Source organism: Hydra viridissima, unplaced genomic scaffold, assembly GCF_058129835.1.
Source record: "Hydra viridissima isolate aposymbiotic clone 2 unplaced genomic scaffold, HvirCarnegie_v1 scaffold_1, whole genome shotgun sequence".
In the NCBI taxonomy this organism is placed as follows: domain Eukaryota; kingdom Metazoa; phylum Cnidaria; class Hydrozoa; order Anthoathecata; family Hydridae; genus Hydra; species Hydra viridissima.
The window spans coordinates 24,186,292-24,330,470 of record NW_028324300.1 but is presented as its reverse complement, the minus strand read 5'-3'; the positions used below and the strand labels follow the sequence as shown (position 1 = coordinate 24,330,470).

Here is a 144,179-nt window from a genome sequence, read left to right as displayed (position 1 = left end):
TTAAAACATTTTGGCAAATACTTGATTACATAAAAAATTGTGTGCTTTATTAAAACATAGTTTGGTAGTAATGCTCACAGGTAACATTATCAATAATGTACATTATTCGTTTTTCTTGTGAACCTTATTCTCAATAATGTCACAAGTGACATCACTTTTTCTAGCTTGGGCGAAAATATATAAATATGAAAATATATTGTTTAGAAACAATAGTTTTTAATACTATAATATATATTAAAACATTTTAGGAAAATCTTAGCATAAAGGTTGAATTAAGCGATTGCAAAATGAAGTTGTAGTCGTAAGTTTTATCTTTTACAACTTTTTTGCTAACAAATTTATAATAATTTGCTCCTTGAAATCAAAGTACACAGCTTTGCATAAACTAAAATTTTGAAGACCAGATACTTTTCCAGATTTTGCAAATTGCGATTGCTTAATTCAACCCTAGTAGCATACCTTTGCAAAATATTTTTAATGTTTACTTTTATAGACTTTCCAGCAATTTGTGATAGTTGTGTTTTCTAAAAAAACAAAACATAAGTTACACACTACGCTTAATGATGCTTAGTCTATGATGACTAATCCATGATTAATTCTACTAAAATCTTTTTGGATTTGTTGCGTTAAGTTGAATTTTTATTTCTATCATTTTGTTTATAGCATTTATGCAATAAACAGTGTCTCCTCATTTTGTGAAAATTTCACAAATGAGGAGATACCATTACATTGTAATCATTGTTATCAATAACTTTCAAAATAAATGGCTCAATTCTTATACACCAATTCTTATAATAATATAATATTACATTTGTAAACTTAAAAATCAATATTACTTTCAAAAGAACTAAAACTTGCATCATCATTTAAATCGCTATTTAACTTATGAAGTTCTTCTATAGAATTAATATGGCAAAATTTGAAGGTTTCATCATTTGATGGCATCTGCAATTAAGTTAAGCGGCTGCAACCACAAATTGTGACATCTTCAAGTTTGTTTGAAATTTGCATATTAAACAAAAAGAATGTAATAAAATATACAAAAAAACTAATCATTAGATGCAGAGAGTTTTATTATTGATTTATAAAAACAAACAATTTAAGAAGTATAAAAGATGATATTTATAACAAAGATGATAAATAAAGAACAAGAACACCAACAACAAAACTCAAAGAAATAACTGATATAATGGCATGTTGAGGATAATTATAATAGAGGTAGTTAAAATTAAATGTCATAAAAGAACAATCAGTCTTATAACTTACATGGTATTACAATCTTCCTCATGCTTTTTAAACTTGGTGATACACTTCTGTCACATTGAATTGATTTTTTCATTCCTAATATTTAATGCTACAGAATGTTTTTAATGTTGATAGTTGGGGTTTAGATTTTAGAGTTAATTGTGGAGACACAACACTTTGAAATTTGGGTACAACAACTAAAAAAATGTACCAAAACCAGTTGCAAAATTATTTGTGACAATTATTTTAAATATTTTAAAGCTACCCTTTATTATTGTAAATATAGCTTTTTAATAATTTAACATTTAATATATAATATAAATAATATATAATATAAATAATATTTTTAATAACAGTAAAACATTGAAAAGTTAAGTTTTCACATATTACTTTTAACATACTATTGTCTTCTTCATTAGAACTTTCTTGCAAAGATTCTTCGGAAGCACTTTTTTCCTCCTGTGTTTTTATGAACTCATAATCATGACATGTTTGTTTATCTAGAAGTTAATCAAAAAAAATAATTATAAAAACTCTGCAACTTTTAATTCAGAATTGACAAAGAAAAAAGTTGAAGGTTTTTTATTTTATTTGAAGGTTAATTATTTTAATTCTTATTAGTTAACTTAAAAATTATTTGTAGGTTTTTTGTTTATATAGAGATTATATTAAAAGTAATTTTCAAGAAAGTAATAAACTATTAACCTCCTACACACTTTGTTGACAAATATTTGTACTGTTTCCATTTTGTGATATCTAGCTTAATTAAAAGTTGGAAGTGTCTTATTACAGATACACCATTGGGCCAATACAATTTATTGTTAATTATTTAGTTACATGGAACACCACCTTCTGTTTCAATACCATCTTCCATCCAAACACCACGAGCATAAGACATTATTAGATAATAAGTTTTAACTGTTATTGCAAAAATTAAATTGGTTAATAAATTATAAAGTTATTTTTACATAAAAAAAAGACATAACTTGCCACTGCTGATTGTAAAAATGCTTTTCTTTGTCTATGCTTTATAACTCTTTCGTTGGAGTTCATGTTTTTATCTCGCGGCAAAAATATTTTTTTGCCACAACGATTTCTGGACTTTAAAAAACTTCAATTTGGTCTAAACTGAGTCGAAATCAAGTCGCACGACGTCGCGACTTAATATCGACCCAATATCGACGTCGATAATGCGTCGAGTGCCGGCTGGGATTAGATATACTTTTTACATGTTTACATTTGTATTTATTTTTTATTTAACATATTTAACATTTTTTCGTTTTTCTTACTTTCAACTCTTCGATGTTATCAAATGTTTTTCCACGGTACTTGATCTCCAACTCCTTGAAGTTCGAACCACGAAGCCATTCACAAATGTCGGCGATGAAGTTCGTGTCTTCGTGAAGATAAAGATTTAATAATTCAGCGAGTCGAATCCACGGGAAGAAACCATCGAACTCGTTCTTTGATACGAAAGTATCAATGATGCTTATCACCAACCGTTCAATCTTATGCTTCGGTGTCCATCCATCGATCTTCACTGGATGATTTAACCAGACACGACGAAGGTTGGTCGAACATAAAATGACAAGCTTTTTCTCATCTTCAGATAAAATCTTTTTCTCAACAAACAATTCATTCAACTTGCATCCTGCGTCAAAAAATTTCTCCATGAAATATTTCTCATGTGAAACTTCATGAGCAGTTTTTCCATCGCCAATATCAATCAACCACTCTCGTTCATCGATTGATCTTTTCGAGTCCTCGGTAATCGACGCCTGCGCTTCAAAGAAGCATTCCATGAACATCTTGCATTTTGTAAAATAATCTGAAGAATAATAATAACATATTAATATTAATATTTATTTATTTGCAACAACAATTATTCAAGAAAATCAATTTTCAAAAATTTGAAAACGATATCGTGTGTAATAAATATATTACGGATATTATTTTCTTTATAAAAAACATCAAAACAGTTCCAATTATTACAAAGCAGTTCAAAAAATATTTTTTATTTACTAAATATTTATAAAACAAATAAATAGTTTACGAAATACAAAAGTAAAATATTAATTGAAACTTGTCATACGCCGTTTTTAAACTTTGGTTGCGCTCCAACCAATAGAAATACGATAAACAATTCAGCCAATCAGAAGCTTGACCAAAAGCATTAAAAGAGCACTAAACTTTATTTAAAAGTCCTGTGAGATTTTTGATACAAAAATAATTTATTTTCAAACTGAAATAGAAATATTTTCGCTTTCTATTTCTTTGCTGAAGCAACAAAAAATATTTTAAAATATTATAAAAAAGTAAACTAAAAGTATGTCAATTTAAAGCGGTGACAGTGAAATAAAAGTCTCAAAATGGTTGGAAATTGTTTTTTAAAAGTTTCACACGAAAAGTACCGTATAAGGAGCCATTTCTTTTAGAGACATCTTTTTTTAAACTTTCAAACTTGTTTTGAAAAGAAAAAATGATTAAAAAACCATTTTAATGTCACCAATCCCAGCAGGCAAAAGACGTCTATAGATCATCTAAAACTACTCTAATTTGCATCTTTCGTAGATGCGTATATTTTAGACGTATATTATTCATCGAAAAAAGGTCTAATTTCAGTGATTCTATTTTTTTCCAAATGTAGGCGCATATTAGACGTATAAACGAGATCAAAACATAGATATCTCTTTTCGGCTAAATATAGATGCATTTAAAATGTCTTCTATAGATCAGTTGAAGAGAAAGAAGAAATTTTAACTAAAGACAGTCGATTTTACAGAACGATTATTATAAATGACCGCCATTAAAGAAACGTGCATGGCAGAAACTTGTTTCTAGAAAGGAATAAAAATTTATATGTAGCTAAGTTTATACTAACCTATGAAGAACATAAATCATAATGATAATAATTTTGAATGAGTTTTAAATAAATAAAATTACATGCTATTACAAATTACTTGCTAATATAACGACGAAATATTTTCATGGTTTCAGTGCATAACATTTTACTAAAATCACTTCATGATCTGAAAGATAAGAACGTTATTCTTAAGTTGATATTTTTATTTGTAGATTAAAATGTAATTTTAATATAAATGTGTGTTTTTATAAAAATATATGGTGTTTTTAATAACGCCAAAAACTGCTTTAGTGGTTGGCTGTGCACATAACGTTTCCATTGAGAAAAATAGTTTAAAAAAAAACAGTGAGAGGAAGGAGTTTTTAGAAGTTTGACTGGTGTGATTTATTTGCCTTTTTTTTTGTCTTGAAATAAAAACATTTTTATCTAGATACAATTATGCCCTTTACAAAAAGTTCATACCAACAGTGACGTCGCAGATTCAAAAGGAATACAAGAAATTACTAGAATCCTCATTTGTATCTTTAGACAGTATACTTAATGTTGGAATCTTAGGAGGAGATAGTATGAGAATGAAAGGACATTTGAGGAATATTCTAACTATGTTGAGTATTTGTTTTCTGACAATGAATACTCTGATAACCATGAGCTTAATGAGTACGAACATAGCTCAACTTTGAAGAAAAGTTTGTCTGGATGTTTTAGCATTTGACCAGGTTTAAGTATAGTAGAAATAGTTAAACAAATCTCTTTGATAGCCAAACTTTTTACAGGAGGAAAGATCAAGAATTGCTCTTAAGCCATACCCTAAGAAAAGTAAGAGGAAGTTATCAATAATTGTATGTAATAAAGCAGAGTAGTATGTGACTTTTTAGTTTTTTATCTGTCAAAGTAAGGTTCTCTTTTGCTCCTGAATTTTTATTTTCATTTTAGCCTTTTTAACTGATAATTTGCATGTATTAAGTTTTTTTGTAAATATAATATTGCAAAGTAGTTTATTTACAGTCCAGACTGTTTTTATTAGGATTCCAGTCTGCATCTTTTGCCGCTGTCTGATTCTATGCAAGAAGTTACCACTGATATAAAAAGTAAGTTTTTTAAAAATGTTATGCCAACTACTGGGAGTGAATAAAATAACAAATGATATTTTTTTTTGGGGTTTGATTTTATTCATTCCTTTCTTTTGCATTTGTCAGCGCACAGCTGTATGGATATTTGTAAAAAAAATCATTTTTTCAAAAAACAATATTTGCAGAAAAAAAAGGTCCTTGATTTCTGAATTTGAGAATCAGTGCCCAAATACTTTAAATGCTGTCAGAACAGTCTACATTACCCTCTAAATAGAACTTGTATATGAATTATATTTATTTTAAGTAATTTGATCTGAAGTTATGGCAGAATAGTTTGGGTACCCAAACCGGTTTACCAGTGTCAAAATCAGCCTGGATATGTCACTAGGGGGTATGTTCCCAAACATTGTTAGGATCAATTAATAAACAACTAATAGGATATTTTTGCTATCTGGTTTCATGAGCTAAATAATAACTTTGAGGTAACTACTGACCTTTATTCACAAATACACAATTATTTATAGAGGTGGAACATCTTATTCTCAAAGAGCTGGCTGAAATAAAACTTATTTTAACCGAGCTTGTTGAAGTAAAGTTTCATGCAACTGGGGTGAAGTTGCTAGAATCAGTTGACCAATTGGTTGCACCTAATAATAATCAAAAGGACAAATCAGAATATAATAACTTGGTATAATCTAATTATCTTGTTTTTGTCTGGGTTATTTGAAGGTTCAGGATTAACTCAATATATGTTGTATATTTTAGCTTGATAGTTTGAAAATAGTTGGTGGCAGAAAGCCAAGAGAGCATGTTTTCATGATCATGAAAAGGTAAATGACAATTTTAATCTAATTTCATTTAATCAGAAATTTAATTAAATAGCAGTAAAAAACAAATAATTTTGACCACTTGACTAACAATTACTTGTAACTTGAAAATAATAAAATTTTTGAGTAATTTACTGTAGGTATTTAAACTAATATCTACATGCAAAAGTAATTTTGTTCGGAGTTTAAATTTAATGATTACAAAATTTTACAATTTATAGTTCATTCAAATAGTTTATTTCATGTATTCAAATATGTCATTTCATTTACATATTCAAATATATATATATCAGTTTTTTGTAAAAATATCTATCAGGTCAATATCCAATCAGCTACAATCTAAATTAAATCAAAAAGGGGATGGGGAAAAAATTAGTCTTGAAAACCTTGTAAATATCTGGAGTGTTTTACGAGGTATAGTTTTAATGTGTATATAACTGCTCTTTGAATTAAAAATGTACTCTTTAGCTCATTTTTGTGCCATACTAGTATTTTTGTCTCCATCACTATTCTTTATCTATACCAAAGTAAATTATGTTGAATATTTTAAAATTTTTTCGTTTTGACAGATTCCTGTGAATACAATGTTGAATCAATAAAAGATCTAGAAAAATGTTTTTGCAAAATGCTCCTGCTTGCAATCAGAAAAAAAAAGACTTTACAGGTAAATTGGTGATACATAATTGTTAAAATCAATAAAATTATATTTTCAAATTAACTATTATTATTATCATTATTATTATATAATACATCTTCTTCAGATAATTGAAGATGAAGAGGTTAATAAATAAAAAAAAAACAGCTTAAAAAGGTTACTTTGTTCCAGAAAGATGTGTTGTATCTCATATCTTTGATGTTTTTATGAAATTTGGCAACAAGTCGAGTGAAAGTTTATATATGTTTCATGTAAACAGATTTTTTTAATCATTCTACATGTCTTTTAAAGCATTGGTGCATTTATTTACATGCTATTATATTATATTTTAGATACCGATGCCGAGGAACAGCGAGTTGGCGGGCTCAGTAAAGAATTAGTTTTCTTATTGTAAACATTTGTTTTATAATCTTGGTAAATAAATTTCAACAACTTGAACCTAATTGTTTCTTTACTTGTGTAATTTTTTAAAGACTTTTTAATCTTAACTCAGTCGGCAAAAGATATCTAAACTGCATCTAAGATACATCTGAAAACTAGTCTAAAAGATGTCTGAAATCACGTCGTAAATGAACGCTAAATAGATGTCTATCTTATAGATGTCTTTTAGATGCATTTTATTTGATAAAAGTGCATCTTTTAGATGCATAAAGATGTGCAATATACGTCTACTTGATTAATTTTTTTATCGAATAAAATGCATCTAAAAGATGTCTATAAGATAGACGTCTATTTAGCGTTCATTCACGACGTGATTTCAGACATCTTTTAGACCAGTTCTCAGATGCATATTAGATGCATTTTAGACATCTTTTTGCCTGCTGGGATAAAACTAAAACTTTTTAAATTTATAACTAAAATCGTTGTATTAATTGAACTTGTTATCGCTTTTTCCCTTAAAACCTAAGTAATAGAAATATATTCGCTCAAAACTAATTTTAACAACTACGTAACAACAAAATCTTAGACACTTACTTCTTTCACATCGTTCGTTCAGAAATTACTATAAACTAGAAAATGAACGAAGAAGTTTGCGATTTTCATCAATGATATAGCTCCACTCCTGCGGCGATGTTCTCACATAAAGAACGTCCGTTCGCTCTCTGAGTTGTTTGAAAACTCAACCAGAGTGAGGGTTTAGTTGTAATTGAGAACTCGAACGTCGAATGCGGAACAAAAGTTTGCAATTGTTCTCTTTGCTCCATTTGTCACGGTACGCTTTAAATATTCTCAGTTCTCCTGAGAATATTTAGAGCATCTCAAGACAATTCTTAAAAGTAAGAACGTGAATGAAGTTTTAATACTTTTTTTAACAGTGTAAATTCCAAGACAATGCGTAGAAATGAGGGATTAAAAATATTCTCTGAGACATAAAAAACAGGGATTTTCATGCTGCTGCTGCTACAAAAGATCAAGAACTATCAAAAGATACTTTTAGCTTTTTACAGCCACACCCCTAGTATTTCTACTGAAAGACCCAACATCGAGTAACAATCTGTTTAACAAAGCAATAACAAAATGTCGCCAAATATTCTTTTTGAAATTTCGAAAAAATGGAATTCAACTTTCCCTTACATCCCTCGTATAAATAATATAAAAAAAGATTTCTCAAAGTAACATTAAAACTTTTAATGTTACTTTGAGAATTTACCCATTTCTCTTTTCTTAGGATAAAAAAATACATTTTCGTCAGGTTTTGAAGGCCGAAAAGTTTTATGAAGGGGGTTGTGTTAACGATAGAGTAGAAACCAATTAAGTACATATAGAATTGAGTTTCTTGATATACAAATAAGTTATAATCGAACGAGTCATTTGTCGTAGGGTGCAAACTGTTTTAGTTCGATATATTTATTGCGCTGTTACCAGGTTGCTTCGTTACCTGATCTTTCATTTCCTTCTGACTTTTTATCAGTTTTGTTATAAACAACTCACAAAAATGTTGAAAACCATGCTGTCAATAATTCCAAAAAACAGCGCCTACAAATTGAGGTGCTGTTTTCTTTAAACGGTAAAGTTTTTTTTATAGAAAGAAATCGCTTACAAAAGAATAAACAACAAAAGATCACTCGGTAATATGAGCACTTAAACTTAGCTCAAAAAAAATAACATTAACTTAAAAAATATCAACCTGACATATAGCACTTATTTTTGGAATATAATGTATAATATAATAAATATAATAAAATATAATGTTTTCGTTATCAACAAAACTTATCGTTAAAAGATCAAATTTTAAGCCACTTTTTGTAAAAACAACACGACTATGTTTTACGCAAAAAAAAAAAAAAAAAATTGCTCGTTAATTTTTCAATTTTATCAACTCATACATTTGAACGAAAAAAATTCAAATTTTTTGAATTTAAATCACAGAAGAATATTTAGTATTGTGAAAATAATAAAATATTTTGCTAGGTTTTGTTTTTATTCAAATAGTAATTAAAACCACTGCTGTTTTAGGACTTTAAACTTGGTAAATTTAATGAAAAACATGGGGTAATTTCAGCATGCTCATATTACACAAAAATGGCATCTTTAAGTAAAGTCAAAACTAAATGTTTCTATGCATAGTTTTTCAAACAAAAACGGAACATGTTTTTGCTAATATATTTTTCTTTATAAAAATATCAATTTCATTAGTTTTGCACAAAAATTTCGCGCCACAGATATATTCATGCGTGACGATATTATTTTAAAAATGCAAAAAGTTTAACATTTTAATAAGATAATACCCGCTAATTACTGCTTAAAAATTTATGCTAATTGTACTGATTCCTGTTATCACCATATAAAGTCGATTCAAAAAATACAAAGCAACTTTAACTTCAATGCTTACACCTACGAAATCTTTAGGTATGCTCCTATTTCCAAGGTGCTCAAATTACCCTAATCTACCCTATATTTTTTTAAATGGTGGTTTCGGTTAGCAATGTTCAAAATCGAACATTTTTCGTAGCTAATACATTATGAATTAAAAGCCAAGGTGAATGCAGCGATTAAATGTCAACAATTGATGCTTAATTTAAAGTGTTGTTACGGGTTGTAATAGCGCTTAGTGCTTGTTTTTAGCTGCGATTTTACTAACACAATTTGTTTTCATAACTTTATAAAGTGAATGTCAGCAGGTCAACATCAGCCAAACATCTTCTTAGAGCAAAAACTCATACTTAGCATTTGTTTTCGTTCAACCAAGCAAGATGAACTCAAAAGTGCTGAGGATGATCAGAGTCTTGAAGTGCTGCAGTCATTTTAGTGATACTCATGAATAAGTTTGTAACTTCATATATTCGCTTTGTTCCAGTTTAAAAAATGCTTACAGAGTTGTTAGAAAACTCATCAAGAGTGAGGGTTTAGTTGTAATTGAAAACTCGAACGTGGATTGTGAAACGACAGTTTGCAATCTTTCTCTTTGCTCTGTTTGTCATGGTACGCTATATATATTCTCAGTTCTCCTGAGAATATTTAGAGCATCTCATGAAAATTTTTGAAAGCAAGAACGTGATTGAAGTATTTGTACTTTTTTTAATCGGAACTTTCAAATAAATAAAAAATACTTGTTTTCAATTTCGTTAAAACCGAGAAACATTTGCTTTATAATAAAAAAATTCAATTATTATCTCTATTTAAAGTTATAAGAGCGATCTTTTTGGTTAACAAGAGTTTGCTTCTGTTAACCAAAAACTCAAAATGTACAGAATGCAGATAAAACATTTTATTTTCAAGTGAAATTTTAAAGTGTGGATTTTCATTTTTAAATTTAGATCAATACATCAAATAGTAGTCAGTCTGACTAAAGGAGACCACATATTGAATAAGGAAATTAAAACTATAAACAAAAGTTCTGTAGCCACCATTTTTTTCAAGTGTCTTTTGTTCTCTATATCTCTTAACTAGTTCACTAATTGTTAACTTAGCCACATCGCCTAGTTCAGAAATTTGCTTGTAAGAATCTTCTTCTATACAGCGCGTATTGTTAAATTTTTTTTTTTCGTGACAATTCCTTAACCTTTTCCATTGTTTTTTTTAATTCAACTTAAGTTAGATATTATCTCCAGTGAATTAATTTTAATTTTTCTTAATGAAGCTTTGATTTTCTAAATGGGCATGGAACTGTTTATAAACTTTTACACGATAAAGTTTTCAATAAAATTTGAGTTTCTACCTTTAATTACAAGATATCATTCTTTTGAGTAAATTATACGATCATATGATTATAGGAACAATTGTTAAAGATTTCATTCATCTTCAGTGAAAAGTCAAAAAGTTATGACAAAAAAACTTGAAAAATTTAGCTAATTATAAACTTTTGCACTCTACTGTGAATCTTGATGGGTAGGAAATTGCTGGCCCACAGCTTCATGTCTTAAGGGAGGATAGAATGTTTCAGTTTAATCAAGAACAGGGTTAGGAGAATGCAACTTTGATTAAAAGGGGCTGCAATGTTTCTCTTGATTTTTAATTTTATGTGGGTTTTTAATTATACAAAAGTAAGTCCCTAAAGAAATGGAAGGAGTTGTTCTTAAAGAATAGATATTTCTAAGTTTATTATTTTATTTCATTTTTTTCCTCTTACAATATGCTAAAAATACACATCTCCGTAAAGCTTTAAAGGTGAGTAGGGGGTAGGTGGGGGAGGGCTGTTTTAGAGAGAGTGAGAATTGTTTAAACAAAGAGTTTACGTAAAGCTTAAATAAGAGGTTATTTGGGTGTATCACCCTCTAGAGCTGGTCTAATTATGTGGCCGAACGAAGTGGATTTTCGAAGGCTGGTAAAGTAAAACACAAGTGAAAATGATTCTGTTTTTGAAAACTCTGCTGATGGGCTTTTATCACATTAAAAACTGATTTTCACAAAGAATTTCAACGGATCATTAAAGGCATAAAATCAAATCATTTCAAGTCAAACCACACAAACAATACTACAATTAATGTTTACGGTTTCAAATTTACAAGGAAAATGAAAGTTTTTCAATTTAAACATTTACAATTGTCTTATACACATTGCTAACCTACCTAACAAATTGATAACTAATAACTACTAAAATTTAACGAAGTAATAAAACTGACACTGAAAACAAAAACTCACAAAATAGAAAATATGTTAAAGCTAAAGTTTATCATAAAAACAAAGCTAACAAATAAAACAGATAAAACAATCCATCTAACTAGGTAACAAACGCAACTGATAATAACATTATTTACACTACAATTACTAAAATACTGAATCCCTATAATATACTGAAAGTGATGAGAGTCATTTTCTTCATAAAACAGACCGAAAAAACTCATGTCATAAAAATCTTCACTATTTCCCTTCAGCTATTGAAACTTTCTTCAGAAGAAATTCTTCCCGTGTTTTTTTAGAAAAAAGAGCATTTTTAGCTAGAAAATGCTCAATGGTATTTTGTAAATGAAAGAAGAAAAATAGTCAAATTCATCAATTATTTTAAATTTGTGGCACGGGAACGAACCGATGAAATATTCTCCAATAGTAAAGCAATCGCATTTTCAAAGCATTGATCACGTAAAAGCTTCCCTAAACAAATTAAAATAATTCTTACCACTTGAATTAAACGGAACATAACGTTTTGGTACCAAATCTACAAACAAAAAAGCACGATGTATGAAAATTTATTTTAAAAAAAACTTATTTAATTAGAAATGAAAACAAAAAAAAGGAAGGGAAAATAAATTTAAATTGTTTATCCTGTGACTCAGCTAAAGTTCAAAAAGTGAAATTTCTAAAACGATATTTTTTGGCATAAGCAATCAATATTCCCTAGTGATAAAGAATCAACATTTTTTCCCCATGTTTTAATTATGTTATTGTCTTGTAACCATGTTGAAAAGTCAAAGTTCGTGTTTTTGTTATGGTCAAAAACAAAAAAAATTGCAAAAAAACTACAAAACTTTAAAACGCCTTCTGCCTCTGAAATGCTTATATAAGTCTTTTTCCAAATAAATATCAATAAGGAATAATACTATACATTATGCACATATCAATACTCATAATAAGGCGTCCACATTTTTTTTTTCCATCTTTTGTAATTTTTAGTCTTTTGACTTGTAATCTTGAAAAGTCGAAATTGGTGATTTTGTATGATAAAAAAAAAAAAATGTTCTCGTAGTGTAATAAAAGTCAAATATTTATGTTAAACTTTTTATGGTCAAAAACAATAAAACTACCCTTAAACTCTGCATACTGTTTAACGCTAACATTAATCTATTTTTAAAAATTTACTTTTTTTATTGTTTTACTTTTTTCGACATATATTTATTAATCTAGAAGTAAAAAACAGAAACCTTTCATTTTAAAAATGAAATGCATATAAATATAATTAACAGAATTATATGTTATTTTCATGTCTGAAAATTTTTTAAAGGAGCATTTGTTGCAAATGTTGGTCAATATATCTTCTTAAAAATGTCTTATTACCAAGTGATTTGATTTATCTTAAATATCTAGAGAATTGTTATTTTAAAGGAGGATAAACAACTTAAATTTTGTAAATTAACACTGAAAAATATTTCACTTAAGAGTAAAATAAACTTAAACTCCCATTTTATACAACTTTATGTAAGGAAATTTAAATTATTTGATACCTAAAATTGTCAAAACAGATCGGATTCTCTTCAAGAAATGCCTCTAAAGCAGCAGCAGGTTCAAACCAAAGCGTTAGCGTTGGTTCCCGATTTATGAGGTTAAGGCCATAGGCTCTAGTTGTAACACCATTGTCTGTGATCTCCGTTTTTGTGTCAAGAGGGACTCTCTGCTCGTAGAATACTATTTGAAGGCCGTGACTCTTTAAAACTACCTGTTTTTGCTCAAACTCTTTGCGCTCGAGAATCTGCTTGATTTATTAATGGCGCAAATTCTTTTTGACCTTTACGCGTTGAACACACTTGGCCTTGAGTTTGCAGGTACAACATGCCTCCTGAATCGAGTACATTTTTGGTCGAAAAGCAACAGACTTAGCAATGAGTTAGTTGTTACATTCGTTTTTGAATTTACCAACAATCTTGTTTTCTGTATTATAATATGGACTATCAGTGCGTCTGTATGTCTTTGTAGACATCTTCAGTCTCAACCTGGAACAACAAGCTGTCGGTATCGGTTGTATCAGAATCGATACCGATAGCTTGCCTTTTCACCATATTGAGCTTTAAAATTGCTATACCAGTAGTCATACATTAATTGTTTGAATATATTGAGAACACTCTGGCCAACATATATTGCCCTATTCAGTTCGACTTCGCCGCCTGGTTGCAGATCCGTGGTACACTGGACCAAAAGTCTAGCGTACCACGGATCTGCAACCAGGCGGCGCATCCTATCTATCTTATAGCTACAGGTTCAATCAACCCTAATGCGGATTCGAAAATTTCCCATGGTCTAGTCAAAGAGCTAGTTCTTTAATAATTTGAACCATTCCTTTTCAAACTTCGTGGTGACCCTCGTCCGAAGATCAGTATTCAGCTGAATAAATGGTGCCATCATGGCTTTTATGTTGATAAAAAAACTTTAACAAATAAGGAAAAAAATTAATTTGTTTTTAATAAAGAAAAGTTTCTTGACGAAAAGAAGAACAAAATTTATGCAGCTAATCGTCAGAAAAATTGAAACATCACAATCCAAAACTTTTATGTTTGAGAAAGAATTGCATCAATCTAAATCAATCAAGAATTTCCTCAGTCAGTTAATCAAGAATTGCCTCAAATTTGCCTCAAACTTTTGTTACACTCAAAATTGCGTCTAAAATTTAAACCTGCTTCGCGATGAATAGCTCCTTGAAAGTTTGTTGGAAATGTTATGTCGCTTCACATAAGGATTGCTGAGAAATGTTTAGAAAGTTAATTTTGATTCTATTTCAATTATATGTATTTGATTCAGTACAGTTTTTTTTTTTAATATATAAAAAATTGAGACTGATAATAGATCAATAATAAAAAGTTAATGTTTTAAACTCTACTCATTATTATAATAAAATATATATATATATATTTTTTGTTTATTATTAAATATTTACAAAATCCACAAAGAAATAGTTCATGTTAAAAAAACGAAATCCAGATATTATCATTATACCATGCTGAGCCCTTGTAAGTGATGCTCATCTTTTAAAAAACGGTTATTTTAATAGTCTCGACTGTTAAAAAACCTGCTTTAGCATCAGAATCCTACAATTGACAGGAATCGAACTCCTGGAATTTTTACTTTACTTTTGTTTATAATCAAAATACAAATATTTAAATTTTAAATTAAAAAAAGGAAATAACATAAGTAGCAGACCAAAAATGTCTTTAACCCCTCAAAAAGATAAACTTAAAAGATAAGTTTTTTCATTAAAATTATACAAATGTGAATACAAAATTAATATATAACAATAATAGCAATAATCATCAGCGGCATTTGAGATTATGTTTAAACAAGATTTTTATAACATTTTTGTTTGGTAAAATTTTAAACGTTTTATGATCAACTTTCATAATACAGATTCACCTCAAAAAGTTTTTGAACTTTTTAAAAACAAATTCCCACAGGATTTTGATATTGTCCGCTTCATTTTCGGATTTTTATGCTTAAAAGTCAGTTAAACAATATTCAAACGATAGGAATTTGCATAAAAATAAAAACCTTCATACAAAGTTAACAACTTACAAGATTTGTATTCATGGAGCTCTCTTTTTCATATCCAAATAATTTATCTAAAAATTTGATTTATCAAAAACGAAAGAAAATACTTATAAACTCCATAAAAAATGCGCTTAATTTAATAACTTTTATAAAAAAACACGTAATTCAGTAATTACCAAAAGACAAGATTTCAGTTAATAAACAACTGAAGCCATACTTTTTCCGTGCTACTATCATGTTCATTCAACCAACTTCTTTTGCCAGATGTAATAATGCACTTGCTAAAACGTCATCGCCTCGGAAACTCTGAACTCGAATTGCGTAAAGTTTTTTCCCAATCGAAACAGAAAATTTCTATTAAAAGCATCATCACGATGTTTCTTAAAAGTTTTATCGTAAGTTGTAAACTTTTTTCTTGATTCAAAAACAAAACAATCGAAGTTTTATTTTGCTTCATAAATTCAACCCTCGTGGTGAACAAATTAATACCCATCGTTTACCATCACCGTGCTTTAATTTGCACCGTGAATGGAATCATGTTTCCTTTGTGAGTATCCGGTCTACTCACATCTTTGCATTAAAGCTATGATGATTATGACCACTCTCTACGTTTTTCGGTTATTTATTTTGACCTGCACAAGTATCAACATTTATAATTTTTCAAAAAACATGAACTAAACGCAAAGAAAAAGCAAAAATTGAAATCCTCAAAGAAAACCTCCAAGCTGACAATATTATGTGTTAAACGCTACAAAAAAACATTTTTTTCGTTCCCCTTAAAAATGATCTTCCCGATGTTTTGCTTATGAAACTAAGAGCCTTCATTATGAAACAATATTAAATACAGAGTTTTTGAAGATTAAATGCACAATAAAAATGATGCAAATTAGAACATCATGGTTCACATTTTAAATACAGACAATCCTGGAATGTTTTTGGCAAAGATGGCTCACTTCGAGAAGTTTCCTTATCGTAGTTGCATATCTAGAGATAAAACGACCAACAATTAAAATATTTGTAAGAGTTCTAAGACTGAAAGTCACAACTCCTTAAAAAGTATTTGTGTAAATGAAATATACGTTTCCTTTGTACATGCATCCATAAAATGGAAGGTGCCGTGTTGTATCATTTACATAAAGCATTTTATTTGAACTTCTCAGCTTCGTGCATCAGCAAAATTTTTTGACGCATTAAAAAAAAAATTATTTCTCGCCTTGTTTAAAAAAGATGAAGCAGTTAATTGAACGAAAGACAAAGGTGGATGACGTAATTTAACACGAAGTCGTCTAGACAGAAGTTGCTGACTAAATAAACCATTACTAGAAAACACGGGTTCTGGCTCATTTTGATTTTCGATGTCCGTTCTGATTTTTTTTGATAATTGAGGTATGATAAAAAATTCCGAGGGGTAGGAGGAAAAAACATTTAATTTTTCATGACGATGACGTAATGAAAAAAAAAAAAGGTTTAATTTTTGCAAAGATGTTTAAATGTTGCGCGAAAAATTTCTTTTCTTATTTGTTCTTGTTTTTGTTCTTGTTTTTGTTCGAGAATTGATTTGTAAATTTCAATTTCTTTCCATCCATATCCTTTGCTCCTCAAATATTCAATGGGGTCAAGTGTTTTGATGCTTTTAATTGTTCCGTTTTCATGTCGCAAGATTCTCGTTTTTCCGTTCATTTTATTAAGCCAAGAAAAAAAATTTTTGAGAATGGGTCTGAGATCAAGGAAGGAAGGGGACATATTTTCCGTTTTTCTTGAGGTATAATCCATCTTTGAGTGAGCTTCCAGTGACCCAAGGAGTCAAAAAGAGTCCATCACCTTTGTATGTGGCAATTTTCATTCCTTTTCCGTTGCTTTTGAGGTAAGCAATTCCATTTCCAACAATTTTTTCGATCAAAGTGGGTGCAAGGGCTCCCAATAAAGGAAGAAGAAAAGGAAGAAACCCTCCTTCTGATTTTATTCCATTTCCTAAAATCTTGTCGATGATATTTGATCCGAGAGAAGAGGCGACACCGCCCAAAGCAGCCTTTCCAAAAACTGGAACGGCTTTGGCTGCAACCCTTCCCAATAAAGGCAAAAGAGCACCAAGAAATCCTCCTTCAATTTTTGCGTTGTGTTCCAATTGAGTTTTGCTCATTTTAATGGTGACTCCAACTCCTCGATTGAGCGCGTCCACAATTTTTCGATGTTGTGATTCTGTTAAAAGCAAAATGTCGTTTCCGTGAAGATTTTCTTTTGAAAGTCGGAGGCTTGCAGGTTTTCCTTCCATGATTGATTTTTTCATTTTGTCGATCTGTCCCTGAGAGACATTTAATGTGACACGAATGTAATTGCTCATTTTTTAAAATGCCGGAAAAAATTTATTTCACTTCTCGAATGTGATATCGGATCGTGATGTCCTCTCCGCGAAAGTCGATTAAATTTCCGTTTTGATCGACAACTCGTGTGACCATAGTTGAAATTTCAGGGACCTTGACAGGGAGGTAAACCAAATGGGTGGGTCTTTCGATGATTTTAAAACCAGGACCGACCGATGGATAAAAGGAGTAAATGCAATTGAGTTGCGAGCCATTGATGTATGCTGATCCGATGACGTTGTTGACGATTCTGATCGTGTTGACGTTCGTGATTCTGACAATATCGTCGGACTCGTATTCGGAATTGGAGTCCAATTGTCTTTTTGTGAATCCTAAAAGCGAGGCGATGCTGTTTTCTACGTTCAGGTCCATCAAATAATTTAGTCCGAGTTTGACGGTTGATTTTAAAGTGTTTGAATTGGATCCGATTTTGATGTTTTCAGGGGAGTAACTGATCTTATTCGCAGCGACGTAACTTGCGCTTTGAGACGCATAATTTTTGATTGTGTTTGAGACGGTTTTTTGCAAATAATTGTTGATGTCGATGATGTCGTAGCTTCCGTCTGGGATGACAACGTTTTCCCAGTTGGCACCGTTGTTCATGCTGTACCGGAAAGAGTTGTTTTTGCTGGTGATGTTTGGAAAGCTGTTGTACGTCTCAAGACCGAGAAAAGCCATCTCATATTTTTTTTCTTTTTCAAGAACGATTTTGTCCAAAAATTCTGTTATTATTATGTTGGATGTTCCATCCACATCGATGATTATTCCTGACATTTTTTAATAAGTGAAAAAAATTTTTTAAATGATTTCTTTTGGAAAATAAAAATTGTTGAATCCGCTTCGATATTTTCCATTGTATTTTTTTGACGACAAATCAATAACAGCAAATCCGTGAGGTTCAGATCAGCATTGTCTGCAAAACTTTTTAAATTCTTCTTTTTTCATGTCGCTCGAAACGTGGTCTCGATAAATGTGATCCATATTTTTTGAGTCTTGAGGAAACAAGCAAATAAAATTGGTGTTTTCTCTGATGGTTTGTCGGGGTAGCATAAAATAATTTTGAGCGAGGTAAAAGCAGTCGACGTTGGAGTGCCTTCCTCGGATGTAATATTTTTCGCACTTGTTTTGTTTGGTCAATTGTAAATCGTCAAAGATCATCAAATTGTTTTTGGTTGAATCGAGATCTTCAGGTTCAGGCACATCGTCAGCCGTTTCAAAAAATTGGCAATCCATGTCCTCGGTTTCGGAAAAATTTTTTGAAAGGTCGTTGATGACGCATTCGGGGTTTAAATTTAATTTTTCCATTTCGTTTTGTACCTTGAACAAATCGAAAATGATCTTTTTTGGCAAATTTTTTTCGAACGAGCTTTTCAATATTTTGTACTCTGGTTGAAAAAGTGATTTTCCAAAGACTTGCAAATGGTTATAATCCAACCATCCAGGTTTGAGCAGTAAATTGAGAAGCAAGGTTGTTTTTCCGCAACCGGACTTTCCGACGATGATTCCTCGAATGCTTCTTGGTAAAAGCTCGTTGTTGTTCCTTTTGTTTTTTCCAATATTCCATGACAAATCGGTCACTTCCATTTTTTTGTTTAAAAAAAATATTTTAAATAAAAAAATGTATTGTGTCAAATGCAAAAGAGAAACCGAAACCATTCACATGAGAAACGAGAGGACAAAAAACAACAGATCAATTTTGAAAGGGACTTGTGACTCTTGTGGAAAGACCAAATGCCAGTTTGTTTCTTCGCATGGATCATCTTCGCATGGATCATCTTCGCATGGATCATCTTCGCATGCAACAAAAGGGGGTGACTTGGTCGAATCGATCAACAATTTTTCAAAAAAAATAAAGCTTCCGTGGGCAAAATTTCCTGGAGAAATGCACATTCCAGGAATGAATTTTGCAGGGCCTGGAACAAACCTGGACAAAAGGCTCACATCCACCGACATGTATCAGGAGTGGAGCAAACCGGTGGATCGAGTGGACAATGCGGCATATCACCACGATTTAGCCTATAAATATTTGACCGACGTTCAAAGCAGAAATTTGGCAGATCAAATGATGCTTGAAGAAATGAACTCCATTCCAAACCCAACTCAAAAAGAAATAAACGAAAGAAAACTTATCACGCCAATCATCAAAGCCAAAGCCAAATTCGGATTGGGTGTCAATAAAAATTCGAAGAATTTCAACGGATCTGAAGGATCTGCAAAAAAAAAAAAAAAATTCCACTGAAATGGACGGATCAGCTTGCAGAGGAGCTTCACAAACCGGTCATTCACCATTTTAAAAAAGAAAAGTGTTTGTGAACGACATCGATGAAATATGGGCTGTCGATTTGGTTGACATGCAATCGTTTTCAAAATTAAACAATGGAATAAAATATTTGCTCATGGTGATCGATGTGTTTTCAAAGTATGGATGGATCGTTCCGTTGAAAAGCAAAACAGGACTTGAAGTGGCTGAAGCGATGAAAAAAATTTTTGAAGAAAGAAAATGTGTCAAAATGTGGGTGGACAAAGGAAAAGAGTTTTACAACAAGCACGTGAAAGCGTTGGGTGTTCAATTGTACTCCACTGAAAACGAGGAAAAAAGTTGCGTCGTTGAGAGATGGAACAGAACGATGAAAGAGAGAATGTTCAAATATTTTTCAGCCAACAGCACCAACCGATACATTGACGTTTTGGACGAAATGGTTAAAAATTACAACAGCACAAAGCACTCGTCCATCAAAATGACACCAATTGAAGCCAGCGATGAAAAGAATAAAAATATGGTCTGGATGAATCTGAATGGAAAGATGTTGAAAGAAAGACCAGAGCCGAAATTTTTAATGGGAGACAAAGTGAGGATCACAAAAAAAAAGCCCCATTTTGAAAAAGGGTACACGCCGAGATGGACCGAGGAGGTTTTCACAGTGTCAAAAATTCAAAGAACGGATCCACCCACGTACAAAATCACTGACGCCAACGGTGAAGACATTCAAGGAACTTTTTATGAGCAGGAGATGCAAAAGACGCATCAAGAAATATTCAGGATTGAAAAAATAGTTCGCAGAACAAAAAGCAAATCACTGGTCAAATGGAAAGGATATCCAGACTCGTTCAACTCATGGGTGGACAATAATGAATTGATCCGTTTGAAAAAAAAATGAGTTAAAAAAATTTTCTTTTCATATAAAAAAGATGAATTTCGTGACGATTGAGAATTTTGATGAGAGCAAGTTATCGGTTGGAGAGATTTATTCCACAACCAAACCCATTCAGTTCCAAAAGATCCCTCTCTTTTATGAGTACACCTCTGGAAAAGGTCCTTTTGTTTTGAGAACCCCAGTTTTGTTTTCTCTGGGTGTGTTTGAGAACTGCAATTTTGGAACAAAAGAGCTGGAGGGATATTCGATGTCATTTCTCGGTTTCAACGAAAAAAACGGAATGAGCGAAAAAGAAAAAAAGTTCATCGAGGTGACTGAAAAAATATCAGAATTTCTTCGCGAAAAAGTCAAGGAAATGATTCCAGCTTTGAAAAAAGGAGGAAGAACGAAAAAAATCATGACAGAGGATCTGTCCATTTTCAAAAACAAATCAGATGATTCAAACACAGCACCCATTTTTTTCGGAAAATTGTTCACAAAGAAAAGAGAAAAAAACATTGAGGTTTCTTCTTTGTTTTTCAAAAAGGAGAACAAAAAGCTGGTGAAAGTGAATCCTTTGGAATATGTTCGTCAAAAGTGTTTTGCTGTCGCCTCTTTGAGAATCGAAGGTGTTTTTGTTGGAGCGCAGATCGAGTCCATTCATGTTAGGATTCCCGAAGTGGTCATTGCAAAAAATGAGACTTCAGTCCAAAGAATCATGGGTGACGATTTGGATTTGGGGGAAATGGAATCTGAAGATGACGAAGAAATGTGAAAAAATAAAGAAAAAAACACGAAGAAAAAAACACGAAGAAAAAAAAATGAGTTAAAAAAAATTTTCTTTTCATATAAAAAAGATGTCAACGATTGAAAACGGAGTCAACGAGCAAAACGGAGTCAACGAGCAAAACGGAGTCAACGAGCAAAACGGAGTCAACGTCAGAGCGAAAACAAGGCTGCACATCGCATCTGAAGAAGGTAAAGACAGACTTGTTGGTCTCTTATTGTTTAATCACAAGGATGGGGATTTCGAATATGATGCCAACGCGCGAGATGAAAAAAATCGAACACCTCTGCACTTAGCATCGAAAAAAGGTCATCATTTAGTCGTGGAAAAATTATTGAAATATACAAAAAATAGAAATATCGATGTCAACGCGCGAGATGAGAAAAATCAAACACCTCTGCACTTAGCATCGAAAAAAGGTCATAATTCCGTCGTGGAAAAATTATTGAGAAAAGGTGTCGATGTCAACGCGCGAGATGAGAAAAATCAAACACCTCTGCACTTAGCATCGAAAAACGATTATTTTTCCGTCGTGAGTGAACTATTGAGAAAAGGTGCCGATGTTAACGCGCGAGATGAGAAAAATCAAGCACCTATGCACTTGGCATCGAAAAACAATTATATTTCCGTCGTGAGTGAACTATTGAGAAAAGGTGCCGATGTCAACGCGCGAGATGAGAAAAATGAAACACCTATGCACTTGGCATCGATAAACTGTCATGTTGCCGTGAAAAAATTATTGAGAAAAGGTGCCGATGTCAACACGCTAGATGAAGTCGATAGGTTATATTAACGCGAGATGAAAGCGAGATGAATGAGAGATGAATTCGAAAAAAAATGAAAATAAAATGAGTTAAAACATTTTCTTTTCATATTAAAAATGCATGCCCCTCACAAGATGTACAAGAATGTTGCCTCAGCAGAAAAACACGTCGATTCGAGTTTGGAGATTTCGAAAATGTATTTGGGACACATGGATGACAGGATCAAAGAGTTGGAAAAATTCAAAGAGTCGGACAAGACAAAAAATTTGGAAAATTTGGTTGAACGGATAAAAGAGCTGGAAAATTTGGTGGAGACAATCAAAAACATGCAAAAAAAGACATCGCAAAATATTGTTGTGGCAAAAAAAGATTTAGATCATCCAAATTGTTATGACATCAAAGGCCACCATGAGATTTTTGCTCAGAAAGACATTAAATTTGCCGCTCTTTCTCTAACGACAATATCGTTGTCTGTTGGATTGAATTTTGAAAGAGGAATCGCAGTCGTCACTTTGATGAACAAAATAAGTGACAAATTAAACTTTTTCAAAAACGATGTGATTTTTTCAGAGTCTGTGGATGACGTCATTTTGGATGTGAGCAACAACAGCACCAATGACGTCATTGTCAAAAAAGGAGAAAAGCTTTGCAAAATAAATCACGTCGATTCGAATTAAAAAAATCTGTCTTTGTTAAAAAGATGGAGATAATCAAAAACACTGAAAAAATATATCCGACTCTTCCAACAGCACCATCCGATGACGCTTGTCGTCTTCAAAAGATCAGTGAGATCCAAAAAGAAATGGAGGATGAAAAAGTGAAAAGAAAGGCTTTGAGCAAAAAGTACCATCGAGTGGCCAAAATTATTCGTTTCGCAGACGACGGGTTGCAAACGTTGTGCATTGGTTTGGGGATTACAGGAATTGCGCTTTTGTCAACCGTTGTTGCCACTCCAGTTTCGATTGCGTGCGAGGGGGTTGCAATTGGATTGGGGGCTTTGTCCATTTTTGGAAATCATTAAAACAAAAAAATGTTGTTGAAGGCCGAAAAGCACGAAAAAATAAAGGTTCTTTCCGAGTCAAAATTGAACACGATTAGCGATCACACTTCAAAATCGCTCATGGACGGGTTTGTGAGCGATTCCGAATACGAATTAGTTCTCGGAGAGCTTCAAAAATTTAAAACCATGACCGAAGAAATCCGGACAAAAACAAAAAGCAGCATTGACGAATTGACAAAACAGTTGTTGATCCATAAAAAAAAAAAAAGAAGCCATTCAAGCATTTAACAACCTTTACAAAAAATGAACGCAAACGTGAACGCAAACTCGTTTGTCTTTAAGTTTTTTTTCTGCGTATTTTAAAAAATGGAATTCTTTAAAATACATGACCCGAAAAAGAGAGATGAGATTGTGAAAAATTACATGGCCAACAGGGAGAAGCTTTACAATGAGAGCATCAACCAGAACGTTTCAGATGCGAATTATCAGACTGATCTGTCCAAGTTTTTTAAACCGTTGATCGAGAGCAACGAAAAAGTGAAAAACGAGCTGAAAAGCATCGCATACAGAGATGTTGACATCAGTCCACTGCCTTTGACTTATCCAGAAAGCGAGTCGTCTTTTGAAAGTTCAAAAAGTGCTGAAAAAACGTTTGGAAAAATGAATGTTGGAAATATTGCTTTGGATTATTTGTCAAAATACGCAACCAAAGCAGCTGTTGCAGACAGAGTTTTTGGAATTCACGCAAAAGAACGCGGAAAAATGTTTATTGGGAACAAAGAAATCACCATCGATGAAAACGACGTCATTATTGATGGAGAAAAGTTCGAGGGGACTTTGGGTTTTTGGGAGTTGATCACAAGATCAAAACCTGATATGACAAAGGTGACAAACGAGGACATGAATAATTATGAAAAAATATTGGTTGAAACGCATGCAATGGAGAGAGAAGGGAGACCAACCGTGCCAAAAGCTTCGAGAAGCGAAAAGTGGGAAACGATTATTTCAAAAATTTGGGACAGAAATTACACAAAAACGAGGGGAAAAAAAGGTCACGGAGTGATCATTCTTCCGAGCGACCCAAATGCTCTTGTGCAACGACTCAGTTTGAGCATCGCCGCTGGTCATGCTGGAAATATCGCATCGAGAAACGAAGCTGTGGCCATTTGTGACGAGCTTTTGAGGCAGGGAGAAATCAACAAAGAGGAATATCGATCGATTCAAAAATACATCGAGTCGTGAATTTAAAAAAATTTTTTCATTTTTTAAAATGCTCATTGTGAACAACAGAAGATATATGAAAAAGAACGTCGTCGGAGGAGGAGGGATCGTTGACACGTTTAAAAATTTTTTGAGGAGAATGATCGCTTCAAACGCATCAAAGTCATCTCTTCATTTATTGAGGAAAGCAGCAGCAAGCGAAATTGGAAGAGAAGCGATCACCGCCGCCAGATCTGCCGGAAAAGAATTGGCCTCTTCAGCCATATCCACCGCCAGAGACGTTGCCATCGACAAAGGAAAAAAAGCGATTGAAAAAGTTTACGCCAAGACAGGAACGCCAAATCCCATCGCGATTTTTAACGAGGCGTCAAAGCAATATGAGTCTGTTAATCCGATGGAAGAGCTGCACAAAAAAATGTTTGGTTCGTCCATTCAAGTTAAAAAGAAAATGACAAAAAAGAACGCAGCAAGAATCCAAGATCTGGTCAAAATGGGGAGCGGGATTTTGATTGCGTGATTTTTTTTTTTTGGTGCAGGATTCACAAAAGCGAATTAAATTTTTTTTTCTCATTTTAAAAAAATGATAAACACCGACAGATTAATAATTGACGAAAAGCCTCTCTCCGACACCGGAATTGAAAAAGTTGATTTTTTCGAGTACCTTCCAACAAACCTCGATTTGAATTCTTCAGGATCGATCGTTTTTGAGATTGATTGTCAGTCTGTGCTGACACTTCCGTCTGAGGCTTACATCCTCGTCGAAGGGGTTCTGAAAAAAGCTGATGGAACCGCTTACACAGCAGTAGACAACATTGCTCTGGTGAACAACGCCATCATGTATATGTTCAGTGACATCACTTATGACTTATCAGGACAGCAAGTGGAAAGAGTCATGTATCCAGGTCAGGGAACAACAATGCTTGGATTGTTGAAATATCCTTTCGGTTTTCAGCTTGCCGATGGTTTGAAGCAAATGTGGTATAAAGACACATCAAACGCGACTGGAAGCGCTGGGTTCAACGTCAGGCGAGACCACTTGTTTGCAGACACCACATCCATTGGCGCATTTTCTTTTAGGATCCCTTTGAAACACATTTTTGGTTTTTGCGAAACTTACGACAAAGTCGTTTACGGATTCAGACACACGATCACCTTTACAAAAAAAGAATACGATGACGCCATTTACAGAGCCGGAGCTGTTACTGCAGGAATGATTGACATCAAAAAATTCCGACTTTTCATGCCAAGGATTGAGCTGGATGTTTTGAAAAAATCCGAATTTGTGAACATGATGGCAAAGAAAATCTCAGTTCCAGTAGCTTACAAAGCAAACAAAGTCGAAAGGCAAGTCATTCCAGCGGGTCTCACAGAATTCACTTGGACCCTTGGAAGGATCACTGACAAAAGCGTTCCGAGATATATCGTGTTTGGTCTTCAGACAAACAAAGGTTCCAGTCAAACCGCAAATCCAGCCGTCTTCGATCATTGTGACGTCAGCAATTTTTTCGTGACCGTCAATGGGATCAAATATCCTAATTACAATTACGACCTGAATTTCGGAGAAAAGAAAATAACCATGGCCCATTCCGATGCGTTCACTTTTGACGAAAAATATTATGGCACAAACGAGCTTGTTTGTCAATCAGGTTTGTCTCTGCTCGAATACAAAAATTTGTTTCCGTTGTTTTTTGTCGACATCAGCAAGCAAAAGGAAAGAGTTGTTTCCGAAACGGCTGAATTGGTTGTCAACTTAAAGTTTCGAACGGCCGTTCCAGACAGCACCATTATTTTCGCAGTGATCATTTCCGACAAATTGATCCAATTTTCTTCAGACGGAAACAACATGAACGCTGTTTATTAAGGATTCTTGACAAAAAAAATTGATTTAAAAAAGTTTTTTCTTTTCAAAAATAAAACATGAGACTGACAAAAAATTATCTGAAAAATTTGCTGAGAGAAAATGGTGTCACAATAACCTCAAACAATTTGTTGTCTTTGCTGATGATTGCTGTTGAGAACAATCTCGTAAGCAAAGATTCTCTATTGGAAGGTGTGAAAGAATGCAGACATGTGGGTCGACCAAAAAAAGAAAATGTGAAAACGGAAAATGTGAAAAAACCGATCGATCCAAAATACGAGAGGCTTGGGTCGATTCGAAAAAAACCTGTGTCTGTGAAAACGACCAACATCGAAACAGGGGATGTGGTTGAATACGGATCCCTTTACGAAGCGATGAAAAAGACGGGTCATGGCTGGAGATATTTGGAGCGTCGTGATGGAAAAGTGGATAATGGAATCAAGATTGAGATCTTCAATTCTGAAAAACTCGAAAACAAAAAAAAAACTCTAAGTCAGAAAAAATGAAAAAAAAAATCTTTCAATTCTCTGAAAAAAAGAATTGAAAAAACCGGCACCGAAAAAACATGCAAGTCTGAAAAAACCGGCACCGAAAACAAAAAAAAAATTTTCTTGGCGTAACAAAATGGAAAACGAAATGCGAAAAATCGGAAAAACCAAAAAAATTGAATCTGAGTTAAATAATTTCTTGGCAAAGAAAAGATGGAAAACAAAACTGTCAAAGAAAAAAAAGGTTCAATGGCAACATTGAAAAATCAAGCCCGAGACAGGGCGATAAAAGGTTTTTCAAAAATGACGAGGGAACAACTCGTTGAAGCCATAAAAACAAAAAGACCTGTCATTGGAAGTGTTTCCAGAAGACGCACGACTGAGGCACGACCTCTTTCGACGAGATCTGTTCCAGAGTCATCACATTACCTCATTGACGATCCTGTTCCAGATTCGACTCCTGTGTTGACTCCTGGAGTTTGTTCAAGTTTTTCGACAGCTGTGAAAAATGCGGTTGTCAACAGTTTCAACAGCTTGCTTGGATTTGTTGATCCTTTTGTTCCAGAGGCGGTGAAGAAAACAATGAGAAATGTGGGGAGCGAAGTGAAGAGAAAAATCGAATCTCTCAAAATAAGAGCCCTCAAATCAATTGTTCAAGGAACAGTTTACAAACCACTCAAGCCACTCATCGATTTTCATTTGACCAATCACGCGCTGAGACATGTTGCCAAACAATTCTCTCATCAAGTCAAAGGAAACCAAAAGGATGCTTCTGCCTTTTTGGATTTGGCAAAAGACGGCGTGATGAAAATTCTTCAAGAGAATAAAAACAAAAAAGCGAGCCTTGTTTTGACAATCGATATGGAGAGCGTCAGCCTTACTACCGGAGAGGAGGTCCATCAAATTGTGCCTTTTGTGTCGAAATCGGGAATCATTTTGGAGTCGACGGACTTGAGCGGTTTTTATGAAAAAGCAAAAGATGAGATCCTGGAAAACATGGAAAAATACAACAAAATGGGATCGAATTGCACAGTGTCCGCCATCTTGAAAATGGACATCAACTTGATTGAGTACAGACCCATCGGTGGTCGGTCGTATATCCCTCTCGACGATTTTCTGTCAAGCAAAAAAGCAATCATCAACATGCAGAACGAAGACGATGAATGCTTCAAGTGGAGCGTCACCAGGGCGTTGAACATGAAAGAAAAAAATGGAGAAAGGATTGACAAAGACTTGATTGAACAATCAAAAAAAATAAATTGGGAAGGGATTGATTTTCCTGTCAAACTTGATCAAATCAAAAAATTTGAAAAAAATAATCAAGACATCAGCGTCAATGTTTTCGGGTATGAAAAAAAAATTAATTCACCCTTTGCGAATATCGAAATGCTTGAACAGAAAGCATGAAATTGATTTGCTGTTCATTTCAGACGGAGAAACAAATCATTATTGCCTGATAAAAAATCTGAGCCGACTCATTTCTTCCCAAGCATCAAAAGAAAAAGTAAAAAAATATTTTTGCAGAAATTGCTTGCAGGGGATGAACAGTGAGGAGGACCTTTCAAAGCATTCGTCTTATTGCGGAGAGTACAGCTCGGCACGGATGGATCTTCCTCCAAAAGATTCGTTCATGAAATTTGGGCACATGGAAAGGTCGATGAGGGTTCCATTCATCGTTTACGCGGATTTTGAAAGCTTTGTCAAACCGATGGACTCGTGCGAACAAAACCCAGACCAATCTTACACCAAACAGTTTCAAAAACACGTTCCGAGCTCCTTTGCATTTCACATCAAATGTTTTGACGAAACCGTTTACAGCAGTAGTCCAACAATATCCGTGTCGGAAAGCGAGGATGAGGACATTGGTGAATATTTTGTCTGCGAGTTGGAAAAAGAAATAAAAGAAGTCTTTGAAAAAATTGATAAAAAAAATATGGTCCTCACAAAGGACGACAAAAATAATTTCAAAGCCGCAACCGTTTGCCACATTTGCGAAGAAAAAATCCTCGATTCAGAAAAAGTGCGAGACCACTGTCATTTCACTGGAAAATATCGAGGAGCAGCACACAACGAATGCAACCTGAAATACAAAGTCCCAAAATTCATTCCGGTCGTTTTTCACAATCTGTCGGGTTATGACTGCCATTTGTTTATCAAAAAATTGGGAGGAGAAATAACCTGCGTCCCATGCAACGAGGAAAAATACATCAGCTTCTCGAAAAAAATCAAAGTGGGAGAGTACATTGGGAAAGACGGAAAAACCAAAGAAAAAAAAATTGAATTGAGGTTCATCGACAGCTTTAAATTCCTTTCCAACAGTTTGGACACTTTGGCGAAAAATTTGAAGCCTGAAGAGTTCAAAAACCTATCAAAATATTTTAAAGAAAAAGAAGAATTCGATTTGCTTCGAAAAAAAGGCGTTTACCCTTACGGTTGGGTGGATGGATTCGATAAATTTCATGAAACGCAATTGCCTCCAAAAGAAGCGTTTTTCTCAGAACTCAGCCACAATGGAATAAGTGATGAAGATTACGCGCATGCTCAGGAGGTTTGGAAAGTGTTTAAATGCAAAACGTTCAGAGATTACCACGATTTGTACAACGTGTCGGACGTTTTGATTCTGACCGGCGTCTTTGAAAATTTCAGAGACGTTTGCATGAAACATTACAAGCTCGACCCAGCCTGGTATTACACGTCTCCCGGATTGGCTTGGGACGCTTGTTTGAAACTGACAAAAATAAAACTGGAATTGTTGAGCGACCCAGACATACTTCGAATGATCCAAAAAGGAGCTCGTGGAGGGATCAGCATGATCACCAACCGGTATGCAAAATCGAACAACAAATACATGGGCGACTCGTACAATCCAAACCAACCATCAAAATTCATTCAATACTTGGACGCCAACAACCTGTATGGATGGGCCATGTGCAAGCCTCTTCCCTTTGGAGGATTCGAATGGATGACAGAAGACGAACTGTCAGATTGGAAGTCGATTCCATGCATTTTGGAGGTTGATTTGGATTATCCGGAAAGCCTTCACGATGAACACAACGATTATCCGTTGGCCCCCGAGAGAATGAAAATCGGAAAAGTGGATAAGCTGGTCCCCAATTTAAACGACAAAAAAAATTATGTCCTTCACCTGTGAAAATCTGAAGCTGTATGAGCGATTGGGGATGAAAATATCAAAGGTGCACAAAGGAATAAAATTTGAGCAACGGGATTGGTTGAAACCATACATTGACCTCAACACCGAAGCGAGAACAAAAGCAACCAGCGAATCTGAGAAAGAATTTTTCAAACTGATGAACAATTCGGTGTTTGGAAAAACCATGGAGAACATTGAAAAAAGAGTGGACGTGAGACTGGTGACAGAAAAGGAAAAGGCAATAAAATTGGCATCCAAACCAAATTACGACCGGCACACGATTTTCGACGAAAACTTGATTGCCGTCCACATGAAAAGGACATCAATTTTTTACAACAAACCAATTTATTCGGGCATGTCCATTTTGGATTTGAGCAAAACCTTAATGTTTGAGTTCCATTATGATTTCATCAAAAAAAAATATCCTGGTGACGCAAAGCTGCTGATGACGGACACGGACTCACTGGTTTATGAAATAAAAACAGACGATTTTTACAAGGACATTGCCGACGATGTGGAAAAAAAATTCGACACGTGCGAATTCCCAAAAGATCATCCAGCCATTCAAAGCGTCGGGTTCAAAGTGGGTTTAAACAAAAAAGTTGTTGGGATGTTCAAAGACGAAACCGGAGGAAAACAGATTGAAGAGTTTGTCGGTCTCAGGTCGAAATTGTACTCTTACAAAATACATCAAGAAAGACAAGAAAAAAAATGCAAAAAATGCAAAGGGGTGAAATCATATGTCGTCGACAAATACATCACACATGACGATTACAAAAAATGCCTCGAAACCAAAAAAGAAAAGGTGAACAAAATGAATGTCATCCGATCCCATTTGCATGACGTTTATACGGAGGAAATCAACAAAACCTCTCTCAGCTCTGACGACGACAAAAGAATCATTTTGGATGATGGGATCCACACGTTGGCTTATGGTCATTACAAATTAAAAAAAATTGCAGAAGCAGATCCAGAGGAAGAGACCGAGGAAGAGACCAAGGAAGATGGAATTCACACGTTGTATGACGTTTACATGGAGATGGAGGAAATCAACAAAACCTCTCTCAGCTCCGATGATGACAAAAGAATCATTTTGGATGATGGAATTCACACGTTGGCTTATGAGCATCACAAAAAAATACCTTGTTTCAACTTGGCCGATTATGAAAACTTTTTCGGTCCAGGGACAGAACCAAAGGTATATCCAGAACGCGAGGAAGAGACCGAGGAAAAACACGAGGCAGAGACAGAAATAGAAAGGTTGATCGCAGAATGCCGAAAGATAATCGCAGAGAACAAAGAAATCTCAAATAGGTCAAAAATGTTGATCGCAGAGTTCAGAGGGGAGACAAAAAGGTAAGTGACAAAAATGAGGAAGCAAATTAAAAAAAGAAAAAAAATGAACAAAATAAAAAAATGAACAAAATGATCAATGTGGAAGGAATTATTTTGCCGAACGAGGCTTTGACCAATTTTCAATTGATGGAAGCAGCAAAAAAACTAAAAATAAAAAACTTTCGAGGGGTTTTTGTCAGAGACATATTGCCAAAAAAAACGAGAAAAAAAGAATGCGGGATTATCAACACGGGGGATTCGAGCACTGGAGGATTTCATTGGGTGTGCTGGTACAAAGATGGAGACGAAAAGTTCAGCTTTGACTCTTACGCTCAACCCCCTCTCGTCGAACTAGTCAATTATTTAAAAAAGTCCGGTCTTTTACAACAGCGAAAGGGTTCAATTTGGAAACACGTCTTATTGCGGTCACTTGTGCCTTTACGTCTTGAAAAAATGTGAAGAGGGGAACAGCTTTCAAGACGTTTTCAACACCCTTTGGTGATCGCGAATTAAAAAAATTTTTCACCCTTTTAAAAAATGATTGACAAATTCAACAGAAACGAGTTCAGCGTTTATCTCGACAATCTTGCAACAGACTCAGCAAGCAACGTTTATGTCAAAACGGATGGATCCAGCACCATCACTGCAGACATGGATTTCAATTCAAACAAAATCATCAACCTGGCAGAACCAACCAACTCGCACGACGCCGCCACAAAAAATTATGTGGACACGCATTCAACAGGCGGAGGATCCTCAGTTGGCACAACAGACTTGGATTTGAATTTTCACAAAGCGATTAACTTGAACGAGCCAACCAATCTTCACGACGCCGCCACAAAAAATTACGTCGACGTCAGCTCCAGCATGCTCATCAAAACGGATGGATCCAGCACCATCACTGGAAGCTTGGACTTGAACTCTCACAAAATCATTAATCTGACTGATCCAACGGCTTTAAAGGACGCAGCGACAAAAGGGTACGTCGACACCAAAGTGACATACAACAACATTTCATACGCCGACATCAACATGACATCACACAAACTGACCAATTTGGCAGAGCCCACTTCATCCTCAGATTCAGCCACCAAAAATTACGTCGACACGCATGCCGGTGGAGTTGGCACTGCGGACTTGGATTTGAATTCGCACAAGTTGATCAACGTGACTGATCCTTCAAATGCACAAGATGGAGCGACAAAAAATTACGCAGACGCCTTGTCTCAAAAATCAAGCTTTTTAGGCTTTGTTCCTGGATCAGGATTCACCAGTTTGGGACTGAAATCTCAAACTGTCGCCGGATCAACCACCGCACCTGTCTTCAGCTACGTCAGCGGTTCTGGCGTTCTGAGAAGATTATGGCTGGCTCTTTACGGAACCGGAACAGGAGTTCCCGGGCTGGTTTTTCTTCAAATATTGGCTGACGGACAGCTTGTTGTCGGAAACAGTTCAACAACCCAGGAAGGAATTGGATTAAACACCACTGCCCTTGCCACCGATTTGCTTTTTTCCCCTCTCGGCGGTCCTTTTTACGCCAACTCTTTGCAAGGATGCAACGTGTACAGCACAACCTCACTGGGAGGATATTTCACACTCGACTTGCCATTCACATCAAACCTCACCATCAAATTGGTTAATAACAACACTGCAGCCATCACGTACTGGATTCAACCCTTCATTTCCACATTCACCACAATCCCTCCTCTCCTTTCCACCGTTAAACTGCGCTCAACGACGTTCAGATATCTCAACACCACTTATGGAAACGAATATGTTCTTCTGAACACCAACGGAAATGGAAATGGCGTTTTTCTCAAATACATCCGGATGCACATCATCGGTGCTTCTGGAAACTGGTGGGAATCCAGAGTCAGAATGTACGACGGATATGCATCTCCTGCAAACGTCATCAGTCCTTGGACACCTTACAGCGCAAACAATTACAACACTTTCCCTGGTTATGACGGAAACAGCACATGCTTCTTCTCCTCCTCTGGACTGGAAGACTTTTATTTGTCCTCATGGAACGGATCAAACGTGTCTTCCTTCAACAACAAATCGACGGGGCTATTGTATCAATCAAACGCTTCCATCGCATCCACCACCACCATTTCCTTTTACAGAAAATTTGCAGAGTCTGATTCCATGCCAGGAGTCTCTGCTGGAAGAAGACTCGTCGTCACTCTCAACTCCGGCGACGCACAAGTCGGTCAAACCGGAAGCTTTTACCTTCTCCTCGGACAAGCTTATTTAACCCGTGCTTTCTAGTAGTGCAAAATTTCTGTAAAAGGAAATGGTGGTGGTGGATGCGATGGAAGCGTTTGATTGATACAATAGCCCCGTCGATTTGTTGTTGAAGGAAGACACGTTTGATCCGTTCCATGAGGACAAATAAAAGTCTTCCAGTCCAGAGGAGGAGAAGAAGCATGTGCTGTTTCCGTCATAACCAGGGAAAGTGTTGTAATTGTTTGCGCTGTAAGGTGTCCAAGGACTGATGACGTTTGCAGGAGATGCATATCCGTCGTACATTCTGACTCTGGATTCCCACCAGTTTCCAGAAGCACCGATGATGTGCATCCGGATGTATTTGAGAAAAACGCCATTTCCATTTCCGTTGGTGTTCAGAAGAACATATTCGTTTCCATAAGTGGTGTTGAGATATCTGAACGTCGTTGAGCGCAGTTTAACGGTGGAAAGGAGAGGAGGGATTGTGGTGAATGTGGAAATGAAGGGTTGAATCCAGTACGTGATGGCTGCAGTGTTGTTATTAACCAATTTGATGGTGAGGTTTGATGTGAATGGCAAGTCGAGTGTGAAATATCCTCCCAGTGAGGTTGTGCTGTACACGTTGCATCCTTGCAAAGAGTTGGCGTAAAAAGGACCGCCGAGAGGGGAAAAAAGCAAATCGGTGGCAAGGGCAGTGGTGTTTAATCCAATTCCTTCCTGGGTTGTTGAACTGTTTCCGACAACAAGCTGTCCGTCAGCCAATATTTGAAGAAAAACCAGCCCGGGAACTCCTGTTCCGGTTCCGTAAAGAGCCAGCCATAATCTTCTCAGAACGCCAGAACCGCTGACGTAGCTGAAGACAGGTGCGGTGGTTGATCCGGCGACAGTTTGAGATTTCAGTCCCAAACTGGTGAATCCTGATCCAGGAACAAAGCCTAAAAAGCTTGATTTTTGAGACAAGGCGTCTGCGTAATTTTTTGTCGCTCCATCTTGTGCATTTGAAGGATCAGTCACGTTGATCAACTTGTGCGAATTCAAATCCAAGTCCGCAGTGCCAACTCCACCGGCATGCGTGTCGACGTAATTTTTGGTGGCTGAATCTGAGGATGAAGTGGGCTCTGCCAAATTGGTCAGTTTGTGTGATGTCATGTTGATGTCGGCGTATGAAATGTTGTTGTATGTCACTTTGGTGTCGACGTACCCTTTTGTCGCTGCGTCCTTTAAAGCCGTTGGATCAGTCAGATTAATGATTTTGTGAGAGTTCAAGTCCAAGCTTCCAGTGATGGTGCTGGATCCATCCGTTTTGATGAGCATGCTGGAGCTGACGTCGACGTAATTTTTTGTGGCGGCGTCGTGAAGATTGGTTGGCTCGTTCAAGTTAATCGCTTTGTGAAAATTCAAATCCAAGTCTGTTGTGCCAACTGAGGATCCTCCGCCTGTTGAATGCGTGTCCACATAATTTTTTGTGGCGGCGTCGTGCGAGTTGGTTGGTTCTGCCAGGTTGATGATTTTGTTTGAATTGAAATCCATGTCTGCAGTGATGGTGCTGGATCCATCCGTTTTGACATAAACGTTGCTTGCTGAGTCTGTTGCAAGATTGTCGAGATAAACGCTGAACTCGTTTCTGTTGAATTTGTCAATCATTTTTTAAAAGGGTGAAAAATTTTTTTAATTCGCGATCACCAAAGGGTGTTGAAAACGTCTTGAAAGCTGTTCCCCTCTTCACATTTTTTCAAGACGTAAAGGCACAAGTGACCGCAATAAGACGTGTTTCCAAATTGAACCCTTTCGCTGTTGTAAAAGACCGGACTTTTTTAAATAATTGACTAGTTCGACGAGAGGGGGTTGAGCGTAAGAGTCAAAGCTGAACTTTTCGTCTCCATCTTTGTACCAGCACACCCAATGAAATCCTCCAGTGCTCGAATCCCCCGTGTTGATAATCCCGCATTCTTTTTTTCTCGTTTTTTTTGGCAATATGTCTCTGACAAAAACCCCTCGAAAGTTTTTTATTTTTAGTTTTTTTGCTGCTTCCATCAATTGAAAATTGGTCAAAGCCTCGTTCGGCAAAATAATTCCTTCCACATTGATCATTTTGTTCATTTTTTTATTTTGTTCATTTTTTTTCTTTTTTTAATTTGCTTCCTCATTTTTGTCACTTACCTTTTTGTCTCCCCTCTGAACTCTGCGATCAACATTTTTGACCTATTTGAGATTTCTTTGTTCTCTGCGATTATCTTTCGGCATTCTGCGATCAACCTTTCTATTTCTGTCTCTGCCTCGTGTTTTTCCTCGGTCTCTTCCTCGCGTTCTGGATATACCTTTGGTTCTGTCCCTGGACCGAAAAAGTTTTCATAATCGGCCAAGTTGAAACAAGGTATTTTTTTGTGATGCTCATAAGCCAACGTGTGAATTCCATCATCCAAAATGATTCTTTTGTCATCATCGGAGCTGAGAGAGGTTTTGTTGATTTCCTCCATCTCCATGTAAACGTCATACAACGTGTGAATTCCATCTTCCTTGGTCTCTTCCTCGGTCTCTTCCTCTGGATCTGCTTCTGCAATTTTTTTTAATTTGTAATGACCATAAGCCAACGTGTGGATCCCATCATCCAAAATGATTCTTTTGTCGTCGTCAGAGCTGAGAGAGGTTTTGTTGATTTCCTCCGTATAAACGTCATGCAAATGGGATCGGATGACATTCATTTTGTTCACCTTTTCTTTTTTGGTTTCGAGGCATTTTTTGTAATCGTCATGTGTGATGTATTTGTCGACGACATATGATTTCACCCCTTTGCATTTTTTGCATTTTTTTTCTTGTCTTTCTTGATGTATTTTGTAAGAGTACAATTTCGACCTGAGACCGACAAACTCTTCAATCTGTTTTCCTCCGGTTTCGTCTTTGAACATCCCAACAACTTTTTTGTTTAAACCCACTTTGAACCCGACGCTTTGAATGGCTGGATGATCTTTTGGGAATTCGCACGTGTCGAATTTTTTTTCCACATCGTCGGCAATGTCCTTGTAAAAATCGTCTGTTTTTATTTCATAAACCAGTGAGTCCGTGTCCGTCATCAGCAGCTTTGCGTCACCAGGATATTTTTTTTTGATGAAATCATAATGGAACTCAAACATTAAGGTTTTGCTCAAATCCAAAATGGACATGCCCGAATAAATTGGTTTGTTGTAAAAAATTGATGTCCTTTTCATGTGGACGGCAATCAAGTTTTCGTCGAAAATCGTGTGCCGGTCGTAATTTGGTTTGGATGCCAATTTTATTGCCTTTTCCTTTTCTGTCACCAGTCTCACGTCCACTCTTTTTTCAATGTTCTCCATGGTTTTTCCAAACACCGAATTGTTCATCAGTTTGAAAAATTCTTTCTCAGATTCGCTGGTTGCTTTTGTTCTCGCTTCGGTGTTGAGGTCAATGTATGGTTTCAACCAATCCCGTTGCTCAAATTTTATTCCTTTGTGCACCTTTGATATTTTCATCCCCAATCGCTCATACAGCTTCAGATTTTCACAGGTGAAGGACATAATTTTTTTTGTCGTTTAAATTGGGGACCAGCTTATCCACTTTTCCGATTTTCATTCTCTCGGGGGCCAACGGATAATCGTTGTGTTCATCGTGAAGGCTTTCCGGATAATCCAAATCAACCTCCAAAATGCATGGAATCGACTTCCAATCTGACAGTTCGTCTTCTGTCATCCATTCGAATCCTCCAAAGGGAAGAGGCTTGCACATGGCCCATCCATACAGGTTGTTGGCGTCCAAGTATTGAATGAATTTTGATGGTTGGTTTGGATTGTACGAGTCGCCCATGTATTTGTTGTTCGATTTTGCATACCGGTTGGTGATCATGCTGATCCCTCCACGAGCTCCTTTTTGGATCATTCGAAGTATGTCTGGGTCGCTCAACAATTCCAGTTTTATTTTTGTCAGTTTCAAACAAGCGTCCCAAGCCAATCCGGGAGACGTGTAATACCAGGCTGGGTCGAGCTTGTAATGTTTCATGCAAACGTCTCTGAAATTTTCAAAGACGCCGGTCAGAATCAAAACGTCCGACACGTTGTACAAATCGTGGTAATCTCTGAACGTTTTGCATTTAAACACTTTCCAAACCTCCTGAGCATGCGCGTAATCTTCATCACTTATTCCATTGTGGCTGAGTTCTGAGAAAAACGCTTCTTTTGGAGGCAATTGCGTTTCATGAAATTTATCGAATCCATCCACCCAACCGTAAGGGTAAACGCCTTTTTTTCGAAGCAAATCGAATTCTTCTTTTTCTTTAAAATATTTTGATAGGTTTTTGAACTCTTCAGGCTTCAAATTTTTCGCCAAAGTGTCCAAACTGTTGGAAAGGAATTTAAAGCTGTCGATGAACCTCAATTCAATTTTTTTTTCTTTGGTTTTTCCGTCTTTCCCAATGTACTCTCCCACTTTGATTTTTTTCGAGAAGCTGATGTATTTTTCCTCGTTGCATGGGACGCAGGTTATTTCTCCTCCCAATTTTTTGATAAACAAATGGCAGTCATAACCCGACAGATTGTGAAAAACGACCGGAATGAATTTTGGGACTTTGTATTTCAGGTTGCATTCGTTGTGTGCTGCTCCTCGATATTTTCCAGTGAAATGACAGTGGTCTCGCACTTTTTCTGAATCGAGGATTTTTTCTTCGCAAATGTGGCAAACGGTTGCGGCTTTGAAATTATTTTTGTCGTCCTTTGTGAGGACCATATTTTTTTTATCAATTTTTTCAAAGACTTCTTTTATTTCTTTTTCCAACTCGCAGACAAAATATTCACCAATGTCCTCATCCTCGCTTTCCGACACGGATATTGTTGGACTACTGCTGTAAACGGTTTCGTCAAAACATTTGATGTGAAATGCAAAGGAGCTCGGAACGTGTTTTTGAAACTGTTTGGTGTAAGATTGGTCTGGGTTTTGTTCGCACGAGTCCATCGGTTTGACAAAGCTTTCAAAATCCGCGTAAACGATGAATGGAACCCTCATCGACCTTTCCATGTGCCCAAATTTCATGAACGAATCTTTTGGAGGAAGATCCATCCGTGCCGAGCTGTACTCTCCGCAATAAGACGAATGCTTTGAAAGGTCCTCCTCACTGTTCATCCCCTGCAAGCAATTTCTGCAAAAATATTTTTTTACTTTTTCTTTTGATGCTTGGGAAGAAATGAGTCGGCTCAGATTTTTTATCAGGCAATAATGATTTGTTTCTCCGTCTGAAATGAACAGCAAATCAATTTCATGCTTTCTGTTCAAGCATTTCGATATTCGCAAAGGGTGAATTAATTTTTTTTTCATACCCGAAAACATTGACGCTGATGTCTTGATTATTTTTTTCAAATTTTTTGATTTGATCAAGTTTGACAGGAAAATCAATCCCTTCCCAATTTATTTTTTTTGATTGTTCAATCAAGTCTTTGTCAATCCTTTCTCCATTTTTTTCTTTCATGTTCAACGCCCTGGTGACGCTCCACTTGAAGCATTCATCGTCTTCGTTCTGCATGTTGATGATTGCTTTTTTGCTTGACAGAAAATCGTCGAGAGGGATATACGACCGACCACCGATGGGTCTGTACTCAATCAAGTTGATGTCCATTTTCAAGATGGCGGACACTGTGCAATTCGATCCCATTTTGTTGTATTTTTCCATGTTTTCCAGGATCTCATCTTTTGCTTTTTCATAAAAACCGCTCAAGTCCGTCGACTCCAAAATGATTCCCGATTTCGACACAAAAGGCACAATTTGATGGACCTCCTCTCCGGTAGTAAGGCTGACGCTCTCCATATCGATTGTCAAAACAAGGCTCGCTTTTTTGTTTTTATTCTCTTGAAGAATTTTCATCACGCCGTCTTTTGCCAAATCCAAAAAGGCAGAAGCATCCTTTTGGTTTCCTTTGACTTGATGAGAGAATTGTTTGGCAACATGTCTCAGCGCGTGATTGGTCAAATGAAAATCGATGAGTGGCTTGAGTGGTTTGTAAACTGTTCCTTGAACAATTGATTTGAGGGCTCTTATTTTGAGAGATTCGATTTTTCTCTTCACTTCGCTCCCCACATTTCTCATTGTTTTCTTCACCGCCTCTGGAACAAAAGGATCAACAAATCCAAGCAAGCTGTTGAAACTGTTGACAACCGCATTTTTCACAGCTGTCGAAAAACTTGAACAAACTCCAGGAGTCAACACAGGAGTCGAATCTGGAACAGGATCGTCAATGAGGTAATGTGATGACTCTGGAACAGATCTCGTCGAAAGAGGTCGTGCCTCAGTCGTGCGTCTTCTGGAAACACTTCCAATGACAGGTCTTTTTGTTTTTATGGCTTCAACGAGTTGTTCCCTCGTCATTTTTGAAAAACCTTTTATCGCCCTGTCTCGGGCTTGATTTTTCAATGTTGCCATTGAACCTTTTTTTTCTTTGACAGTTTTGTTTTCCATCTTTTCTTTGCCAAGAAATTATTTAACTCAGATTCAATTTTTTTGGTTTTTCCGATTTTTCGCATTTCGTTTTCCATTTTGTTACGCCAAGAAAATTTTTTTTTTGTTTTCGGTGCCGGTTTTTTCAGACTTGCATGTTTTTTCGGTGCCGGTTTTTTCAATTCTTTTTTTCAGAGAATTGAAAGATTTTTTTTTTCATTTTTTCTGACTTAGAGTTTTTTTTTTGTTTTCGAGTTTTTCAGAATTGAAGATCTCAATCTTGATTCCATTATCCACTTTTCCATCACGACGCTCCAAATATCTCCAGCCATGACCCGTCTTTTTCATCGCTTCGTAAAGGGATCCGTATTCAACCACATCCCCTGTTTCGATGTTGGTCGTTTTCACAGACACAGGTTTTTTTCGAATCGACCCAAGCCTCTCGTATTTTGGATCGATCGGTTTTTTCACATTTTCCGTTTTCACATTTTCTTTTTTTGGTCGACCCACATGTCTGCATTCTTTCACACCTTCCAATAGAGAATCTTTGCTTACGAGATTGTTCTCAACAGCAATCATCAGCAAAGACAACAAATTGTTTGAGGTTATTGTGACACCATTTTCTCTCAGCAAATTTTTCAGATAATTTTTTGTCAGTCTCATGTTTTATTTTTGAAAAGAAAAAACTTTTTTAAATCAATTTTTTTTGTCAAGAATCCTTAATAAACAGCGTTCATGTTGTTTCCGTCTGAAGAAAATTGGATCAATTTGTCGGAAATGATCACTGCGAAAATAATGGTGCTGTCTGGAACGGCCGTTCGAAACTTTAAGTTGACAACCAATTCAGCCGTTTCGGAAACAACTCTTTCCTTTTGCTTGCTGATGTCGACAAAAAACAACGGAAACAAATTTTTGTATTCGAGCAGAGACAAACCTGATTGACAAACAAGCTCGTTTGTGCCATAATATTTTTCGTCAAAAGTGAACGCATCGGAATGGGCCATGGTTATTTTCTTTTCTCCGAAATTCAGGTCGTAATTGTAATTAGGATATTTGATCCCATTGACGGTCACGAAAAAATTGCTGACGTCACAATGATCGAAGACGGCTGGATTTGCGGTTTGACTGGAACCTTTGTTTGTCTGAAGACCAAACACGATATATCTCGGAACGCTTTTGTCAGTGATCCTTCCAAGGGTCCAAGTGAATTCTGTGAGACCCGCTGGAATGACTTGCCTTTCGACTTTGTTTGCTTTGTAAGCTACTGGAACTGAGATTTTCTTTGCCATCATGTTCACAAATTCGGATTTTTTCAAAACATCCAGCTCAATCCTTGGCATGAAAAGTCGGAATTTTTTGATGTCAATCATTCCTGCAGTAACAGCTCCGGCTCTGTAAATGGCGTCATCGTATTCTTTTTTTGTAAAGGTGATCGTGTGTCTGAATCCGTAAACGACTTTGTCGTAAGTTTCGCAAAAACCAAAAATGTGTTTCAAAGGGATCCTAAAAGAAAATGCGCCAATGGATGTGGTGTCTGCAAACAAGTGGTCTCGCCTGACGTTGAACCCAGCGCTTCCAGTCGCGTTTGATGTGTCTTTATACCACATTTGCTTCAAACCATCGGCAAGCTGAAAACCGAAAGGATATTTCAACAATCCAAGCATTGTTGTTCCCTGACCTGGATACATGACTCTTTCCACTTGCTGTCCTGATAAGTCATAAGTGATGTCACTGAACATATACATGATGGCGTTGTTCACCAGAGCAATGTTGTCTACTGCTGTGTAAGCGGTTCCATCAGCTTTTTTCAGAACCCCTTCGACGAGGATGTAAGCCTCAGACGGAAGTGTCAGCACAGACTGACAATCAATCTCAAAAACGATCGATCCTGAAGAATTCAAATCGAGGTTTGTTGGAAGGTACTCGAAAAAATCAACTTTTTCAATTCCGGTGTCGGAGAGAGGCTTTTCGTCAATTATTAATCTGTCGGTGTTTATCATTTTTTTAAAATGAGAAAAAAAAATTTAATTCGCTTTTGTGAATCCTGCACCAAAAAAAAAAAATCACGCAATCAAAATCCCGCTCCCCATTTTGACCAGATCTTGGATTCTTGCTGCGTTCTTTTTTGTCATTTTCTTTTTAACTTGAATGGACGAACCAAACATTTTTTTGTGCAGCTCTTCCATCGGATTAACAGACTCATATTGCTTTGACGCCTCGTTAAAAATCGCGATGGGATTTGGCGTTCCTGTCTTGGCGTAAACTTTTTCAATCGCTTTTTTTCCTTTGTCGATGGCAACGTCTCTGGCGGTGGATATGGCTGAAGAGGCCAATTCTTTTCCGGCAGATCTGGCGGCGGTGATCGCTTCTCTTCCAATTTCGCTTGCTGCTGCTTTCCTCAATAAATGAAGAGATGACTTTGATGCGTTTGAAGCGATCATTCTCCTCAAAAAATTTTTAAACGTGTCAACGATCCCTCCTCCTCCGACGACGTTCTTTTTCATATATCTTCTGTTGTTCACAATGAGCATTTTAAAAAATGAAAAAATTTTTTTAAATTCACGACTCGATGTATTTTTGAATCGATCGATATTCCTCTTTGTTGATTTCTCCCTGCCTCAAAAGCTCGTCACAAATGGCCACAGCTTCGTTTCTCGATGCGATATTTCCAGCATGACCAGCGGCGATGCTCAAACTGAGTCGTTGCACAAGAGCATTTGGGTCGCTCGGAAGAATGATCACTCCGTGACCTTTTTTTCCCCTCGTTTTTGTGTAATTTCTGTCCCAAATTTTTGAAATAATCGTTTCCCACTTTTCGCTTCTCGAAGCTTTTGGCACGGTTGGTCTCCCTTCTCTCTCCATTGCATGCGTTTCAACCAATATTTTTTCATAATTATTCATGTCCTCGTTTGTCACCTTTGTCATATCAGGTTTTGATCTTGTGATCAACTCCCAAAAACCCAAAGTCCCCTCGAACTTTTCTCCATCAATAATGACGTCGTTTTCATCGATGGTGATTTCTTTGTTCCCAATAAACATTTTTCCGCGTTCTTTTGCGTGAATTCCAAAAACTCTGTCTGCAACAGCTGCTTTGGTTGCGTATTTTGACAAATAATCCAAAGCAATATTTCCAACATTCATTTTTCCAAACGTTTTTTCAGCACTTTTTGAACTTTCAAAAGACGACTCGCTTTCTGGATAAGTCAAAGGCAGTGGACTGATGTCAACATCTCTGTATGCGATGCTTTTCAGCTCGTTTTTCACTTTTTCGTTGCTCTCGATCAACGGTTTAAAAAACTTGGACAGATCAGTCTGATAATTCGCATCTGAAACGTTCTGGTTGATGCTCTCATTGTAAAGCTTCTCCCTGTTGGCCATGTAATTTTTCACAATCTCATCTCTCTTTTTCGGGTCATGTATTTTAAAGAATTCCATTTTTTAAAATACGCAGAAAAAAAACTTAAAGACAAACGAGTTTGCGTTCACGTTTGCGTTCATTTTTTGTAAAGGTTGTTAAATGCTTGAATGGCTTCTTTTTTTTTTTTTATGGATCAACAACTGTTTTGTCAATTCGTCAATGCTGCTTTTTGTTTTTGTCCGGATTTCTTCGGTCATGGTTTTAAATTTTTGAAGCTCTCCGAGAACTAATTCGTATTCGGAATCGCTCACAAACCCGTCCATGAGCGATTTTGAAGTGTGATCGCTAATCGTGTTCAATTTTGACTCGGAAAGAACCTTTATTTTTTCGTGCTTTTCGGCCTTCAACAACATTTTTTTGTTTTAATGATTTCCAAAAATGGACAAAGCCCCCAATCCAATTGCAACCCCCTCGCACGCAATCGAAACTGGAGTGGCAACAACGGTTGACAAAAGCGCAATTCCTGTAATCCCCAAACCAATGCACAACGTTTGCAACCCGTCGTCTGCGAAACGAATAATTTTGGCCACTCGATGGTACTTTTTGCTCAAAGCCTTTCTTTTCACTTTTTCATCCTCCATTTCTTTTTGGATCTCACTGATCTTTTGAAGACGACAAGCGTCATCGGATGGTGCTGTTGGAAGAGTCGGATATATTTTTTCAGTGTTTTTGATTATCTCCATCTTTTTAACAAAGACAGATTTTTTTAATTCGAATCGACGTGATTTATTTTGCAAAGCTTTTCTCCTTTTTTGACAATGACGTCATTGGTGCTGTTGTTGCTCACATCCAAAATGACGTCATCCACAGACTCTGAAAAAATCACATCGTTTTTGAAAAAGTTTAATTTGTCACTTATTTTGTTCATCAAAGTGACGACTGCGATTCCTCTTTCAAAATTCAATCCAACAGACAACGATATTGTCGTTAGAGAAAGAGCGGCAAATTTAATGTCTTTCTGAGCAAAAATCTCATGGTGGCCTTTGATGTCATAACAATTTGGATGATCTAAATCTTTTTTTGCCACAACAATATTTTGCGATGTCTTTTTTTGCATGTTTTTGATTGTCTCCACCAAATTTTCCAGCTCTTTTATCCGTTCAACCAAATTTTCCAAATTTTTTGTCTTGTCCGACTCTTTGAATTTTTCCAACTCTTTGATCCTGTCATCCATGTGTCCCAAATACATTTTCGAAATCTCCAAACTCGAATCGACGTGTTTTTCTGCTGAGGCAACATTCTTGTACATCTTGTGAGGGGCATGCATTTTTAATATGAAAAGAAAATGTTTTAACTCATTTTATTTTCATTTTTTTTCGAATTCATCTCTCATTCATCTCGCTTTCATCTCGCGTTAATATAACCTATCGACTTCATCTAGCGTGTTGACATCGGCACCTTTTCTCAATAATTTTTTCACGGCAACATGACAGTTTATCGATGCCAAGTGCATAGGTGTTTCATTTTTCTCATCTCGCGCGTTGACATCGGCACCTTTTCTCAATAGTTCACTCACGACGGAAATATAATTGTTTTTCGATGCCAAGTGCATAGGTGCTTGATTTTTCTCATCTCGCGCGTTAACATCGGCACCTTTTCTCAATAGTTCACTCACGACGGAAAAATAATCGTTTTTCGATGCTAAGTGCAGAGGTGTTTGATTTTTCTCATCTCGCGCGTTGACATCGACACCTTTTCTCAATAATTTTTCCACGACGGAATTATGACCTTTTTTCGATGCTAAGTGCAGAGGTGTTTGATTTTTCTCATCTCGCGCGTTGACATCGATATTTCTATTTTTTGTATATTTCAATAATTTTTCCACGACTAAATGATGACCTTTTTTCGATGCTAAGTGCAGAGGTGTTCGATTTTTTTCATCTCGCGCGTTGGCATCATATTCGAAATCCCCATCCTTGTGATTAAACAATAAGAGACCAACAAGTCTGTCTTTACCTTCTTCAGATGCGATGTGCAGCCTTGTTTTCGCTCTGACGTTGACTCCGTTTTGCTCGTTGACTCCGTTTTGCTCGTTGACTCCGTTTTGCTCGTTGACTCCGTTTTCAATCGTTGACATCTTTTTTATATGAAAAGAAAATTTTTTTTAACTCATTTTTTTTTCTTCGTGTTTTTTTCTTCGTGTTTTTTTCTTTATTTTTTCACATTTCTTCGTCATCTTCAGATTCCATTTCCCCCAAATCCAAATCGTCACCCATGATTCTTTGGACTGAAGTCTCATTTTTTGCAATGACCACTTCGGGAATCCTAACATGAATGGACTCGATCTGCGCTCCAACAAAAACACCTTCGATTCTCAAAGAGGCGACAGCAAAACACTTTTGACGAACATATTCCAAAGGATTCACTTTCACCAGCTTTTTGTTCTCCTTTTTGAAAAACAAAGAAGAAACCTCAATGTTTTTTTCTCTTTTCTTTGTGAACAATTTTCCGAAAAAAATGGGTGCTGTGTTTGAATCATCTGATTTGTTTTTGAAAATGGACAGATCCTCTGTCATGATTTTTTTCGTTCTTCCTCCTTTTTTCAAAGCTGGAATCATTTCCTTGACTTTTTCGCGAAGAAATTCTGATATTTTTTCAGTCACCTCGATGAACTTTTTTTCTTTTTCGCTCATTCCGTTTTTTTCGTTGAAACCGAGAAATGACATCGAATATCCCTCCAGCTCTTTTGTTCCAAAATTGCAGTTCTCAAACACACCCAGAGAAAACAAAACTGGGGTTCTCAAAACAAAAGGACCTTTTCCAGAGGTGTACTCATAAAAGAGAGGGATCTTTTGGAACTGAATGGGTTTGGTTGTGGAATAAATCTCTCCAACCGATAACTTGCTCTCATCAAAATTCTCAATCGTCACGAAATTCATCTTTTTTATATGAAAAGAAAATTTTTTTAACTCATTTTTTTTTCAAACGGATCAATTCATTATTGTCCACCCATGAGTTGAACGAGTCTGGATATCCTTTCCATTTGACCAGTGATTTGCTTTTTGTTCTGCGAACTATTTTTTCAATCCTGAATATTTCTTGATGCGTCTTTTGCATCTCCTGCTCATAAAAAGTTCCTTGAATGTCTTCACCGTTGGCGTCAGTGATTTTGTACGTGGGTGGATCCGTTCTTTGAATTTTTGACACTGTGAAAACCTCCTCGGTCCATCTCGGCGTGTACCCTTTTTCAAAATGGGGCTTTTTTTTTGTGATCCTCACTTTGTCTCCCATTAAAAATTTCGGCTCTGGTCTTTCTTTCAACATCTTTCCATTCAGATTCATCCAGACCATATTTTTATTCTTTTCATCGCTGGCTTCAATTGGTGTCATTTTGATGGACGAGTGCTTTGTGCTGTTGTAATTTTTAACCATTTCGTCCAAAACGTCAATGTATCGGTTGGTGCTGTTGGCTGAAAAATATTTGAACATTCTCTCTTTCATCGTTCTGTTCCATCTCTCAACGACGCAACTTTTTTCCTCGTTTTCAGTGGAGTACAATTGAACACCCAACGCTTTCACGTGCTTGTTGTAAAACTCTTTTCCTTTGTCCACCCACATTTTGACACATTTTCTTTCTTCAAAAATTTTTTTCATCGCTTCAGCCACTTCAAGTCCTGTTTTGCTTTTCAACGGAACGATCCATCCATACTTTGAAAACACATCGATCACCATGAGCAAATATTTTATTCCATTGTTTAATTTTGAAAACGATTGCATGTCAACCAAATCGACAGCCCATATTTCATCGATGTCGTTCACAAACACTTTTCTTTTTTAAAATGGTGAATGACCGGTTTGTGAAGCTCCTCTGCAAGCTGATCCGTCCATTTCAGTGGAATTTTTTTTTTTTTTTTGCAGATCCTTCAGATCCGTTGAAATTCTTCGAATTTTTATTGACACCCAATCCGAATTTGGCTTTGGCTTTGATGATTGGCGTGATAAGTTTTCTTTCGTTTATTTCTTTTTGAGTTGGGTTTGGAATGGAGTTCATTTCTTCAAGCATCATTTGATCTGCCAAATTTCTGCTTTGAACGTCGGTCAAATATTTATAGGCTAAATCGTGGTGATATGCCGCATTGTCCACTCGATCCACCGGTTTGCTCCACTCCTGATACATGTCGGTGGATGTGAGCCTTTTGTCCAGGTTTGTTCCAGGCCCTGCAAAATTCATTCCTGGAATGTGCATTTCTCCAGGAAATTTTGCCCACGGAAGCTTTATTTTTTTTGAAAAATTGTTGATCGATTCGACCAAGTCACCCCCTTTTGTTGCATGCGAAGATGATCCATGCGAAGATGATCCATGCGAAGATGATCCATGCGAAGAAACAAACTGGCATTTGGTCTTTCCACAAGAGTCACAAGTCCCTTTCAAAATTGATCTGTTGTTTTTTGTCCTCTCGTTTCTCATGTGAATGGTTTCGGTTTCTCTTTTGCATTTGACACAATACATTTTTTTATTTAAAATATTTTTTTTAAACAAAAAAATGGAAGTGACCGATTTGTCATGGAATATTGGAAAAAACAAAAGGAACAACAACGAGCTTTTACCAAGAAGCATTCGAGGAATCATCGTCGGAAAGTCCGGTTGCGGAAAAACAACCTTGCTTCTCAATTTACTGCTCAAACCTGGATGGTTGGATTATAACCATTTGCAAGTCTTTGGAAAATCACTTTTTCAACCAGAGTACAAAATATTGAAAAGCTCGTTCGAAAAAAATTTGCCAAAAAAGATCATTTTCGATTTGTTCAAGGTACAAAACGAAATGGAAAAATTAAATTTAAACCCCGAATGCGTCATCAACGACCTTTCAAAAAATTTTTCCGAAACCGAGGACATGGATTGCCAATTTTTTGAAACGGCTGACGATGTGCCTGAACCTGAAGATCTCGATTCAACCAAAAACAATTTGATGATCTTTGACGATTTACAATTGACCAAACAAAACAAGTGCGAAAAATATTACATCCGAGGAAGGCACTCCAACGTCGACTGCTTTTACCTCGCTCAAAATTATTTTATGCTACCCCGACAAACCATCAGAGAAAACACCAATTTTATTTGCTTGTTTCCTCAAGACTCAAAAAATATGGATCACATTTATCGAGACCACGTTTCGAGCGACATGAAAAAAGAAGAATTTAAAAAGTTTTGCAGACAATGCTGATCTGAACCTCACGGATTTGCTGTTATTGATTTGTCGTCAAAAAAATACAATGGAAAATATCGAAGCGGATTCAACAATTTTTATTTTCCAAAAGAAATCATTTAAAAAATTTTTTTCACTTATTAAAAAATGTCAGGAATAATCATCGATGTGGATGGAACATCCAACATAATAATAACAGAATTTTTGGACAAAATCGTTCTTGAAAAAGAAAAAAAATATGAGATGGCTTTTCTCGGTCTTGAGACGTACAACAGCTTTCCAAACATCACCAGCAAAAACAACTCTTTCCGGTACAGCATGAACAACGGTGCCAACTGGGAAAACGTTGTCATCCCAGACGGAAGCTACGACATCATCGACATCAACAATTATTTGCAAAAAACCGTCTCAAACACAATCAAAAATTATGCGTCTCAAAGCGCAAGTTACGTCGCTGCGAATAAGATCAGTTACTCCCCTGAAAACATCAAAATCGGATCCAATTCAAACACTTTAAAATCAACCGTCAAACTCGGACTAAATTATTTGATGGACCTGAACGTAGAAAACAGCATCGCCTCGCTTTTAGGATTCACAAAAAGACAATTGGACTCCAATTCCGAATACGAGTCCGACGATATTGTCAGAATCACGAACGTCAACACGATCAGAATCGTCAACAACGTCATCGGATCAGCATACATCAATGGCTCGCAACTCAATTGCATTTACTCCTTTTATCCATCGGTCGGTCCTGGTTTTAAAATCATCGAAAGACCCACCCATTTGGTTTACCTCCCTGTCAAGGTCCCTGAAATTTCAACTATGGTCACACGAGTTGTCGATCAAAACGGAAATTTAATCGACTTTCGCGGAGAGGACATCACGATCCGATATCACATTCGAGAAGTGAAATAAATTTTTTCCGGCATTTTAAAAAATGAGCAATTACATTCGTGTCACATTAAATGTCTCTCAGGGACAGATCGACAAAATGAAAAAATCAATCATGGAAGGAAAACCTGCAAGCCTCCGACTTTCAAAAGAAAATCTTCACGGAAACGACATTTTGCTTTTAACAGAATCACAACATCGAAAAATTGTGGACGCGCTCAATCGAGGAGTTGGAGTCACCATTAAAATGAGCAAAACTCAATTGGAACACAACGCAAAAATTGAAGGAGGATTTCTTGGTGCTCTTTTGCCTTTATTGGGAAGGGTTGCAGCCAAAGCCGTTCCAGTTTTTGGAAAGGCTGCTTTGGGCGGTGTCGCCTCTTCTCTCGGATCAAATATCATCGACAAGATTTTAGGAAATGGAATAAAATCAGAAGGAGGGTTTCTTCCTTTTCTTCTTCCTTTATTGGGAGCCCTTGCACCCACTTTGATCGAAAAAATTGTTGGAAATGGAATTGCTTACCTCAAAAGCAACGGAAAAGGAATGAAAATTGCCACATACAAAGGTGATGGACTCTTTTTGACTCCTTGGGTCACTGGAAGCTCACTCAAAGATGGATTATACCTCAAGAAAAACGGAAAATATGTCCCCTTCCTTCCTTGATCTCAGACCCATTCTCAAAAATTTTTTTTCTTGGCTTAATAAAATGAACGGAAAAACGAGAATCTTGCGACATGAAAACGGAACAATTAAAAGCATCAAAACACTTGACCCCATTGAATATTTGAGGAGCAAAGGATATGGATGGAAAGAAATTGAAATTTACAAATCAATTCTCGAACAAAAACAAGAACAAAAACAAGAACAAATAAGAAAAGAAATTTTTCGCGCAACATTTAAACATCTTTGCAAAAATTAAACCTTTTTTTTTTTTCATTACGTCATCGTCATGAAAAATTAAATGTTTTTTCCTCCTACCCCTCGGAATTTTTTATCATACCTCAATTATCAAAAAAAATCAGAACGGACATCGAAAATCAAAATGAGCCAGAACCCGTGTTTTCTAGTAGTTAAACTTTAGGTCAAGATTTTGTTGCGAAACATCCAATAAAGTCCTTTCTAAAAGAAACAAGAAGCTGAATATAGCTTTAGTTTTAATTTTGGAAAAAACTCCCGATCTGCTAAAGCTTTGTCACAATATATGTTTATTGATATAAAATCAAAAAGAACGTTCTCCTATTACAAATCGCTCTAAATTCTTTCGCTTCCAAATTAAGCTGTTCGAGATGACGACAGGTGAAAGTCAAAACAAAAAATAAAAAATGTCACTGCGGAGAGGACACTCACTTACACAACTCGTCAACTAATGACAATTTATTGAAAGAAGCTTCTTTTTATGTAAAACCCAGAAATTGATTTAGTTTCCTTCAAGTTATGAGAAAAAGAAAATTTGAATAAGATTATTGATCAACCAAGGGAGAGAAGAGGACTCCTTGGTTGATCAGTGACTCCTTAGTCACTGATCAACCAAGGGAGAGAAGAGGCTATCCTCCACCTTCTTGAAATGCGCTGTCAACTGATGAGATAATTCTTACTTTTTCCTCAGCATCAGCCTCTTCTCCTTTTCATTCTCTATCTCTTTCTGTATCTCGCTTATTTTTTGAAGCCTATAACAATGCCCATCTTCCATCAGTGCGTTCGGAAGAACTGGATACTGTTTATTACAATTGAAATTGCAATTATACTCCAAATTATAAAGTAAAGAATAAAAATTTATTTTATAAAGTTAACGAAGCATAAACTCTCTCCTTTTTGGGACGATCACGTCTAATTTACTGTTGTTGTGAATTTCTATGATAATATTATCAGTTGACTCTGGTAATATAATATCATGTTTGAAATAATCTAGTTTGGATTTTATCCCCTCCCTCAACGTCACTAAAGCTACACCGCTTGTTACTTGAAGATCAATCATTAAAGATATTTTCTGATGGGCTAGACAATTGAGTTTAATGTCGTTTTGTGCAAGTATCTCATACCTCCCATTAGCAAACACTGGAGGATGCTCTAAAGCTTCGTGTTTTAAAACAATAGACTTTAATTTGTTGTCTAAATAAGATACTTTTTTTAATAAATTATAATGCGAAATACTAGATCCGTTATGTCTAAACAACTTGTGAGGAGCGCTTAACATTTTATAATGTAAAGAAATTTTTTAAAAAGAAAATATTTTTTAAAAAAATTAAAATATTTTCGTAAATTTAGAAAGTTTACACTCATAAAAAATCAAATTCAAAAACGGAATGCTTGAAAATGCTGAGTTTGGACCTAGCAATAAACCTGCTCCAGCTGATTCGTATCCATTTTCTCTGCGTAAGTAAAGACCTTCTCCTAAAGACCCTCCTTTAGTCCATGCCTTTAAAAACAATCCAGATACTGAAACTGAAACTTTTGTTCCTTGTCCTTTCTTTTTAAGATACACGACTCCTTTTCCTGCAATTTTATCAACCATGGCTGATCCGGCAGATAATCCTACACCTGGTAGCAATCCTGTTGCCAACGTTGGAATAGCACTCGATACAAGAGTTTTTCCAATTGCACCTAGAAAAGGAAGAAGTGCTCCGATAAACCCACCTTCTAACTTTAAGTTGTGTATTAGCTGTGATTTGCTTAAGTTAAGTACAACCCCTGTTCCATTCTCTTTACGCTTTTATAATTTTATTCTATTGAAACCTTGTCACTGCTAGCACGTGCTCACCGTTTAGATCTTGATGAGACAGTTCTATATTAACTGCGCTTCCGTCTTGATTCGCTTTTTTGATTTTATCAATCTGACCCTGTGAAATATTAATTTTGACATTTTCGTATCTGCTAAATTTGTTTTTTATACGATAGAAAAAAAATTTACATAAATTATCTTGACAGCGCTTCATTTGGAAATAATTTATTCAGAATAGACGTCGCTGTTTCTCTTATATGATATCTAATAGTTATGTCCTCCCCTAGAAAATCAATCAGCTTTCGGTTTTGATCTACTAATTTTTTTTCCATGCTAGAAATATTGTTCACTACTATCGAAAGATAAATCAAATGAAGTGGTTTCTCGATAATTTTATATTCAGGACCTACACTTGGGAAAAATGAATATATATCATTCGTTTTATCTCCGTCAAGATATGATGCACCTATTGTATCGCTGCGAGTAACATCGTATATTGCTTATATCTTGTATCATAACAAGATTCTCCGACTCATAGTTCCCTTCCGAATACTCATGATTGGTAAATCCAAGAAGCGGTCCGATAGAGTTTGTATAGTCAAATCTATCCATATATCCTTCAGCAATACTCATAGTTGCTCTTAGTGTGCTTAGATCTGCACTAATTTTAATTCCATTTGGAGAGTATCCTTTTTCTTTAGACATTTCATTTTGAATATAATCATTAATCTCCTTGATGTCGCAGCTCCCTTCAAGGACTTATTGTTTTTAGCATTAACGTTAGAAAAACTGTGCTGTCTCAAGTCCAACTAGCGCCATCTCATACTCTATTCCTTTACTAAACTCGATATTGTCTTGGAAGTAAGTCTTTATTCTACTTTCATTTTTAATAACTGTTGCAAAAAAACCTGACATTTTTTTAAAGCAATATTTTTTTAAAAATCCGTTTGGTATATAAAATTCATCAAACCCTCTCCTATATCTTCCATATTCTTTTTTAGATGTTAAATCTACAACAGCATACCCATAATCATCATCTTAATAAGTATTACAAAACTCTTTAAACTCTTTTAATGTCATATCACGTGAAGCATGATCTCTATAAATATGATCCACATTTTAGTCATCCTGATGAAACAAAATAAAAAAGTTTGTATTTTCTCTTATTGTTCTCCTAGGTACACTCTAAATTAAAAAGTGTAAAATTACACCGTTTTGGTGTTAATACAGCCTCAAACGATGTTTATTGAAAATAATTTAAGCTAAAGTTGTAAATTTACACCGTTTTGGTGTAATTATACACTCTAAAAGTGTATTTTTATTAAAACGGTGTAAATTAACACCTTCTTTATTAACTACACCGTTTCAAGAAGGTGTAAAATTTAAATAATGTAACATTTTTCTATTTTTACACCGTTTTATTAGAACGGTGTAAAACGGTGTAAAGCTGTTTTACACCGTTTTTCAAAATAATATTCTCAGTTTTACACCGTTTTATTAAAAGGTGTAAAACGGTGTTAAAGTAGAAAAACTTTATAAAGTTTAATTAAAAGGTGTAAAACTACACCGTTTTGGTGTTAATATAACATCAAACGGTGTTTATTGAAAATGATTTAAGTAAAAGGTGTAATTTTACAACGTTTTAGTGTAATTATACACTAAAACGTTGTAAAACACTTTTTGAAGCTTTTATACCTGACTATTACTTGAGAAAGGGAGCGTCGCAACTAAGTTTGCCCCAGTCGCCGCCGACCCTTAAGGCGCCCCTGAAAATAGGAGGCTGTAAGCAAGGAGAATTTTTAATTTACAATAAAATATCGTTTCTACTGTATTTATGACGCTGCCCCTCGCCTTTTATGCATTTTAGTGGTAGTTTTATTTTGTTTGATACTTTGATTGAAAAAAGATTTAATAAAAAATAATAAATTATATAAGAAAAACTTAAACTTTACTTTTTAATAGTATATAATAGTAATAGTTGATAATAAGCAGAAAACACAAATAATTGAAATTTAAAAACATAAATTTTAGTTATTAAAAAATGCATCTCTCACTGACTCAGCGTCGCCGAACGATTGTGATAAGAGAGGGGGGGGGGAGGAGGGGAGAATAGGCAAAATTAGGGTTAGGACTATTGTAATTGTAATGAAAACAATAACAGTAACAATAATTATTGTTATTGTATTAACTTAATTTAGAAACAATAACAATACTTGTGATTTACAACTATTGTAATTCTGTAATACAATAACAATAAATATTGTATTGCAATTAATCTTTATAAAACAATAACAATATTTGAAAAAAAAGTGTATTGTAATGACCCACTACAATAACAATAAATATTGTATTGTAGTTCGTCTTTGTAATACAATAACAATATATTGTTATAAAAAAAATTATTTTATTGTCAAAATTTAATAAATGTTTTAATAGTCCAGTTACCGACTATATACCCTTGTACCCTTGAAATAGGGTACATCTAATATTTAATGATTGATTCTATTTTACTGAAACATTATGGGAGGGGGAAGGGGTGTCAGAATGGTAAATTGGGCAACTTTAAATAGTAAGGCTATCATCAGTCAGGCAATATTTTGCGGCCATTTAGAACTTAGAAATACATAACAAGTTAGGTGATGCGAAATCTAAATATGATCTGAAGGTGATCAAGATTAATACCGATTGTGTATTATATTATATTTTGAAGATCAACACCGCATTTGCTACTTTTTAATCAACAATATGTAAAATAATGTTTTTACCCTATTTATACAATTTTAATCGGTTAAAAATAGATAACTTGATTTTTTAATGATCATCATAAATGTGCTATATATGGCACACTCATGGTAATTTGTCAGCACAACCACGCATAATGATAGGATCGGCATGTCCAAGTTACAAAAATAATTTTAACGTAAATTTCTTCTAAACAAAATATGTAAAAAATAAAATTTGCAATATATTTCAAATCCGTAAATAAAAAATAGCAAAGATAATAGCAAGTTCGTCAGAGATGAATATAAATACGTTAAAATACGTTAGTTTTTCTACTTTAATGTAAAGTAATACACTACAATAGTTATTGTAGTTGTTTTCATCAAAATAATACAATAGCTATTGTAATTTTATTCCATTAAAACAATACAATACAATAGTTCTCGAATTTAATTGTATTTTTAGAAAAAAAACAATACAATACTTATTGTAATTGTTTTTCATCACAGCAATACAATACCAAAATAAATTTTTTTTATTGTTTTTGTAATATTACAATACAATATTATTGTATTGTAATGTGTAATTGTATTTAATTTTTACAATTACAATTACAATAGTCCTAACCCTATTTTTGCCAATTTTTGCCATCAGTGTTTTTGCCAATTTTTGACATCAGCGGTATTTTTGCCAATTTTTGTCATCAGCGGCTGATGTAAAAAACAATTGAGTCGGTGGTCTCCTGTTGAATGGAAGTAATTGAAGGGACATTTAGGAAATCCAAAAAATTATTATTATTATTATTATTATTATTATTATTATTATTATTATTATTATTATTATTATTATTATTATTATTATTATTATTATCATTATTATTATTACTATTATATATATATATATATATATATATATATATATATATATATATATATATATATATATATATATATATATTTATTTATTGATATACATATTTATGTGTGTAGGAGTAAAATAAATTCTTCTGTTACAACTGTCATACAGAATGCTCATAATGATGGAGAAGATGATTTTAGCTATCAATTTCATGAGCTAGCCATGCAAGCTGAAATGAGGAAATGCGAGCAAGATGTTGATTTTCTTAAAAAGCGTATGCAATATACCTTTCGTCAACGCAAAGAATGGATTTCTATTAGCTACCCTAAAGTTGCTGATATTATAAAACGTTTTCCAGCAATCATTCATAGTGAGGAACTCTGGCATCAAGAGGCTGAACTGGATGTTGGTCTTGAAGTTCCTACTTGCAAAGCTTTTTTAGCTTCAAACGGACATCTTCTGAGAAAGGCTCTAAAGACACCACAAGTATGTCATAATATTGTTTAAAATTTTTTTTTTGCTGCTTCGATAAAAGTTTAGCTTGTTTCTATGGTGTTTCTATAACAGTAAATATTAATTTAATTAAAAATTATGAAATTTTTTATTCATTTATTAAAAAAAGGTGTTTATAAATTTTTTTTAACGATATTTTAGGATTATGATGACGACGACCTTTTGATGGCTATTGATCATTATTTAAATCCTCGCTCAGCTATTGTTAAGCAAAAACCTGAATTGGCCGGCATGCAGCCTACAGTCTATCTTAAAGGAGAAGAATATATTCTATGCATTGAAGGTGTTGTGGTTGCCCAAAAAAATTATCTTGTTGATATTATACACGCGAAATTATGTTTTTTTTATGCGTTCAACCTGGAATATCTTTCAGGATCAAAATCATTTTGGGAAATGTTGGCAGTTGCGATTTTAAAAAAAAGTCTTCCTTTATCAAGAAAGGCAAATCAACTATTAAAATCTTTATTGTAATTGTACGATAAAAACATTTTTATAAACACAGCTTTTTTTTATGAGTAGAACGTAAACATGAATATAGTTTTATGTATTTTATAACAATTTGTGTATGTATGTTGTTATCAACACCAAAAATGAACACTAAAACGGTGTAAATTAACCCTTAAAATGTGTGCAGCATGAAATACCAAAACGGTGTAAATTACACTCAAACGGTGTGCATTATGAAATATACTTAAATGGTGTAAATTGACACCAAAACGGTGTAAATTAACACTAAAACGGTGTGCAGCATGAAATACACCAAAACGGTGTAAATTAACACTAAAACGGTGTGCAGCATGAAATACACCAAAATGGTGTAAACATACACCAAAACGGTGTAAATTAACACTAAAACGGTGTGAAGCATGAAATATACCAAAACGGTGTAAATTAACACTAAAACGGTGTGCAGCATGAAATACACCAAAACGGTGCAAGTTAACACCGTTTTGGTGTATTTCATGCTGCACACCGTTTTAGTGTAATTTAACACTTTTAAATTTAGAGTGTAGCGAAAAATAGTTTTGCGATAAATAGAAACAGTCTACATTATTGTGCCTTCCTCTAGTATAATACTTTTCACAGTTGTTTTGGTTTGAGTATAGAATATCGTCAAATATCATCAAATTAATTTTTTTAGGATCAAGTTCTGCAGGATCTGGTACATCATCATCAGACTCAAAAAACTCACACACTATATCCGATTTTACACTTATATTTTTTAAAATATCATCCACTACTAAATCACTGTCTGCATTTAGTTTCTGTATTTTATCTTGCAAGCTAAACAGATTAAAAATGACATCTTTTTCTAATTTTTTATCAAATGACTTTTTCAATATTTTATACTCTGGCTGATGACTGAATTTTGTAAAAAATTTTAAAACATTATAATCCAACCAACCTTCTCTCAACAACTAATTCAAAAGCAAATTTGTTTTACCGCAACCCGACTTTCCAGCCATCAAAGATCGTATGCTTCTTTGATGGCTGGAAAGAAAACTTGTTATTGCTTCTTTTATTCTTATTTAATTTCCATGATAAATCCACTGGCTCCATTTTTTATAATGCAAAGAAATTTTTTATTTCTAAAATAAAACATGTACTGCATCAAATGTAGAAGAAAAACAGATACACTAAACTTAAGAAATTCTATAATCAAAAACAATAGTAATATGCTTAAAGGAACTTGCGTTGTTTGCGGAACAACAAAAAACAAATTTGTGACTGCAAAAAAAGGAGAAGACTTGGTCAACTCAATCAACTCGTTCACAAATAAAATAAAGCTACTATGGGCAAAGTTCCCTGGAGAAATACACCTTGCTGGTATGAACTTTGCCGGTCCGGGTACCAACTTGGATGAAAGGCTAACTTCCACCGATTCATATAAAGATTGGAGTAAGCCTGTTGACAGGGTGAATAACGCAGCCTATTATCACGATCTCGCTTACAAGTATTTTACAAATAAAAAAATGAGAAATGAAGCCGACAAAATCATGATTGAAGAGATAGATTCAATAAAAAATCCAACACAGCGTGAAAAAATGAACGAGGTAAAATCAAACCCATCATATCAACTAAAACAAAGTTTGGATTAGGTTCTTTGAACCCATATAAAGTAGGTGCTTCAGCACACCCAAATGAAGTCGGTGTAAAAAAAAACTACCAACGATCAGTGAAAAAGAAAAGAATGAAGAATTAAAATGGACTGACGAGCTTGTAAACGAACTTTATAAACCAGTTATACATCATTTTAGAAGAAGAAAAGTTATTTTAAATGATATAGATGAAATATGGGCTGTTGATTTAGTTGACATGCAATCTTTTTCAAAATTCAATAATGGTATAAAATACTTACTCACTGCTATAGATGTATTTTCAAAGTACGGATGGATTGTACCATTAAAAAGTAAAACTGATCTTGATGTAGCTAATGCTTTCAATAAAATTCTTAAAGAAAGAAGGTGCATTAAAATGTGGGTTGATAAAGGAAAAGAATTTTATAATAAGCATGTTAAATCGTTAGGCGTGCAGTTATATTCAACTGAAAATCAAGAAAAAAGTTGTTTAGTTTAACGATGGAAGAAAAAATTTTTAAGTACTTTTCTGCTAATAATGCTAAAAAATATATTGACATTTTAGATGAAATAGTAAATAACTACAACAACACAATACACTCTTCAATTAAAATAACTCCAACTGAAGCTAGCAATAAAAAGAATAAGAATATTGTTTTGTTAAATCTAAATGGAAATGTACGATTATATGGGTCTAAAGGACCTAATCCAAAGTTTTCAATTGGTGATAAAGTTAGGATAACTAAAAAGAAGTCAAATTTTGAAAAAGGATGCACACCAAGATGAACTGAGGAGGTTTTTACTGTGTCACATATTCAGTACATAGACCCACCAACTTATAAAATAACTGATAATAATGGTGAAGAAATACAAGGTACTTTTTATGAACAGGAGATGCAGAAGCTAATCAAGAAATATCTAGAATTGAAAAAGTTATTCGTAAAGAAAAAAACAAATCATTAGTAAAGTGGTATGGATATCCTGAGTCATTCAACTCATGGGTTGATAATAAAGTTTATAGAAATTTTGGAGATGCGCAAGTTGGTCAATCTGGAAGGTTTTATTTATTGTTAGGTCAGGTGTACTTTTGCGCATAAAAGTACGCACAGATTGAAAAAATTTAATCCAACTGAAAAAAAATTCAAATAGTTTTAATGGCATTCCAATAACCTCATTTTTTTGATTTTTTATGGTTATGGATACCCTACACATCAACGTTAACTCGTATAGAAGCATGATTTAACGGCAACTTTTTATATGGAATGATGACATCATAAATATTTTTATTTTTATGGTTAAATATATGCTCAATTTGTCGTGTCATAACGCGTGTGGAAAAAGTGACACTTAAAATTGATATGGTTGAACTTTGGCTGAAATATGCAAATGTGCCAGAACCGGCACTCTCTAGTAGTTATTATGAAAAATGTCTTTTAAAAATGCCAATATGGGGTTCGGCGATTTGATAAACCAAAAAAATTGTGTGATTACTTTAACACAATACAACGTTTGTTTTAACTATTAGTTGTTTGTTTTTTTTTATTATTGTTTATGTATTTCCTAAACATTTTAGCATTTGCAAACAGGACCGTGGTTAGGCTCCCTCACACCGCAGCGATTTATGGGGCTGTTTTTTATATATACGGAGCTTTTTTTTTAAGTTGTAACTAATAAGGGATATTTTTTGAAGATTTAATTGGTCATAATATTACGGTGTTATAAAATACGTTTCAAATGGGACTCAGTGATATGGTTAATTGATGGCTTTTTCTTGTTCCAGCGATTGATTTTTTGTACATAATTGTACATTGTTTATACTCTTAAACAAAAGCAATCAAATCTTATTTGGCTTTTAATTTGCTTTAAAAATGTCAAAATTTCAGTTGTAATTTGTTTAAAAACACTGACTAGTTCTTTGTTTTTGCTTCAGAGTTTTCATACAGTTAGAATAAAATGGTCTGTATTTTACAATCATTTTCTAAATTTCGAATTAATATTCAACGTGGTTCTTGTTAATAGCGTTAAAGTGGTTGTTGTTATTCAGCGTGGTTGTTAACAACTATTACGATGACCAAAATGAAAATTATTTGGGTGTATAAACCTTTACTAGAAAGTCTATCGGACTCCCATGACCCGGGTCAGAAATCGATTTTTAATTAAATAATTTATACTTACTTGATTTATAATTTTTGCAAAACTTTTTGAAAAGTCCATGTCCCAGCTTAAACATATTTGATTACGCGTTAAACGAATTGTGAAATATGTTAAGGGGGTTTAGAGTTGATTAACGGCTTTAATTGAATTTTTTCCAATAATTAAAGCTTTCACAAAAACGGAATATTTTTTTCCTAAATATAAGTTTTTGCGATAGAATTGCTTTACCGTCATTATGAGATTTTCACTCTCCGCATAAAAATATATAGTAAAACAGGGTAGAATGAAATAGAGGGTAGAATGAAATAGTTATGACTAAGCTTATTCTTTTGCTCTTAATTAATTATTGAATAAACTTTTTGCAAATATTTTTTGATTTTGTTGTAGAGAGTTTTTTTCTGAACAAGATGATATTAAACTTTAATTTTTAAAGAAAAGTTTTTTTTATAATTTGTTAAGTCTTCGAAAGCGATATGATACTTTTTTTCTTTTTTTGAAAAATGGACATAAAACTCTCGGAAACTAAATTTGATATCATCGAACTTAATAAGTATTCTGGTAAAACTTTTTACGCTGGTCAAGAATCTTTTTTCAAAATTATATTTGGTATTCAGGGAAAAAAGTTATGAGATAAAAACGAAAACGGAGACATGTGGGGTTGAATGAAATACGCGAATTGCTCACTTGTTAAATGCGGCTTTTATTAATTAAATCTCAAGTGACCAATCAATCTCTGTAAACTTTGTGGATACATTTTAAATCGATTATTATTAAATCTATTCTAATATAAAATATGCCTCAAAACAAGTTGCTCTCAAAGAAAAAAGAAAAACCATACACCGAAGAGCAAGTTATGGTTGCTCTGGCTAAAGTACAAAGCAGTGAATTTTCATTTAAAAAAACTGCTCAATCATTCAACATACCAGTAGCAACTCTTCACAGGCGTGTCTACGGCAAAGGTGAAACAATTGAGAGTGGTTCAAACACGAGATTGTCGCATCAACTTGAATCAATTTGGTAGATACGCTCATCAAATTATCCAATTGGGCTTTGGAAGAACTTATAATGACATCATCACACTAGTTACCGACTATTTGCAACACCAAGGTCAATCTCATTTGTTTTCTAACGGTACACCAGGGAAAGATTGGTATAAGTTTTTTATAAACTGGTGGAGTCATAAGTTCAGCATTAGAGCCATAAGCAATAGTTCAGTACTCAGAGTCGCTCGAAAAAAATCCACTATACAGTTGGAAATTTCATTGATGATGCTGGTAATCGTCCTGCTCCAAAAAATCTAAAAAATGTCTGTACAAAGATTAGTGCTTAAGTGGCCCAGACAAAAGTTTCGCATTCAACTCGTTGACACAAAAAAACGAAAAAATCTAGACGCACCAAGGTTCGAAGGGGAGTGTCTCAATAAACCTGAAATACTCGAGAGATTGAAAGATGCTGAGAGCAAAAAAGTAGCAAAGCAAGCTAAAAAACAACGCAAGCTTAGCTTTAATGACGAGCCGCAAATAAACCAAGCAACAACAGCGACTCCAACAGCATTAATAGCAACAAACCAAGTCAAGTGTAAAAAGTGCCGTAAAGTTTTAGGCGAAGCTTCAACAAGTCAAAATATAGAATGGTACCAGTGTGAAAATTCTAAATGCAAGGTTTGGCTTTGTCAAAAATGCATACTGAGTTTTATTGCACCAAAAAGTGCCGCAAAAGTGACAACTCAGCTCAGCCTCTAGTACCTCTCTACGACTCAACATCATTACAACAATAAAGTTTATTTTATCAGGTTGTTTTTTTAATTGTTAATATGGGTTATTTTTTTAATTTTTATTATTGGTTGCTTTTTGTTTTTTTTAATTAAGTGTTGTTTTAATTACATATAGATTTGCGTATTTCATTCTCCCCGAATGTGGGGTAGAATGAAATAAATTTTTTTTTCAATTAAATAAAGTTTCTTAAAAAACTAAAAACTTTTTTTACTTGATTTGTATATATTTAAATACAGCTCAAGTTCCTCTACAACTTTAAAAAAAAAATTTAAAAACTTTTTTCTCTTAAAAAAAAAATTCATTAAAATTCTTAACTATTTCATTTGACCCCATTTTACTCTACTTTTTTTGGAAAAATTTATTTTGCACTAATTAATATTTAAATTGCTTAGTTATGTAAAAACAAGCTCTAAATTTTCTTCCATTTTTTCAGGCGACAGGAAGCGAAGATTTGCTCCCACGGTGAACTCATTCTGTCACCAGAGACACCACATGTCACTTGTGTTCAGTATTTTGTCAGATAACGTTTGATGGGGAAAAACAAGTTGAGAAAAACCATATTAGTTTGATAAATCAGGGTCGTTAAAACCTGGAGATAAATGGTAATGTGTCACAACAAATAATTAAACAGTGCTTCGCTGACATTTGAAGTTACTTTGCGGAGAAAGACTATCTAGATATCTTATATGAACCCAAGCGTATTTTTAACTTCGATGAGTCCGTGTTTCAGTTTTTAACCAAAACTGGAAAAGTCTTGGCTGAAAGAGGATCAAAAATTGTTTCTTATGTCACGGCAGCTAAAAACAAAGAAAGAATTACAGTTTTAGATATGTAAGTTTATATCAAGTTTATCGCTAATCTTTCTGTTTTTTTTTAATGCTTTTATTATGTATAATACAGATATATAAATTGCTCTTAATTTTACATATCTTAGAGCATGATAGCTTAGTGCGAGAGCTTAGCATGAAAGCATGATAGCTTAGCCTACTAGTTTTTCTTTATAACTTTCTTTGAACTTTTACAACAGCAAATGTGGTACTGACGGATCTCTTCCTCCCCCTCTACATAACCAGAGAATCCCAATGACTGTTTACCAGTAATTGACTCCAATTTTTATAGCTGTTGATAAATCTGCTAAGGGTTATATAGATCATGAAGTTCTCTATAATTATTTATGCAGCGATTTCGACTAGTGGTTTACAGATAATAGTGTTCAAAGATCAGTTATTGTTTGGACCAAATTACATGAAATTCAGATACAATTTCATTTAGTGAAGAAGCTACCAGATTAACAAATAATTTTAATCCTCGTTACACCAAATAGCACTTATTTTATGCAGCAACTCGGCGTGAGACTATTTGGCCCTATGAAGTATGACTGGATGAAGGTTGCGGACGCTTTCCGCCTCATCAATCCTAATAAATATGTTTTAAAGAAAATTTTGTAGGCCAACCAGTAGTGGCAAAAAGGAAGCTAATGTCATCAGCTAAACCTAAGAATAAGTCTAAAAAAAACCAGTTGTACAATACACTTCTGATTCTGGTAAGAACATCTTAAAACTAGCTAAAGTCTAACTATGTATCTGTTCTTTTATAACGTAACATAAAAATATCAAGAACTTTAGGCTGGCCCAAGCCTATCACTTTATTCCATTGATACAAAATGAGTTAATTAAGTTTATCTTTATTTTTCAGGTGATACGACATCAATAGCAGGTGCAACGAAGTTTGAGCTGGTTAAGCTACATGAGTAAGGATCAAAACCAAATTTTTAGTTGTAAAGAATACAAACGTATACTTTTTTTTTGTGATATCATTCTTTTGTTTGTTTTTATAAATTTTAAATACACTAAAATCAAAACAACGACTAAAAGAATATATTTAAAAAAATATATATATAGACGAAAACTGTCGGAAGTTTAAAAACGTGAGATACTAACATGGGAAACACGCCAGTGGCCGCGGTTTTTTAGTTTTTGGGGGACTATAGCTCCCTTATTTATAATTGAAGGTCATTCGTTCTAAGGGCATCTTAAAGAGCAATCTTTTCTCTGTACGATCAAACTTCGAGACCCATAATTTATAAAAAGCGAGTGAGAAAAAAAAGTTTATATGGGACTTGCTCGAAAAGATCGGCGAATACTTGGTATTTTACCCTATCAGTCAATGATAAAACAAAGTTCTTGCGAATTTTTTAAAAGTTTGAACAGTGAACATTTTCTTTTCTCGAAAGAAGAAAGCAGTCAAAAAAAAATTTTTTGTAAAAAAATAAATTTAATTTTATGAAAGACAATAATCAGTTTGTGTTTTGTATTGAAAAACTTTTGGTTCTTTTCAAATCAAGTGTTTATCAAGCCCAATCATTTATGTTGACTGATTTCATTTTTTATGTAACTTGGACCAATTTATACTTGCAGTTTCCATAGCAATTAAATTGACTTTGTTAAGATAATTCTCAGAGGCGTGGGTATAATATAATTTTTAGAATGTTGAGAATGATATTGAATGAGGATGATTTGTGGAAAATTACTGTTGTCAGAGCTAACCTAATCCCGCCTTGACCTCTTCCTTGAACTATATCTTCTATAATCATATCTTTTTTTTTTTTTCTGGTTTTTTCATAAATTAGATCAATATTCATTAAATGATTAAAGTTTTTAAACTCTGAAAATCGTCTAGTGAAGAAACTCAGAATCAAGTTTCACTGCCCTGTGTGTCATTAATATGGCGCATTTGAAACTGGCCTCCTTTTTTTTCTACATTTTGTAGGTTTACTATTTGTTTTTACTGTCTATCACTATCTTTTTTTAATTTTTCAATTTTTCAAGTTTTAATTTTTTTTAATCAACATCAAAAAAAAAAATTTTCATTCTAAAAAAATTATTGAATCTCATCTTAAAAACACGAATATTTTTTTCATATCTGATACCATTGACAACAACAAAAAAGCCAACATAATCTTTTTGTATTTCCGTTATTATTATATTATTAACTCAAATTATTATAATTTTATTATATTTCTGTGTTTTTTTGCATAATTTAAAAAATTGCCCTAAGTTTTAATAAGCAACAAATATTCGCAACAAAAACTCCGAATAAAAATGAAAATCTTTCCATTTTTTTCCACGTTTCATGTTTTAAAAGAAAATTGTTTTTTTCTTTTTAAAATTACTTAAATATTAAAAATAACATAAGATTGTTCATTTCATAAATAATCTTCTCTACCCAATAGTCAACACTTCGGTACCCTACCCAATAGTAAACACTTCGGTACCCGATCGTCAACCGTTTGAAGTTCGAACCAAGAAGCCATTCACAAATGGCGTCGATACTTCATCGTGCCGTCGTGAAGGTTAATTCTTCAGCGTTAAGCGTTAAGAGTTAATTCTTCAGCGATTCAAATCCACGGGAGGACGAAATTCTCGAACTCGTTCCTTGATACTAAAGTACGACTAATGTCCAACCATTTAGTTTTATGGCTCGATGTTCATTCATCAATATTCACTGGATAATTTTACCTGACGATTTTATGACGAACGTTAGTCGAACATAATATGACAAGTTTTTTCTCATCCTCAGATAAGAACTTTTTCTTAACAACATAATCATTCAAAGTGCATCCTGCGTCAACAAACTTCTCCATGAAATATTTCTCATGTGAAACTTCACGAACAGTTTTTCCATGGCGTATCCAAATCAACCAGTTTCGTTTATCGATTGATCTTTTTAAGTCCTCTTTTATCGACGTCTGCGCTTCAAAGAAGCATTCCATGAACATCTTGTATTCATCTGAAGAATCTGAAGAATAGTAATAGCATATACATAAATTTATTATTAATATTTATTTGCAACAACAATTATTCAAGAAAATCAACTTAAAAGTAAATTACAATGTATCAAAAAATTGAAAACATAATATCGTGTTTAATAAATATAAAACGGATATTATTTTCTTTATAAAAGAGATCAAAACAGTTCAGATAAAAAAAAAGCCTTGCTAAAAGCAATAAAAGAGCGCGCAACTTTATTTAAAGTCGCGTGAGATTTTTGATACAAAATAATTTACTTTTAAACTGAAATAAAACATTTTCCCCTTCTATTTTTTTGCTGAAGCAACAAAAAATTATAAAAAGTAAACGAAAATATGTCAATTTAAAACGGTAACTGGAATAAAATTGTCAAAAATTGAAATTGAAAACTCGAACGTGAAATGTGGAACTTGAATTTGCAATCGATCGCTTCTCTCTATTTGTCATGATACGCTTTAAATATTCTCAGTTCTCCTGAATATTTGGAGCATCTCATGACAATTCTTGAAAGCAAGAACGTAATTGAAGTTTTTATACTTTTTTTCAACTGAACTTTCAAACAAACCAAAAAAAACTTGTTTTCAATTTTGTTAAAATTGAGAAACATTTGCTTTATGATAAAAATTTAAATTTAATTCTTATCTCTCTATCTAAACTTATCAGAGCAACCTTTTGGTTAACAGACGAGTTTGCTTCTGTTAACCAAAAAGTCTAAATGTACAGAATGCAGGTAAATTTTTTTATTTACAAGTGAAATTTCAACGCGAGGCTTTTCATTTTTAAATTTAGATTAATAGCATAAGAAAAGTAGTAAATCTGACTAAAGGAGACCACATATTGAATAAGTAAAGTAACTAAAACCAGAAACAAAAAAAAAAAAAAAAAAAAAATGTGAATCTCATTTGTTCAACGCTCAACGATTTCTTTCATTTAATCATTAAAAAATCCTAAGAGAACCATAAAATCTCTTAAAACTATATTTTTCTACCTTATTACAAAAATAGATTTCTCTTTTATTTTAAGGGTAATATAATAAATATTACTATCGAACTTCAATTTTCGTAGATTTTTAAATATTGCTGTCCGCGTATGGTACACACTAGATACAAGCTTATGTATTAACTGCGAAGTGTAAAATCCAAAACCATGCGTAGATGAGTGATTAAAAATATTCTCTGAGACATAAAAAACAGGGATTGTCACGCTGCTGCTACAAAAGATCAAGAAATATCAAAAGATCCTTTTAACTCTTTAAAGCCACACCCCAAACATTTTTATTTCTGAAAAACCCAACATCGAGTAACAATCTGTTTAACAAAAGAATTACAAAAAGTCGCCAAATATTCTTTTTGAAATTTCTAAAAAATGACATTCTATTTTCCCTTACACCCCTCATATATTAAATATAAAGAAAGATTTCTTAAAGTAACTTTTAAAGAAAACTGAACATTAAAACTGTTATATTAAAAAGCCATCTTTTTGAACTCTTGTTACATTTTCAGGGGTGGAAACTGAATGATAAATATAGTCAAGTTTAAGTTCAGATTCGAAGCGTCGTTTTTTAAGGGAACAATTGAGTTCAACAAGTCGATAAAAATACAGAATAGAACTAATAGAGTCGAAACAAAACTCCATATGAAATGAAAATTAAGCTGAAACACAGATTTGATTGAGTTTTTTGTAAGCAAAAGTTGGAAATACGTGACCTCAAAAAACTAACCAATAGTTAGTAAAATGACGAGTAAACCATGTAAGTCAGTATCTACTTAACTACTTAGATCTACTGGGTGTGCTTTACCTAAATAGCATTAACATAAAATATAGTATTAAAGTCTGTTTTGCATTAATTATAAATGGTTTCCTCACTTTCTTTTTTCTTACTACAAAAAAATACTTTTCTGGTTTTGAAGGTCTTAATATTTGTGTATGTTTTGGGAGGGGGATTAAGGTGACGACGAGTACACACCAAGGGAATTTCATATAGAATGGAGTTTCTTGATATACAAATTAGATGTAACCTAACAGGTCATTTTTCGAAGGGTGCATGTTGTTTTATTCTATTTTAAACTAATATCCTTTTTTTCAAGTGGTGCTTTCTGTTAGTAAGGTTCGAAATCGAACATTTTTCGTAACTAATATTTTATGAACTTAAAGCCGAGGTGAAAGAGCAATTAAATATCAACAACTGATGTTTAATTTAAAGCGTTACTATGGTTGTAATAGTTCCATAAGTTCTGAGTGTTTATTTTCAGTTGCAATTTCACTAAGAAAATTAGTTTTTTTTTGTAACTTTATGAAGTCAATTTCAGCAGGTCAACATGAGCTAACCATCTTCTCAGAGCAATAATTTATACTTAGCATTTGCTTTGTTTCTATTTCCGTTCAACAAAGCAAGATAAACTTAAAAGTGCTGAGGATGATCAGAGTCTTACTGCTCCAGTCATTTCAGTGATACTCATGAACAAGTTAGTAACTTCATATATTCGCTTTTTTCCAGTTTAAAAGTTCCTGAAGGTTTTTTAATGTTTGTTTTTGTTCTTTACATTATTTAGTTTAGGTTTTACTGATTTCAAGTTATTGATAAGTATTACGTAGTGTTTTGAATAATAGTCTAAAAGTAAAATCTTAAAGTAAAATCTTAAAGTAAAACCTACTTATTTTCAGAGCTGAGTTTATGTTTTGATTTGCCATTTATTGGTTAGTTCTCAAATTATTAAATCTTACTTTTCAATTCAGTAGGAGGTAAATATAGATTCTTAAGATTTTTTATGCACATACACAGCGTCCTCTCTTTTCTTAAATATTGATGGGTAGGAAAATGCTGGCTCACAGCTATATGTCTTAGGTGAGGACGAAATATTTCAGTTCAATGAAGCACAGAGTTAGGAGGGTGCAATATTTGATTAAAAAGAGCAGTAGTGTTTTCCTCGTTTTTTAATTTTTTGTGAGTTTTCAATCATCAAAAAGTTCTTAAATAAATGAAAAGATTTATTTGTAAAGAAATAGATATTTCTAAGTTGATTTTCTTTTTTTTTTTTCTGCCTCTTCTAATATGCTAAAGGGAGACAAGCTTTAAAAGAGAGGAGGGGGTGAATGGGGGAGGGGTGTTTTATAGAGAAGTAGTTTAGACAAAAAAGTTTACATAAAACTTGAATAAGTGGTTATTTGGGTATTTCACTCTCTAGAGTTGACCTACTGATAAGGTCGAAAGAAGTCGATTTTCGAAGGTCGATAAATTAAAGTTAAGTGTAAATGATTCTAGTACTCAAAAATCTGCTAACGGGCTTTTGTCACATTGAAAACTAATTTTCACAAAGAATTTCAACGGATCAATGAAAGTATAAAATCAACTCTTTTTAAGTCAAACTAGACGAACAATACTACAATTAATGTTCACGGTTTCAAATTTAGAAGTAAAATGAATGTTTATCAATATAAAACTTTACAATTGTCTTATACACAAACTAACCTATTGATCCCTAATAAATTGATAACTAATAACTATTTTCTGGAAATTTAAAAAACTAATAAAACTGATACTGAAAAAAAACAAATAAAAAAATAGAAAATATGTTAAAACTAATACCCAGCCGGCACAAGACGTATCCAATACGTATTCTATTCGTCTTATATTCGTATTATAAAGATAATACAAATTGTATACGTTTTAAATACGTATACCTGTATACTACACATGAGCTAAATAAATTGTTTGAGCTGTACTTTCAATACGAGGTACTTTTAATAAGAGGTTTTCAGTTTCCGCGTCGTAAAGCCAAATCGAGCACGTTTTATGTTGGTTAACATTTAAAGAAATGGCGTATTATCGTAAATACAGAAGATTAAATGCTGAACTTAAGAAAATCGTTAAAGAGGAGGATAGTTTTAGTTCTATTGAAGATAACTCTTTGGTTGCTGATACTTTATGTGTTAAAAATGTAGTTTCAGTTTGCACTAACGAGACGATAAATGAAAATATCGATTTTGGTGTGCTCTCTGAATCAGACAGCACACCAAAATCCTTATCGTTAGAGTCTGACCGAAGTTATGATGAATGTGATCTTGATACTGTTCCAGCAATGCATTCTACATTAGACGATGATAGTGGTCACAGTGATGATGGAGATAAAGATATTACTTATGGTCTAGTTAGTTTATCATGTAAATACAATCTGTCAAGATCTTGCATGGACGATTTACTTAAACTTTTAAGGGAAAGTGGACATTGCTACTTGCCAAAAGATTCACGTACATTGCTAAAAACTCCTAGAGAGATTGATTATAAACAAAAATGTAGCGGAGAATATATTTATTTTGGTATAAAATGTGCAGTATTAAAGCAGTTAGTTTTTCTTCCAAGTTTTCATTTAAACCATGATTCTATCAACCTATATATCAACGTTGATGGGCTTCCTTTATTCAAATCATCAAAAGTTCAGCTTTGGCCTATTTTGGGTAAATTTGATGGCTCAAATGTTTCTACTATTGCTTTATATTCTGGAACAAGCAAACCTAATTGTGTTACAGATTATCTTGATGATTTTATAAATGAAATAAATATTTTGAGAATTGATGGTATTCACTTTAATGATAAGATGTATGATGTAAAACTTAAAGCTTTTATATGTGATGCACCTGCACGAACCTTTCTTAAGTGTATATTTGGTCATACAGGTTATAATGCATGTGAGCGATGTCAAGTAAAAGGTTCTCGTGATAGTAATAGAACTGTATATAATGATGATATCAGTTATCCGCTTCGTAAAAAGGAAGATTTTAATCAATTTCTGTATATAAATAGCCATCAGGTGCAGCTATCGCCATCAGTTAAAATAGATGATTTTGACTGCATTAAAGGTTTCATTTTAGATTACATGCACTTAGTGTGCCTTGGAATTACAAAAAGAATATTAATCTTTCTAAAATCTGGTCCTAGGATATGCAAATTATCAAATTCACAGATATTAGAAATATCTGCTAAACTTATTTCTTTTAACGGTAAACTCCCTTCAGATTTTGCAAGGCAACCACGATCTTTAGAAGATTTATTATTTTGGAAGGCAACAGAGTTTAGGGAATTTTTACTTTATTTAGGTGTTATTGTTTTAAAGGGCATTGTTTCAGATGCAATATATGAACATTTTTTGACATTTAGCATTGCAATGCGTATTTTATTGTCTGAAAATGATGAATTTCGTAGTTACTATCTTGATAATGCTAACAATTTATTGGTATATTTTTGCAAGAAAGCCAAGTTTTTATATGGAAATATGTTTTGTGTATACAATGTCCATTGTATTACACATGTTCATGATAATGTAAAAAATTTTGGGTGTTCTTTAAATAAGTTATCTTCATTTCCTTTTGAAAAATATATGCAAACATTAAAGAAGTATATAAAAAACTCCAAAAGTCCTATATTGCAAGTAGCAAAACATCTTTCTGAGTTGGAGAATTTACATTTTATGAAAAACACAAAAACCCTGGTCAATAAAGTAAGTACTCGTTTTCGTGACTCGTTGTTTTTATTAGAGGACAGCACTTTCTGTTTTATTAAAGAGATAGATGGAGAAAATTGTATATGTGATACTTTTAAGAATGACCAGCTTGTATCTTTGTATAAAAGTCCAATTGATTCTAAGGAGTTAAATGTTGGTATAATAGATATGAAAAAGATTCGTTTTTGCCAAAAAATGTTATGCAAGTCAAAACTTATCCGAAAAGCTGTTGTGTTACCTTATAAAAATGGTTTTATTTGTATGTCATTAGTTCATGAATTTATTTGATTTTATTTACAAGTGATCTTTGTATAAAATAAAACTAATGTTTATAAATACAATAATTTTTTTTAATTTAATTGCAGATTTTTTAAAATATATAACATTTAACATAAAAATTGATTATATTAAATACTCCTTAAATTTTCTCAATTTTAATTTTTGTATAAATAAATCATTTTGGTATAAAAAAGATTAAGGTGGTATTAATTAAAATAGATTTAACCAACCATACTGCAATGGGGCATGATAGAAAACTGGCTTAAATAACTTTCTCTAATTCAATGATCTACTAATTAGTCAAACATAAAAACAAAATCTTTGATAATTATTTTTATATTAGCCTTGGTTTAGTTAAATATGGCAAGCAAAACTATTAAAAATAAGTTACTTTGGACAAGAGTTGTGTGGGAAGAAAAAGCTGGTTCTCAATTTGAAGATGTAATTCCAGCACATTGGGTAAATGAAAATAAGTGTGTGGTATTTTGGCCATCAACTATGTCAGTCCAAAGAGCCATTTTGGAACAAATTGGCATTGACAAAACATGGAGGAAGTTTAAATGGATTAAAACTAAAATTGTGGATGGTAAGTGGTTTGATTGTATTAATTTAATCTATATTTGTAATATATCCAGTTATAGTATATTGGTAATGATTTTTTTAGAAGATAAACAGCTCTGTCTTGATTATAATTTTACTTCTGGAGCAGAGCAATTTAGCACAGAGGAGGAGATTGATTTGGAAAATGCTGCAGGTTATAAATTTTTATATTAATAGCTCAATGCTATTAAACTGTTTTTAAATTATATGTTTATAACTATAAAATATTTTTATAACTATTTATTAGGAGTCAATACTTGTGTGGAACCTGAACTTCCTAAACCGCCAATGATCACTTTCAAGGAAAATAAAAGTATTTTTTTTTAATTATATATTTAATCATATCTTTATTATTAATGCAAGTTTTCATTCTACATATAAAAGAAGAAGTTTTTTCAACAAATGCTGTAAGTTTGTTTATAAAAAGCTTAATTCAAGATTTACCAATAGTTGACAAAAGTAAGATTATGAAATATTTGTATATATTTATTTTATTATTTATGCTTTCATTAGAATCTCACACTGTAGATTTTCATACCAATCATACAGAGTCTAGAGGATCAGTAAAAACAAAACGTCATACAAGTTCCTTTGAGTTTACGAGAGGAACGACATCAATTAAAAAATCTAGTATGGATGTTTGATAATATATAATAATTAATGTAAAGATAGTTGTTGGATGTGCTAAGATTTCAAATTGCTTGATATTTTTACTTCAAAAGGCTATTTATAATTTAAATTAAATGTATTTTTAAATAAGTTCAAAATTGCAATCCATCTAAATTACTATTTCTTTAGAATATGAAGCAAAAGATTTGCCAATTGCTAAGGAAGGTGATTTTAGTTTCCTCTTTTACAAAATATATTAAAGAGTTATGTTTGTTTTTATTTAATTTTTTCTGGCATTCTTAAATTCATCACAAGTGTTGTGTCTACATTAAAGGTAAATTTAAAATGAAAATTTTTTTACATCATGCATTTGATTTTTATACAATGAAATAAACATTGGTGAAGCTACACCATCTGGATTGGGCTTGCAGTAAAAATTGTCATGCTGTAATGGAATTTTAATAAATCACTTTACTGACGACTTAATCAAGATACCCAACAGTACTATTATTAAATATGATATTCAATAATAGTTGCAATACTCATTAATATCTTGATTAAAGTTGTCAGTAAAGTGATTTATTAAGATCCCAACACAGCATGACAAATTTTATTTGTGGCCCAATCCAGATGGTATTTCTAATTATCTTTATGAAAATATTATATCTATTAAATTTTGTTTGTTAAAGCATAGTTATACATTTTTATAGCTTATATTGGAAACCGCCACTAAATAAAATTTGAACAATACTTTAAAACGTTATAAATTATTTATAGAAATTATTAACATTGTGGCTTCAAAAGACAACAACAAAGATGAATTTTCTATGTCTGAAGAAAGTGAGTTAAATGTTTTTATTAGTTATTGTGCCATTCTAGTTGTGATTTTAATCTATATTCAAAAGAATAATCAGCTATATATAGCTGATTATTCTTTTGAATATAGCTGAATATTCTCGCATATCATTTAGAATATCGAAAGCAATCCCTAAAACTGTTAATAGAAATTAGAGATGGGATTAACCGTTTATTAAACACACCGAGTGTCAATGGAGCTATCAATATAGTTAAAGTTAATGACATTTCAGACCTACATGCTGCAAATGATGAATTGAAAGATGCAGCAATAAGGAGTAATGCTGTAAGTTAATATATTTGTTTGAAACCTAGGCATGGAGTGCAAAAAGCAAATTTGATTAAAGTTAAGTAATCTAGTTAATATCTAGTTAGGTTTATTCTACTTGTTATTTAGTAATCTAGCTGTGTTAAAACAGGAGCATTCAAGTTATATGTGACACTTTATTTTTTAGGTCCTCAACACATTATGTTGAAGTTTTTAGTGATACTAGTTTTTGGTTAGTTCTCTCTAACTTTATATACATTTTATATTGTAACATTTGTTATATCTGTTTATAGATAAAAATGTTAAAATGTGTAGGAGGAAATGATTGTGGCGAAATGGTACGCAATATTTTAGACAGGTATGTTATAATTTTGTGTTAAAAATAAATAACCCAATGTATATATTTTAAAATTTCTGTTTCATAAATCTATATGAAAAGAAATTTAAAAAAATCTATTTAAGGTTATTTAGCATTTCCGTTATGTCGAAAATGAACATGAAAGGGTCATCTAGACATGGGGAAGCAAAGATAGCATTTAAGAATTTGGAATTCTTCAGTTTGATTCAAGGTAAGAAAGTTAATTTATTTTATTGCACAACGGATATTAATATTTAATTTAATATGGTATACTTTTTTTCTTTCCATATTAATAGTTCAAAATCAAATTATTTATGTTTTAGAGGTAGTCACCAGGCAATTCAGTAACGTTACAATAAAAGCACTTACAGCAGCTATAGGAAATAAGCTAAAGAATGCCCCTGGACAACTAAAACGCGATCAAGCATCAAATTGATAATGTTGTATTGTGAAATATAATAAATTAAATATTGATATGATATATTAAGTTGTTTTTAATAAATCAAAACTTCTGTGCTGTAAAAATAGCATATATAATTTAGTTTACAAAAATATCGCATTAAAAACTGTTAATTTGAATTTGAAATTATAATTTTAAACTCACAGATATTAATGTTTTAGATAAATAATTATTTATCTAGTTTTACTTTTTAGAAAGAATATAATCTTAAAAGATTATATTCTTTCTAAAAAGTAAAATAATTTAAAAAAACCGACGCGAAAAAATATTTTTTGAGTTATCTTGCAAACATATTATTCACGTCTTGTTCGCAAATCTTAAATTCGTGATTTTATATACAAGTTTAAAACATGTTAAAAAAACGCGTCCTACGCGTATTTAAAATACGTCTTAAATTCGTATTTAATAATACGTATTAAAAGTTTGCGTTTAAGACCAATACAAGACAGTTTAAATACGTATTATTGTATTTTTAAATACGTATATAATACGTATTATATACGTCTTTTTGCCGGCTGGGTAGTTTATCATAAAACGAGGCAAACAAATAAAACTGACAAAACAGTCCAACAAGTTAACAAACGCAACTGATAAAAACAACATTTACTCTACTTTTAGTAAAATACTGAATCTTTACAATATACTGAAAGAAATGAGAGTCATTTTATTCGTAAAACAAACTGAAAAAACTCATTTCATAAAAATCTTCACTACTTCCTTTCAGCTATTAAAACTTTTTTCAAAAGAATTTCTTCGCGTGTTTTTATAAAAAAAAAAAGAGATATATTCAGCTAAAAATGCTCAATGGTATTTTGCAGGTGAGAGAAGAAAAGTAGTCAAATTCATCAATTATTTTAAATTTTTGGCGCGGGAACGAACCGATGAAATGTTCTCGAAATTAAAGCAATCACATTTTCAAAGAATTGATCATGTAAAATCTTCCCTAAATAAATTAAAATAATAAATGATGCTTACCAAAAAACAAATAATCTTTTTTTGGTACCAAATCTAAAAACAAAAAAGCACGATGTATGAAATCTTGTTTGAGAAAAAACTTATTTAAATAGAAATGAAAACAAAAAAATAAAGATGAAACAAATAAAAATCATTTATCCTGTAGTTCAGCAAAAATTCAAAAAGTGATATTTAAAAATTAATATTTTTTTGGCAAAAGCAATCAATACTTTAATCTCTCTGCAGCTCAATATTTTTGTAAGAACCTCCCAAACATTTTTTATGTGGCTTTTAAAAGCACAAAGTAGCTTTAGAACACTGACCTCATAGTATGCAGATTTGATTGAACAAATGAAATTAACTTATTGCAACTTTTAGTTAAAAATTATTAGGCTTTTAATAAACATTTTAAATGTTTAATGAAATATTTTAAATGGCTATCGAAAATTCTATTTCAAAAAATTTTTTTATACAACTTTGCTATTTAATTGTCCGACTAATCTTTCTTCAAAAGAATTAACAGCTTTTTTAACTTAAAGATTACAGCGTTTTTAAAATAGCACATATTTTTTATTTCAAAGTTCATTTAGTCAAAACAATCGAACAAAGTTGGAAAAAAGTTGAACAAGAAAACAAAAACAAAAAGAGACATATTATATGAAAATTTTAGATAATGGCATAATACCTTTTTTCTTCTCTCTTCTACTTGTATTTTGTAAATAAAGAAATGTAATATCTGTAACTAGATTTATGTTACAGATATTGCACAATTATTACACACCAAACTAATTATGTTTATGTTTTTCCCTTCAATTTAAGTTATTGTTTTTGAAAAAAAAAATTACGTGTTTTGAATTTCATTGAATCATCATCATCGTCATCGTCATCGTCATCATCATCATCATCATCATCATCATCATCATCATCATCATCATCATCATCATCATCATCATCATCATCATCATCATCATCATCATCATCATCATCATCATCATCATCATCATCATCATCATCATCATCATCATCATCATCATCATCATCATCATCATCATCATCATCATCATCATCATCATCATCATCATCATCATCATCATCATCATCATCATCATCATCATCATCATCATCATCATCATCATCATCATCATCATCATCATCATCATCATCATCATCATCATCATCATCATCATCATCATCATCATCATCATCATCATCATCATCATCATCATCATCATCATCATCATCATCATCATCATCATCATCATCATCATCATCATCATCATCATCATCATCATCATCATCATCATCATCATCATCATCATCATCATCATCATCATCATCATCATCATCATCATCATCATCATCATCATCATCATCATCATCATCATCATCATCATCATCATCATCATCATCATCATCATCATCATCATCATCATCATCATCATCATCATCATCATCATCATCATCATCATCATCATCATCATCATCATCATCATCATCATCATCATCATCATCATCATCATCATCATCATCATCATCATCATCATCATCATCATCATCATCATCATCATCATCATCATCATCATCATCATCATCATCATCATCATCATCATCATCATCATCATCATCATCATCATCATCATCATCATCATCATCATCATCATCATCATCATCATCATCATCATCATCATCATCATCATCATCATCATCATCATCATCATCATCATCATCATCATCATCATCATCATCATCATCATCATCATCATCATCATCATCATCATCATCATCATCATCATCATCATCATCATCATCATCATCATCATCATCATCATCATCATCATCATCATCATCATCATCATCATCATCATCATCATCATCATCATCATCATCATCATCATCATCATCATCATCATCATCATCATCATCATCATCATCATCATCATCATCATCATCATCATCATCATCATCATCATCATCATCATCATCATCATCATCATCATCATCATCATCATCATCATCATCATCATCATCATCATCATCATCATCATCATCATCATCATCATCATCATCATCATCATCATCATCATCATCATCATCATCATCATCATCATCATCATCATCATCATCATCATCATCATCATCATCATCATCATCATCATCATCATCATCATCATCATCATCATCATCATCATCATCATCATCATCATCATCATCATCATCATCATCATCATCATCATCATCATCATCATCATCATCATCATCATCATCATCATCATCATCATCATCATCATCATCATCATCATCATCATCATCATCATCATCATCATCATCATCATCATCATCATCATCATCATCATCATCATCATCATCATCATCATCATCATCATCATCATCATCATCATCATCATCATCATCATCATCATCATCATCATCATCATCATCATCATCATCATCATCATCATCATCATCATCATCATCATCATCATCATCATCATCATCATCATCATCATCATCATCATCATCATCATCATCATCATCATCATCATCATCATCATCATCATCATTGAATGATTGAATGATTGAATGATTGATTGATTGAATCATCAATCATTAGCTTTAACATGGAAGAAACTAGTTAAACCAGTAAAAAGAATTTTATAGAATATTAAAATTGAAAAATACTGTCTATAACTAAATACTTGAAGTTAAAAACCTTGTCAATTATTTTGCAAATGTTAACACATTGAAAAAAAAAATTGTGTTTTGAGCAGGAAGAGATATCAAAACATCTTTTACAGTTCAAAACTGTAATAATGGTGTATAATATCTGTAACATAAATCTAGTTACAGATATTGCATTTCTTTATTTACAAAATACAAGTAGAAGAGAGAAGAAAAAAGGTATTATGCCATTATCTAAAATTTTCATATAATATGTCTCTTTTTGTTTTTGTTTTCTTGTTCAACTTTTTTCCAACTTTGTTCGATTGTTTTGACTAAATGAACTTTGAAATAAAAAATATGTGCTATTTTAAAAACGCTGTAATCTTTAAGTTAAAAAAGCTGTTAATTCTTTTGAAGAAAGATTAGTCGGACAATTAAATAGCAAAGTTGTATGAAAAATTTTTTGAAATAGAATTTTCGATAGCCATTTAAAATATTTCATTTAACATTTAAAATGTTTATTAAAAGCTTAATAATTTTTAACTAAAAGTTAAATTCATTAGTTCAATCAAATCTGCAAACTATGAGGTCAGTCTTCTAGAGCTACTTTATGCTTTTAAAAGCCACATAAAAAATGTTTGGGAGGTTCTTACAAAAATATTGAGCTGCAGAGAGATAAAAGTATTTGAAAGTTTTACATTAAATGTAAATTATAGAACAAAATTTTAAGATACTTAAATCAAGCATTTGTAGTACGAAACTCAATTTATATGAATCTTAAACTGTTGATTATATTAAGATCCTGTTTACATGAAAACAAAATATACCAATAAAAAACATAAAGCTTCAAGTTTTTAAATACATTTTTGTAATAATAGCGTTACTTGGGAATAATTTTGTGCCTAAAAGGATGCCATTATAGCGTTACTTGTGAATAATTGTGTGTGTAAAAGATATCATTATAGCGTTAATTGTAAATAATTGTATGTGTAAAAAGATATGTGTCAATGCCAAGGGAATAAAGTTGTATATAAATTGTGTTAAATTTTACAAAGATACATTGGCGTTTATGCATAACTATAAACAATGTCTTTCATGCGAAACTACAAGCTATTTTAGCGAAATGTCAACTAAACTTAATTTAAAGTTAATTCCGGAGTTTAGTGGGAACGATAAACAGTCAGTTGCAGAGTGGCTGGAAAAGGTTGAATTGGTATGTAAATTAATTGGTGTGACCGATCTGGCAGAGGTGCATTCGTGGTATATCAACAGTTAGCAGAGACTGATAAAGAAAATTTTGAGAGAATAAAGAGTATTTGCTTAAAGCTTTTGCCGTTGATGCACTTACAGCCTACGATCAGTTTGTCACGAGAAAGCTGAAACATGGAGAGGCAGTTAATGTCTACTTGGCGGAACTGCGAAGACTATCTACCCTAATTGGTGGGCTACCAGACAAAGCGATCGCGTGTGCCTTTTTTGCTGGGCTCCCCGAGGAAGTTTGGCGGATGCTGAGATCGAGTTCTCGTATGCACGATCTTACAACTATAAAAATACTTGCGCGAGCAAGGGCTCTAATGATTGAGGAACGAAACAATGGGATGGTGGAAAAATTTGCTGTAGCTGCATTGAAAAGTAGTGATCCAAGATTGCTAGAAGATAAAACACAATCAGTGTGCTAAGAGTGCAAACTTCCCAATCACTTTGCGAGAGTTGTCATCTAAGAAGGAATAATAATCGAAACAAGTTCAGTAGAAGACCGGAGTCAAGCGTTGTGCAGTGTTACTTGTGTCAAGAGTATGGACACATTGAGAATGTGTCCAAAAAACGGAGTGAGGGAGAAGGCGTCTGCGCCATTACTCTCCCTAAACAATCAGTAATGGCGTTACCTACCATACTCTTGGATATTAACGGTGTATTTCAAGATGTGTCAATTGACTCAGGATGTACCTGCTACATCATTTATAAAAAATGTGCAACAAAAATAACGAAGGAAGAAGTTAGCATGGTAACCGTAAATGGACAACAACAGAAGTGCGAAGGTGTTAGCCAAACTCGAATCACCGCGCCAAATGGAAATACAGTGTGTTTACTCGAGTGCCTGGAAGTTGGTTGAAAATGATCGATAAGCCCACTGAGCTTGTTGCAGGTGGACGATTAGTGCATCTCTATCTCCCAAAGAAAAAACCATGTTCATAAGTCCACAGGACATTTTGGTGTGAAGAGAACATTGTATTTTGTTCGTGGAATTGACCCATCGGTAAGCAGGGAAGAAGTCAGACAAGTGGTTGAAAAATATGTAGCCTGCCAATCAATTGATTCAAGTCCGATAAAGTGGCCGAGAGGGAAGATCGAAGTAAAAGGGACTTGGCAACGGCTTGGAATGGATATAACTCATTATGAGGGGCAACACTTTCTTACCCTGATTGACTGTGGGCCTTCACGATATGCAATAAGGCGCCATCTTAAAGACCAAACTAGTGCATGTGTCATTGAGGAATTAAACGGAATCTTCCTTGAACGAGGCGGCCCAAACGAAATTCAGACGGATAATGACACAGCATTTCGAAGCACATTGTTTTCACAGTTTATGAACAAATGGAACGTTAAACTTCGCTTCAGGTGCGCTTACATTCCTTCAGGGAATGGAATTGCAGAACGATGCCATCGAGCAGTAAAAAGAACGGCGAAGAGAGTTCCGTGCAGCATACCCGAGGCAGTAATCTTTTAGACTGACGTTATTGGTATAACGTCAGTCTAAAAGGATATTGTAATTCTTCTACCGCACCCTCAAATAAATTATACCAATACGAAATTAGAGTTAGAGGAATTGACGACGATAAAAACGCACATGATTCTCATAAGAAGATCTATCACCAACAAGTTTAAACTTGGCGATGAAGTATGGGTAAAGCCCCCAGATAACCAATGCGATTCTCAATACAAGATTGGAAGAGTTACAGGAATCATTTCGGAGCAAACGGTAGAAGTGAACAAAGTGTGCCGACACATACGTGACCTTAGACACGTAAGAGTTAATAACAAATCGAATGAGGATCTAGAAGATGATGAAGACCTGTGCGTTGTGTTGACTGAAGACGAGAAAAACCAGACGCTAATGTTGCGAAGAAGCACCCGAAAAAGGATGGCACCTGAGCGATATAGCCCATGAGGTGAAGTGGTCGTTATGACCAAGGGGGAGTGTAATTACAGCGTTACTTGGGAATAATTGCGTGCATAAAAGATGTCTTTATAGCGTTACTTTTTAATAATTGTATGTGCAAAAAGATATGTGAATGCCAAGGGAATAAAGTTGTATATAAATTGTGTTAAATTTTACAAAGATATAATGGCGTTTACGCATAACTATAAACGATTTCTTTCATGCGAAACTACAATTTTCTTCTAAACTTATTTTATATTTTATGAAAAACATCTTTTAGATATTGAACTTTATCCTCCATTAAAACGTTGTTTGGCCTAATTTTAATCTACTGTATTTGTTAAAGATTACAAGTTTTTGGTAGTTGTCATTCCTTTGTTGTTGTTTTTTTTCAGTTGATTAATATTTTTAACTTAACAAAGTCTGTCAACATATTTAAAAGTGATATGAAAGAATTCATTTACTCAAGTAACGATTTTTTGAGAAAAAAAAATTATGGCTGTTTAACATCCTACTGTAGGTGCTTTTTAATGGAAACTGACTATTTAATCATTCTACTACTTACTCAAAAAAATAGTTAAAAAATGCAATTAGATTATAATAAAATCTATATAAAAAATTCTATGTAAATAAAGAACATATAAGGGAAACAAATATAGAACTCATTATAACCATAATAAACTAACGATGAAAGCTCAAACAAAGTGTTATGTTTTTTTAACATTTTAATTGAACTTACCAAGTACAGCATTAAGCAATGAATTCCTTTCTTCATTTGAATTCTTCAAGTCAGCAAGAAATCTCACAAAACTTCTTCTGTTTTCATTTGCTAGTCCACAGATCATAGGCAAACAACTACGCAACTTTACGTTATGCATAATCTCTTCAGTACTCAAATAAACATTTGCATGAACCGAAGCACAAAACTCCAGTAAAGTGAGGTGAGCAAACTGATATTGATAACCCAGTTGTGATTCAACTCTTTCAATGAAACCCAAAAGTTCATTTTCAACTTCATTAAAGTCATTCACAATACCTTTCATTTCATCTTGGGAGAAAAGAATTTTACCTTGATTGAACAACTCCCATGCAACTTTACAAATTCTTAACACATGTTGCTTGTTACTCTCACTTTGCATCATTTTATGAACTGCTTCATCGGATTTACAAATGTGTCTTTGAAAAAAATATAAAAAAATAGAGCAATACAACTCAGTCATAGTGTTGAAAGAATAGAAATCACTTGCAGCAATTGTTGCACACATTGCTGATAAATAAAATGGAACAGATGCCATCGCTTTAGCATTGTAAGACTCTTTAAGAACATTTTTAATGCACTCTTTTTTTTCACCAATGTTTTCAACATACTCGTTAATTCCATTTTCATTAAAACCCATTATTTGAATGGTTAACTTGTCTGCACATTCTGTTACTTTATCTTTGTATTGTGATATAGCTCCAACTCTACCAGCAACAACACATTTGTATTTTTGAATATTCAATACTTCTGCAAGTGCATTAATGATGGATTTTTTACTTGGATTGAGTAGATTATGCTTTATTAATTTATCTAAGTGAGCAAACTCATCCAAACCATCTATCACAAACAGAATAGAAAAATGCCCACAAACATTGCACTCTTGAAAAAAATCTTTGTAGAAAACTTTTAACAGTTCATTCATGCTACCAATGTTTTGAAGCTGATTTAACTTTCTACATTCAAGATAAAAAACAAGATCCACATTTTTCCATAAGATTCCATTAGCCCAGTCCAGTAAGCACTTTCTGAGCAAACACGTTTTTCCAATTCCAGCAATACCAGATATCAAGAGTAAAGGGAGTTCCTTTGAAAATACTTCATCAAACTTGATTGGCTTATAGTTCATTTGTCTCTGAAGAAATAACTCTCGCTCAGCAATACTTACGATGTCTTTTTCCACTTCATCTGCATCAACTACAGTCAGTCCAATGAACTTATCTAAGAGTTGAACTTTAGCTGGAGTTTTTACAAAGTGCACGATTTGATCCATTTTTCCATAAGTTTTAAGGTAATATTTTTTCAGCGCTTCACGCATTTCTGAAAGAACAAAAAAGAATTTTACACTAAAAAACATTTTCATTTTGTTTTTAATGCAGAACTTATTTTCAACTTAAATATAAAATCATACGTATATATATATTTGTTTTCAGAATTTAAAAGTTTCTAAAAAAAAAAAATTAATTTATGATTTTATGTTGAAAATCCATAGACAGTTAGAAATAGATTCCTAATACACATTTATTTAAATAAATGACTGAAAATATTTACCTGAGGTGAATTTTATATTAAAAACTATTATTTCATACTTTGAATCTAGCTTAGACCATATTTTCATTTAATTATTATTCTTTTATTTATAACTTAATCTTACACCATCTTTATTCTTTTAAGTAAAAGGTATACAAGAAAAGTTATAACAATCAATGAGTGATTTAAATTTTACAACAACCAGTTCAAATATAAACACTTTTTTTTAATATAAAACTTTTGTTAAATGCTTGGCTTTTGCACTGTTATTATTATTTGATAAAATCAATTACTTTTTAAGTGCTGGATTTTTCTTGTATTGTACATTTGTTTATTGTTTATTACATATAAACTGTTTATTATTAAACTATTTTTAAATTATTATTATTAAATATTTTTTTAAATTACATGATAAAATGTGTAACAGTAATAATAACAATAATAATAAAAAAATAAATACTAATAAAAATAATAACAATAATAATAACAATAATAATAATAACAATAATAATAATAACAATAATAATATTAGCAATAATAATAATAGCAATAATAATAATAACAATAATAATAATAACAATAATAATAATAACAATAATAATAATAACAATTATAATAATGACAATAATAATAATAACAATAATAATAATAACAATAATAATAATAACAATAATAACAATAACAATAATAATAATAACAATAATAATAATAACAATAATAATAATAACAATAATAATAATAACAATAATAATAATAACAATAATAATAATAACAATAATAATAATAACAATAATAATAATAACAATAATAATAATAACAATAATAGTTATAACAATAATAATAATAACAATAATAATAATAACAATAATAATAATAACAATAATAATAATAACAATAATAGTTATAACAATAATAATAATAACAATAATAATAATAACAATAATAATAATAACAATAATAATAATAACAATTATAATAATAACAATAATAATAATAACAATAATAATAATAACAATAATAGTTATAACAATAATAAAAATAGCAATAATAATAATAACAATAATAATAATAACAATAATAATAATAACAATTATAATAATAACAATAATAATAATAACAATAATAATAAGAACAATAATAATAAGAACAATAATAATAATAACAATTATAATAAGAACAATAATAGTAATAACAACTTTTCTAAAAATTAAAAGCCAAATACAAATCAAATAATCTGAATAAAAACTTGCGTATAATTTTTTATCATGTTGAAAATTCATTAGAAAAATTAAATGAGGTTCCCAAAATAAAATGATTTTAAAAAATAACTTTTGTTTGTCTGAAGTTGTAACTTTTATTTCTTATTTTTAAGCTCCTATTAAACAATGTTGTATTTAATTTGTAAATAACATTTTAAAACATGCTACTGAATAAAAAAACTACATTAAGATACTTTGATTTGGTTAAAGAAATAACTTTTATTGATCTGATTAAGGATATTTCAAAAATATTTCGTAGTTTCTTTACAATTTTATTTGCAAGTTTCTTTGCAGTAAAGAGCAATGCACAAGTAATCTATTTATAATAGATTACTTGTGTAGTGCTCTTCACTTACATGATCTCATCGTAATGTCTGTTTTTATCATAAATTTCTATTAAGCAAATTACCTATCTTTGATTTTTTTTTGTTTTTGAAGTATTATTGCCAATTTTTCTCTTCTACTTTACATAAAAATATTTGTTGTTTAATAAAAATAATAATAATAATAATAATAATAATAATAATAATAATAATAATAATAAAAATAATAGCATTAACAGTAAAAGAACACTACTATTAATGAACTAAAAAATAAAATTAACAATAACATTAACAGTAATAATAACATAAGTATTAAAAGTAGTAGCAACAATAAGAATTAAATAATGATAATAATAAATAAACAATAATAATAACAACAATAATAATAACAGCAATAATAAGCACTAGTAATAATAATGTGAACAATAATGAAAGTTATAATATTTTAACAGTAACTGTAATAATAAGTTAAAAACAACAATAATAAAAGTAACAGCAATAGTAATGATACTATTAATAGCAATGTTTAAAAATATTATTATATGATCTATTAAAACTAAAAAGTTTATATTATAAATAATGTTATAATATAATAATGATGATAACAATGATCTTATATTTAAAGATATTCAAAAAACATTCAAACAATATGTTGCATATTGCCAAGTAACATATACACAGCTAATAACAAGTTACTTTCTTTTTCTTCAATGGATGGCTTCAGGGGGTTTTTTGTCTCAAATGATTTATCTAATAATTATATTATCGAAATTGAGCAAATTATCCAAAAATTTTGTTTATGTAAAAAATATCTTTAACTTCTATTGTAAAAAGTAAAATACAAAAGAACAACAATTAAAGAACCTTTTTTACTTTATAAGCTTTAGAGAACTTTCAGATTTAAAAAAAAAAGTAAAAGAAAAAAAAAATTGAAAATAAAAATCAGATAAATACAAGAGAACAATATTTTACGAATATTTTTACTATGTTTATAACCTTAAGAGAATTTTCAGAAAAAGAAAAAGAAAAGAAAAAGCATCACTACAAATTATTTTACTTCAAATGTATTAAAAAAATAAGTTTGTACTTGTATTTATAGTAAAAGTGTATTTTCCTAGTTGGTTTGATATTAAGATTAATAAATATTTAACTGAAGGTCCCAAAAAACTATTTGAAAAGCCTCATAAAAGACTTTCAAGGTGAAGAAGACGATTTTGTATGGGGAAGGGTTGAGAGAGATAGTGACAATGAACCCAATTTTAGTGAAAGTGATTATCCCTCAATGAATAAAGGTGTAAGAGTGTTTCTAAAGCCTAAAATTAATTTCAAAGCTGTGTGTTAAAAAATGACCACAATTTCCCATTGGTACACAGCTCCACCAGTTTTGAGACTGATTGATTCTCTACATTAAGTAAATAAGTTAAATTTGCCATTTTAGAGTTCCAAGTGCAGCAGTTTAGAAATTATAGCCTTATAAACACTCTTGGTTAGCCCCTCTCGGTTTCTTGAATGGTAAAAGTAGGCAACTTTAAAGTCTTATAAATTTTTTCTAAGTTTCAACAAGTGACTCAATTTTTGTAGAGCTATTTTCTAGATATTTCTGTCTTAAATGTAGTAACTTTTATTAAGTTTTATCATATAAGAAAAAAAACTATAACATCACCAACTTTAGAAAAATTCTGAAAAATGCTAAAAAAAGACAAAATGAAGTTAATCATATTCTATTCATCAACAAGTTCTTACATGTTACTTTTCTGATTAGCTACTACTTTAACTTTTGAATTAAACTATGATGAGAACAAGAAAGAGTAGGCTATGAAGATTGAAAATTCACCATATATAATAAAAAATAGAAAAATGATTTACAAGAAGTATTTCCAAATGAGGCCAATTAGTGCATGAAACTATAAATTCTATGGAATAAAACTTCAGGCTAAATGAATAAGATAAAAGATCTCATTAAAAGTAAGTAAACAGTAAAAATATTCAATATATAATCAAAAAATTTAATTGTAGAGGATTAAAGAAAATCAGCAACAGCATTTAATGTTAGATATAAGATTCTAAGTGATCAAAAATGGACTGGGGATTAAGTGAAAAAAAAAGTTTTTACATTATTGCAAAATTAAACAAAAATGAACACAAAATTAATGTTTATTTTAACAATGAGTTACAACTCAATTTGATACAATCAGATTATTCTTAGTACTGGTAAATTTAAAGCATTACCATTTCCAATAGCATACAATCACCTTTATTTAAATCAATTTTAGGAACCATGTTAAGATCAAGTTCAATACTAGAAAAAAATCTGGTATTGAACTCACAAATATTCAATAAAATCAATATCACTGATGTCTGATTACAGTTAATTAAAGCTCTATATTTTCATCTATTGAATACAGTCAAAAAAGAGAAAACTATTAAAATTATAATACCAGCATTAATCAAAACAGTACTTCCAAAAATTGATTTAAAGAATGTGTAAGATTTAAAAGGTTAAACAGAAAATATGTTTGAAAAGTTTTGTACATACTGATTTTTTATTTATTTATTTTTCACCTCAATAAATGGACATTTAGAGGTCTCCAAATGTTCATGAATATCTTGCAAAATAACAAAAACTGCATTAAATGTGTGACAGATTTTTGAAGCTCTCTTCAAATCAGTCATAAAAACACAAAATTTCAATAGGATAATATGCTATATGAGTATTCAGTGCTATGACACAAATACAAAAACAAAAGTACAAAATTACAAATGGATAATACTTTTGATAAAACTTTGTTAAGTATTACAAAATAGAACATTAATGTCTTGATAATAACATATCATTACATCAGATTTTTTGTTTAAAACTGCAAAACAGTTCATTTCTAAATGAGTAGAGATTGGTGTGATTTAACTTTGCAAATTCACTCCAGTGTTTTTCCAGAGCGTGAAAAAAGTACTCTTTTTGTTCTTCATCCTTTGTTATTGTGGGATTGAAATTCTCTATAAGAGCAACAAAACATTTGACACAACCATTAACACAGGCCAAATTACTAAATGACTCAGATGCAATCTTGTAAGATTGGTTTTCAGCTCACTATGTAACTGGAATTTCTAAAAAACTGTTACCAATGGTGGTGGTGTTGAAAAAAACTTCTAGAGATAGATAATTCCTGCACTGCATGGAGCAAAGTCTTAAGTAGATGCATTTCTCAATCATCTCTAAATCCTGATGCAAAATGTGCTTTTTCCTGACAAAAGAGATACAATACAAAACAAAGAGAGGGTCACCTGTTCAGAGCTCAAGACCATGAGTGACACAATAACATCTTCAAACCGATAGTCTACAAGCCAATAATATTGTAGGTATTGAGACTTTGGATGAGTTAGATGTCATTATATGGTGCATCAACAATTACTCCAGATGAGAACCATGCTGAAGGTAGATACTAACCAAAAACTTTATGAATCGGTGGATTCTCTGTAGTCATAGCAGATTCGTTGTCATCAAAAAGCAATTCCCATTTAATTGAGTAGATGGCCTAGGCCATCCAACATGCTCTGTAGAAAGCACCAGGATTTTGAAGCATTATCAACATGCCCAATTCAACCAGTCCTACAGCTATTTGGAGAAATTCTCTATAAACATCTGTTAAGAGATCAAGGTGAAGTTGGTCAGTAACTCATAAACTTGTATAATAAAATGTTTGATCAGTTTACCATAAGGAAGAGAAAGCATTAACAAAATTGAGAAAGAAAGATTGTGTGTTTGCCACAAACAATTAATACTTTGTATATTTAACTACTTATACATTTTCACTTCAGTGAAAACTACAACTTTGCTAATCACAAAAAGTTCAAAATACAGTAGAACTACTGTCGTAATTAGTGCCAGCGATTCTACAACTAAATTTACTATCATGATAAAAGGGACCTAAGCAAACTGGCATCAGTATTTTTCCTGCAAAAACATTTAATGTTTTTGTTAAGACATTTCAACATATATCCATGACTTTTGATTATGCTGCATGTTATACTTAAATTAATTAATTAATAAACAAATGTCTTTAATGAACATTTTGTAGTCCAGCTTGCCATGAGAAAAAATTTGCTTTGGAGCAGAACATTATCTTAATTAAAAAATTATTGTATGGTGAAAATCCAAAGGCATCTGATACAAGAAGAAAAAGATCTGGCTGATGAGGAATGAAAGAACTGTTTCAGTCAGCTTTGTGATATGCTGGCATGGTCAGAGTGTTAAAAATGCATTTCTTGATTAAATGCAGCTAATTAACTATATCAAATTACAATAATCTTTTCTATCTCTGTTTTGGTCAGTTTAATTAATAATTTAATTTAAATGTATCTTCTACATGACTTTGAAACTTTTTGTCTTTTTTAAGACCTACACCAAGAAAACCTTTTTAGAAATATTTAAAAGATTCTAAAAAACCTGCTCCTCAAAATTTGCAATTACATAGCATATTACTAAAAATCTAACTCAATAAGAAAAAATTTGTAATATTTGTTGTTGGCTCAAAATTCTGTCACAAATGTAGCATTAAACTAACATCCCTTTAAAGTACAAAATGCAATATGTTTTACAAAATTACACGAATACTTAACATTAAATATTTTTAGACTTTTCTAAAAAGAATGGTTTATATAAAGTACTGAAAATTTGCAATAACATAAATATCACTTAAGAAAATCCATCTTGACCTTGTCTTTCTTTTTCTTAGTATGAAAAAACATTGAATTTTGGGCACTGAAACTTAAAAATAAGAAAATGCAATCCTTTTGAAATCTTCAGATTGTTTCAGTTGCTAGACATATTGCATTATTCATGGTTTATTTTATTATTGTAAGTATTTTTTTAAAATGTTACAAGAATACTTTAAGCTATGACTCATAAGTATAAGAAATAAAAGGGAGGTTATAAAATAAAAAAAATGAAATTTAAGTGTTAAAATCAAATTGATTAAGTAATAAGGGAGATAAAGTAACTTAGTGAACACAAAACAATTACTGTATTTACTCTTACCCTATCTCTAACTTATCCTTGGATTGGATATTCACCAACTCACTTAATGTACTGTTTCTCATTAAAGTTTAAAAGGATTCAACTAACTATGTCCATATCTAATAATCCATTTATACTAAAACACTTAAACTACTAAGGATCTTATTTTACCACAATAATCAAGAACAGAGTAATGGAGTTACATTTCAAATAGGCTATGTATGGCTTCATTACAATCAAAATAAGAAAAAAAAAAAATCATTTATGCAAAAGAAAAATACCTTGTAGGGAATCTGGAGCCATATCTTTGTTCTGGAACACAGCTGGTGACATAGCAGAAGGGTTGTTCAAACCTTAGAGAATAATAAACTAAAACGATGATACATACACATAAATGCATACATACATGCTAGCATGCATGCATGCATACATACATACATACATACATACATACATACATGCATAAATACATGCATACATACATACATACATACATACATACATACATACATACATACATACATACATACATACATACATACATACATACATACATACATACATACATACATACATACATACATACATACATACATACATACATACATACATACATACATACATACATACATACATACATACATACATACATACATACATACATACATACATACATACATACGTATATACATACATATATACATACATATATACATACATACATTCATACATACATTGCATACATTACATGCATTACATAGATTATATAGATTACATACACAAAGAAGAATGATCCAGTTCGATTTCCAGAATTATATCTTTACGCTCCAATTTTTCTAGGACAGGTTTTAACTGTTTCCATGTTGCATATCCTTTTTTTTGCTTCCATTTATTTAGAACTTGTGCCGCTTTCTCATGAGTATTTGGTTTATCATTATCAATGTGGGCTAGTACATTTTCATCCAAACCAAGATATCTTCCAAGTCTTTGCCAACCTGTTGTGATTTTATGACTTATTTTATCACATATTATTGGTGTCAATTCATCACTTTGTTTTATTCCTGAAATATTAAAAAGATTTAAAAAAAACAACATAAAATATGACAAAAAAATTACAAATGAGAAATGTTTTGTTTTTAAAAAATTTAAACCTTTCGAAGATACATATAACTAAAACAGCTTAATGTAAAATTATAATACAATACTTGAAAGTTAAAGTCCAAATGAACTTTCAAGAGACAACATTAAAAAAAACCTAAGGTATATTAATAGCTCAGCTGATTTCAGATACTTTATAGCTATCAATTTACTTCAAGCTTGAAAATTTGTTCAGCAAAATATAAAAGTGTTTCCTAATTGCTAAAAACTCTGAAGTACTAAATGTAATAAAATGCTTATACAAGGTATTATGATGATTTTCAAATTCAGCACTTCTAAATTGTTTTGACAATTTGCATATGTGAGATTGTGCAGGTTTTTTGTTTATTTTCAGAAAAAGAGGAATTAAACTAATCAATAAAAAACAACATGATTTGTTATTTCAGCCTCAAATCTTCAAATGAGATAAATAGATCATTTTAAGCAATTAGTTACAACAGGTCAAAGTAACCTGATAAATATCAATCCTTTTCAACAGTTCATTTTAATGATATGTGAAAACCTCAATGACTTAGCTGTATATTTTCATGAAGTACATGATGATATTTGAAGCCAACTGTTCTGCCTGTAAAGCATCAAAACCGAAGGCTAAAGCACTAAGGTTTACGACTGATTAACAACTTTACAACTTACTTTTAATTGTAATTTTATTAAATTGGTTTTGATGTGATGTTTTTTATTTAAAGAATATTTGTTGTTCGAACACAATACCATTTGTAACATATTTTTGAACAACCTTAAAATATAAGGGCTTAAAATAAATAAATTTTATAACTATTTTGATAAAATTTTATAAATACTTTTGAATACCAAGAACTTCTTGCGGTACTTTTGCCTGAGTCAATAAGGTAAAGGTTTCTTTGACAAGTAGAGCAAATCATTGCAGAATATACTTCTAAGTTAGGATCATATTTGTAATTAACAAAAGCATTTATTTTCTGAATGATAGGTTCAGAAACTGTAATTAACTTCTTTGATCTTGCACTTTTATATTCCAGACAGACGCAGCAAACACTTTTTCAGCGCATTTTGCAAACTTTCAACAAATAAGAAAAAGGTGAAATGTAACATTTATTTTTTGAAAACACACTAACATAGCACGCGATTTTGATTTCAAACTCAATTGTTTCCCAGTATTACAAGTTAGCAAAGACTGTATTAATCAGAATTTTTTTATTGACACAAACTTCAACCTTGCAGTCAAATTTCTTAAAAGCGGAATTTAAATTACATAAAGTTTTTTCTCAATCGAAACAGAAAACCTCTGTTAAAAGCATAATCATAACAACATTTCTTATAGATTTCATCGTAAGTTGTAAAAGTCTTCTTGATTCAAAGACAAAACAATCGAAGTTTTATTTTGCTTCACAGATTCGATGCTCGCGGTGACTAAGGGCCAGTCCAATAAATCTGAAAAATGCATTACGTAAAAACAGGATTTTTCTTACGCAAAAAAAAAACCCCGTTAATTGCAATCTTTATAAACAAAAAATAACGAAGAAATTTTGAGTAAATTACGCAAAAAAATCTGCTACAAATTCTAAGTTTTGGGTAGTTAAGCAAAATTTTAACCAAAGAATGTGTAAAGGTTAGTGATTTTTTTTTTCAAACCACAGACATCGATTTTTGCAAACAAAAAGATTTGTCCTTGAAAAACGTTGAGTTACATAATTTTTAAAGATTTCAGTGAATATTTAAGTGTTTGAATAACATTTTTGATATTTTTCTAAAAATAAGAATTGGTTGAGAAGCATTGTTTAACTTTAGTTAAAATATTCAAAAATCCATCAACTTGCATTTAAAACCTTAATCAAAGTTGTAAGTTTATACTAGAACAAACTCACGATTGATTTAAATATAAGACGTGAAAGATATAGCAATAAGCGATTATGACTCTACAAAACAAGAGGCTGAAAGCTGTAGTATTTATCATTCATTAAAAAAGTTAATGAGCAAATTAGTCATAGAAAAAAATTTTTTTGTCATCTTCATAAATGAAATTGATCAAAACTGAACATTATATAGGGGAGAGTATGCACTCACGATCCTAAAATCTATCCAGCAAATTAGCTGAGTTTATGTTTTCACTTCAAACTCTAAAGTAGCATGATAGCAAACTTTATACTTTATTATAATTTAATGATCATTTACTGGCCAAAATATTTAAAGTAAGTTATAAATTATAAAAATTAACAATACTAAATTGGGATAAAAGATGCATACCAGTATGCTTCCTTGATTATATTATTGAGTATGCTTCCTACATATATGCACCCTTGACCCTATTTTTGTATACTTGATCTGAATCCAAATTTATACCATGAAGGTGTAAAAATTGTTTTTAGTCATTCAAACAATGTCTGTATTAAAAAACAGTTACTTTTTTATAAATTTTACTACAAATTTATTTCTCTTATTAGCAGAAAAAAAAAAGCAAAATCAATGAAAGAAAAAAGTTACTCCAAAAAAAAAAAAAAAAATCAATGAGACAAAAATTTTATTTGTCAACTGAGACTCAACGTTTCCTCAGTTGTTAAAGTACAAAATTACTTCTTTACAACATCTTTGAGTAGATGTAACATCCTTTAAGTAAATGTAACATCCTTTGAGTAGATGTAAAACCTTTGAGTAGATCTACAAAACAATTCGTTTAAATGTTGTGATTCTAATGAATCACTGTCAATGTTATTACTGTTAAAAATTTTTGTTTTTTTGTTTTATCACTAGTGACTTTAATGTGGTGGAAAGGACACCATTGTTATGCCATTTTTTCTTGCTAAATCTAAACATGGTCAACAAGTAAAAGCACTGAAATAGCTGGTGAACATTTCACATCTTGAATAAAATGTTTCATCCATTCTAAAAATGTTGCAACATTCATCAAACCGGAAGAACTTACAACCCCAACACATCAAGGTGGACCACCATTTATCATGCTTCCTTTGAAATGAACTCATAGAAAAATAAAAAATGGAGGGGGTTGAGTTAGTGAGGAAAAATAAAAAATGAGTGATTGAGAGATTGCAACAAAGTTTGATTTTCAGACTATATTTGTGTTTGATTGATATTTCCTTACATATATTTTCAGTGTTATTAAATTTATTCCCTTTCCCTTAGATACAACAAGAATAAACTGTTTAGCTATCAAGAATTGCAGCAACAGGTGCTCGCATTTCATTTTCATTAACATTACCCCCTGTAATGTCCTTCAGTATTTCTTTTTTTATGATACATCATGTTAAACGGTAAAAAAATAGAAAAACTTTGTGTAATTTTATACTATTCATAAACTGTTTAATAAACTTATGTGTTTGTAAAGAAGATTTTTATTATATTTATTATCATATTGCAGTTCCCTTTAACTAATACTTTGAACTGTGATCTGAACCTAAAATTTTATGAAAAATATGACATTTAATGAATTTTGGTCAAAATTAGGTAACTGAAATAGATGTAGAACGTGTTCTGTCAAGTATTTCATAAAAGTGTAGGCTCAAATCACAGAAGGTATAAAATAGGACAATTACTGAAAATTTCATCATTAAACACCAAGCGATTCCAAAGTTATCACAGCCAGGGCATTTAAAAATCTTGTTTTGAGAAAAATCCAAAAACAGAAAAAAAAAATTTTTAGTTTCACAAAAAATATAAAAAATATAACTAAATTATGTTTAAAATAAAGTTTCAGAATGACCCAGGAGCATACTGACTTCACTCAAAGTTTTCATATTTGTCCTTCGATGTTTTTGACAACCCTCGTAGAATCTTTCGCCACTTCTTGGATGAATCTAGATTTTTATATCCTGCTAAAAAAATACGTTTTCGATTTTGATTATTGCACAAACTTGATGTATATTTCCCAGGTGTCATGTTTAACTCTTCTGGCTCAACATCTAACACTTTTCTATTATCCATTGACAATGTTGTCACAACTCTGTTCAGTGAACTGTATCCTCTACGTTGCCAAGTTCCATCAGTTGAAACTCCAGTATCAACAATGTTGTTGCTATTACCTTTTATTTCTTTTGCAGCCTCAAGCATTGTTTCTTTAGCAACTGTAGTAACAGCATCAGTAATGAGCTTTATAGAACTATTGTAATTTTTTTTACTCATCGGACTTGGTTTGTTTATTAATGCAGAAAACTTTTCAAGTCCTGAATACCCTTACCCAATTGATCTTATGCTATATACAATACGAAGATTAATATCATGAGTGCGGTTACAAACTTTAGATGTATAGAAATCTTTTCTATATCCAAAAACATCGCAGCAACATATTAAATTTGAAGGATATCCTTTTTTTTTCACAAAGTTTTCTTTCAACACCAAGCTATAATCGTTAATACACTGTACTGTGGGCAACATAAAGATTCAAATATAGTGTTTAAAATTTCAACATCAATTATTCTATAATCATTTATTTTTTCATCATTTTTATTTGGAATATCATTTTTAATATTTTCAATCTTGCTGACTGATCTTGAAGATTTAGTATTAATGTCTGAATCTTTTTTTGAGTCTGTCATTGATGTTGGTGATGATAAAGTTTGTTGGTTACCGCAAAACAATCTTTTCTTTCCAGTTACTCTAATTATTTGCTTAGCTCTATCTTTTCTTCCCATAATTAAGACAAGATTTTAATAAAATTTGATAAAATTTGTTCTTATTACACTTAACAACTCATAAACTATGTAAATATTTGCATTTTAGGAATGCTTAAAAACTGAAATAATTAGAGGCAACCGAGTCAAATTATAGTTAAAGTAAAAACAAAGTAAATAAAACCTTTTTTATTAGCAGATTTATAACTTTATGTGAGCCTCTGAAACAAGCAGATAAGCAGAAGCTTTACCGTTGCTATGTGGGTTGCTATGGTTAAACTTGATGAGTAAGGTTCAAAAAATTGAAATTACTCCACTTTTCTGACATTGCTTACAAAATCTCTTTATTTCATTGTGTTCTTCATTAACTTTTGCTTCCGAAACAAACAAAAAAAAATTTTTCAATTTCTACTTAATTTCTGGACTACTTGCCCCTTAATGGAATAAAGTTTCTTTTGTTAATATGAGGTGTGCGCTTGCGTTTGTATTCTTGCAAAGGCAATTATAATCAATTTTTTTCAATTACTATTTTGGCCCTCACAAGTTTCATATAAATAATTTTGCAAATGACATGAGCTACTCTCAAAAATTTTTGGAGTCAGTAGAATTTACTGCAAATCCATTCAAGTGCATAATACACAGCGCTGTATGTGGTACACATAGAAAACGATGCTTATTCTTTTGTAATTGTCAAGAGTTTTCAATTACACATTTTTTTTTATAAGAAACTAAGCAAATGAGCAAGTACTAGAAAGTTTCTTATTTCTTGGGTACTTTTTTACAATTCTTATTCTAAATGTTTCTTAAGAGTTCCTTAAGTATCAAAAGAGAGAAAAAATACATGCAATGGAATTTGAAAACATGTTAGCAAGTAAGATAAAATCTTTTACTCTCAACTAAAATTATTTAAATTCCATCAGTATCATTCAATGTAATGTAATCCACAGGTTGTCCAGAATACAACACAAATAAGAATATATCCAGTGCGAGAAACTTTAGGTATCACGAAGAATTTACCTTCTCCTGCTTTTATTACGAGTTCTTAGAAGAACAATTATTAACTTATTGTAATTTGTTTCTAGGCTCTAAATCTGTGGCTAAAAGTTTCTGATTTTCTCTGTAACAAAAGTTTGTTTTCCAACTATACCCTCACCAGATGTCACATGGTATTTTTCTAATATGATAATATATGAAAGAAAGATAAATCGAGACGGTTCGTAGATTTAGATAAACTGTTTTTTTAAGTAAACATTCGTAAAAAAGTTTATTTGAAGTAAAGAAAAAGTTTATTGGAGTTTTTTTAAACACATTTGGCAGACATGAAAGAGTACAATGACTCACAAGAATTAAGCTTATTTTATAATTTTACAAGTTGTAAAAAGCCATTGGAATGAAAATCACAACTCTTTTAAAGGTAAATGTTTTTTAAAAGTATTTGCGTGAATAAAAAATATATTTCGTTTGCGCGTGTAGATACATAAAATGGTGAGGTCAATTGCATCATTTGAATTAAGCATTTTATTTGAATATGAAAAAAAATATTTTGATACATTTCGAAAAAAGGAGAAGCAGTCAGTTGAACCAAGAAGGATGACATAATTTAACATTTTTATAATATTTCCTTCTGCCTATATAAACATTAGGTCAGACTTGTGTCAAGAAAAAGAACCTAAAAAACTTAGTTGCTTCCCATATTCCAACTAAGGCTATATTCAGCTTCTTATTTCTGTAAAAAAATCCTTTTTTACAGAAATAAGTAGTTGAATATAGCTTTAGTTAGAATAAAGGAAACAACTACTGACCTGCAATAGACCTTGACATATTTTAAGGGTTACACAACAATACCCTTTGATACAATACCAAAAGAATGCTCAGCTCTAAATTTTTCGCTTTAAATTTAAACTGTTCAAAATGACGAGAATTGGAAGCGACAAAGAAACACAAAAGAAACAACAAAAACGGAGGAGAGCGCGCTCGCCTACAAAATTCATCATCGAATGTAACTTAATGTGGGTATGTGCGTATCTGGGTTTTTACGGCACCGATTTTAAAGACAAAAACTGTGACCTTTTTTTTCATAGCGTGCTCAAAGTCGGTGTGGTAATGATGTATTTATTTGTCTTTTTTTTTAGAATTTTATATCAGCTTAGACTTTATTAAAAAAGTAAAATGTTTTATGTTGAATAAATTATGGTTTTTTTTTACGTGTAATAAATTTTTCAGTTTTTTTATTGCTATTTAAAATTGTGTTCCTGTTCTGGCACTGCATTGATATTGAAGGCATGTTGGTACATATTTGAAATTTTCCAGTCAACTGTATAGATCTATTTTCTATGTCCCTGCCAAATTTCATCAAAAAATATTCATGACCACATACCCTATTGTTCCACGCAGTGGAGGTATGTATTTCCACTTCCGTTACATAGTGTTAGGGGGAGGGGCGGTTTTTGACAGTAGAGAATTCAGTATATTTGATTTTTTAAGCGAAAACGCTTAGGCTTTTAATGTATTTAAAGATCACCTCCATAAATGTATATATATATATATATATATATATATATATATATATATATATATATATATATATATAAGAGCAGTTTACGTCTACACGAAATGTGAAAGTTTGCTATATTAGGTCTACATATAACTAAGGGCGACATATTTCGTGTAGACCTTAATTCAAGCATAATTTTTCTGACTAATTTTTTTTAGCTGATACTTTTTTCACAATCTGCGTGGTTTTCTTTGATCATTTATAGAGTTTCCATTTAATATTTTTGTTTTTTATTTAAAATTTCGCTAAAAACCAGCGTTTTATTATTAAGCATGTATATCGTACAAATCCTTAAAAGTGAAGATTAGGCCTACACGAATATTTATAACAATTATTTATGTTATTTAAGTCTATATCAAAAAAGTAAAAACTGTTTAATAAAGACTTTTAGAATACTTATTTAAAAAATATTTTGTTTTGTCTTGAAAACGAGTGTGTATCGAAATAAACAAGATATACATTTTCTTACGCCAAAAAAAATTCAATTTGGCACGGAATCAAAGTTACGTCATTTCATAATTTAAAAGTAATGCGTAGATTTTTAAGTAATGAAAATCTTTTTTAAATTAGTTTTTTTAAACAATATTATGCTATATCAATGTAAACAATATTAGTTATACCAATTCAATAACTATCAAGGTTTCTATATAAATCTATCCACATCATCATAGTTTCTTTACATTTTTACCGCGCTTAACAAGAAATGATGCTTGCAATGGACACTTCCTTGTATACTTAAAAACTGTGTTTAACTTAACACCAACCTGTTATTTCTCAACAAAATAATGCAATAACTTCATCCAATGCTACATATTTGTTCTATTGTACTTCAATAAGAATATAATGCTGCGATATCGATATTATTTTGCAATGATGTCGCCTTAAACTGCATATAATTTCGAATACTTCAAATTTGAGATTAGGCTACTAATATACATTCGATTAGATAGTCGAAATTTTTGATGAATGAAAAGTAATATATATAAATAAAACATGATGAATAATAGATAAATTACAATAGGAATAAATAATAAATATAGAATAAATATATTGAATATACTATGTAAAAATATATGCACAATATGCAAAATGGTAAGAAGTATAAATTTATAAAATACGATATATGTATGCAAATCATAATGAATACATGATGTATATCATCAATACAAATCAAATAAATATATATATTACGAATATAAAACAATTAAAAAAAAAATGTTAAAAATTGGAGATTAGGTCTACACGGAACTAACAATATTTTACAGCGTGTCGCCTTAAACTGCATATATACTTTCGAGTATCTAATATTGCAGATTAGGTCTACACGAAATCATTTGAACAACTTACATACTTTCAAGTAATTATTTGAAAGAAATAAAAGAAAAAGTATAAATAAAATACAATAAACAATAAATAAAGTATAATAAATAAAGTATAATGAATACATATAACAAATGATAAATATAGTAAATGATAAAAAAATATGATGAAAACTCAAAGAAAAATAATATAATATAGAAATATATAATAAATATGCCATATAAAAACAAATTATTTTGTGAATTAAATTAGATGCAAATAATTATACTATATGCTATATATTATAGACACAAATCAAATAAAAATGTATATTACGAACATAAAACAATTTAAAAAAAAAAGTTTAAAATTGAAGATTAGGTCTACACGGAACTAACAAATTATTTACAGCTTGTCGCCTTAAACTGCATACATACTTTCGAGTACTTAAAAATGGAGATAAGGTCTACACGAATTTTATACATTTTACAGCGTGTCGCCTTAAACTGCATATATACTTTCGAGTATCTAATATTGCAGATTAGGTCTACACGAAATCAATTGAACAACTTATATATTTTCAAGTAATTATTCGAAAGAAATAAAAGATAAAGTATAAATAAAATACAATAAACAATATATAAAGTTAGGGTGGCCTTCGATTTTTTTCAAAAAAAAACGGGAAAATTGGCAAAAAATACGGGATTTTTGCTAAAAATACGGGACATTAGCTAAAAAAATTTTATTGTAAATATATTGAAGCAAAAAGTAGTTTTTAATTTGTTTTTCAAAATATTTTAAATTTTGTAGTTATTTTTAAAAAGTTCCTCAACATTTTCAGATATAATTTATTTCTTAATGAATGACAAAAGTGCGTTTAAGTAAAAAAAATTGAGAATGCAATCTCAAGTACAACGTTATTGTGCTGCAAAAAAAATTTTTTTTTGTCTAATTTAAAATTTAATTTAATGGCTGAGAAATTCAATAATAACTGTGAGATATTTTTTCAAATAAATTAAGTTTTAAAAATAAATTTACTTTTACTTTATATATTTTTCTTTTGAAATAACATTATTAAGGAAGGAAACATTTCCCTTAATTAGATTATGAAAATGTAAGCATTTTAATTTAGATTTGTAATTAATTGTTGTCAATGAATCAACTGTCTAATATCAAGTCGATTTTTACATTTGCTACTTTGATACAACATCAAAACTGTTCCTTGACTAATTTATTTGATGAAAACATTATTTTAGTGAGACAAAAGAAGTTTAATTTATAAAACAATATTTTGATTTAATAAAATGACAAATTTAGTTTTTCAAATAGAAATGTTTGACAACATCATTATTTGCAAATTGATTTTAAAAAAAAACGTTAAAATTTTCATTAAAAATTCAAAAGTGAAATTTGTACTAATTAATTTAAAAATACGGGACAAATGTGGTCAAATAAAGGACACGGGACATTTTGTAAAAATACGAGACTGTCCTGGCTAAATACTGTGAGGAAGCTAATTCTAAGTAAAACAAGATGTCGTTAATAAAAATAAAACCACCTAAAGCCATTAATTAATAATTTACACAATAACGAATAAAAAATGAAAAGACGCCAACGCCCGAAGCATTGGAACCAATACAAAAAGGGAGATACAAAACAGAAGAATGAGTTGGAGTAGGAATCAGAGAAGAATTAGTTGGGTTTAGTCGGTAAATGAGAGTCAGTCAGTGGTCAGTCAGGAGTTAGTTAAGAGATACGTAAGGAGGGGATACAAGACTCAACTTCAAGAATTACGAAGAGAAGAGTTGGTACAAAGTTTTAGGTTCTTCGGAATATAAGTAGACCGGAGGTTTGATTTTATAAAAGGAGTTTAGAAGAATAAGTATTTATATAATTTTCAAGTGTAGAGATTTCAATAACGATTACGGTATATTAAAGAAAAAGGACTGTTATTATTAGAGTTAAAATAAAAGTTTGCACGTAAAGAAAAGTACGCGTGTTAACAAGAATAAGTCAGAGTGCTACACAGAACCAAGAGGCTTCCCCATATCCCCACACATTTTTAACCCGAACCTCCTAACCTATGCGAAATACCAAAACCCCATCCCCATTCCCTAAAATATACCCATAAGTAAATTATAAAAAGCCCCACCTCACAATACTCGCAGATGGCCACCCTAAATAATGTATAATAAATAAAGTATAATAAATACAAATATAATAAATGATAAATAAATATAAGGAAAACTCAATGAAAAATCTAATATAGAAATATATAATAAATATACTATATATATAAACAAGCATATTTTATGGATTAAATTAGATGTAAGTAAATATACCATATATTATACATTATAATTACTAATGAAATAAAGATATACAATCCGAATATAATACAATAAAAAAAATGTTTAAAATTGGAGATTAGATCTACACGGAACTAACAATATTTTACAGCTTGTCGCCTTAAACTGCATATATATACTTTCGAGTACTTAAAAATATAAGGTCTACACGAATTTTGTAAATTTTTACACGGTGTTGTCTTCAAAAGCATATACACTTTTGAGCAATTGAAATTGGAGATTAACGTCACACAATATAAATAAAATTTTAAAGCGACTCGTCCTTAAATTGCATATATATTTTGAGCGTTTCAAGTTGCAGATAAGGGCTACACGAAATGAGTTTGTAATATCCTACAGCGATATTCGAAATAATTTCTTAGCTGACTTTAAATAAGAAATGATAAAATCAATCTAAATTTAAAGAATCACGCATATTAACAAACGAAACAAAACCACATGAAAAACTCATCGAAAACAAAGACATTTTTATATGCTAGGTTTTATGTGGAAAACTGAATCAGAGCTAAGGCTAATCTCATTAGATAAATGGTGGATCCGAAATGTATTCATACTCAGTATTAGAAATATGCTCACAATTTAAATTTTTGAAAATTTTTTACTATTAATTATATTTATAATGATGATGGGATTTATTTAACTGTTCTATTTTTTAATGGTGTTCTAAAAATTTTCAAACTGCGAAACATTTTATAAAATTCCACTCTAAAGTAGCTAGCTACTTAAAAAAATAATAAAAAAAATATCGTTGTTATTGTAAAGGAAGGAAACTTAATCATAATGAGATTTCGAAAAAAAAACTTCGAATGAACTAAGAATGAAATTACCTTTTGAAGTTTTATTGAAACACTTTTGTAATCATTTGTTCCGATAAGATATTTATGTTCTAATTTTCATTATTAATCTGTATTTTTTTAGAAGAGTATAGTTTATTTTTTTAGTAGTAATCTGCGCACTGATGTACAATGATGCAATTACAGAAGATACTGAATTTCAGTAATGCAATTACAGATGACAAAGAAAAGGCAATTTCGTTAATTTATTATTATATACAAAATATAGTGTAATTTCGGTGAACTATATAGAGAATGTCAAGTTATAAATGGCGTCTTTTTTTATAAATAATATCCGTTTGTAAATATTATTTAATTTAAATTGGTACAAATACGTGCAGAAAGTGTTTTTAGACTCCAAATGTAGAAAGTCTATAACGAAACAAAATCACGACAAATTTCAAACGAAAACTTTTCTTATAAATCAAGTTAAAAAATCTATAATTTCCAATAAGAAAGGACAATTTATAATTTTCAAAAACAAGTGACGGGAATTACACTAAAATATTCTTTAATGCGAAAAAATAATTTTAAACTTAATCATGAAGATGTTATCAAACCTGTTTCAGAAATTTGCAATACTTAAGGCGCAACTGTTGCACTTAGTATTCAATACATAAATGTTACTAAATATAATTATACCTCGGTAAAAAATATTCTAGAGAAAGAAAGAGTTTTAGACAATTTAGTGAAACATGGAAAACTTATTTTCAGAAACTATTTCATAAGGGATAGTATTTCAGTTTTTTAGTTGAATACATTTTGAATAGATTTGAATTATAATGTAGTAGCAGCTGCATTATAAAAAAAATCTATTCTAATAAAGAAAAAACAATAAAGCTATCATTTTATTTTTATCAAGAAAAATTTAAAAAGTAAAGCAGAATGTCAAGCTTGAAATTATGCTGTGGATAAAAATGTAATATCAAATGTGAAAACAAGGCGTTCAGTTGAACATAACAACTTTAACCCTCTCTCTCTCTCTCTCTCTCTCTCTCTCTCTCTCTCTCTCTCTCTCTCTCTCTCTCTCTCTCTCTCTCTCTCTCTCTCTCTCATGAGTTCTTAAATAGATTTAGATAAATTGCGCGTTCAAATGAACAAACCCAAAAACGTAGCATTTTTATGATGAGTTTTTTATATTTAAGTTTTACTTTTCACAATAAAAAAAAACTAAGTTTTATTTTGTTTAAAGCCGTAATAGTTTAAATGAATACTTTTATACATTTAGCTATGCTAAATTTTTATCAATATTCCATCAGAATTGATTAGAGCGGCTTCCACACATAGAGATTTCCAGGTTTATTAAATTTTTATTTTTACGGGAAGCTAATTTCCTCTTACAGTAGTTTTTACTTATGTATAGAAAAAGCTAACTATCAATTCCAGGATTTTATTTGCTTCTGTATAAGCAACTATGCTTTTTCGTGTCGCGCTTCAACTTCTATGAGTATTATTATTTAATTAATGTTTTCATTCTCTCCCTACCTGCCCCCGTGTTTTAAGACAATCAAAAAAATGAGAGTGTAAATGATAAGCTGAATGGCGAAACATAGAGTTCACACGAAAATAGAGTTCACGCGAAATATAGAGTTCACACGAAAAATAATAATTATGAATATATGGAAAATCACGTAGTTATTAAACATCTCCGTAATAGAGAAGTTTAAAATCCATAGTTACAATGTCAAGTTCAAGGTAAAAAGAATTGGGAAACAGCTACCTGGAATATGTTACTTATGAATGCTAACATGGGCGCCAGCAGGATTTTTTACAAGGGGGGGGGGGGGGGGGCAAAACAAAATTTAACAGTGATATTTCAAAAACTACATAAATGTATCAATTTATCAAGTCATTTTATAAGACCAGTGACAACAAAAAATTAAAGAAAATATAAAAATAAAAACACAAGAATTAAATCATTGTTATTCAGTAAATAGAAATTGTAGTCGTCTGCGTTCACTTCCAAACTTATTTACAATTTGTTCCATAAATTCAGATTTTCTGGAGCGTATTTTTTCACAATGCACGCTCATCATGCAAAGGCCAGACAAACGCTCAGATTGCTAATAAAGCTAAATTATACCTAATAATGCTAAATTTTATAATAATATAATGATTAGTTAAAAAACATTAAATGATTTATTACATACAAATTAGACATTCCAAAAAACAAAACAAAAATTAAAATACGCAGGTTAATGCAAGTTAATCAAATTAAATATATATAATTATAATAATCAACATTTAGCAAGCAAAAAACACAAGGTAATAGTATTATTAAAATGAATATAGCACAATAAATTGGAAAAAATAAATAAATAGAAATACAATACAAACAAGAAACATTTTGCCAACAAACAAAAAAACAACAGCATAAAAAAGTAAATGAAACTGACACATTGACATCTTTCTTCGTTAGTTCGAAGTTTATTTGTTTGTGTAAGAACTTTGTTATTGTAATTCGATTTCTTTTTATTATTATTATTATTTCCTATATTTTCCTTTATTTTTCTTCCTCTCTTTTTTTTGTTTTCTATACTTCTCCTTTATCTATTGTTTTTTCTATTTATTCCTTTTTTATTTTTCTATGATCTTTTTCTATCATATATTTTTTTAAACTTTCATTCAAATATCTTTTTTTTAAAACATAAAATATGCCTTTATAAAAAAGCTTCCGCCATCGTGGAAGTCATTGCATTTGATAGTAATATTTGATTTTAAACGGTAGTAGTTTACATTAAAATGTGTAAACTATAAATGAGTTAAATTGATGAGATATCGAAATAAAATCTTCTAACAGTTAAAAGAAATTTTATGAATATTAAGTTTGTTATTTTGTTTTTTCAGGAGGGGGCAACTGCCCCCTCTTGCCCTTGCCTGCCGGCGCCCATGAATGCTAACTTCAATATATTCTATTATCTTTCGAAAAGACATTAAGAGAAAAAAATAACGGTATCTGTAATATACTCCCTAAAATGGACTCAAAATCATGCTAAGCTTCAAAAAAAGAAGGAAAAAAATTTAATTTAATGTTTCCATATTTCTTATAGCTAAAAAATTTAAGTTTTCCAGAGTTTACAATACACTTAACAAAACTCTTAGATAAATTAAATCACTAAAACGTCATTAACAAATTAATGTTGTTTTGTTATGAGTAGTGTGTTTTGTCATGAGTATTATGCTATGTTATAACGCTGATAATTAATGTAATAATAATAATAATAATAATAATAATAATAATAATAATAATAATAATAATAATAATAATAATAATAATAATAATAATAATAATAATAATAATAATAATAATAATAATAATAACAATAATAATAATAATAATAATAACAATAATAATAATAATAATAATAATAATAATAACAATAATAACAATAATAATAATAATAACAATAATAATAATAATAATAATAATAATGATAATAATAATAATAATAATAATAATAATAATAATAATAATAATAATAATAATAATAATAATAATAATAATAATAATAATAATAATAATAATAGTAATAATAACAATAATAGTAACAATAATAACAAAAATAATAGTAATAATAGTAATGATAAAAGAAATAATAATAATAATAACAATAATAATAATAATAATAATAATAATAACAATAATAATAACAATAATAACAATAATAATAGTAATAATAGTAATGATAATAATAATAATAATAATAATAATAATAATAATAATAATAATAATAATAATAATAATAATAATAGTAATAATAATAATAATAATAATAATAAGAAGAAGAAGAAGAAGAAGAAGAAGAAGAAGAAGAAGAAGAAGAAGAATAAGAATGATAATAAAAATAATAATAATTACAATAATAATAATAATAATAATAATAATAATAATAATAATAATAATAATAATAATAAAAACAATAAAAATAATAATAACAAAATAATATTATGTTATGTTAATAATAATAATAATAATGTTAATAATATAATGTTAACATGTTACCAGATAAAGTAATTAGTTCTCCAACTGTCAACAGTTTTAAAGCGAACCTCGATAAGCTTTAATGTTACTACAGCTCGCAGCTTTCCTTAGAGAAAGTTGCAATATGAGCTTCACAAAAACTAACTGTAATCTGATAATCTATAATTTGTATTTTGTCAATTATTATTATTTTTGTTGTAACAAATATATACTACTACTACTACTACTAATAATAATAATAATAATAATAATAGTAATAATAATAATAATAATAATAATAATAATAATAATAATAATAATAATAATAATAATAATAATAATAATAATAATAATAATAATAAGAATAAGAATAAGAATAAGAATAATAATAATAATAATAATAATAATAATAATAATAATATTAATAATAATAATAATAATAATAATAATAATAATAATAATAATAAGAATAAGAATAAGAATAAGAATAATAATAATAATAATAATAATAATAATAATATTAATAATAATAAAAATAATAATAATAACAAAATAATATTAATAAATTTTAGAAACAGTAAAACTAACAATAGGAACAACTTAAACAAAAATAGGTACAACAATACTAATAAGGTGCTTGTGTCAACTTTTTTAGCGCTGTCATAAAAAAAACATCTAAGTCGAGTTAACATAACTTTTTTAAAACTAAAAATATAAAATGGAAAACATCCCAAGAACTTTTATATTCCTAATTCATATTAAAAAATTAAATTACAAATAAATTTAATTACTAAAATGAAACATTTTACAGCTTTTATAATGAACTAAAAACCTTTGCAAAAATAGTTTGTTCTCAGTGTTCGTGTACTCAACGTGAATTTGAATTTGCTAATTTGCCAAACTTAAAACAGTGAATGTAACCTTCAGTATTTTCCATAGGTCACATTTTTATGATAAATGAGTTTTTTATATTTAAGTTTTACTTTTCACAACAAAAAACTTAAGTTTTGTTTTGTTTGTAGCCGTAATAGTTTAAGTGAATGCTTTTATACATTTAACTATGCTAAATTTTTATTAATATTCTATCAGAATTGATTACAGCGGCTTCCGCACATAGAGATTTCCAGATTTATTAAATTTTTATTTTTACGGGAAGCTAATTTCCTCTTACGGATTTTTTAAATTTATGTATAGAAAAAGCTAACTATCAATTCCAGGATTTTATTTGCTTCTGTATAAGCAGCTATGCCTTTTCGTGTCGCGCTCCTACAGTAGAATATCAATACCTTCTATAGAATATCAATACCTTCAATCTTTTTTTAAAACTAAAAATATAAAATGGAAAACATCCCAAGAACTTTTATATTTCTAGTTCATATTAAAAAATTAAATTAAAGATAAATTTAATTACTAAAATGAAACATTTTACAGCTTTTGTAATGAACTAAAAATCTTTGCAAAAATAGTTTGTTCTCAGTGTTTGTGTGCTCAACGTGAACTCGAATTTGCTAATTTGCCAAACTTAAAACAGTGAATATAACCTTCAGTATTTTCCATGGGTTTCCAAACTTCCTCGTGCTATTTGATTCTTATTTGCATTTGTTTAAAAATATAGTTTCAAAGTGTGACCCAATATCAGTGCCGAGTTCAACTTTAGCAGCAGTTTTTTTACAAGGAGAGAAACGCCAAAAAATTTCATTCGTCATCTGTAATTCTTGTGATTAATAAGAAACATTTCTCGAAAGAACGAGTTACTATTGATGAAACCTAGTAACTTGTTACAAATTATGGAAAAAAACCTATTTCGATTTTCGGTAGAATTAACGAAGACCAATCAATTCGACGAATATATAAGGGTTTAAAGAAGAATAGTTTTTTGACAATAATTTATGAGTTTTAGTAGTCGGCGTTCACTCGTAAACATGCGCAGCGAGATAAATTGTTACACTCCTGTAACCAACGATTAGATTACAAGTTGCAAAGTGTTACGATTATGTATAAACCAACTGTTAAACAATTGAAATATTGTGTGCGTTTTTCTATTTGTTCTTACATAATTGTGACTAGATAAATTACAACGAACTAAAAAAGATGCAATTATTCGTAATTTAAAAATATAAAACGCTTTTATTTCAGAAACTGAAGTAAAGGTCTGCCTCATAATTATGAATGACAAGAAGAGTTAATTTATGGCTGTTCCGCAATTTTACTAAAAGGTAAAGAACTTCGCAGACTTAAAGTCATCTATAAGAAATGAATGCAGTATTATATATTTTTGAGTAGTGAAAATGTTGTGGGTAAATTATCATCTTTTAGTACTTGCTTCAAGATTTTCTAAACTGTTGATTCTTGTAACAGTTAACTAACTAGTAAAGTTCAAGAAAGAATTTTAAATTGAGATATCAAATGACTTCTCAAAGATACTATTGAAGATTAACAACACTTTTAAAAAAGCTCACAAAGGAATAATATTTGCGATATTAAAAATGAGGCAGTTGTTAGTAACACTTAGTTTCCGAACCAGAAAACTTAAATTTAACTAGTGATATTTTGCATAATAGTTTGAGGAAGTGAAATCAGATTTTTAACCTAATTAAGAGTGAAAGTGGAAATTGAATTTAAGAACAATTAAGTAGAAGTAAATAAATTAAGAACGGGTTGACAAAAGAAAAGCAGTCAATGACTCTAATACCTTTCGAGTAACCTTTTACTGTTAAAAAGTTGTTATGAAGTTTAAAAGTCGTTAATTTAATAATTCATCTGCTTAATAAGTCGGTAAACATAGAAGTTGGTTTCTATCCATCACTGGAATTTGACTTCATTCTTTTCAAAATGTTTCCGATTTACTTTAATTCTCATTTTAAAAACGTGAAATTGACTCCTTGAAAACGTTTAAAAAGCCTTTAGGACATATCATGAGGCATATGTGACCGAAGAAGACTGTGAAGAGTAAGTGATAGAAAGGTATTTCTTATTTTTTAAAAGTTTTGTGTTAGACAATTCGCGAGGTTAGAATAATTTTGTTCTATCTCCATGTTTAAACGTTGGGAGAAAGTTTTTGATTTTTTCTTAAAGTAAAAATTGTTTAAAGTTTTAGCTGTAATTTAAAAAAAAAAAACAACAACTTATGCTTTAAATAATTTGTTTAAGCAAATTATTTAGAAAAAAATGTGTAAAATAAAGCGTGTTTTAAAAGTTATTATTGCTAACTAAAATTAACAACTCATTTTCTCCCAACTTTTAAAACGGGAGATAAAACAAAATAATTCTAACCTCGCGAATTGTTTCTTGATTTTTTATAGAGTATTTCAAAATTACTGTAACTTAATATCAAGAATCTTAGAACAGTAATAAAGGTAACCCAAGTTGAGATTACCTGGTTATAAATGAAACCCATTTTTAAGTTGTTTATGTTTATTCTATATTTACTATCATCTTTCAAATAATTGGAAATGTTTTCAAAAACAAGTGTTTATAATAAAAAATAGACGTGGATTTCAGTTAAACATTGAAGCTTGAGCGTTAAAAAAAACACTTGTTGAGTTTTTAAAAAATGTTTATGGATCTTATTATAAATTTTGCCTAATTTCTACATTAGCTACTGTAATGTGCAACTTTGGAAACCGAATTTCATGGCATATAATTTGAATTTCTTATAAGTTTCAAACTTTGGAAAATTTTTTAAAGAGATGTAAAATCTTTTATTCACCTGTAATTTAACGTAGTTGACTGGATTACTTACAAAAATAAATAAAACTAACAAAAAAATTTATTTATCATTACTGTCATAAACACGCTCTCTTGGTTTATTAGTACAGTGAACAAAATTAAAATAAAGTATAATAAACAACTAAACATCTGCTTAACATGGTTTTACATTAAGAAGTAGAGAAATTAATGTTTTTTCTACTTTAAAATTATATCACATCAAAAGCCACATCAAAAGCAACATTAACTTAAAACTTTATATTTAGAAATATTTTTAACTGTTTTCCGAAGTTCTGAGGACTATTGAAAATGAGTTCTACGGTAAGCAAATTTACTTTTTAATATAGTATTATTATATAGATAAAATTTCTTGGATAATCAGATATTATTAAATTTCATTACTTACTTATCAAATTTTTAACATTACTTAACTCATTAATAATCAACTGAGTAATTATAAATCTGGTAATACCTGACAAGAAAATCTAAGATAATAAAGGTTTTGGATCACTAATATTTTCAAAAATTCAGTGCAGCATTTACTATTATCTCATCATAAGTTGTTACGTTACTAATTTATAAATTTAGCATAATTAAACTTAAAACGTTATTATTACTGATTTATATTACAGCTTGTAAAAGATGTTGCTGAAACGGACTGCATAAAAAACTATGAAGTATTTGATATGCCTATAAACTTGGTTTCCAAAATAGGTGAAGGAACATCGGCTTCAGTCTTCAAGTATAGCTTAGGAAACAAACAAACGGCCGTGAAGTTGATTAAAACCCAATTTTCTCAAAGAAAAACAATGCTAATTGCAACAAAATTAAAAAAACTACAACATAAAAACGTTGTAAACTTTCTAGGTTATTCTGTAAGGCCAACCGCTTTGTTTTTTGAATTATGCGCCACTAATATTGAACAAATGGAAGTCAATAATCTGTCTCAGCTCATTGATCTCCTAAATGAAGAGAAAATTTTTTTATTTCAACAAAGATTAGATTTTCTTTTACAAATGTCAGAAGGAATTGAATATTTGCACGAACACAATATAGTTCATAGAGATATCAAGCTTTCAAACATTTTAGTGACAGGGCATCAGTACAATGTAACTTTAAAAGTCAGCGACTTTGATGACTTTGTTGATATAAAAGCAACAGTTACATGTAATATGACGAAGCCCAACAATCAAGGAATGACCCTTGCCTACACAAGTCCTGAACTGTGTAATTGTGAGGTGGAATCTCCAAACAAAAAATCCGATATGTACGCTCTTGCAATAACTGCATTCGAGCTTTTTAGCAGTTTTTCCACAGCATGGCATGGTGTTATACCATTGTTTAAAGATATACTTTTGCTTGATGCAATCAAATCTGGAAAACGACCAAACATAAGCCACATTACCGGTTTATATACGGAAAATACAATTAATGTGGTTAAAGTTACTAACCTGATCGAGACTACATGGCAAGACAATCCAACGGCTAGACCAACCATATCTGAGGTAATAAAAAAAGAAAAGCTTTAATTTCACTTTCACTTTGAAATTTAGATATAAAAATATACTAAAGATATATATAACAAGCTCATTAAAAACATTTTTTTAGTGGAGAGAAACAGTGTCAAGTATAATAACATCTGTCATGGTAGGTGACCTTTCATGTTTTAGCTATAGCATTAACAAACATTTTTATTGCAAACTTGTAATTTATTTAATTCAAAAGTTGTTTTTTTAATATGCATCCTCACATACCTATTCATTAAAAATTGACTACCACGCCCACCTTTATACTAGGCTAAAAATAAAACTTCTGAAAATTTATTTCATGCAATGTGAGAGTAACAAGAGTAGTACAATATTCCAAATGTTATTTAACACAGTTCATTATAAATACTTATATTAAATTAGGGTGCACCAATTCAAGCATGTGACATAAATACATCAACATTGCAGGTTTGTTTTTTTTTAAATAGAACATGCAAGCAAGAAAACTTGCAACTTCTACAGACTTTTGAGTAATTCACTTTTAAAGAAGTAGTTCTGAAAATAACCCTTCAATAGCACACAAATTTCTTCCTAACTATTTCAAAAATACAATTATAGGTATCAAGTAGCATTCAGCCATATCATGAAGAGAAGATAGTAAATAAATGTCAGGTAACAAACCCATTAGGTTACTAGCTCAACAATGATAACAACAAAGAGCATTTATATAACTTAGACTTTAGTAATTATCATTATAATATTTATAATAATTAAAATATATATTACAATAATTATAATAAACTTTATATTAAAATTTACTTTTGCTGCAGAATTTTATTCATATAAATCCAGAGGGAAAAAAAAACAACATTTTGACTGTCCTATGTTTTTATATTGTAAATAGCAAGCCAATTTTTTAGGAGAAACTCAGTGATTAAAAATTATAATTTTAGAGAAAACGACTTTCTCCAATTGAGGCAGCAAAGCACTATATTTCATTAAAGGAAGATCCAAGTTATTTAAAAAGAGAATTTATTAACCAAACAAAAGGTCAGAAAACTTGTCAGAAAATATATTTCTACAAACTTTCTAATGTAAAAAAAAGAATATCAGAATGAAATATTACATAACAGATATCAAATATGGTTTTACTTGTATAGGTTTTGGAGTGTTTGCATGCAAAAGCTTAAAAAAAGGAGAATTCATAGTAGAATATAGGGGGGATTTCGTTGCAAAAAGCACACTGGAAAATAAAGAAAAGTTATACGAAGAAACAAATGCTGGCAGTTATGTTTATGACTTTTTACACAAAAATATTGAATACTGGTACTAAACTAAATTTTATTCTAAAATTCATCTAAATTTTATAATGTTTTCTTTATTTATATTGATATTCTTTTAAAACAAAAATTTTTATTTAGCATTGATGCAACTCCATACAATGAATACTTAGGACGCTATGTTAATGACTCAAAATACTTTGCAAATGCATACATGAAAAAGATTTTGCATTGTGATGTTCCTCATTTATGTTTATTTGCTTTGAAAGACATTTGTGTTGGTGATGAAATTCTCTACTTTTATGGAGTTGATAATCTAAAGTGGCATGCTGAGGTTTTTTTTTATTTTCTTCTCAAGTTTTAACTACTTATTTTTATATTTTGCCAATTATTTGCATTCCCTGGTGATTTACTTAAAATGTTACTAAAAAACCTTTTTTTAACTCAGGAATTTCAAATGAAGACAGAGCAAAAAAGAATATCAAAGGTAAAAAAACCTTTTAAAAATTTTATCCACACTTTATAAGATAATAACTGTGTGCACAACGATTTAATAATACCCAAATAAATTGTTTTGTAATAAACAAAGTTTGCTGCACCCTACCTCTAAAATCATTTTCACATTGTTAGAGCTGTTCTGTTTTTAGGGCTATCATAAATTACACTTTTTTTTTTCTTCACAAGGATGAATAATAATTTAAGTGAGAAAGATTTATTTTTGAGAACAATTTACTGATTTTTTTAGTTCTAAAGTTAATTTTTGATTTTGAAGCATTATTTTCTTGTTATCTCAAAGTCAATTTTAAAAAACAAGACATTTTTGAAATTTTTTTTATATTCATGTTATATTCACTCCTGTTACTAAAAAAGTATAATCAAAAAGTGTTTATTTTATATGAGAAAATTGATCATTTTCTTTTTATTGAAAAAAAAACAACAAACATTTAGATTGAAAAATTACAAAGACCGAAAAATGGCATAGAACCAGTTGAGAAAAGTGCACAGTTAGATAAAGACAAAGAAGTCAGAAGTGATGTACAGTTTAATAAAGTCACAAAATTGGCAGCTACAGATTGTGATGAAAAAGACAATATTCAAGTAAATATTTCTAAAAAAAGACTAAATGAATATATAACAAACATACATGATATTATTATTTAAAAGCAAAATTTTTTTGGCAAAAAAAGCAAACTTCCTTCATATGTTTTGCAACATACTTATAACAGATTCATTATTTTAATTATATTACTTCTTGTATTTAATCTTAAAGGTTCATCTGATGTACTCTAACCCTAAAAATATTCTTAATAAAGTAAGGATATTTTAAATATAGGGAGTAATATTTTTTTAAAACCTAGTATTTATAAGCCAAATCAAACTCATAATGAAAATTCAAAAGATATTTGATTTCTACTTTGATTATGTTAATTCTATTTCTTTTTCAATTGTTATTATACTTTTTTCATCATTGGTTTTGGCTAGTGACTTTATCAATTATCAAAAAAAAAAAAAGAAAAAGAAAAAAGAAACATCTTTTTATTTTATTTATAATAGATTTTTTCATCAATCACCCAAGAACATCAAAGTGAAAAAGAGTCTTTACCCCAAACTCCACAGGTATACTGCTTTTGTAAACAAATTCATGCTTTTTAATATTTGAAGATTGATTAAAACTAATTGATCATTTGAGAGCAAAAATATTCAGCATTTCAAACTTTAATGGAAATATTTTATGTGCAACAAATGATATAGATTTTTAAAAATTTAATTTAAAGTCCTGTGATGAAGAAAGAATTGATACTCTAGAAAATGAAAGCACATCAAGATCAGATTCCAGTGAGGTATGTGAAGTTTTAACTTTAATTTACTACCACTTTGCATTTATGATATGATTTGATTTAAACAAAATGCTAATGATTTTTTAGGATGACATTGATTTTGAAGCTCTTAACTACAACTTAGTTTTAGAGGTAAATTTATTATTTTATTTGTTAAGCTGAAAACAATTTTAAATACACAAAATGTTTTTTTAAATACACAAAATGTGTTATTTAATTTAATTTTTTAAATGTTATTTGATTATGAATAACTTTTCCATGTTTAAAGTGATCAAAATCAAGTTAAGTTTATTGCTGTTTGATTTATTTTTGATTAATGTAGCAAATATCTTAATCACATTTCTTTGCAGATATCCGATATTAAAAATGCCAAAATAGCTTCAAGCACTTTTATGATAGATGATGTGACAGACAAATCTCAGGTAAAAATTAAGTTGACTTTTTAATAAAAAATATTTTAAATACTTAACATTTTAAAAACTAAGAAAAACACTGATTTTATACTAAACATATTAAATCTTTCTTAGCATTATATGAAATAAAATCAAGAAAAACTATTAAAAAAGAAAACATCTCTTACTTCATACTATTGTTAAATATTCTAGGTAGGTCAAAACAGCCAACCAAAATTGCCTGATGAAGAAATGCCTAAAAAAGTTAAGGTACCTTTGAAAAATACATTTTTTTTACACAATTTATAAATCAATCTGAATAAAGTTAAATCCCAAAATTTTCAGAAATTGAAATTTAAAATTCTAAACTTTAGAATGTAAGAAAAAAGAAGCCACATCGATTTTGCATTTTTTGTAAAAAGTTTACATCATATTTAACAAGACACATAAAGCTTATGCACAAAAGTCATCCAGAAGTTGAAGTTGCATCATCAATTAAATCAAAAAAAGAAAGAGATGAAGCTTTTGGAATGTTTAAAAGAAAAGGGATTTTGGAAGTCAATGTAGCTGAAGCTGGAAAAGCGGAACCAAAATATGAAAGAGAACGAGAGGCTCAAAAATATAAGGAAATTAGTTATTGCAGTCAATGCCTTGTGTTTGTTTCAAAACGATTCTGGCACAATCATGTGAAGTCGTGTCAAAAACACTCATGTCAAAAAGTTCTTCCTGTTCCAGTGGGGCTTCTAAGATTACCTGAAGAAGCAAGATTAAGTGATGAATTTAAAAAAAACATTTTATCACATTTTCGAACAGATAAAATTGGTCAGATTTGCCTAAAAGACATAACAATTCTTAAAATTGGTTCAGTCTTTTATGATAAAGAAAAGAGGAAACTTGATAAAGTTATGGAAGCAAGAAGCTCTGTCAGAAACGCCATGAGACAATTGGCACATCTTTACAACCTATTTTTACACTGCAAAAACTTACCAACACAAAGTAATGATTCTAGTAGTATGTTTTTGCGCTCTAACTTCTTTGCCTTAAGAGAAGCAATAGATATTTTTACAAAAAAGGCAGATTCAGGCATCAAAGCTGGTTTAAAACAAAATTTATTTTATTTAATAAAACGTGCTGCAAAAGTTCTTAAAGCATTATATTTATCAGAAGCAAATGACAATGATGCTAGTGAAACTGACAAGTTTGTTAGTGTTTTAGAAATGTGGGAGGACTTTATCTTTGGAGATGCCACTTACCAACTAAATAAAAACAAAAACGTAAAATCTCGTAAACCATCTGAACTTCCAGTTGAAGAAGATGTGATTGCTTTTCGCAATTTTGTAATTACAAAAATGGCAGATTTAGCAAAAGATTCCTACCAATGGTTTGACTCTGAATGTTTTGTTGAGCTTCGGGATTGCGCATGTGCAAGACTTACATTGCTAAATGCTAGAAGAGGTATGGAATTACAACTATTGTTTTTATACTATTTAACAAATTCTAAAATAATATCAGCTATTAACATCATATCATTTCAGGATGAACTACTTCCATATAACTTGCATAATCTTAGTTTGTTATAATTACAAATACAATTTTATCTAAGCTTAAGAAAAAAAAAATTAGAGCTTGTAACTGATGTTAATGTAATTTTAAATAGTGTTAATTTAGCAACATAACCTTGTGGTTTTTTACTATAAAAGATATTTTGTAAAACATAAAGGTTTTCAACTAATATTTGTGAGATTGACATAAAAGCTTGTTGTTCTCACAAACTTTGTGGCTTTAAAATCTGTTTACTTCATTTTTTATGTTATTTGTATACAAGATCTTTTTTTAAAATCTATGCCTACTTTTTAAGTGATATAACAAGGTCAAGAATTATAACACATGATTAATAAATCAATAGTTTCTGCTAAAAAATAAAAAATAAAAAAAAAAAAAAACAAGAATCCTCATAAAACAGTATTTGAGATTTTTCTTTGATTAAAGTAAAATTGTTCTTTGAATAGAATATTAACAGATTTAAATAATACAAATAATTAATTATATTGGTAAACTAAACAAACCTAGTATATTAAACATATGAAATGGTAGATCATTATTATAAATATATGGCAAAAATATAAAGGCTAAGTGTCAATAAATATCTTCTTTTTTTTTTTACTTTTATAATAATAATAACAGTAGTAGTAATAATTATTATTATTATTATTATTTTACTTTTAATGTATTTTATTTAATAATATCATTATAACTTTATATATTTTATTTAATAATATTATTTTTAATATTACTATTTATTATTATTACTATTATTATTATCTTTATTATTACTATTATTACTATTATTATTATTAGTATTATTTTTGTTATTATTATTATTATTATTATTATTATTATTATTATTATTATTATTATTATTATTATTATTATTATTATTATTATTATTATTATTATTTTTATCGATACTATTATTACTACTATTATTGTTATTATTGTTATTATTATTATTAATATTATTTTATTATTATTGTTATTATTATTATTATTATTATTTTATTATTATTGTTATTATTATTATTATTATTATTATTATTATTATTATTATTATTATTATTATTATTATTATTATTATTATTATTATTATTATTATTATTATTATTATTATTATTATTATTATTATTATCATTATTATTATTATTATTATTATTATTATTATTGTTATTGTTATTGTTATTGTTATTGTTATTATTATTATTATTATTATTGTTATTATTATTATTATTATTGTTATTCTTATTATTATTATCATTACTATTATTATTATCATCATTATTACTACTAAGGACAATAATGATAACTATTATTATCATTATTGTCCTTATTCAAATGTCTTAATATTATATTTAGTGTTTATATATACAAAATGTGATATATATTAGAAAAACAAATAAAAGGATAATCTAATTAAAAAAAATTAAAATTTTGAAGCTTTTTTTTTTTTATAAAAGTAGTTATATAAAACAAACTTTAAATTTTATATTTGCATTTTACATATAAGGTGGTGAACCAGCCAGGCTTCATCTTGATGAATACCAACAAGCTATTGAAAACACATGGATAGACAAACAACACTTGCTTGATCTAGATGAGATTGATCAAAAGCTAGTTGAAACTTTAAAAATAACTTTTATGTCTGGAAAAGGAAACAATCATCTAGTTCCTGTTCTTATTCCTCCAGATACCCTTCCAGCATTAAAAATTATAGCTAATAGCGATATAAGAAGAGAGGTAAATATACCAGAAGGAAATAAGTTTTTATTTGCATGTACAAGAAATTCTGAAGGACATACATCTGGTTGGAATGCTGTTCATAGTGTCATTCAAAAATTAAATCTAAAAAAACCAGAAAACTTGAAAGCCACTACAAATCGACATAGAGTGAGTACATTATTTTCTGCCCTTGATTTACCTGAAAAGGATAGAGCAGTATTTTTTAAGCATATGGGCCATTCAAAAGAAATAAATGAAAACACCTACCAAGTACCACTTGCCTTGATGGAGATAACTAAAGTTGGAAGACATCTTCTTAATTTTGATTCAAGTAGGTTTAACTTTTTATTATAATTTGAGAATTTATCATACAGATGTTTGATGTAGGAAAAAGAGCACTTAAGCTCAGCTCTTAGAAAAAACTAGAAAAAAAAAAAATTTTAAAAACTTATATCTTTTTGATTTTATTTTCTTAAAAAGATGGAAGTTGTTCCAAGACACTTAATGAGAGCTCAAGTTTCCCTCAAACTATTAATCTTGTATCTAACAAAGCTGATGTTGAACCTAAAAATGACATAGATAAAGCTTATGCAGATTCATCAGCTGAAAGTCAAAAAGGTAGTTACAGTTTTTGTTAAATTTGTGGTAAAGTATTTTATGTTTTCTTAATAATATAAGAAAAAGTCTTTTTGCATAAATTTGCACAAAAAGTCCAAACTTATGCAGAAATTTAAGCATTTAAGAGCTGTTCTAATGTTTCTAAATTTACTGTTTTTACTTTAGTTTCCATAATATCCCATAAATTTTATCTTATATTTTGGCTAAAACTTTTTCATTTAATTCAGCTTTTAATAAATAAAAGTACTTTGTTTCAAAAGTTTCGCATTCTTATTTAAATTTAAGCTACCTTTTGAAATCAAGTAAAAGGTCAAAAATTACCTCAGTGTAACTGAATGATCTACATTCAAAATTCTAAACACTGTTCTTAATTTGACTGTCAGATTTTAGTATTGTTTATTATTTATTTTTTGTAACTTGTATCATTTGTTCTCTTAGAAATTGTGAAAAGAAACAAAAAGAGACAAAAAGTGGAAGAACCACAAAAAGATTTGGCAGGTATCTAATTATTTAGTAACAAATATAATTTTTAATTAGTTTTTTTGAAATGGTTAACTGTTTGAATGTTTCTGAGATATAAATAAAACTATCTGTAAACTAGAGAATCATATTTATAATAAATAATGTTTCTATAAAATTTGGCAGCCAACAATTATTGGCTTAGAAAAAAAAAAAAAATTTTAAAGCTTTTTAAAACATTTTAAAGCTTTTTAAAGATTAAACAAACAAAACAAAACAAAACAAAAAAACAAATGACTGAAATAAAAGAGAAATACCTCAAGACACATGGCGCTCCAGTGTTATTCATCACATTTTTATTTGCTAAAATAAAAAAAACAAAAACAAAACATACAGAATAAATGAAAAAATTAAAATATATTAAACATTTAAAAAAAGTCATAACAAATAAACCAGATTTAACATGACTAAACTTCTCCTAATAGTTATATATATACTCTACACAAGTATCATGTAAACATGATAGTGGTGTAGAGTATAAATACATATATATATGTGTGTGTATCTTTTTTTTGAAAAATATTTCTTTTTTATTTTGCACAAATATGCTCTAATTATTATTATCATTTTTTTCTTTTTATTTTTTAGAAAGAGAGTATCATGTTTGGGTGCAAAGAGATGAAAAAATACTGCTGGACAAATTTCAAAGTTGCATTGATGACAACAAAATGCCAAGTAATCTCCATTTTTAAAAACTATGAAATCTTTTACGCTAAGAACTATGCTTTTGATTATGTTTTACAATCTGAAACATAATCATGAGCATAAAAAATAACAAATAAATATTTTAAAACCATAGTTCTATATAAATTATAGATATACATTTATAAATAATTATTGATAATCTTAATTTCTGCTTAACTAATAAAAAATATAAAACAAACAAATAAGAGATATAAAAAGGCAATATTTCAAACTACATCATGAAAAAAAAAAGATTTAGAACACTAACTGTTTTTTTATTTGGATGTGCTAGCAAAGAAGATCTCTAACTTATTTTTTTTTTTAGGTAAACAAGAGTTGCTTGAGTTTTTGGAAGAGTTTTTGAAGGAAATTCCATATAAAACAGCTCGAACCAAACTTACAAATGAACGAATGAAAAGTTTAAATAAAAAGAAAGAACGTTTAAAAGATATTAACATTTTATAATCATAGTTATTTTTCCTTTCTTGCGATTTTTGATTCTATTAGGGATCCTAAAAATGAATTACTTGCTTGTATTTGAGTTTAGTCACCTAGATTTGCTTTAACACTTTGCCTTTGTCTAACAGATGCTTTAATTAATGCTACAGCAGCAAATAATCAGAATTGGAAAATATGTGTATTAACTTGAACTGCTAACAAACAAAAGCGCGTCAAAGATTATCGCATCGTGCTAATTTCTTTCCTTGTAATGCTGTTGAATTTATTATAAAAGTTCTCAAAGAACTTTGTTTTTTATTTCACGGCAACCGAAATTTTTTAAACATTTGAACGGAGAGGTCGTTTTCTTGTAATAGGGAAAGATGTTTTTGAAGCATAAAAGTTGTTACAAAAAGCCTACAAATCTGGTGGCGGATTTTAAAATTCGTTAGATATTAAAAGTCGGGCTCATAAAAAACTTAATTTTCATATTCAAGTTTTTTTTTTCGTGCCACGTACCTTTTTCCTCAAATAAAAACTTGTTCTTCTAATTTTTAATTTCTAAGTCAAACGATTTCAAATTTATGTAGGCTTATGCAAACAAAGTGTTTTGCTAATTGGCTTAAATTTTTTTCAAAATGACAAAATAAAAATTTTTGATCAAGATTCAAAAAAGAAAGCTGACATGCTATTGTTTTTTTACATGGTCGCTTTAAACTTTTTCTATTAATCTTTTGATAATGGCTCCTTTTCCATTACTTGGTAATCTTTCATGACTTGTGACACAAAGTAAAATTCAAATGTAATATCATAATAATTCATTAATTGACCTAAGTTATAAAACTTAGTGCAACTTTTTTAACTTTACACATCTATCCGTAAAATAATTTTCTAATTAGGAAATCGTCCTTTGAGTGAAAATATTTCTTTATTAAATTTAAATTTAAGATTAGAAGCGAACTTTATCTATTTAAAAGTAAAATTTTGCATGTTGGTGATAATTTTTACATTTTTTCAAACATGCCAGAATTTGAACAACATTTAAAAGAAAACTAAAACTGACTGCAACATAAGCTATTTGCTCATTTTTAAAAACATCCCAAATTGTGTTTAAACATTTTTTAATTATTGCAGTAAACTGTTTTCTTTCTCTTTTACCTCTTATCGTCATTATCCTATGATTTTCTTAAACATCATTTCATAATATCAGAAATTCTATTTCCTTTGTATTTGCACATACTAGTTGAGACCGAGGAGTAGCTGCCTCTCGGAAGAAATAAAATAAGTTTTAAGATTAGAAATAGTAAAAATGTTTTTGGGGAGATGTCTAGACTCACGGAGATGAATAAGTTTAACTGCTATGCATAGTTGACAAACATACACAACAAAACACCGGATTGTTTTATATATGCTTGTCTTTTTACAATGTTAACACGTACTAAAGTTTAATGAGCGCGGTTAAAAGAATTTAAAATTTATATAACCCAAAAGAAACATTTTTGTATAACGCAGGTTTAATTCGAACCTTAAACGCGGTTTGATCAGAATTAGAACCATCCACTATGCCACGCGAACTTTAGGATAAGTTGTTGTTATTTTAAATATGTACGCATTTTCCAAACAAAAACTTCCTTCACTGTATTACTGCTAACAAAGAAGATTTACGAAATCATATACACAAAAATTTTTTTTACACTAAATTTTATGCTAATAATAAATTGTAGGGGATGAGATGGGGAAAAAGAAAAACATCTGTGCTTTGTAATACATATATGTCCTCAGGCCCATAATTGTGTCACAGAGGGGTTTCGAAGAGACTACAGCACTAACAGCCATAATCTACACCACCGTTTAATTCCACAACTAGGGTAAAATGAGCACGTATTCAAATTTTGAAAGCTATTATCTATTTATTGTTTTAATTTTTTTCTTTCTCTTCTTCTTTTCATCATCATATATTTCAATGATCATCTTAAATGCTATCCTTTCCTAACATCAAAAATTTTTTTTTTTACTTTTTACTTTTTACATGTTGCCTAAATAAATAAATAAATAAAACTGATTAAGATATTATAAAGATATTCAATTTTAATCGAGTAAAGATATAACTTTCAGAAATACTTTCGAGACAATTTTTTTCTCGTACGATGAACATTCAAGCAATTTAAGAAAAAAATAACCTACTTACGGCTTCGTGTTTATTGACGTCCATTTACTGTTTGCAGAACTGTTTTCAAACTTTAAAAAAAAATTAATTTATTCCAAACAGTATAAACAAAGTGTATAAAAGTTATGAAGGTTTATAAATAATGAGTCGTATAACATTTTTTTACTTTTTTTTTTTTGCAAAAAATATCGACCAAGAGACAACATTAACATAATCAGACAATTCCGTGTATTTATTTATCTATTTTTTTTTATTTAGTAATTCTTTTGATAATAACCAAACAAACAAAAAAAATCAAAAAAATGCGGTTTCATTAATTCTTATTAATTAATTTTATAAAGGAAGATGTTTTGCAGTCGGAAACATGCGACGCATTAAAACAAACTTTTATATACGTGTAGTCCTAGTATAGCTTTTAAAGATATTTTTTATTAAGGTCTACATAAAAAAATCAGAAAAATTAAGGGCTACACGAAGTTTTTAGAAAATATTATTAAAACTTTTTTTTTATATCAAGTTTACATAAAAGCTATAAACAAAGACGTTAATAGGCCAAAATTAAAATTTAATGAATATTTTAGCTAAAACACAGTGTCGCCCTTAACGCGGTTTCTTTACCATGAAGACCTAATAGCGCTCTTAGAAGTATATATATATATATATATATACATATACATATATATAATTTTTGTAAATATTGCAAAATAACGCGATATTTTTTTATGCATGTTTTATAAAATCATTAAAAATACTTTGTTTCTTTAATTCGAAACTTTTTTGGTTACGTTTTTTAATCGTTTTGCACATTTCACCATGCAAAATCATGCGCAAATTAACAATGATTCTGTTACAAAGCTGCCGTTAGCCGAACGCGAGTTTAATACGAAAGTTGCATTTTTCTTAAGCAATGCTTCATAAAAATAATGTTACTTAAATGAGCATAACTTTTTTTGTAATGATTCTTTTTTCATAAAGTTTTCACCATTTTATTACAAATTCAGAGCTCTTTCGAACCATATATAAAACTTGAATAAATAAATGGTTTGAAATTTTTACACACATACCTACTTAATGAATGAAGGTGTATTCTATGTAAAACCGAGAAATTGATTAAGCTTCCTGCAAGTCTTGAGAAAAAAATGGAATCAGATTAAAATAAATTTTTTCTTAAAAATACTTTTAGTTACCTTCCATCGAGCTTCTTTTTCCGATATGATTCTCAATTTCTATTAATATCTTCTCCGTATTTTCTTTCTTAATTATCAAATAGCTGATAATATAACTCGCCTGAAATGACGAGAACTAATTTGAAAGAGTAAGGAAGCAGGTAATTTTTAACTTGAATAGTATGTTCTTGCACTGATATGAATGCGTTTAAATCTCCAGAAAATGTGAAAAGTCTTAATATGTTGATTAAGTTGTTACCAACTCCATGGACTTTGATTGGCAAAACAAAGCCCACAATCCAATTTTTAAAGTTTACAATTAAATATAAAACATAAATCAGAAACAACGCTCTAATATCACGAGTCATTATATCAACTTGCAAAACACGTTTTATTATCGAAATAATATCTAAATTTAATTACGCTTTGAATTTTTGCGTGAATTCAAACTAAATTTGATTGGTCGAAATCTATATTCTCATAAGAGGATTGTAAAAATTTAGTACATATTGTTTAACATATTAGTGTGATTTTAAGGTTTTTGAATGCGCATCCCAAACTTTTTTTTTTTTTTTTGATCGAGCCGTTGAACCGCGAACTTTTAAAATTGACTGTGTATAATGAACTCTCAAAACAGAACGAAAGAAAAGTTTAACTTAACAAAGCAACCAGCAAAATAATTTACAATCTTTTTTTTCAGTTCAACATTAATGTGCTTCAGAAGAAAAAGGAATCGGCCATCCAATTTAAAAGTTCTCTTGAATTAAATATTCCCTTCTAAAAATTCAAAGTTCCTGTTTTAAAATATTCTGAAGTTTTTGTTTATTATAAAACGTGCAATCTAAGATATTAGTATTAGCAAGATATTAATAGCATTGACGAACTTAGAAATTTGATAATAATACGATATGATGCGATTATAAAAGTTTTCAAGATAAAACTGATTAAATTATTTTTTTATTTTTTATTTTTTTGTTTTAGTTCTTTTATATATTAGTTGGTACGAGGTACGAAACTGCATAAAAATGATGTTCCCTATCATTATTGAAACAGTTTTCCATTTCCTCTCTCATATAAAATGAAATTCCCTTTCCCTTCCATTCCTATTCCCATATTTTCCAAATAAAATGTGATTTTGAAAAATTGTTTTCGACTGCCATGCGCATGCGACTTAATAGTAAAAAACTTTCCTAAAACTCTTTTTCAGTTTAAATTGTGGAGCAATAAAATTTTGCTTTCCCGTTTCTTTCACAACCATTTCTATTCCCGTTCCAATTTTTAGATTTCAAGAAAATTAGATCCCCTTCCCATTTTTATGGAATGAATTGGATTTCCACGACACTCATTTTCACGAGAACTTCTCTTGGTTAAAATGTTTTGATTTTGCCAACGTGCAATTTTTTGTGAACTTATTCAGACTACACATTTCATACAAATATGTTTCAAATATCTTAATGATGCAAATTTGAAATAAAATAACTTGCTTTGGTGTACTCTCACCTGAAAACAACCTGGTAACAAACGTTATACAGCGGTGGCCAAAAATTAAAGACCACTCATTTTTTTTTCAAAATTTATTTTTAACCTTAGTATAATTTTATTTTGGAAAAAGGTATCAAAAAAAGAAAAACATTTTTAGAAAGAATTTTTATTGTATTTTATATTTATTATAAAAGAATTTATAATTTTTTTACAAAATAATGTTAAAAAATTAAAAAACTGACTAGTAAAAAATATAAATGGGAAAAAAAATTGGACAAAATTTTAAGACCATTTTCAAAAATATTACAAAAAGCAGTAAAAAAATAATTTAGAAACGTGTTGTTCCTCCATTTGTTTTCAAGCACTCTTGTACTCGTTCTGGCATTGAATTCATTAAAGTTTTGATTACTTCATCAGGCACATTTTTCAAATGATGAGAGATAGAAGATTTCAAATCTTCCAAATTGTAAAGTTGTTCTTTACCAAGCTTTTGATCAAGCCATGACCATAAATTCTCTATTGGATTCAAGTCTGGACTATTGGCAGGCCATGGAAGCACTTGAATTTTATTAGAATTGAACCAATCGCTAACAACATGCGCTTTATGACACGACGCATTATCTTGCTGGAAAATAAATCCATCTTGCAACTGCCATAAATCAATGCTAGGAATAAGCGAGTTTTCCAAAATTTCGATGTACCTTTCTTTGTTGAGTCTACCATCGAATAAATGAAAAACGCCAACTCCATAGGCACTCATACAGGCCCAAATGCCTATTGAACCACTGCCTTGTTTTGTTCGTTTCAAAATGCATGATTCATCAAACCGTTCGCTTGGAAGTCTACGCAACATTACGCGACCTTTTCTGTTGTCTACCTCAACGTTCATTTCATCACTAAAGACCACACGGCTCCACTGATCTGTTGACCAATTTTTATGTAGTTTGCACCACTCTTTCCTAGCAAATTTTTGTTTTTTATTTAAGCGTGGTTTTTTTGCAGCAGCACGCCATAAATAATTTAAATTGTGGAGGACCCTTCGCATAGTTCTAGGGCTTGCTTTCAGACCATTTGAAAGTGTCCATTTCGTAGACAAGTCTGTAGATGATGCTCGTCTGTTTTCTTTCATTAATCTCACTAACGAGCGAACATCACGGTCATTTGAAATTTTATTGCGTCCAGTCCTATGACGATCATTAATTGACTGGGTCTCTTTGTATCGTTGAATTATGTTAATAATGCAAGAGTGAGACCTTCCGAGCTTTTCTGCTATTTGTCTGATGCTATAGCCTTCTTCTTTTAATACAAGAGCCGCGTATCTGTCTTTTTCTTCGATCTTTGCACGCATTTTTGCAATATTTTTATATCCTTATTGCAATTCAAAAAATAAATGTTTATTTGATATCGAAACTCAGGTTTCCACATTTTATTTTATAGCCAACGTAATAAGCAATTAAGAGAGTTAAAAAAAATAATGGATTATTATTTTTAATAAGTGCAAATTAAAGATTTGAAAGTGGTTGTTAAATTTTGTCCAATTTATTTAAAGAAGATTTATAAGTACTCATCAGTTTTTTAATAAGTTAAACGCTATTTAATTAGAATTAGATTAAAAAAATTATACCACTTTAATCCGTATGTTTTAATTAACAAGATATTAAAAAAAAAAATTTAATATGTCAATTAGAATCTTCTTAATTTTAATTGAAAGATTAAGAAACCAACTAAAAAATGAGTGGTCTTTAACTTTTGGCCACTGCTGTAATAGTCATTAAAAAAATTTAAAAAATCTACACATAAAACACTAAAAAGGGTTGGGAAACTGAAATTGCAATAAAATTTGCAACAAAAGGTCTGGGCGCAAGTATATCTCCATAACCGTGACTAATGGAAAACTGAAATTTTAAACATGCTTTTAGCATTGAATTCGAATTTTTTCTCAAAACTCATCATTTTAGAAAATGATGGAGGTCAAAAACAAACATTTCAAGTTGAACTTTTGTTCTTCTTTTTTGTAAAAACCATTTTTTATAAAGAAATTGCTTCTTTTGTACAATCAACAATATAAATAATTCTTTGAAATTGTTGAAATAAGGCTTCAGTTTTTGCTTACATTTGCTGCAAGCTGTTACAATTTTGTTGAAAACAAAATGTCGAAAATCTAAAGAAACGCGTTCCACATTCAGTCTGTCCAAGTTGGCATTTGAAATTCAAGGATACTTCGGGCTTCAGGAGCGAGCCTCACTGTATAAAGAGAATCTTAAATTCCATTTTCTATTTTAATGGGAGCAAAGCTGTCTAAACATCAACGTTGCGTTTTAAGAAGTGCTGCCGCTGCGAATAATTTTTCATTTTTACCATCCAATGAAAAACTTAAAGAAGCCAAGAAAATGTTTTGTATCTGTAACAATGAATATTGTAAATAATGTCAAATTTGGTTTCAATGATTCAAAAAAATTTTATACACAGGTTTTTATATAATTCCACTGATTTTTCTACTTTCAACCGCTGTGCGACGACAGCAACATCAAAATAATGAAATCATAAAGTTTAAAATAAAAAGTAAAGTTTTTGGTTCGTTACGTGAAAGAGAAATTTTCAAATGACTTCATTTATCTGAAATGTTAAAATTTTAGACAAGGTGATCACACTTGTCCAAAATTGGAAATAACTACTCCGAAGCTTCCCGAAAAAACCCTTTGGAGCGGAGTATCTACATATGTTCCTGATTAGAAAAATGAAAAAAATGAAATCCTTCATGACCGTCCGAGCGAGAAATTTCAGTTTAAAAAATAAGATTTTTGCCAAAAAAAATTTTAATTTTTTTTTTCAAAATTTGATGAAAAAATCAGTTCTTAAGTATTAGTGGCACATCCCTAATAAAATATTGAACCAAATTTCGGGAAAAGGCATTTTAATGACATATTCATGTTTTCATTCGTGGAATGCACAACTCAAAAATGCCAAACTCAGCAAAAAATCATGAAGACTGTCGGAAGTCAGTTTGTCTCCTCTGTATGAAAAAATGTTCTAGGGAGCTAACAAGTTTTCTTAAAGACCAAGTCAAGAGTCTGATTTCTCAGGATGTTGACTTTTGTGACACACGAGTCCCACTTGGAATGTGTGATTCTTGCAGACTGCTTCTGAGGAGAAAGAAAAATGGTGAGAATGTCTCTGTCCCTCCCATTTTTGATTTCTCATCTGTCATCCCTAGGCCTGAGACAAGAGGACAGCAGTGTGATTGCATCATTTGCAAAATTGGACACCTGAAAGCATTGCAAAAGCACCCATTTGAAATGCCACAACAGCCTTTACCATCCCAAGACCAAAGAAGATGTTCTGATTGCCTCTCCTTAATTGGAAGAGGAGTACCTCATCAATGCAATCAGTTCACATTCAGGCATAACATAAAGATGTTGGCATCAAAAGATTCCAAAGTCAGTGAACAGATTGCTTCAGCAGTCATTTCATCTAAAGAGGCTTCTCCTCATGGAACCCTAAGAATAGCACAAAGTGGTGGTGGGCGACCTTTGCCAATTACTCCAGGTAACAGTAACTTGCAAATCTTTTATCTGATAGTAATTAAAACTTTGTCATTGTCTTTGTCTTTTACAAAAGAAAAAACCTTTAACAAATAAAATTTGCAGTTCAAATCTAAACTTTACTTTCCATAAAGAAAACTTGGTTGTTTATGTGAAAAATTTGCTCCTACTCATAGCAATGTTTTTAATACAGGTGCAGCAAGCGCAAAAAGACTCTTTGGTGATGAAGTAGTTCTAAAAGCCCAAGACCTTGCAAACATTCAGACAAACACAGGGCTGTCTAATGCAAGCGTCAAAAAATTGGCCTCAACATTGAACCATGTTGCACAAGCCAGAGTTGTTGAACCTCAATTCCGGGCAAAATTCCATCAAATAGGTACACAACTATCTGAACATTTCACTCACACAAACATAACTGTGACACATGAAAAGTCTCAGACAAAGAAACAAATTGTGGTTCACTGCAAGAATCTCTCTGAACTTCTCAATGATGTCTTGCTCAAAAGACAAGTGTATAAAGAGCACATAGTCAAGCTTGGAATTGACGGTGGTGGTGGTTTCCTCAAGGTTAGCCTTGGGATTCAAGAAGATGAATTGATTTCTCAAGTTCAAGCTCCACCAGACAAGAAGACACTTACATCTTTTGCAGCAAAAGACAGTGGTGTGAAATCTCAACTTCTTGTTGCTGTAGCAGAGGATGTACCAGAAAACTATGAGAATTTGAGAACAATACTATCTCTCATCTTCTCTGAGCGAGTTTACTTTCTTCTTTCAAGTGACCTGAAGGTGGCAAACCTTGTGTGTGGGCTTCAGTCACATGCCAGCTCACACCCTTGCACATGGTGTGACATTGACCACAATAGGTTATCACAGAATGGTAACTTTCGAACCTTTGGATCCATCAGAAGATCTTATGCCTCATTTAAAGCAGCTGGTTTAGACATGAAAAAGGGTAAACAATTTCAGAATGTGGTGCATGAGCCCCTCTTGGATTTTTCTGATAATGCACTTGTTCTTGACATCATACCACCAATGGAGCTACATCTCCTTCTCGGTGTAGTGAACCATCTGTTCAAGGCACTAAAGGACTCCTGGCCTGAGGCTGAAGAATGGCCTAAAGCTCTTCATATCAAAGAACAGTCTTTTCACGGAGGGCAGTTTGCTGGGAATGAATGCCGCAAACTCCTCAAAAATGTTGACCTTCTTCAAAGACAAGCAGAGAATTGTTCAGCTTTTCATGTTTTTCCATTCATCGACACTTTGAGAAAGTTTGATGCAGTTGTGAATGCCTGCTTTGGAAATCATCTGGATTCAAACTACTCAAAGAAAATTGACCAATTTCAACTGGCTTTCCTCTCCTTGCCAAAAGTAAGTGTGACTCCAAAAGTCCACACTGTCTTCTTTCATGTCAAGGATTTCATTGATCGTCACAAAAAGTCTCTTGGACCATTCAGCGAACAGACAACAGAAGCCCTTCATCACAGTTTCCGAACCCACTGGGAGAGATACAAAAGGCCTCTGGGTCATCCAGACTATCCAGAAAAGTTGCTGAGTTGCATAGTAGATTTCAACAGCAAGCGTCTTTAATGCAAAGTTATCAAGAAAACATCGTCTCTTTGTTTCAGTTTATTTATGTTTTAGTTTTTCAAAAAAGCTTGACTAACTAACATTAAAGCTGCCCCCAACTCAATTTTTTAAAGAGTACATTGTTTTCTCACATTGTTTTCTCACATTATTTCTTTGTTATGTGTTCATAGAATAAAAAGAATAAAAGCAATCTACAGTGGACAATTGTTAAATCATTTTAAAAAAAATCAAAATTAAACTTGCTAAACAATCATTTTACTTTTGATTTTGAAGTTTTTTAAACATTTTAGTGACTTACCCATGCATCAGGGATCTGTTATGTTGTGTAGATCAATGTTTAGTGAATAAAAAATGTGTTTTCTTTTGATTGCAAAAAAATATTTTTTGTCGCAATTTCTTACATTTTAAAACTAAAATTTCTCGCTCGGACGGTCATGAAGGATTTCATTTTTTTCATTTTTCTAATCAGGAACATATGTAGATACTTCGCTCCAAAGGGTTTTTTCGGGAAGCTTCGGAGTAATTATTTCCCATTTTGGACAAGTGTGTAAAGTGAACCTAAACAACATAAAAACTGATGAAATATGCACTAAAAGTTTTTCTAGAAAACAATAAAATATAATTTTTTTAAAATAAGCTTGCAATCGAAGCTTCGATTTGCTCTCCTTTCAAGAAAGCAAAATGCGATTCGGGCTGCCTATTCCTCGACCACAGTACTTCAAAAGCCTGCACTTAAATATTTCAGTTTAATTATTTGTTATGAATGAATATTTTAGAAATTACATTTTTGTGCCGTGGTTACAACTATTTCGATCATTTGTCAATATTAATTTCGCGGAACTTTATTTTTTTTTTAAATGATCTCTCCTTTATCCTTGCTGAAATATTAGTTCCTGTTGCTTTAAAGTTTCTTGTTACTTTTGCCACTTCGAGGTTGTGGTAAGTGTCCGCCAAATAAGGTTGTAATCTTAAAATAGAGCTCAGACCTTTACACAGTCGAGTGAGTACAGCTTTTTTTTTTTCTTACCACTTACAAAAGCTGTACATTGTTCTCTGAAAAATTTAAGTTAATAAATCGTGTTATAAAAATTAAATTTAATAACGTTCGCAAAGGTTGCTCAGTTTTATCCTGAAACTTAAAAATAGTAAAATTATAGTGTAGAAAATTATTGAATTATTATTTCTGATTATCTGAATCAATGTTATTGTAAATCAATTTAAAATTGGTTGAGTGGCTCACTTCATAAAAAATCAGCAGACGAATGAGAAGTTTGCTTTAGATAAGAAAATTGGCAAAGGAGCTTTCAGTACTGCTTTTATTACAAAAATTAACGCATGGATTATTGCAAAGACAAAATATGCGAAAGAGAAAGATGGAGTTGCTTTACTTAAACAACAAAGATTCTGCTATTAATGTTGCTGTGAAACTTTTAAAAAGTTATTTTTTTAAAAGATGGAGATTGAAATGTTTTAAGCAAGTGTAGCTAAAGAGTTTTTACAACGAGAAGCATATATAATTACTTCCCAAAACACAGGACCGCGAAATTGTTTTATATAAAGCTTAGCGGCACACGCAGACTCTCTCTCTCTCTTTGATACACTTGGTGCGTCTCAAGTCTTTTGTAAACGGTTATCCTAAGAAATATACATAAAGAATCTCGCCATAGTATTTAATCTCGAATTGAAGTAAAGAAACCCAATTCTTTATGTAGCCCACGGAGTTATAACAAAACTCCTTGTTAAGCCGAAGATTAAGAAGATATTTAAAGATTAGCGATTGAAACATTCTTCGTGAAGAGTTTGTTTATCTCAAAGAGCAGGATAACAGCTAAGTAATTTTATTATTCGAGATATATATATTAAGGCTTTATGTTGAATTAAAATAAGTTATTTGATATAAGGTTAAAATAAATAAGTTCAGTGAGTTAAGTATGTTAAGTAGAGTTACGTTAAATACTGAGGTAAAATTCGACAACATTAGCAAAACTTCATAAGTTATAAATTTAGTCGCTAAAGTTAATTGCTAACGTTTTTGGATTTTATTTTGTTGCATTGCGCTCGTCAATAACTGGTAAGTTTTTTTTTAAAAAAATTATTACAAGCAACAAAAATATCTTATTAAAAGTTCATTAGAAAAGTTTAAAGCGTTTAAAAATTCAACAAAACGTTCGAAAATTAATTGCCGTTCGTAAGATAAATACGTTGAGTTAGAAAATCCCGTTTAAACTTGAAATCAGATTTGTGAAATATATGTCCTTACAACTAAAAGAAAAGTACCATGAATGTTAATTCTATTTAAAAAATATTCGATCAGGCGAATGATTTAATGGAAGATGTAAATCAAAATGATAATTTATCAGAACTTATTAATTTGAGAGAGACTGCAAATAAAAGATTCGAGAGAATCAAAATTCTAGATGATGAAATTTCAGTGTTGATTGAAGATGCAGATAAACTGCAAGTTAATGATGATTTAGCAATCGAATTTGAAGAAATATATGTAAAGAATCTCGTCATAGTATTTAATCATAGAATTGAAGCAAATGAAAACAATTCTTTACAGTGCTTAATCAATTTTCCACTTAATAAAAGGTGTGGAATATAAGCTCAGGCATCTCGAAACTATTTTTGTTACGAGACATTACGATACGAGATTTCGAAATGACACTTTCGAGAATAGTTTCGATCTGACGAATTCGAGAATAGATTTCGAAATGACACTTTCGAGAATAGTTTCGATCAAAATCATGTTTTTCGCAAGTTTCGAGAATTTGTTTCGAGAGGTTACGAAAAGTAACGAATTCTCGATTGAAAGTTGACCTCAAAATTTCTCTTCTCGAAACATGACAATATTACGAGAATAACGAGAAATTAACGAGATTTTAAATATTTTTTGGTATTTTTCGAGATATTACGAGACAAGTTCTCTAATTTTTCAAATATGTAAAAAATTATTGGAACAAAAGGTTTTTTGTTCATTTTTGTACCTAAATTTTGATTAAAATAACAAAACACTATTTCAATGGCCAGCTAAGCCGCCGTTGGCAGGCCTTATCGTGAAACATTCGACTCTTTTTTCAGTTTCTACCAGATTGAAGGGAAGGTTGCATCTGGCCAAGAACTTGGCAATTTCTATGTCTCCTCGTAGCTGTTCTTTGTCCTGCGGCTTATACTTCATGCATGCATCAATGTTTTTGGCTTTCTCAGGTGTTGATGGTCCTACCAACTTCCTCTTTTTAATGCCTCTATCCAAGACTTTAGGTGTATGTGCTCCTTGCATTTGCTCGTATCGCTCATCTTCGTCGTATAACTAAAAATTAAAAAAAGTAATAATTAGTACCTTTTTTTGTAAAAACTAAAAAGATCTTGGATTCATAAGTAACAAAAGAAAAATGATTTAAAAATCCTAAATCAACAATGAAATAATTAATATTCAATAAAAATAGTTTAATAAAGATTAATTAAAATTATTTAAAACACCAATTCACCTGCTCTAGATTCTAAAAGGCAATATCTCCTTGGCGCTTTTTCTCTGTCTTTTCTTTTTCCAAAGCCAGCCAGATCACTGAGTGAGAACTAATTATGTGACGCCTCATACTACTGGTGTTTCCATCTGTAAGCTTGGAGACATGGCCACAGTTGTCAATGTTGCACTTCGCAAAAACTTTCTCAATGCCATTCTCGATGACTCTTTCCTCAGTAAGGTGCTTCCATATTTCTGTCCTTGGACGAACCATGTTGTCAGAGTAAAAGTATGAATACAGCTATTCACGAAAGTTTAAACGATTGCAGAATTTTTATCAAGTATGTTTGGTTTTTGTTTAATAAAAAAAAGCTATAAAATGATATCGAATAAATTTTTTTTATTTATTAAAGAAAAAGTAATTTGCTTTAAAATGAATATAAACATATCATAAAAATTTTAATATTTATTTAGAAAAAAACAATAACAAAAAATCATATAGGAAAAATAAGAAGCACAAAAGTTTAAACGAATTGCAACATTCGAACAAATAATGAAAAAAAAAAGCAAAATTAATATTTAAAGTGTCCTCCTTTGTTTTTATGGCAAAGATAAACTCGTTTATGCATTGATTCAACTAATTTCATGCACATTTGGGTATATCATTCTTGAGCCAAAAATTAATTTTTCAGAATTTTGACTAGCACGTTTGGATTCCTATGTATTTGGGTACGGGGAATTCAAATATAATAATATTTTTGTAAAATATTAATGTCTAGCTACCGGGAAACTGGTTTTAAAATTAGCTTTTTTTAAAAAAAAGTAGTCTTTTATAACTAAAGCTTAATTTTTAAATGTTTTTAGTCAATTAATAATAAAAATTAAAATAATGTTAGGTAAAAATTAAACCATTTGTTATAAAACACAAAATTATCATTTAGCTTCCAGGATTCTTGAGCCAGAATGCACGGCTAGGGCTTCCGCCCCCCCCCTCCCTTCTATCAATATTAGATAGTTTTATTATGATTATAAGATCAAGATATATTACAATTAGTATATATATATTTATACACGCACTGGTAGGAGATAGAGTAGGTAGAGTAGGAGCAAGGGGCTTAGTTGCAAAAGCCCCCTCCCCTTACACTTACTCAAAATACTAATTCAAATTATAAATCTGGCTGCCTAATTTTTTGTTTTAGCTCCCCAAAATTCTTATAAAATCAACGTTAAAACCAAGTATTTATTTAACATTTAATGTTATGCACAACAAAATATAAATAAAAATCAAAAATACTAAATAAGTAATTACATAAATTACTTAAAGTCTTTTCTTGATTTAAACAAAGGCATTAGTTCACGATTTCGCAATTGAGTTCTTATAAAACCATCTCTTTTATCCCAACCACAGACTGACTGAGCTGTTTCTGTGACTAATTTGACTGCTCTCTCGCAACTTTGGGTATGTAATGAGTATAGAGGTAGCTGCAGGGGAGAAACTATCAATGCATTGAGTTGGACTAACGACATATTTGCAGTGAAAATTGGTTCAGTGATGATCTCTTTTTCCCAGTCGATAAGTTCTTTGATGTCACAAGCATCAAGGTTTATTGTTTGCGGAACTTTAAATGGTCTAACATCTGTTGAGCCAAGTTCACTTCCGGCCCTAACTGCCAATATTATGTCGAAGGCAAATAACCTTTGTTCTGAGTTATCAGAACAGAGAAGTGAGACAAGTATATTCTCATGATGAGCCCACCAAGATTCACTTTTGAGATAAAGTTTAGATGCTTCTTTAATCCTATCATCTTGCTTCTGCCAAAGTTGAAACAGTTTTAAAAGATGACAAGAACCATATTTAATGTCATGCTTAACTTTAATCTCAAAGAACAATGGAAAATAAACCTGAGTCACCCAAGTTGCAAGCAGTCTTAAGATCTCTGCATTATCAGGTTCAAGATCATGTTTACTCATATAGAGAAGCAGGCATCTCATGCCACAAGTAAGCCATCGGCTGTGAGACAATCTACCACATTTAAGAGCTGCTACTTCAGGATCGAGCTTTCCTTTTAATATTGCATTTAAATACTTCCATGCAACTAAACTGTCAGTGCTCATTTGCTTTAAGAAATCTTCACTTATAGTAACAAGAGGCTCCAGAAGCGGAATTGGCATAAATTTAGTAATTCTTTCAAGATTTTCTACTTTGGAAAGCAGTTTACCTACTGCTCCACTCCATCCTTTATCTGAAGAAGTTGGTCCATCAAGTTTTTCCATAATATGACGGAATGGAAGCTCATTAATGTGAAGCCAGCAAAAAGATCTAAAAAGTTTTCGATTGAGAAGTTCTTCCACAAAATGAAGCATTCCACCTTTCCATTCAGACATTTCATTTGTAGTATCACTGCCAATAAGTTGGAGATTAAGATCTTTACCTCTTTCCATTAACCAGTCGAATAATAGCACATTACTTAGCTGGTTTAGATATTTCTGACTTAGGTTTTGGTGTATAATGAGCAAGGTAGCGACCTCTAGGCTCTTCTGTCACAGTTATATGATTTTCTTTGATAATTTGTTTTCTGAAGGTGCCTGTGGTTTTATCATGGATAAGAACTAAAGTTTTATCTTTTCTACCATCAACAAAAATTCCAGTAATTATATTTCTTTCACAGTCGAAATTTTCTTCTACTCTGGAATACTTCATAGCACACTCTTTGGCACGAAAAACTTTCGTACTATCACATTTGAGATTTTTTTTATCTTCAACAAGTTTTCCTGCCTTCATAATATCTTTCAGTAGACCATTAATGATAGCAGCAGTAGCAGTCGATGATACACCAAATCTGATAGAGGCAACGGCAGCATTACTAATATCAAGGTAGTTTCGCTTAACATAACTCTCTTGATTTTCAATTGTCGAGTCCTCTTCGCTATCACTGACTTTATCGCTATCACTGACTATCACATCATTGGAATTATTATTAATTTCTATTGTAACACCCGTACTTTCATCATCAAATCTAACATCGGTTGGATAAATAGAGACTGATGATTCTAACTTATACTTTGAAGCTTCTTCACGTTGTCGCGTGAGTCTTGCTTGTTCAGTTGACTTGCGTAAGCATTTTAGCCTAAGTTTGGCAGTCTCTTTAAGATCAAGACCAAATTCTTGCATACATGAAACACTGCCTTGTTTTTCTCGCTGGGTTTTTATCCAAATAAGTTCTTTTTTAGGAATTCTTAAATTTAAGTCACATTTGCAAAAGCAATTAGCACCGTCATCACAAGATTCGTTGCAAGGGGCATCATTATCACTGCAGTAAACGATTCTGCATTTGCAAAAAGCAATATCTAAAAGTTTATCAAGTTTAGGTTTGAGATTTGTGTCGAGCTATCTTAGAGAATGCAGACCAACTTCTATTAATTCTTAGTGCTATTGCTTTAGTTCCACAAACTATGGGTTCTTTAAATTCTGTGTTGGACATAAGCCACCGTTCTGCAACTTCATTAGCAACATTAGAAAAAATTTCTTGCATTGATATGTTACGCGGATTTTTTTCACAGGCTAGTATTCTGTTTCGTTGCAGATCTAGACATCGCTGCAAACAATCACGTAATGTTGGAAATTCAGTTTGGAGAAACTTTTTAGGACCTCCAAGATACTCACTTAGTTTGGTGTTAATCGATTTTCTGGTTTTCTTGCTAACTGATAATGCCATTTTTCTTTTTTTAATATATTATGAATCTGGAAGATATAAATACAGCAAGTATAGCAATTAATTTGAAATAAAATCTAAAATGGTAGTTATAATATTTTCAAAGTATATTTGAATATTAACTGATACTTATACACAAAATAATATTGTTAAAAACTCAAAGCATATTATAAAAATTAAGCATAAGGTTAAACAATATTTTAAGTAATTATTATGTACATTTATAACATAAACAGTCATCATTTAGTAAAAAAACACAATATTTTTGAAAATTAAAAACGTTTTCCCGGTAGCTAGACTTGTTTTTTCACCAAAATAAATTATACCATTCAACTCAGGGTTTATGAATACATAGGAAAAGTGACATACTGAATGAAACTTAAAACATGCAAAAGTATGATATACCCTAATCAGAACTGAAACTAAAGAATTTATATAAATATTTTCTTCTCTAATAAACTAATTGTGAATAAGAATCAAATATAAAGAGGAATAAAATTGAATGTAACAATAAGTATAAAGTAATAAAATAATAATCTAATGATAACAATGTAATAAACATTATTATTTGGTGTCATAATATCTAAAATTATTTGTAATTTCTTGTACATGAATGTAACAGAATAATTACAGTAGATTGCTACTTAAATGATAGAAACAATTAGTATATGTTAATTGCTTAGAAAAAAGATTTCAATAAATGATAAAGAAACTTTCCTCCTAATACCAAAAAGTAACTTAGGGAAACTGGTTTAAAATGAATGGTTTTAATTAAAAATTCTCTCAAACCGAATGCAGTTTCTCTTAACTTTTGATTTGAGCAAAATATATGCATACATAAAATGCACTATATCAAAATTGGAACTAAAAAAATTTGAATGTGTTGTTAGCTTGTAAATTTACTTTGTCCTGTGGTCATGGCCGCCGAGAGAAATTTGGGGCGCTGGGGAAGTTTTCTTAAGGGGCCCTCATTATGATCAATTATATAACCAGGACCAAAAGAAGCGTGCTCGGGTCATTGAAAATAAAAAAAAAAAGTGAATTAAATCTTTTAAAAGTCAAAACTACAGCGGAGAAAATAGAATTAGTCTCACCTTTATTTTTTGTTCTAATTTAACAAAAATCGCAGTGAAACAATTATGAAATCTACTTTATTTCTTATTATCTTCTACTACAACTAAAAAGTTTATAAATTGGAGAAAATTGAATTAGCCTCATTAACGTTAAATACAAAAAATAAAGAAAATATTTTGTTTTTACGCTCATTTAGTATTTAGTATTGCTTCCTGAATTTTTAATGACTTCAAATATGCGATTTGACATATTAGTCACAAGATTTTGGATAGTTTCTATAGATATTTCATTCCAAGCTTCTCTGATACGAGTTTTCAGCTCCAAGGTGCATTCAAATTGCTTACCATTTTCATAAACCTTTCTAGAAAGTATTCCCCATAGATTTTCAATTGGGTTAAGATCTGGACTACGTGCGGGCCATTCCATTACGTGATTATTTTTTTCTCTAAACCAAGCTTTTATAAGCTTTGAATTATGGATAGTAGCAATATCTTGTTGGAAAGTGAAATTTTCACCCATCAATTCCTCACCATGTTCAAGTAAACTTATTTCTAATAAGTCAATGTAGTCCTGTGAATTCATTTTTGTTGAAATCCATGCCAGTGGAAGTTTTCCAGCAAAGGAAAAAACCCCCCAAACCATAACATTTCCACCACCAAAGTTACGACTCATCCGAGTTTCTTTCGCTTTTCGAAGATCGTGCCAGTAATATTGATAGCCATCAGGACCATCTAGATTGAACCTTTTTTCATCACTAAAGAGAACTTGATGCCACTCTTCTTGCCAAGACATGTGTTCTTTCGCAAATTGTAATCTAACTTTTTTATGACGAGCAGTAAGTTTTGGTTTACGCTTTTTCCAAACTGTGTTTGGATCTTCATGTAAGATTTGTCTCACACGTTGAACAGATACAGGTAATTGTAAATCAGCACGAATTTGAGAAGCAGTCATGTGCTGAGCAGCAGCAGCACGACGTACAATAACTTATTTAGTACGATTATGAATTTTACGTTTGCCACCACTTCCCTTATAAGCTCCATAATTAACGCCAATCTTGAAGTAATTATTAACCACTTTTGGAGATCTTTTAATTTTCTTTGCAATTTCCCGATTAGATAAGCCTGAATCTTTGTATGCTTTGATTACTGCTAATTCTTCATTCGTTAAACGCTTACCACGTCCCATTTCAAATTAAGGTATCAAAAACCAAATGTTAAAAACTTTATGAGCACTGATTTTACAGTCTTTGTTTAACTAACAAATAATAATAAAAAACTAAGTCACAAATGCGTATCACCAGATCAAAATACACAAGTAAACTGAAAATAATTATTGATGAGGCTAATTCTATTTGTTACCGCAAATATCAAGTATTATACATTTTATGGTTATATCAAATGTACCACAATTTAACTATGCTATATTATAATCTAAAAAGTTGTTGTTTGTAGCAATAATTATATGTGTGGATACAAAAGATGTACCGCACAAACTTGTTTACAGATTTACAAAATATTGGATCAGTACATGGTGAGGCTAATTCTATTTTCTCCACTGTATTTAAATCTTTTAAAAATTACTTTAAAAAACTATTTGTACACACACGGGGCCCCGGGATTCTTCCCCGTCCACCCCCCACCCCCACCCCCCTTTCGGCGGCCATGCCTGTGGTATAGATAATTCAAGACAGTTAATTTTGCTTAAGAAGAGAACGCAAAGAGTCTGACGAGATCTTGCTTTGCACTAAATTGTCTTTTCATATTTAGAGTAGCGATTACTCCTAAAATTCCTGCGATCATGTGATACTTAAGTGACAGCTCTATGTTTTCACTGGCGTTTGTTTGTAGCAAAACAGCGCAGTTATTATCCCCATGTTACAAAAAAAGAAATCCAAAGCAAAATAAACATAAAAGAATTTTACAATTTATCAAAGAATTGTAATTGTTCCTTTTGTAACAAAGTTCACGCAATATGTGAACTATTATTTTGTAAAAAAAATCTCGTATTTTAAATACGCACGAATAGAAGCAATTGGTTTTAATAAACTTAAAATAACTTTTTCCACAGCTGATATAAAAATCGTTTTAGACAGAATATTTTAAATAGCACTTCATGTTTGATAATTTATTGTTTGTAAAAGTAATTTTTTTTCAACAGTAAAATAATTTTTAGTTTACTTAATAATATATTTTGTGTAAAACTATTAATAATGATGATAACAACAACAACAACAACAACAACAACAAAAATAATAATAAAAAGAATATTAATAATCATAACAAAATCAAATATTTTTTTTAGTAACTTGATTTTTTTAACATTACATTTTTTAGCATTCATTAGTATCAATAAAAACAATCTTCTTTTTTTCTTTCATTTTTAAAAACAAAACACTTGTAAATTACCAACTAATGAGCTGGTAAAATTTTGTTGATAAAAAGAATGGTTTTTTTTTTGAAAATAAAAAGCATTCTTTCTTAGAATTCTTAGTCACTGAACAGTAGTTTTTACAAAACAAAAGTGCTGATTTAAAAATCGTTTAAGACAGAATGAAATCAAAATTAGAATTTTGAGGTTTTCATTTTACTCTGAAAATTATAACCACTTCCGGTATTATTTCAATATGTAAACAAAATAAAAAATATGAATGCAGCGGTTTCAAACGGCTGGCCTGCTAAATTTTGTTGACCCAAATTAAAACACAGATGTATTTGATGACTCAAATGTATTGATATATAGATGCATTTTATTTACCCATAAAATAAAAATACAGATGTAAAATGATTGATGAATATCTTGATTCTCCTTTAAAATAGCATGGTCAAGCTTCAAACCAGATTTTGATAAGTTCAAATAAAAAAAAAATCATTGAGGAGGCAGCTTTTCAAAGTCTTAAGTAACAAATCAAAATAAACTTTGACACTCCTGGTTTGATGGACAAATCGTAAGATGTTTACTTCAGTTCACCCGAAAACTCTCCTAGCCTTAGGTACGTAAAGTTGAATGTAAATGATATAAATTCCAGCAGCTCTGATAAAGCTCCATTTTGATTAATGGTCATTTGTTTTAGTATTTAAACTGAGGAGAGGGTTGGGGAACTAACTTTTGAAATTAGATTTTGGTTAATTTTCTGTAAATTTTTATTCGAAGTTAAATAATTTGGTTCACTTAACAATAATAGATTTAAAAGAATATTTTTTATTACAAACTACTAAAAACGTCTACCACTTCGTAATCAAAGGTAACGGTACTGATAGGTTTGATCATTTTTGAAAGCGATCTATGAACTTATGAGATCTGTTCTGATCAGAGGATAATAGTACTAGTTTTCCGTAGCATTTCCTTTCGAAATTTAACATGTATGGTTCAGTTTTGCTATTTGAATTTATTTGCTCTGCGCTTCTTCCTTGAAAATGAACCTGTAAGGAGTTCAAAGTAATCTACAATCTGAAATCTATGATCTAAAAGCTTGAGTTGGTATCGTTGTGTATCAGCCATATCTTTCAATAATCATTTTAGATTTAAAAAAAACAATATGGAAAAGAATTAAACAAGTAAAACAAGAATAGGAAACCATTTGCAAAAAGCAAACGTAACAATCAAATTTTGCAACAATTTTGAAAAATTGATTTAATAGACATTCAATTCAAATAAAGAAAAACGTGTAAATATGACATGTTTTCCTGGTCTCACAGCGGAAATTTAAAAACACCTTCATACTTTTAATTATTCATTTATTACTTTACGTTGTTTTTAAGAATAAATTTAACAAGTAAAAAAGGCAAAACATGGATGCAAGTAGGCGAGCTATTTATTTTTCCATGAGAAATTTGCACGAAATTCTTTGTTCTCGTTCTTGACTTCTTTGATTTATCAAATGAACATGATAAAACTCAATATAAAATTCCTTTACTAGTTAATTACTTTAAAACTACTTCACAGATTTTTCTATTTTGTTTGCTTTAAGATCTGTAGAAGATGCTGCTGCAGGGGTAGGAGCTTTAATAAATCACGAAACATAAAATAATTTTGTAAATAAAGCTACTTCATGAATCATCTTTCTTTCTTGCAATGATTATGATATTGGGACACAAACTACTTAATTATGGCTAAAGAAAATTCTATGTTAAATAATGAGCTATTTTAAGTATACATGGCCAACAAACATGCTCCATGTGAAAGTTCGTATTAAATTTCGATCGTGTTCATTAAAAATATTCATTTTTAACTTACATCAAATACCTCCTCCA

General features: G+C 31.0%; 10 protein-coding genes and 1 long non-coding RNA gene across 39 annotated transcripts in view; 7 read left to right on the top strand and 4 right to left on the bottom strand.

The window, feature by feature from the left end:
- The window catches only part of LOC145193734 (uncharacterized), a 3,767-nt gene extending 699 nt beyond the window's left edge, over nt 1–3,068 (bottom strand). Inside the window, exons 1-5 of one of the 2 annotated variants that reach the window (XM_090076624.1) lie at nt 2,535–3,068; nt 1,636–1,745; nt 1,267–1,442; nt 837–986; nt 460–524 (exon numbers count right to left, since the gene is read on the bottom strand). In XM_090076624.1, coding sequence (XP_089932750.1) covers nt 1,713–1,745; nt 2,535–3,053 — 552 coding nt within the window. In that variant the 5' untranslated portion in view covers nt 3,054–3,068 and the 3' untranslated portion in view covers nt 460–524; nt 837–986; nt 1,267–1,442; nt 1,636–1,712. The remainder of the gene's footprint in view (nt 1–459; nt 525–836; nt 987–1,266; nt 1,443–1,635; nt 1,746–2,534) is intronic. The other variant, XM_090076623.1, reaches the window with a different exon arrangement.
- A 689-nt stretch (nt 3,069–3,757) lies between these two features.
- LOC149894035 (uncharacterized) lies at nt 3,758–7,098 on the top strand. 10 transcript variants are annotated; one of them, XM_090076626.1, is made up of 8 exons: nt 3,758–4,924; nt 5,133–5,196; nt 5,483–5,569; nt 5,703–5,866; nt 5,944–6,008; nt 6,322–6,419; nt 6,575–6,669; nt 6,993–7,098. In XM_090076626.1, the coding sequence occupies exons 3-8, from the start codon at nt 5,557–5,559 to the stop codon at nt 7,038–7,040; spliced, it is 483 nt and encodes a 160-aa protein (XP_089932752.1). In that variant the 5' UTR covers nt 3,758–4,924; nt 5,133–5,196; nt 5,483–5,556; the 3' UTR covers nt 7,041–7,098. The 10 variants fall into 10 exon arrangements, 5 of the variants coding, with proteins under 5 accessions (XP_089932752.1, XP_089932756.1, XP_089932751.1 ...); XM_090076625.1 differs by lacking the exon at nt 5,483–5,569 and having other exon boundaries at nt 3,760–4,924; XR_016449149.1 differs by lacking the exon at nt 5,483–5,569 and adding an exon at nt 6,767–6,911 and having other exon boundaries at nt 3,761–5,196.
- Nucleotides 7,099–28,836: 21,738 nt separating this feature from the next.
- On the top strand, nt 28,837–30,054 carry LOC149894034 (uncharacterized). Its single transcript, XM_090076828.1, has one exon. It carries the CDS (start codon nt 28,837–28,839, stop codon nt 30,052–30,054), a length of 1,218 nt encoding a protein of 405 aa, XP_089932954.1.
- Nucleotides 30,055–37,134: 7,080 nt separating this feature from the next.
- LOC149894033 (uncharacterized) lies at nt 37,135–38,352 on the bottom strand. The gene has a single exon (XM_090076816.1). It carries the CDS (start codon nt 38,350–38,352, stop codon nt 37,135–37,137), a length of 1,218 nt encoding a protein of 405 aa, XP_089932942.1.
- A 16,716-nt stretch (nt 38,353–55,068) lies between these two features.
- Nucleotides 55,069–56,793, top strand: LOC149894032 (uncharacterized). The gene is made up of 3 exons (XM_090076810.1): nt 55,069–55,082; nt 55,941–56,295; nt 56,464–56,793. Exons 1-3 carry the CDS (start codon nt 55,069–55,071, stop codon nt 56,791–56,793), a joined length of 699 nt encoding a protein of 232 aa, XP_089932936.1.
- An 8,496-nt stretch (nt 56,794–65,289) lies between these two features.
- Nucleotides 65,290–125,392, bottom strand: LOC149894028 (NACHT, LRR and PYD domains-containing protein 10-like). The gene is made up of 6 exons (XM_090076611.1): nt 125,090–125,392; nt 91,503–91,784; nt 91,005–91,076; nt 82,580–83,917; nt 76,041–76,073; nt 65,290–66,127 (listed from the first exon to the last, which is right to left on the bottom strand). Exons 1-6 carry the CDS (start codon nt 125,094–125,096, stop codon nt 65,844–65,846), a joined length of 2,016 nt encoding a protein of 671 aa, XP_089932737.1. The 5' UTR covers nt 125,097–125,392; the 3' UTR covers nt 65,290–65,843.
- LOC149894031 (uncharacterized) lies at nt 69,166–71,934 on the top strand. The gene has a single exon (XM_090076612.1). It carries the CDS (start codon nt 69,954–69,956, stop codon nt 71,922–71,924), a length of 1,971 nt encoding a protein of 656 aa, XP_089932738.1. The 5' UTR covers nt 69,166–69,953; the 3' UTR covers nt 71,925–71,934.
- Nucleotides 72,003–75,084, top strand: LOC145186830 (uncharacterized). 2 transcript variants are annotated; one of them, XM_090076622.1, is made up of 10 exons: nt 72,003–72,501; nt 72,580–72,669; nt 72,763–72,828; nt 73,065–73,145; nt 73,314–73,349; nt 73,902–73,964; nt 74,096–74,265; nt 74,541–74,605; nt 74,710–74,816; nt 74,929–75,084. In XM_090076622.1, exons 1-10 carry the CDS (start codon nt 72,276–72,278, stop codon nt 75,039–75,041), a joined length of 1,017 nt encoding a protein of 338 aa, XP_089932748.1. In that variant the 5' UTR covers nt 72,003–72,275; the 3' UTR covers nt 75,042–75,084. The 2 variants fall into 2 exon arrangements, with proteins under 2 accessions (XP_089932748.1, XP_089932747.1); XM_090076621.1 differs by having other exon boundaries at nt 73,029–73,145.
- On the top strand, nt 111,358–121,849 carry LOC149894030 (uncharacterized). Of its 3 annotated transcripts, XM_090076595.1 has the most exons (21): nt 111,361–111,527; nt 111,839–112,711; nt 112,815–112,853; nt 113,117–113,161; nt 113,312–113,365; nt 113,647–113,743; nt 113,854–114,019; nt 114,115–114,307; nt 114,422–114,460; nt 114,922–115,071; nt 115,528–115,590; nt 115,749–115,814; nt 115,899–115,943; nt 116,162–116,233; nt 116,417–116,473; nt 116,578–117,658; nt 119,265–119,807; nt 119,957–120,094; nt 120,533–120,592; nt 121,202–121,288; nt 121,623–121,849. In XM_090076595.1, exons 1-21 carry the CDS (start codon nt 111,516–111,518, stop codon nt 121,760–121,762), a joined length of 4,020 nt encoding a protein of 1,339 aa, XP_089932721.1. In that variant the 5' UTR covers nt 111,361–111,515; the 3' UTR covers nt 121,763–121,849. The 3 variants fall into 3 exon arrangements, with proteins under 3 accessions (XP_089932722.1, XP_089932721.1, XP_089932723.1); XM_090076596.1 differs by lacking the exon at nt 115,899–115,943 and having other exon boundaries at nt 111,358–111,527; XM_090076597.1 differs by lacking the exons at nt 111,361–111,527; nt 111,839–112,711; nt 112,815–112,853; ... (4 more) ...; nt 114,115–114,307; nt 114,422–114,460 and adding an exon at nt 114,799–114,855 and having other exon boundaries at nt 114,946–115,071.
- On the bottom strand, nt 111,983–124,528 carry LOC149894029 (uncharacterized). 16 transcript variants are annotated; one of them, XR_016449162.1, is made up of 10 exons: nt 123,924–124,528; nt 121,849–123,724; nt 120,871–120,916; nt 119,258–119,898; nt 117,457–117,649; nt 117,191–117,242; nt 116,392–116,459; nt 112,961–113,003; nt 112,658–112,706; nt 111,983–112,168 (listed from the first exon to the last, which is right to left on the bottom strand). It is a non-coding gene; the product is annotated as an uncharacterized LOC149894029 (long non-coding RNA). The 16 variants fall into 16 exon arrangements; XR_016449160.1 differs by having other exon boundaries at nt 117,191–117,649; nt 123,924–124,527; XR_016449161.1 differs by lacking the exon at nt 112,961–113,003 and having other exon boundaries at nt 123,924–124,527.
- Nucleotides 125,393–129,187: 3,795 nt separating the features above from the next.
- On the top strand, nt 129,188–131,992 carry LOC149894027 (uncharacterized). The gene is made up of 2 exons (XM_090076792.1): nt 129,188–130,096; nt 130,286–131,992. Exons 1-2 carry the CDS (start codon nt 129,496–129,498, stop codon nt 131,677–131,679), a joined length of 1,995 nt encoding a protein of 664 aa, XP_089932918.1. The 5' UTR covers nt 129,188–129,495; the 3' UTR covers nt 131,680–131,992.
- The last annotated feature ends 12,187 nt before the right edge of the window (nt 131,993–144,179 follow it).

Excerpts from the sequence above, each read along its gene's own strand:
- LOC145186830 (XM_090076621.1), top strand. The coding sequence starts at position 72,276 with ATGGCAAGCAAAACTATTAAAAATAAGTTACTTTGGACAAGAGTTGTG. Across the intron at positions 72,502-72,579 it reads TAAAACTAAAATTGTGGATG|AAGATAAACAGCTCTGTCTT; the intron begins GTAAGTGGTTTG and ends TGATTTTTTTAG. Across the intron at positions 73,965-74,095 it reads ATTTTCTATGTCTGAAGAAA|AATATCGAAAGCAATCCCTA; the intron begins GTGAGTTAAATG and ends CATATCATTTAG.
- LOC149894028 (XM_090076611.1), bottom strand. Across the intron at positions 83,918-91,004 it reads GGCTCCAGATTCCCTACAAG|AAATGCGTGAAGCGCTGAAA; the intron begins GTATTTTTCTTT and ends TTGTTCTTTCAG. Across the intron at positions 76,074-82,579 it reads ATTGCTTAATGCTGTACTTG|ATTTGGTACCAAAAAAAGAT; the intron begins GTAAGTTCAATT and ends TTTTGTTTTTAG.
- LOC149894034 (XM_090076828.1), top strand. The coding sequence starts at position 28,837 with ATGGTCCTCACAAAGGACGACAAAAATAATTTCAAAGCCGCAACCGTT.
- LOC149894027 (XM_090076792.1), top strand. The coding sequence starts at position 129,496 with ATGCACAACTCAAAAATGCCAAACTCAGCAAAAAATCATGAAGACTGT. Across the intron at positions 130,097-130,285 it reads ACCTTTGCCAATTACTCCAG|GTGCAGCAAGCGCAAAAAGA; the intron begins GTAACAGTAACT and ends TTTTTAATACAG.
- LOC149894033 (XM_090076816.1), bottom strand. The coding sequence starts at position 38,352 with ATGGTCCTCACAAAGGACGACAAAAATAATTTCAAAGCCGCAACCGTT.
- LOC149894032 (XM_090076810.1), top strand. Across the intron at positions 56,296-56,463 it reads AGGCTCTAAAGACACCACAA|GATTATGATGACGACGACCT; the intron begins GTATGTCATAAT and ends ACGATATTTTAG.
- LOC149894031 (XM_090076612.1), top strand. The coding sequence starts at position 69,954 with ATGGCGTATTATCGTAAATACAGAAGATTAAATGCTGAACTTAAGAAA.
- LOC149894030 (XM_090076595.1), top strand. Across the intron at positions 114,020-114,114 it reads CACAAAAATATTGAATACTG|CATTGATGCAACTCCATACA; the intron begins GTACTAAACTAA and ends ATTTTTATTTAG. Across the intron at positions 115,591-115,748 it reads CTTTACCCCAAACTCCACAG|TCCTGTGATGAAGAAAGAAT; the intron begins GTATACTGCTTT and ends TTTAATTTAAAG.
- LOC149894035 (XM_090076625.1), top strand. The coding sequence starts at position 5,169 with ATGCAAGAAGTTACCACTGATATAAAAA. Across the intron at positions 5,867-5,943 it reads AATCAGAATATAATAACTTG|CTTGATAGTTTGAAAATAGT; the intron begins GTATAATCTAAT and ends TGTATATTTTAG. Across the intron at positions 6,670-6,992 it reads GAAAAAAAAAGACTTTACAG|ATACCGATGCCGAGGAACAG; the intron begins GTAAATTGGTGA and ends ATTATATTTTAG.